Raw genomic sequence first — 144,179 nt, 5'->3', positions numbered from 1 at the left:
TTTGATTTAATTCCTGGATATAACAGAGAATCCTGAAGTAATCTGTGACAAGACCTTCAAACTTTCTGTGCTCCTGTTTTTTAAACTTTAAGATAAAGTTATTCATACAAAGACTTCTTTGTTTCAGAGAGATGGATAGGAGAGTAAACTTTGGAAAAACCTGGCCACATCCTTTTTGGCTAAAGGTAGACTTCTAGTTAATGGGCTTTTACCTTGTGAGTTTCTGAACATACTACATGATATCTTTGATTGGGGAAAACAGTATTGGCTGGCCTGCTTCCACCATGGTCTTGCTGCAAACACCTAAAATCCATTTAGATAACTTTTGAAAATCTTGGAATAAAACGTTCCTGAATTTGTGCTGTGTCAACTGAATGCAAGGCCATTTAGATACTGTCTCCTCACACCCGTCCCTGCACCACCACCACTCCCCCCACCCCCACCCCCCCGCCAAAGAAACCTATGATGTTCAGAATTCAGTTTCTATGGACAGTAACAAAAGTTCCTGCAATTACAAGGTGAACACTCTGACAAGTGTTACCTGTTTTGGGGGTAAAATCAGAATATCTGTTAAGAGATTATGATGAATGGTAGATACATATGCTTTTTCTGAAAGAAATGCACAACTGAATTATCACTACAGTTGAAAAAAGGAAACTAAATTGGTTCTATGTATGTTGTTAGACTCTCCTGAATATTTTATGATTTCTGCCTTAACCTGAGTTTCCTAAAATCATATATAATCTTGAACATAATGAGATGTAAATGCAATACCACTTTGTGAACTGCCCTACTTTGTTAATTGAAGTGATAAAATAATTTACATATTCAATTATTATAATTGTAAATATAAATTAATTGCAATTCTTCTACCTGGAGGTTAGTATTGATTAATAAGTTTTTTATTCATTAACAAAATATTATTCCCCCCAAAAAAAGAAATTCCTATCAGTTAAAATCTAAAAACTTCAACTCTTAATATCTTTTCCTTTCAAGAAAGTCTTATTAATGGTTAAACTTATTTCTTACAAAGAAAATGAAAATAATACTTTTTTTTTTAATGTAAGTGTAGAAAAATCCTTCGTCTCAAAACAAAGTCAAAAAACTTTTCTTAGTTTCTTGCTGAGAAGCAAAAGGTTTTGAGGCAACTGAAAATTTTATAAGCCCTTACGGTTCTACAGTTCATCATTCCAGTATCCAAGAACTAAGTGGTAGGCGTAAGCTATATTTTTTTCTCATAATAGTTCAACTTAACTACAAGCATTTGGTTTGCAGATTGATAGAAGAAAATTGCGTTTTCTTATCATCTTCTGGGTAGATAATGTATCGCAAAGGGAAACTTAAAAAATATCTGCAGGGAAAGAGCAACTAGTCACTCTACTTTGGCAGTGGTATAAAATGTGCAAAAGAATCAGACCAGACCAAGTAAACCATTTTCAAAGTAAAATAATATTGTAGCTATCATTTGATTTATGCTGTTTTAGTAACTGCAAGTTCTGGCATTTACCTATAAAATTATAGCAAGCGTTGATGAAAACCACTGTTAAATCTATATGTTTATTTCTACAAATCAGAAATATTTTTTTTTTTTTACCAAACAGATTGAAAACCAGTTTTTGCAGGCCTTCAGGTCTTGAAGTTTCCCCTCTCCCCCAGCTAACAGATATCACAGCTGTAAGAATAAGCATCTTCTCTACAGATATTTCAGGGCAGAAATCTGACACCTATTGCATGTTATCATGGAAACATCCTACCCCATGCAGGATATATGATTAAATTTTTCCTTTGACCATTTTTAAGAGGCAGTATTTGTCTTTTTAACCTTTGCAGTGTCATTAACGTGTTATGACTTGCAATATCGGCACTCCATCTGTTAAATTATTTGGGATGTTTTATAGGAGGAAAAAATATGGGGGAAAAAAAAGTGTGTGATGCCTGTTTGTAGTCTACAAGTGGAGCCTACATTTTGTTCTCCAAGCAGACAAAGAATACCCTGGAAGAAGCAGTGGTAGGAAATCCAAGCTCTCCACTGAAGTTACAGTGTCATGTAAGTAAGGAACCTTAAGCAACTTTCAGTGTTTTAGCTCTAGAGATAAACTGGCACAGGTAGATCTCAGTGCTATAAATCTTTATACAGCTTTAGCATTACATGTTTGGTTAGCTTCATTAAACACAAAAAGTACAAGGCTTAGGAAATACATTAATAATTTCAAGACCAAAGCCACAATTTTTAAATAATTCATAGATCTTTAAAGATGAAAAATGTTTTATGGATACTTGTTATAGATGGGGTAGGGGTGGATGATGTCCCTCTTTTATGTATTTTTGCCTTTAGGAAAATGTACAACAAAATTGTTCCTGCAGAAATCAAACAGCAGAAGATGGTTATATGCACCTATAGAGAGAAATGGCTAGGAAGTTTCCAAAGTGATTTTTTTAAAAAAGAAGTATGGATCCATCTAAATCAAAACTTCTCTGACAGAAATTTAATCAAGAGTGTTTTCTTCTACTGAAGGTTTAATTGATAGAGTAAAAAGAGCTTGGGGGGAGAGAAAAACGCAGGCAGCAGACTTCTAAACTTGATCAGTGTGAGATATAGGGGATTCAGTTCAGTTTGTCTCAGATATACCTAAGCATCCCAGCTTGCATAGCTTAATGTAAATAACTCACTGTCTCACTACTGGAAGCATTATATAGATATACATCCTTAATTCAATATGTATTGGAATATATATTAATATATAAAATTATCAAAACAGCTGCCTTCATCTTTAGTTAATAAAGAAATGTAGAAACATGGAATACCAGGGCTGACACCAGAAGATCATCCACTTTGGTCTTCTGCTTCCAGCCATGACTTACATATCTATGTGATACATGACAGAAGTTTATGTGATTTCTTCATAAATGATGAGAACCTTTCTACAACTTCTTCAGGCAATCCACTCTAATAATTTGCTGTTCGTCTTACCAGAAAGATTTTCTCAAATTAAGTCAGTCTCCCTGACTGTGAATTAAACCTCTCAGTCTTTGTCCTCATTACCTTTGATTATTCCCTTCCTTATTACAACAACCTTTTTATATGTTTGCATAGTTTTCTCTCTCCTTTTGTGTTCTGCAAATTAGAGACCCATAAGTCTTTCATTTTCTTTACAAAGGTAATCAATTATAAACCTATAATCATTCTCCCTGCTGTACTCTGGACCACAAATCAGAACCACCTTTATCTTTTGTGATGTTTGATGCCCCAAACTGGACACGTAGGATGTTGTAAACTTTGCCCCCTGAATTCCTAGTCCTTTATTGAATAAGGAGCCTACAATCAGCTTTGCTTTGTCAGATCAATTCTAGACCTACTGTTTGTCCTTTATTCAAAAGATTGGTTAGAGGTCCTGATAAATCCCTGTTGGCTTTGATGCGTTGTATTGCTATGCTTACGAATCAATTGTTTATCATTCCAGTGTTCCTGTTGGAGCTAAAGTAAAGCTAAACAAATATTCTTTGTTTGCTTTTACACCTATTCTTTCTGCCATGACATAAACCTGGCCTCATTGTCTGCCTTTGATATTCATGGATACTATATATGGGTATTGAAATGGAATTCTGTCTTTAACTCCTTCTCTGGCTATTATTACATGAGTACATTAAATTCAATATTCTTTGCTAGTTAAGTGGCCAGTTGTCTATTTTCACAGTATATCTTAAGAACAAACCATCATTGCTTTTTTTAGCTCCTTCCCTATCAAGACTTTTCTCACTGTAGGAGCTCACAAATAACAACTTCCCCTCTTCATATAACATGGTATTTGAAAGAGATATAAAAGGGTCAAAAAGGTATTCCAATCAGTGGAAATACAGAAGTTTGAGAATTCTGGCTTTGCTTTCAACCCAGTGCCTTGCTAATGTCATATTTCTGACTAATTTTTGCTTTGTGCAAAAGTGTAATTCTTGGTATTTTCCTCTACCGCATGAAGTCCTTTTCCCTTTCCTTTCTATATGACTACTCTCCTAAATACTTCCTTACACCTCATAAATGAAACAAAAATAAATTGCCTAACCACAACATTACTGCTGCCAAACACTATGGTTCCTACTTGAGCAGTAACCTTTCCTATATTTTGATTTGTTCTGCCTATTTAATATGTCATGTCTTTGAAACTACTAAAGTTTTTGTACAGTTTCTACCACAATGTGTACTCATTCTTGGTTGGTATTTGAGATCTAGTTAGTGTGATAAATATAATTAGAAATTAACTGTTTCATTTTTCTAAATTTCTGTCATCTTTACCACCAGTGGAAATATCCAAGGGGGAAAAGAAAGAAAAAAAGAAACAAATTATCACTGAATGCATGGAATACTGCAAGTACTTTGGCATTTTAGTTGTTTTTGGTTTTTTTTTTTTTTCTGCAGAATCATAATCTGTTCTGTTTTGCAAATAACACAGACAGCAAGGATAGAGCGCTCTTTCTAGGACTAGGAGAAGATCAGGTTCAAGACCACCTGAGAAGCCTGAACATACAGAAGTCCATGGAACGCAGTGAGATGCATCCCAGAGACCTGAGGGAAATGGTTGATGCAGTTTCTAAGCCACTGTCCATATTTGAAAAGTCATGGCAGTCATGTGAAGTCCCCTGTGACTGAAGAAAAGGAAATATCACATCGGTTTTTAAGAAGGGTTTAAAAAAAGGACCCTAGGAGCTACTGACCACTCAGCCTCACCTCTGATAGAGAGGTCCTTAGAAACAGCAACATGGCTTCACCAAGGGCAAACTGCATCTGACTGATCTGATCAGCTTTTATGATGAAGTGACTGCGTCAGTAGACAAGGAAAAAGCAATTGATGTTATCTATCTGGACATTTTTAAGGCCTTTGGTATAGTCCTCCATAATAACCTTGCTGCTAAATTGGACAGGTATGGGTTTGATGGATGGCCTATTAGGTGGATAACGGACAGGCTGATTTGCCACGGTCAAAGAGTTATAGTCAATAATTCAATGTCCAAGTGGAAACCAGTAACTAGTGGTGTCCCTCAAGGGTCCATACCAGGCCCAAAAATATTTAATATCTTCATCAATGACTTAGTCAGTGACATTGAGTGCACTCTCAGCAAGTTTATGGATGACACCAAGATGAGTGGTGCAGGTGATACACCAGAGGGAAATGACTGTGTGAAATGTCATGAAGTTCAACCAGGCCATGTGCAAAGTCCTGCATCAGGGTCATGGCAATCCCCAATATCAATACAGACTGGGAGATTAATAGATTAAGAGCACCCTACGGAGAAGGGTTTGATGTCCACCATTCTGGTGAATGAAAAATTGGATATGAGACAGCAATGGGTGCTTGCAGCCCAGAAAGCCAATCATATCCTGGGATGCATAAAAATAAATGTGTCCAGCAAGTCAAGGGAGGTCATTCTGCCCCTATACCCCACTCTGGTGAGACCACACCTGGAGTACCGCATCCAGCTCTGGGGTCCCCAGCAAAAGAAAGACATGGACCTGTTAGAGTGGGTCCAGAGGAGGGCCATGAAGATGACCAGAAGGCTGGAACACCTCTCCTTTGAAAAAAGGCTGAGAGAGTTGGGGTTGTTCAGCCTGGAGAAGAGAATGCTCTGGGTAGACCTTACTGCAGCCTTTCAATGCTTAAATGAGGCTTGCAAAGATGGAAAGACACTTTTTACTGGGACTCATAGTGACAGGGCAAGGATTTAAAACTGAAAGGATAGCAGGAAGAAATTGTTTTCAAAGAGTGTTGTGAGACACTAGAACAGGTTACCTAGAGAAGATGTGGACGCCCCATGCCTGGAAATGTCCAAAATCATGTTGGACAGGTCTTTGAGCAATGTGATCTAGTGATAGATGCCTTTTCTCATGGCACAGAGGTTAGATTAGGTGCTCTTTGAAGGTCCCTTCTAACCCAAACCATTCTGTTTCTATGACACTACAACTTAGTATTTGGAATGAGTAGAAGTTAACCTGCTCACAGAATTTCAGAAAATTGTAAAGAGACAAAATCACAATGCAAGACAGGTAGGAAATCTTAGGAACAAACAAGTGCTGAAGTAGTAAAAAACCTCTTTTGTTAATGTTCCAGGTTTTACTATACACTAGATACAGTTCTACAGTCAGGAAAAAAACCTCTTTTAATGCTGGTATTTAGACAGTGTACAGAAGACAAGGACTACTGATTTAATCTGGGAATATTTAGTCATTGACTACAACAATGATTTAATTTTTTTAAAATAAGAGACAATACATATTTCATAAATTCATTCTATTACTACTGAGATTTAAGAACTATATAATTATATAGTCCTATGCAAATATATTAAAGGAGAGGGAGATTTAAGTAGGACATGGCTTTACACTGCTTTTCTGTATATGTGGGAGTTTTGCTACATGCATTTAGAAAATATTAATTCCTAATGTACCATTCAAGTTGTTGTATAATCTTTTTAGAAAAATGTAGTTTCATCGGTCCTTTGTTATTGGTATCAGAAAGCATAACAGAAATGTAACATCCTTGTGTTTCTCAATTAAGATAAACTGAAAGCTGTAATTAAGATAGCAGCTTCTTACTACTTTGTTAACCTGGTTATTTAATTAGGATAGAAAGGCACACCGTTTTGAAATGGAGTTTGAACTTTTAAACCTCTTTGGCTTATTTTAGTTCGTTAGGTTGCTGAACAGCAAAAGTAGTAACCAGGTAAATGTCTTTAAAATACAGCTTCTGTAAGATTGCCCTTAAATACGCTGATTCAGACAGCTGTAACTTGGACAGTTTGCAGTGCTGATTAGTTCCCATGTAAAAGATTCTAAAAGAAAGATATGGAAAAATAATCCTAGAAGCTGGCTATACAAAAGGGAAAATGAACACCACAGATGTTTGCATTTTTTTCCTATTGATTTTTTGTTTGTGTACCCAAAAAGGACACTTTAAAAAGTTTGAATAATGTATTTTCCCTAGGCTTTCTGAAAACTTGTTGTGGTTTAACCCCAGCCAGTAACTATCACGCAGCCACTCGCTCACTCCTCCACTGCAGATGAAGAAGAGAATCAGAAAGGAATGTAAAACTCAAGGGTTGAGTTAAGAACGATTTAATAATTTCACAACAACAGCAACAATAATTATTACAACAATAACAACAACAATAATACGTTATAATAATAATAAGATATAATGAAAATGAGGGAGAGGGGGAGAGGAATGAAATACAAGGGGAAGGGTGGAAAGAAGTGATGCACAGTACAACTTCTCACACCTGCTGACTAATGCCCAGCCAGTCCCCAAGCAACGATCCCCAGGCCCCAGCTAATCCCCCCAGTTTATATACCCAGCATGACATCATATGGTATGGAATACCTCTTTGGCTAGTTTGAGTCACCTGTCCTGGCTGTGTCTCCTCCCAGTTTCCCATGCCCCTCCAGCCTTCTTTCTGGCAGGGCCCAAGGAACTGAAAAGTCCTTGAGGTAGTATAAACATCACCCAGCAACAACTAAAACCATCAGTGTCCTATCAACATTGTCCTCCCACCAAATCCAAAACACAGCACTACACCAGCTACTAGTAAGAAAATTAACTCTATCCCAGCTGAAACCAGAACAAAACCTTGTGCTAAAACCCACAGAAGAATTTGAGTTAAAAATTATTATTTTAAACATAATCTCTAGTTAAAACTCAGCTCTGTAAGTCACTAAAATGCATTTTTGACTAGACATTTTAAAATCTTGTTAATAAACCCGAAATGCAAAGGGTTTATTTAGAAATCTTCCTGGCACTTGGTTTACAAATGACATATTTATAACTGTACCTCAAATACTGTGTTCAGTTTTGGGCCCTCACTTCAAGAGGGACGTAGAGGTGCTGGACCATGCCCAGAGAAGTTTAGTGAAGCTGGTGAAGGGTCTGGAGCACAAGTCTTATGAGGATTGTCTGGAACTAGTCTGGAGAAAAGGAGACTGAGGGGGGAAATTATTGCTCTCTATGATTACCTGATAGGAGACTGTAGGCAGGTGAGGGTCGGTCTCTTCTCCCAGATAACAACTGACAGGACAAGACAAAATGGCCTCAAGCTACTCCAGGGGGTAGTTAGTCTGGCTGTTAGGAAAAAGTGTGGTCAAGCATTATAACAGGTTGTCCAGGGAAGTGATAGAATCACCATCCTTGAAGGTGTTTTAAAAATTCATAAATATGGTGATTAGAGACATGGTTTAGTGATGGATTTGGCAGTCCTAGGTTAATGGTTGGACTTGATGATGTCAACCTAAATGATTCTATGATCCTATAAATTGGGACTTGAAAGCTGTTCAGTTAAGATCAGCATCATAAACTCTTTCCTAATTTGTGGGTGACATTCCAAAAAAAGTAGCTATTCAATATGTATCAGGACTCACATAGCAAGACACCTTAAAACGGACAGTTTAAACAAGCACCTGTATTTCAGGTGAGCACTCTAACACCACTCTGTATACATAATGAGGCATAAACCCACTTATAACACTGAATTATTTCCTTTCAAACCTGCAGTGTTTTAGAAAGCTGAGAGCATGAAAACTTCTTAATACACAATTAATTTTAAACTGCAGTCTTCTAACCCTTAGTGGGTATTCAAGCTGGAAAAGAAATAGATTTCACAGAATACAGAGCACAATGTAGAAGCTGTGATTCTAGCTGTTGCTCAGGAACAGAAATTGTCTATTGAGAAATCCAACTGTGGCAACGACCATGTGTCCTGCTTTGAACTATGTGATATGGTGCTGCACTTCTTCCATTGTCATCATTCTAACTCTGGGTTAATAGATCAAAACTGCCAAAACTGTGTCTCTTTAGGATCATTCATATTGAGGGGGAAAGGCTGTGTCAGATGTTATCCCTGTCATGTAATACCCAGAAAAGGGGTTATAAACAGAAACTGCTGCAATTTTGTTACCCACCTAATTTCTTTCTCATCATACTTTCTGGGACACCTGAGATTAGCTGCTCAGATGCTTTAGTCTCAGGTACTAGTACTACTCAGGGACTACAGCAGGGACAGGAAAGTACAAAAGTAAAACCTGCAGCCTATTCAAACAGGTGTTCATAAATATGTTGGTGGTTGTTGATCACCTATACCTATGTCTGTGACCCTCGCGGAATCTTTCCTGCCTCTGGGATATTTATGTATTGTGAAATCCAATTAAATGTTATCAGAGGCAGAATTCTGTTATCACTTTAACATGAATGCTGGTGGCACTGCAAGTGGTATATTCAGAATAAGATAGATGTTCTTGCCTTATTATTTCAATCTGCTAGGTAAATTTTCCATCGGAAGAAGTGTTAGAATGGACTGCTGAAAGCTGTGGTTATAGTCAGAAAAGTGGCTGTCAGTGTGGAGCTCATTATTTAACATGTTGGCTATTCTTTGTGTAAGTCATGGCTACTTTCCTGTCTAAAGCAGGGTTTACAATAGCTAACACTACAGTACTATTTCAGCTATAGAAGATGTTGGATTTTACTCTCTTTCATGTTGATAATATTTTTGTTGGTATTATATTTGATTTTGATTCAAGCATCCTTATTATAGATGATGAGTGTCCAGGAAAAAAGAGACAGAATAGACTGATTTTCTAATCTCAGACTGAATTCATAGAAGACAAGGAAAAAACAAAACAAAACAAAACCAAGCCACCCAAACCAAACCAAACCAAATACCTGCAAAAAACCCCCCTAAAACCTCAACACTGTAACTGAGCAAACATCAATAGAAAAGGCTGAGTGAAAATGAGGGAAGAACACTACATTTCACACATTGTAAAAACAGACACTGTCTAGAACACAGTCTTGTTTCAAGGTCAAAATAAGGTTAAGAATCTTTTATCTAAATTCATCAGTGTTAATCCCTAATTTCTCCTATAGGTTACACCTACATTACTAAAAATGAGACAGTCACCTGTTTTCATAAAATGCACTACATTCTCCCTCTCACCATGCTCCCTAATCATGAAAAAAAGAGGTGGTGTCATCCATACTACCTAGTAAGCATGGCATTTGGCCCATAACCTCCAAACTATGCTCAGGTAGTGTCTGGGAGAGAGCTCATTGGCATGAGCTAAAACTGTGCCAGAGATTAGATGGGAAAGAATAAAGTTAGGATCTATATATACAGCTTTAAAAAATATTAAATTAATTTAAACTGAAGCATTCTTGTCTGCAGGTTAAATCTCAGTGACATCAAAAGATTAAAAACTTCTAAAAACTGTTTTTAAAATCAAAGCAAATATCTTATTCAATAAAAAAGTCCACCAGAAAAAAAGTTCCCTGAAATAACTGGGGATTAATGCTCCTTCGTGAAAGGAATTAGTAAGCAAGGAAAAAGACTTTGTGACAAAATACTAGAGATTTTCTCATCAAAATTAACTCTGACTGGCTAAAGTAAAAGTAACTAATAACATTAAAAATTCTAAGATAACTAATCAAAATAAATTATCCTTCTGTAGATTAATATTTAGGTGCAGTGACTATATTAGGAATACTAATAAAGAAGTGCAAGATGCTGTGTTTATGATATGGAGCAGGAACTGACGTTGTATGTCCAGTGTTTTACATGCAGTTAAGAGTCTGGCTTGTGAGTGAAGATGATTTAGTAAAAGAGCATTGAGAAGGTCACCTCCTCTACGGTCATCTGCTCCACCCTTTGGTTCATGGATAGCTGACTTGGTTGTAGATAAGCTTCTGACAGCTGAAGTCCACTGCATGGACTGAAGACAAATTAAGACATACACACAGAAAAAAGCCAAATCAAAATCAAACTGAGCTTTGAAAGGTTTTAAGAGTAAGTTAAACAGCTTAGCATTTGATCCAAATGAAGCTTAGCATGGGTGGAGGGAATAAACTTAGGACATGACTGTGTCAGTAGTCCAAGATATGCTACTTATTTTTGTAAAGCCTAGTTTTTGCCTAAAAATGGCTTCTGTAACTTTCTAATAATTTTTTTCAGTCATGACTGATAGCTGAAATAGTACTGCAAAAACCAGCATGGCCACCTTAATAAAACCATTATCTTTTTTTTCGATTGCAGTAACATTTGTACCTCTGGTGAGGTAATATCTTCATCTAAGAAGACATTAATTTTCACTTTAATCCCTTTTTTGTGTTGTCAGAATTGTATCAAAGGGCTTTTGTGTAAAAAGCAATTGAGTCCTGGTAGCAATCATTGTTGCAAAGCACACATCAAAAATTTAGTCTCTTAAGTACATATTAAAATAATAATATGTGGTATTTATTCTCAAAAGGCATTAGTTTTCTAAGCAATAAACAAGAATAGTTAATCAATGCTTAATTAATTTTTCTGCACTAGAATACAAAAAATAAATAATAGTAAAGTAGTATCTTAAATAATATGGTAAAACATCGTTACAAATAATTTATGAAGTGTCCTGAAAGCTCCTTGTGTGATGAAGTGACATTACATATCCATTGTTTTTCCTCTGAGATCAGTCAAGGTTCAAGCACTGTCAATAAAACAGCATTCACAGCCACTTCCCCATTCTTCATGTAATAGCAACCATCATCAATCATTTCCACTTCAAGAAAAGTTCAGATCTGTCTACATGAGTTCTTTTCAAGTGAACATCACTATCATATTTGAGTGCCTTATAAAAAGGAACTTTAAATTTAGATACAGCTGAACAAATGAACTATAGTTGTCCCTACTCCAAAAAGTTATTGAGATGGATTCTTCCTTCTCTATTTTTCTTTTTTCTTTTTTTTTTTTTTTCCCATTCAGTGTGTATTTCTGTTTTGAGCTTCTTTTGCTGCTGTTGCTGTAGTCTGGGAAGAATTATTAAGTATATTTTAGATTCTGTTCTAACAATCATGACATCTGGGACTTGTCTCTTTTTCACTAAAATGTTACGGTTAATATTTTCATTTTTGTAAAATGCAACTCTCGAAGGAAACCAGGGCCACTAATCAATAGAGAGTTTTAAGTAACTTTGTGCTCATACATAAAGCACAAAGACTTGCAATAGCTCAGCAAAGAAATCATTAAGAAGCAGACACCCTGTCATTAAACAACAGAAAGATAAATAGCGTTTCCAGTAAACACTGGTGAAAGAAGGTAATTTTGATACCCCATACTGTCCAAAAGCTGAGAAATCCAGAAGCTCTCTGTGATTGCAGTATTCCTCAAAAAGTACTGGAGATTAGTCATTAACAACAGATTTCAAGGTTTGTCGTACCACTAGAATCAATCACTGCTGTCCCCCTCTTTGGATTAAAACTTTCTCATTGATTGTCTTTCATTTGTTGATTTCAGCCTCCAGTGAAGATTACTAGCTGATAGCGATATCCTGGCTACATAGCAACCTAGCGCTTGTTGCTCGCCTGTGAGGAGAGTACAGTACAGCAGGAACTGACGAGTCTCCACTGTAAGAAGAAGAAATTACATTGGAGGGGAAGCAACTCATCCCTACTGTCATAGCAAAAGCAGTAATCAGAAGAGATATTTATTCAACATATTAATTAAAGAGGAGTACTTACCCCTTCTATGAAATGATTTGTTCATGATACTGACTACTGTTGACTGCTTCAGAAATACTAACGTACTCTTCCTGTAGGTGATTTAAATGAGATCATTATCCATTGTCAGCAATACGCTCTGCTTTCTCTGACACAAAGAGAAGCTTCTTTGGGGGTCATATAGCACATGAGGGAAGAAAGAAAGACAGCTTAACAGTGGCTTTCTATTATTTATTTTCTTGGAAAAAGGTTGGGTATTCACTAGTTTTAGAGGGTCTAGACAGTTTGTTAGGTGATTTTTCAAACCACTGTAATTTACTATGTGCTATTTTAAAATACGCCTTCACAGTTTCTGCTGGGAAAAGTTAGGTATCTTACAGATTTCTATTACTAACCATAAGGAATATGTTTCTGAATAACACATGGTTTCTGTTGCTTTTGTCAATTTAATGGTCTTTTGTCTTGGAAAACTTAAGACTTACTCCACACAGAATGAGATTTGGTGACTGTTTAACAAAAATTTTAACTCAGATTTGTACAAATTTCTCCAAGCAGGCAGATAGCTTTTAATAATCTGAGGTAGTGATTTTAGATCGGTGTGCAAGTATTTGGAGTTGATATAATTTACTTCTGTTGGTAGTGCGCTTCAATTCTAGGTCAGAGATGTGCTGGTCATAGTTCAATAACTGTGTCCTTTGAGGATAACTCTCTGAATCAGGCTTAGTTTTGGAGTAAGCTGAGGTGAAATTTTGGTCTGGTGTGTCTGATTTTGTTTTTAGGAGTCTAGTAATAGTATTTGTACAAAAAACACTATACCATACCAAATCAAACCACACTACACTACACTACATTGTATATTTATTTGACTTGATTTACATGTCCAACATACTCATGCAAGTTGGTAGGATTTGCAGTTATTTTATTGTGAAAGAGAATGCATGTAAAAAGTTCATAAAAAATGTGTATCCTTAGTTCTACTGTTCCCCATTGAGACAAATATTCTGTGCGTGGCAGGATTTTGGTAGTGGGGGGGCTACAGGAGCGGCTTCTCTGACAAGCTGCTAGAAGCTTCCCCAGTGTCCAACAGAGTCAACACCAGCAGGTTCCAAGACAGACCCACCGCTGGCCAGGGCCGAGTCCATCAGCAACAGTGATAGCACTTCTGGGACATCATACTTAAAAAGGGGGAAAAGCCACCTGCACAACGGCAACTTCAGCTGGAGAGAGGAGTGAGAATACGTGAGAGGAACAGCCCTGCAGCCCCCCAGGTCAGTGCAGAAGGGGCAGGAGGGGCTCCAGGCACTGGAGCAGAGATTCCCCCCCAGCCCATGGTGAAGCCCACGGTGAGGCAGGCTGTGCCACTCAGCCCATGGAGGTTAATGGTGGAGCAGATACCCACCTGCAGCCCGTGGAGGACCCTCCACCAGGGCAGGCAGATACATGGAGTCTGGGACACTGTGGGAAGCCTGCACTGGAGCAGGCTCCTGGCAGGACCTGTGGATCCATGGAGGCAGGATTTCATGATGGAGCAGGTTTGCTGGTAGGACTTGTGTCCCCTGTGGGGGACCCATGCTGCAGCAGTGTGTTCCTGAAGCACTGTATCCCTTGGAAGGGACCTACCCACACTGTAGCAGTCTGTTCCTGATGGACTGCACACTGTGGAAGGACCCACAGTGGAGCAGTTAACGAAAAAGGAAGGACTCATGGTGGAGAAGTTCATGGAAGACTGTCACCCATGAGGGACCCCAGCCTGGAGCAGGGGAAGAGTGTGAGGAGCCCTTACCCTTAGGAGGAAGGAGTGGCACTCAACATTGGGTGAATCCACTGTAACCCCCATTCCCCGTCCCTCTGTGCCGCTTTGGAGGGAGAAGTTAGAAAAATCAGGAATAGAGATGAGCCTGGGAATAAGGGAGGGGTGAGGGAAGGTGTTTTAATATTTAGTTTTTATTTCTCATTATCCTACTCCAATTTTACTGCTAATAAGTTAAATTAATTTCCCTCAATCCAAATCTGTTTTAGCCATGATGGTAATTGCTGAATGACCCCTCTCTGTTGTTATCCTGACCCACGAGCCTTTCGTTACATTTTCTCTCCCCTGTCCAGCTGAGGAGGGGAGTGACAGAGTGTCTTTGGTGCGCACCTGGCATCCAGCCAGGGTCAACTCATCAGAGATCACATGCCCAGGTAGAGATGACTTCTTTATTTTGTATCTAATCTAGTACTGTATATAGTGTACAGAGGGGGACCAACTTACTTGTGTAAGGCATGAAAATAGAAATACAGGAAATACAACCGAATTCTTACAGAGCAAAGCTCATATTTATCGGATAAAGGGAAAGGTAGACAGAAACCTTCTCATGCAACAGAAAAGAAGAAAAATTAGATTATTCTGTGACAACAGAACTCAGTTCATAGTTCCAAAATACAGTTTAGTTTAGAAAAGTGTTTGAATTTCTTGCTCTTTTTAGGAGAGCTATTAGTACAGAGGAAGGCTTTGTCCAAGGCTAACTGTTATAAACTAAAAATCTTCCACCAACCACAGCAAGCTTTGGAACAAATCCAGAGTTTATGATAAATGTTCATAATGCAGAGTTGAATTTCCCTTTCAGTGATAACATCTCATTAGCCAGATCTTGTAGATAATTATATGGCCCCAAAACACATAAGCAGTATTCATAAAACTTTTGAGCCCAACATGTAAAAAAATAAAAAATTGTCAGAAAAGCATCTGTTCTGTGACATTTCTGAGCTGCAGCTGGAATCAACTCCTCCCCATAGCTCTGAATCAGAAACGACCACAGTGCGATTGGTCCTTACATCAGTCACTGATGAGAGGCTATGTATGTATGATTAGGCCATTAGGGCACATGTCTGTCTCACATGAAATTATATCCTTATATTAGAAATAGTAAAAATATAGATGCATCAATGACTTAAGTGGAAGATGGATGGAAAAAAATTTTTCAAATGCACAAGTGGGAGCTGGCTACTGCCACTAGTGTCTTACCAAAATGTTTCCTATGATTTCTTTTTTTACTTTTAAATTGTGTCTTGGCAGAAGAATATCTGCCTGCGAACTGTGGCAAGTAATAGCTTTTTACATTATCCTCTTTTTCAGAGGTCATTTATAAAATTAGTTCTTTAAGAAGTTCTGAAAAAGGGTAAATCTCATTGATTGTTTGCATTTTAAACAGGAAAACAAACACTTGAAAAACACAGCTTTCGAGATGCAGAATTATTTCTTTTCAGGTTCAAACAATACCTCATTTTACTTTACTGATAATTTCTTACAAGAATTATTAGTGGTCATGCATTTTGTTTTATAGATTATGATTACATTTTCCAAATCACAACACACAGCTTAGCATGTTCCTGCAATAAAATTTACATAGATTTTATTAAAGAGTCATACTAATATCTTTTTAAAGATATGGCACAGTCAATTACACTTTTACACAGTAATTTCTGATTACTTTGGGGAACTCTGAATAGTCTATGCCTAAAATTATAATGATGTGTTGCTGTAATCATTATGTGAAGATTTGCACTTTGATACAGATGCACTGACCCCATTTTTATCATTACTTTTCTTTTATTTAATGCCACCTTCCACTGGATATAACACACAGATATTTTTATGAAAGGTTGGAGATAGATTGATTTTTAACAAATATTGAGGTTTTTGGTTTTTTTTCATTTGCATATCTTTTGTCTCACCTAAATTATTGCAATAATTAAAACCAAATCCTCTAAAAAAATAATTATATCTATTTACTTTATATATCTTGGAACAAGCCTTTCATTGACTCTACCAATGGAATATGCACTGTATTCTGAGATACGATTGCATGTATTTTCTTATCTGTTGATACGTAATTTATCTGTGTTTACTGTGATCATCTGATCTATATAACAGAAGCAAAAAGACTTCCCTGAATCAAATCTCCCTTCAGTAAGACTATGTCAGAAAAATATTTATTCATGATATTAAATTACCATTGATAGAGGGTTCACCACAAAATCTGATAATGCAACACTGGCAATGTATAACTGCCCTGGTAAACAGCTGCCATTTTAAAAAAAATCTTCACTGTATTTCAAGTCTGAATCTATCCAGTTTCAAAATTATCAAGGAAAAGCAACATATTGATCTTCACAAAATAGCTCTGCCAGGATACAATTGTTGAAGGCTGTATTTCAATTGATTTTTCTTTTATATATCTGTATTATAGGAAAAACACATAATTATCTTCTAGGAGTCTGTAAAAAAGTTGATGCATTATGCAATGCTTTATATAGGAGCAAGGAAAAAAAATAGCATGCTAGTAACTTTAGATATCTTTATGCTGTATGAAGACTCCAGATATCAGCAAAATTTCTAAATCTTAGGGTTTTGGGGTGGAGAGTGGTCTTTTTTTTCTTTTTTTCCTTTTATTTCTGGTTTATTTTTTCCTCTTTTTTTTTTTTTTCTTTTCTTCTCTTTCTTGCATGGAATATTTAGGCTTTGTCACACGAGACATATTGAGATATGAATCTAGAGAATTGCATACCAATGCCTACTTTCCAAATATAAACAGACTAATGATCTTTTGGTATAGAGTCCTTCATACCTTAGCACCTTAAGCTAATCTGTAATACTGGGATGTTGCAGTTTATTAGCATTTGGAAAGTGAAATTTACTGGAACACAGATTAGGGAAAGCACTGGGCAAATTCTCAGACCGTTTGAGTTTAGCAAAGCACGAATTCATAGGAATGAGTCACAGTGTTTTACTAAATAAAAATGCCTTCTGAATTCAGGTCCTTTCCAGACAATGATTTCCTAGCCTACGGTCAGTTTATATCACCCAGCTTCAGTCCAACTCACCCACAATGACCTGATATCTGGAAATGTGAAAAATACATTCACACTAATTGCAATTATCTCCAAAAGTTTTGCTTGTTCTTTTTAGATTTTAAATGAACACTTGCCATAGAAATATACAGTAGACAAAATAACTTAGTTTCAGAAAACAGTAACTTCATGAATTTTGACTAGAAGGCTTTTCTTTTTTCCCGATTATTATTTTTTGAGATGGGTAGCCATTTTCTCCAGATCACCAACCTGTTCCCATGGGTACAGTGATGGCGAGCTGTGATATATACAGCACTTTGTAGTTTTAAAGCCAATTGTAAGTTTATTAATAATTCTCGCAGATCCACAGCATTGCTAACCTTAAGAGAGGTATAAAAGTTAGTCTGTTTCCTGGGGGTGTGCTGACAGGCAGTCATGACATTTCTTTTCCCAAGAAAAATAATGCAATACTGGTAATGTGAAGGCTTTCTTTCTATTATCAGAGCAAGTGAAGTATAAATCATGTCTGTGGTAAACCACAAAAAGAAAAAGTAAAATGACATCTTCCTAAGCAAATGATTTCAAAGCTCAGTTAAAGAATAAAACTGTGAGTAATAACCAAAGACAAAAGAAAAAAAGTACCACAAGAACAAAGAGATTCAAAAGCAATTTAAACAGTTTAGGATAAACATATCTGAGGCTCATTTCTCAGGCTAATAACTGTCTTTTTTAAGAACTTCAAACAAAGACTGGTCAGTCTCACTTTTGTGCCCAGCAAGATCATGAAGCACATCCTCCTGGAAACTATGCTAAAGGCACATGGAAAATAAGGAGGTGATTGATGACAGCCAACACTAAAGGGCAAATTGTGCCTGACAAATTTGCTGGTCTTCTATGATGGGGTTACAGCATTGGTGGATGAGGGAATGGTGACTGACACTCATCTACCTGGACTTGTGCAGAGCTTTTGACACTGTCCCACATGACATGACTTGTCTCTAAACTGGAGAGACATGGATTTGATGGGCAAACCGCTTGGCAGATAAGGTAATGGCTGGATGGCCACACTCAGAGAGATGCAATGTCCAAGTGGAGACAGTGACAAGTGGCATTCTTCAGGGGTCCATACTTGGACTGGTGTTGTTCAACATTTTTGTCAGAAACATGGACAGTGGGACAGAGCGCACCCTCAGCAAGTTTGCTGACAACACCGAGCTGAGTGGTGCAGTTGACACACTGGAGGTAAAGGATGCTGTCCAGAGGGAACTTGACAGCTTGAGGGGTGGGCCAGTGCTCAAGAGCAAAGTCCTCTACCATGGCCGGGACAACCCCCAATAACAGTACAGGCTGGGAAGAGAATGGTTTGAGAGCAACCCTGAGGAGAAAACTTGAGAGAGCTAGTGGACAAAAAGCTCAACATGGCCTGGCAATGTGTGCTTGAAACCCAGAAAGCCAACTGAATCTTAGGATGCATCAAAAGAAGTGTGGCCAGCAGGTCAAGGGAGTTGATTCCACCCCTCTGCTCCACTCTGGTGAGACCACACCTGGAGTACCGCATCCAGCTCTGGGGCCCCCAGCAAAAGAAAGACATGGACCTGTTAGAGTGGGTCCAGAGGAGGGCCATGAAGATGATCAGAAGGCTGGAACACATCTCCTCTGAAGAAAGGCTGAGAGAGTTGGGGTTGTTCAACCGGAGGAAGAGAAGGCTCTAAGGAGACCTTATTGCAGCCTTTCATTACTTGAAGGGGCCTACAAGAAAGGTGAGGACAGACATTTTACCAGGACTCATAGTGACAGGGCAAGGGACAAGGGTTTAAAACTGAAAGAGGTAGATTTAGGAAGATATTAGGAAGAAATTCTTTACTGTGAGGGTGGTGAGGCACTAGAACAGGTTACCTAGAGAAGTTGTGGATGCCCCATCCCTGGAAGTGTTCAAGGCCAGGTTGGATGGAGCTTTGAGCAACCTGGTCTAGTGGAAGGTGTCCCTGCCCATGATAGAGGGTTGGAATTAGATGATCTTTAAGGACCTTTGCAACCCAAACCATTCTGTGTTTCTATGAAATGGGGGTGCTACCAGTGTTAGAGACACAGTGAAAGAACATTTTTCAAAAAACCAACACAAAACCCAGTACATGTTTAGTTTTGAGGGAAAAATCTAAACCAAATAAACCACGCCTCCCCCGAATACCCTAAAATACAACCAAAAAGCCACTTACCTTTTACACTGTGTATCCACAGAACCCAGCAGTTCTTTATAGAGCCATCATTTCCTAAATGAAAAAAAGTATAGAATCGATGCTAGGTGACATAAAGGGCTGAAGAATAATAATATATAACTACAGAAAGGCTCTTGGGGAAAATGCAGAGAAGCTAAAGTTGAAGGGCATGCAGTCCCTGGTGGGTTGACCCTGGCTAGATGCCAGGTGCCTACCAAAGCCACTCTGTCACTCCCCTCCTCAGCTGGCCAGGGGAGAGAAAACAGAATTAAGGCTCTTGGGTTGAGATAAGGAAGGGAGAGGTCATTCAGCAATTACTCTCATGGGCAAAACACACTCGACTTGGGGAAAATTAAATTTATTACCAATCAATTTGGAGTGTGATAATAAGAAATAAAACCTAAATCTTAAAACACCTTCCCCTATCCTTTCCTTATTCCCAGGTTCAGCTTCACTCCCATTTTTTTTCTACATCCTCCCCCATCAATGGCATAGGAAGACAGGGTGGAGGGTTGCAGTCAGTTCATCACATATTGTCTCTACAGCTCCTTCCTCCTGAGGGGGAGGCTCCTCACACTCTCTCTTTGCTCCAGCCTGGGGTACCTCGCACAAGGACAGTCCTCGATAGTGTGAGTTCCTTCCATGGGATGCAGTCCTTCAGGAACACACTGCTGCAGCATGGGTCCCCCACAGGGGACACAACAAACCTGCTCCAGCGTGAAATCTTGTCTCCATGGATCCACAGGTCCTGCCAGGAGCCTGCTCCAGTGCAGGCTTCCCACAGTGTCCCAGACTCCATGTATCTGCCTGCCCTGGTGGAGGGTCCTCCACGGGCTGCAGGTGGGTATCTGCTCCACCATTAACCTCCATGGGCTGAGTGGCACAGCCTGCCTCACCGTGGGCTTCACCATGGGCTGGGGGGGAATCTCTGCTCCAGTGCCTGGAGCCCCTCCTGCCCCTTCTGCACTGACCTGGGGGGCTGCAGGGCTGTTCCTCTCACGTATTCTCACTCCTCTCTCCAGCTGAAGTTGCCGTTGTGCAGGTGGCTTTTCCCCCTTTTTAAGTATGATGTCCCAGAAGTGCTATCACTGTTGCTGATGGACTCGGCCTTGGCCAGCGGTGGGTCTGTCTTGGAACCTGCTGGTGTTGACTCTGTTGGACACTGGGGAAGCTTCTAGCAGCTTGTCAAAGAAGCCGCTCCTGTAACCCCCTTGCTAGCAAAATCTTTCCATGAAACCCCAATACAAACCCCCAAAAGCTACGATAACTAAAAGCAAAGATTGGTAGCAATGGATAATGAATATTCTGAAAGATTAGCCCTTTAAAGAGTAATCATTAATTACTGGACATGCTTAATTAAGAAAAATATCCTCTAGCAAATAAAAATTCCTTTCAGTTTCATAATTGAAAGTCAAAACCACTTTGTCTATAAACAGCTATGTCTTCTGATTTTCTCAACTGAAAAGTATGACCAAAACAACCATTATTTTGCTAAAAAGAAATGGAGCAATATAAGCAATTAAGTTTAATTTTCCTTTCATATATTTTGGCATTGTCCATTTATTACATTAATGAGTAAGGTTTTTTTAAAAAAAATGTTAATAGTGTGAAATAGCATTTTCTAAGACTCAGAGCCTGCTGAATATAATAAGGTAGGCAAATTACTAAAACAAACGCATCCAATATTAGAGAATGAGCATTTGTCACTTTATAAAGTCACCAAGTCTTCATAAGGGTCTAAAACACATAAAGAAGGGTAAGAAGACCAAAGTGTGGATTTCCAAATAGAAATTGATACCCTCACTGCCGGAACAGGCAAACCTGAAAATTATTGATCTGTCATGGTTTAGCATATCAGGTTATTAAGAATATTCAGTCTTCCTCTGTCAGCTTAATCAAAAAGAGTTAATGATTCCTAATTCAGAAAACATGACACTCAAAAAAGTGAGTTGCAGTCAGTCATAGAAACTTATTTCATCCCATATGTATATATAAGCTCTATAAATATATGTAGATATGTCATGGTTTAACCCTGGTCAGCAACCAAGCCACTTGCTCACTCTCCCTCACGCAGGGGGATAGGAAGGAGGATCAGAAAGGAATGTAAAACTTGAGGGCTGAGATAAGAATGGTTTAATAGGTAAAGCAAAAGCCATGCATGCAAGCAAAGCAAAGCAAGGAATTCATTCACCACTTCCCATGGGCAGGCAGATGTTCAGCCATCTCCAGGAAAGCCAGGCTCCAGCACGTGTAACAGTGACTTGGAAAGACAAATGCCATAATGCCAGATGTCCCTCTCTTCCTTCTTCTGAGTTTATATACTCAGCATGACATCATATGATATGGATTATCCCTTTGGATGGTTTGGGCCACCTGTCCTGGCTGTGTCCCCTCCCAGTCTCCTGTGCCCCTCCAGCCCTCTCACTGGCAGGGCCCAAGGAAGGGAAAAGTCCTTGACTTAGTATAAACATCACCCAGCGACAACTAAAACCATCAGTGTCCTATCAACATTGTTCTCACACCAAATCCAAACACAGCACTGCACCAGATACTAAGAAGAAAATTAACTCTATCCCAGCTGAAACTAGGACAAGAAGTAAGACATTAATGAAGCAAATTAGCAATCCATTGTGGAGGAAGACATGGGTAAGGAGTACTTATGCAATTACAAGTCATACATCACAAGCCATAAGCCATATAAAAGTCCATGGGACCTGAAGCAGAACACTCAAGGTGCTGGGTGGTTTGGATAATGGCACTAGAGAGCTACCATCTACCATCTTTGAAGTTTAGCAATCACAGCAATCAAGGAAGGTACTTGGCGACCTCTCCCTTCCAACCTACCTGATCTGTGATTTGGAGTTCAGGCATTCTTGGCCAAGGAATTTCAGTCTTCAGTCACTGGAAAGGAAAATAGAATAGAAATAGAAAATGCTTTTTTTAATGTGAGTTTTCTATTTCCATTTCCATTTTCGATTGGATGGGGTTCAAATATTTTCTAACCATCTCTATTGTACTGAAGGTTGTACTAAATAAGTTATGAATAAGGGTGGCAAGTCCCAGCAAATTTCTGTAAAAAGGCTTAAAGGAAAAAGTAGAAAAGCAAGTAGTCAATAAATCAACCCTTTGTCATGTTTTTAAGGATAATTTGTTTTGGGTGTGAAAAGATCTCTTGCAGAGCTGAATAAACAGCAAATATGGAAATGCTGGACCCAGCATGTAACTTGCCAACAGCTCTAAAATATATCAGGTTTGTTATGCCTTCTAAAGTTACAGAAAAGACACCTCTTGTGCAGGACTCACTTGCAAATTTGGGTGGTATGTCTATAATTATTTTTTTTTTTCACTTAGATTCCTTTGAGACATTTCTGATGACAATCATTGGTGAAAAAGCCTTTACTTTTTTGGCATTCTCTGAAGGTGAAGAAAAAATGGTAGCATGCTGGAATATACATATGAAAACAATGGTAACATAGAAAATCAAAAACTCTGGTTATTTTTTTCTGAAGTGCTATTTCAGTTATACCTAGAGAGTCAGAAATGTGAAGCTTTTCAAATCCATGCTGTTAAAGCAGTCCACACTTCATTGGGTCTTACCACACTTCCCTGAAGAAATAAGCTAAGAATAGTAAGAGTACTGCATAACATTTACATAGAAAGGATTATGTATGCTTACAAAGACAGTATTTGTCTTTGAGTAGCTGTTGTATGTACCCAAGTTTTACAATGAAAAATGTGTAGGCACTGAATCACAAAAGTTCAACTAGAATGTCATGGTACAGGGTTAAGTGACCATCTTTTTTCAAATAGTCTACATTATTTTATTATTGCTCGAGAGATTAACTGCTCAAGCACCAGAATCAGCAGAAAGAAACCTTAATTGCTTTAAGAAATTAGGTTAAAAATGCAATCTTTAAAAGCAGTATTTTTGTCATAAGAATCCTCCGATTGGTGCTGGGGTTTTTGAATTATTTTTTGGTTTTTTGTTGGTTGGTTGATTGGTTTATTGTGGGGTTTTTTTTCCATCTGTGATAGGCTAAATCTATCACTAAAGCAAAGCTTATAAGGCAAGATCTTACTTTTTTTCAGTATGGTTCCTAGAAATGTTGAAAGACAACCCTAACATCCCATCTCTGAACCCAGGCAGCCAAAAATCTCCCTATTTGTCACAGCCTTTTGCTGAATGCATATTAGACTACTTTGCTTGGCTTAAACATCTTGATCCTAAATGTGCATTTAAAAGGAAAGTAAAACAAACCCCCAATATTAATTCTGAACAGTATCCAGCCACCACCTCTAGAGGCCTTATTTGGTACTACTTTTAGACACAAGCTATCCTGAGGTCTCCAACCCAAACATTAGGCTAACTTCCCACATTTAGGTGTTTGTGATTACAATATGCCTTCTGCATATGTAAGACAGTGCCTATCCCAAGAAGAGAAGCCCTATCAAAAGATATTAGTTTTGGTACGACTAGATACAGATTAAACCCAAGAACTATACAACTGCACTGAAAAAAAATTGTCTTACATTTTTCAAGACTTTTAAATATTTATCCCTTTAGTGAACTGTTTATTTTTCATGAGGCTAAAGTGTTAACCTGACTCTGCTTCCCTCACTTAAGCCTGGAAACTTTTGTGAGTGTTACAAAGTCACTCACTTTGTCTGGTGACCTTGTCTTTTTTCTTTCTTCCTTCTTCCACATCATTGTTCTCTGTTTTGCCTGGTAAGCTTCTTATTAAAAACAAACACTGTTTCTTTTTAACTTCCTGTCCTTTTTATGTGGCCAGGTGGTCAGCTTTAAAGCCACTAGAAGATGAAAATCCCACATCAAGATAAAGAACGTAGTTACTATTCACCTTGAACCCAAAAGACAAAAAAAGACCCAAACCAAACCAAAAAAACCCATCCCAACACCAACCAACCAAACATAAACAACATGAGTAGTCTGGTAAATTCTTCGTCTTATTGTACTGTGAAGGAAAAAGTATCAAACCATAATGCCTCATGCTCAATATTTATTTTCTTTATGCATTTATGTTATCAATAACATTGCTACTAAGTAGCATATTTGGCTGTACCTCAAAATTTTGGAATTATAATAAAAGAAGCAAAATAAAAGGGCATATAGAAAAGCTTATTAAAATGTACATCAGGAGGTGTTTGAGGTTTTTGTGGGTGGATAAATCCACTAGCATTTCAGCCTCCTAATGCATATTCTTTATTGCTAGAATGGAAGATTAGCAGCCTACAGAGTGCACCATGAAAATTAAATCAGTGTTTCTTTCTCTGACAGATTGTTTTGAGAGAGATTTTATTAACATTTTAATTACATTAATGGAATGAAATGTAAATATATTGTGAGCTTTACATACCTTTGGGTTCATAAGAAGTGAAGGAGTTTTACAGAGGTTATTTTTGAGACTGGAAAGGAGAGGAGCAATTCATTCCTTGAGATGGTGGATGAACAAATATTATAGAGAAGTCTACTGAAGGGAAGTCTACTAAATATAGTATTTTTTATATATATTCTAATAAATATGTTCTCAAGCAGTAAAAAATGCATCCTTTGCCTACTTAAGGTTTTAAAATAAGAGAACCATAAGAAAAATTATAGAGTTCATGGCAATAAAGAACATGAACACTAGAGAATACATAAATTATAATTAATAATTTAATATACTAATGCTTAAAACTCCTATAAAGTCATTTGAAAATATACACAAAAAATAATGATGGGATTCATTAACTCTAACCTAGGAGGCTAAACATGATATATGTATGTTAATCCCTGTACACTCCCTTAAAAGTTAGTAGAAAGAAATGATCACTTCCAGGAAACCATTCTTCTCATCCTAAAACATGTGCATGCAATCATGGAGATTAAAGACAGTCCAAGGTGATATCCGTTTTTTGGAAATCTAAAGACAGACAGAGGCACAGATTGGAGGGGGAAAAAAAAGAAAAAAACCCCACAAAATCTCATAAATCATTTTTTTAAAGATAGCTACATGAATTAAACAACCCAGTTTTCTCTGTTCTTCAGTACAACAATAATATTTGAAGATGCTTTCACTAATTTTATTGACACAGATATAAACCTCTCAAAAAAGTTGGTTTATCTTTCCTGTTCCAGATTCAAGATATCTATGTATTCACCTTGCTTCATTTCTGAGATAAATTCAGAAAGTACAGATAAATTATTGGATTTTAGAATGCAGCTATAAGACAGAAACCTACTTTTGTAAAAAAAATAATAACAGAGAACATAGGAATCTTGCCTGTATCTCAGTCAATCAAAAACTTGCACTCTAAGCCTTCCATTTTTATCCCAAAAAGGTAAGTACCTTGAAAAAATCATAATTAAGCACAAGATCTTTATTTATACTAATATACTTACAGTTATTAATATTACGCATATTATGGGAATCAAGTCATCTCTGGACCTTTGCAGAAAGAACAGATTGAGGAGAAAATAGAGGCCCTTAAAAAGCCTCAAGTCTGTTTGATCTAGTAAATAAAATAGGACATAATGGGATAGGTATATGTTCTGATTTCCTGTTACTGTTCCTTGTAAAAACAAATGTCAGAATAGGAAATGTTAGAAGGAATTATATCTGTGGAATTCTGGTCTTGGAATCTGTGCCACGAAGGAAACAAATAGGGCTTTGGAGATGCTTCTCTGCTGCTGTGGTAAGACTTCAGTAAGGAATAATTCATCAGATCACTCAAATTTTTATTTAGTGTTACTTGAGATAGTGAGGCCTTGAAGAGTCTACTAAACCATAATTCTCATTAAGAAACATTCATTGTTCCTCCTATAATTTACTTATATGAAATAGTTCTATGTTGCTATGATGCCCCTTAAACTTGACAGCTACCTGACTACCAGCGTAATAAAATTATATCAATGACCTTAATGTTTCCTTGCTTTGTTTGTTTAGTGTGTACCAATCCACTGCATCTTTGCTTTATAACAATATTCTAGTCTCTGAGACAAGTACTACTTTTACCTGTTGCATTTATGTAGCAATCAGCAAGAATAAATTATCATTTGAGAGCAAGTTTCCTTGACACTGTAGCAGTGCAAATTATTGTAATTTCATAATTCCTTATGAAACAATATAAAATTACTGGTAAACCGTTTGCCCTTCATTGCGTATGGATATTGAACAGATTCATGTCAGGAAAGGCTTAGACAGAGAATTCAAGGGATTTACTCAAAGAATGCAAGATTAGGATGTAATTGCTGCCAGAGCATTTGGCAAATGTGGCAAATTACTGATAGTTGGTCTAGAATAAACTTGAATGGTCCCTGGGCTCCTGCTTTGATTTTTTTATGGCTAGAAAATGAAATTAGTTCCTCTATAAAAACCCTAATATATAAGAGTAAAATAATGTTACAAAAATATTCTGGCTGCTGGGACTTCTGGAACAAATGAAGCTGCTTACCAACTTTGAAATATCTAAAATTACCGAAGGAAATAAAAAAAAAATAAATTTAGTAAGGCATTTGAGCTTGTGAAATCAACTATGGTTGTTGTGGTTTAACCCCAGTAGGCAACTAAGCCCCACGCAACCGCTTGCTCAGTCCCCACGCAATGGGATGGGGGACCTCATCAGAAGGGTTTAAGTGAGAAAACTCACAGGCTGAGATAAAGACAGTTTAATAGGTAAAACAAAAGGCATGCATGCAAGCGAAGCAAAGCAAAACAAGGAATTCATTCACTACTTCTCATCAGTGAGCAGGTGTTCAGCCATCTCCAGGAAAGCCGGGCTCCATCATGCATAATGGTTAGTTGGGAAGACAAATGCCATCACACCAAATGTCCCCCCACCTCCTTCTTCTTCCCCAAGCTTTACATGCTGAGCAAGACTTCATATGGTATGGGATATTCCTTTGGTCAGTTGAGGTCAGCTGTCCTGACTGTGCCCCCTCCCAGCTCCTTGTGCCCCCCCAGCCTGCTCACTGCTGGGGTGAGGGAAGGCCTTGGTGCTGTGGAAGTGCTGCTTGGCAACAATGAAAACATCCCTGTGTTATCAGCACTGTTTCCAGCACAAATTCAAAACATAGCCCCACAGTAGCTGCTATGAAGAAAATTAACTTTATCCCAGCCAAAACCAGTACATGCTTAATGGTATTTGGAATATAATCTAATAAATCTTGTAACAGATTACTTCAGAAACACAAAAGGCTGAATGAATTCCTCTGAAGTGCTAGAATTAAAGGTCTTCACATTAATATTTTACATCAACTAAGTTTTTTGCTCTGACTCCTCCAAATGACTACTTTCAAAGACAGTCATAATAGACACAACCAATAATAAAGACACAACTATGGCCACATTGTCTGCTAAGGGATGGTGTAAGCAGCTGATCCCCCACCTGCCTGGTGCCCCTGCCCAGACCTGTGACATCCTGCTCACCGGCAGGTCCAGCATGGAGTTTGCTGTGATTGACACATGTGGACCCCTCCACACCTGATTTTGGGGAGATACAGACACTTATACCCTTCCCTTGCCAGCACAGAGACCTTTACTCGCCTTGCTCACCCCGGTCTGCTAACACCAGTCGCCCAGGTAGCCTGCACCCTTGCCTGATGTGGTATCTGATGCCAGATCCACTCTTGTCCCCCACAGTAGCTGGCCCCTTGTCCCTAGAGTGCTCACATCTGCAAGGGGCAGCAAGTGAGGAGGCACAGGAAGAGCTGCCACAGGATTTAAGGAGAAGATAGGCCAGGCAGGGAGGATCAGGCACAAAGCGGGGTCAGACAAGCGTGCTGACCGGCCATGGTCTGCACACAGCTGGACCCTCTTATATATATATATAACTCTACCCACCTGTTCTCCTCCCCACCCCCTTCCCCTATTTGCTCCCTCCCGAGTTTTGCGAAGTCCCACAGACAATCCCCTTGAATATCCCAAATCCCCATGTTCTTGTAAATAACATAAATAACTAATGTCCCCCCTTCCTCCTCCTTTCTCCTAGCTTTTATAACTGAGCAGACATCATATGGTATGGAATATCCCACTGGTTGCTTTGGGTCAGCTCTCCTGGCTATGTCCTATCCCAAGATCTTGCCTACCTCCAGCCTACTTGGGGAAGGGGGGGGGGGGGGGGGGGGGGGGCGGCAGGGAGAGCGGGAAGGAAAGGATGTTGGAGAGACAGCCTTGATGCTGTGCGAGCGCTGCTCAGCAGTAACCAAAACACTGGTGTGTTATCAACATCTTTTTAGCTACCAAAACAAGCACAGCACTGTGAGGGCTTCTGTGCGGCTCAGCCAGACCTAATACAAAAATGCTTACATATATAGAAGCATATAGCAATCATAATAACAGAAAATACAGCTGGCATATATGCATCAGAGTAGTTTAGAAATAGGATGAGATATGAACACTACCTCCTAATGTACAGAGTGACCTATAAACAAGAGAATACATTTTGCAGTCAAAATTATTAACTTTGTAATAATCCCTTTCTTTCCTCATGTGTGATGAAAACATTGTCTTGGAAATAACAATGTATATGGGAAATAGATCTTAGACAACAGAGTTATGGAAAATTTTCTGTTCTGAATAACCTGATAAATGAAAAATTGTGTTAGGCTAATAACATAGATGTCTTTTTCTTTCTGAGTTGCTGCCCTCTGATTTTAATTCAATTTCTTGTGAATATTTTGTATATTGAGCTGAAAAATCTTGTACATTACATTTTGCTCAGTACAGGGAAACATTTTCTTTTCTTTGCAGAGCTTCAGCTGTTGAAATTCATTATTTGCAACCCAAAGTTCCATAGGTTTTTTTGACTGATGCCTTCTACTCTGCTGCAGTTCCTTGAATATGTCTGCTACACTGTTTTTCACTATCGCTAATTTTCCAGACTTTCTTGCCTTTTGCATATCTGTCTTTTTGTTCTCTCTCTTCTACTGTTTTGCAATTTCACAGCTAACTCTCATTTTGTTATCATCTCCTGCATATATTCTTCCAGTCTCCATAGGTAACCATATTGTTAGCATAACCCGTTACCTCTATTTTTGTAATTTAACCAAAATAATACTGAAACAGGACTGAAAATTGAAATTATTTTATGATTTTTAGTATTTATTCCTCTTCTTTAATTAGCATCTTAAATACCACTATGCAAGCATTTATACTTGCAAAACAGGAATTTATGCTTTAAATTATTATTATTATTATTTAGTGAAGCCTTATATTGTGTATGTAGTAATTATAATAACCGAAGTAATACAGCTGGAAAGTCCTAGCGGTTGCCAAATATTATAAGGCTGGGGACAAAAGTAGAATCATCTTTCCCCGGCCAAATGTTGCATTTCCACATCCCCAGGTCCAGCCAAGCAGTTGGGGCAAGCAGAGTCTTAACACACACTCACACACACACTCACACACACTGCAATAGCACAGCTTACCACAAAGTTAACACAGGCAGAGAACACCACCTTTACAGACATCTACAGAAACAGAAACAGCACAGATGCTCTAGTCCTGTTCTTCCTCTCCAGATGCTCAGGACTAAAATCTACTCTAACACTCCAACACACACACACATGCACACACGCATGCACACATACACATTTCTCCAGGAGTCAGTCTTTGACATGCAGTCTATCTAGTACTTGGCCCTAGGTACCTCCTCTTCCAGTTGCTGTCACCTGGATCTTCATGCTGTGGGTATTTCATGGTCCTACTTCAGCATCTGGTGCTCAGACCTCCTTTCCTACTTGCTGGATTCTCCATCTTGAGGTTCGCGAATGTTAATACACACTTGGAATACACAGGGCACCCACACAGAAGAGAGCTAGGACTAGGATTTGTAAAGCAAAAGGGACAGTCTGCACTGACCGGATGCAGGGCTCTCCCTCAAGTGAACTGACCAGTAGCTGTGTACACACGTTTTATTCATTTTATGCTCTTTTCCCTGTTTTTCCAAACTTGTTCCTCTGTAACACACCTTTTTCCCTCTCTTTCCTTGCCTTTGGTCCTTCTCCTAAACATTCCATAATAAGATTCAGTCAATCCCCAAATGCACTTCCCTCCTGCATCCCATAAGAAATCCTGTTTCTCTTTAGGTGTTAACCCCATTCAGTCTGGCCTGGGTTCTGGGGAGATTTTTTTTGGTTGACTTCTTGGTGGGTTACTTACAAAGAGATAACAGTTTACCTTTGACTTAGAAGCAGCTAAGTCAGCGTGCCCTAATTTTCACTGATGAAGTTTTAGCTAATAAAGTTCTTAGGGTTCAACCACCTGTGGTTGCTTCTCTGATGCTCGCTAGGTCCCTGGTTTTAATTTGTTTAGTGTTTTGTCAGATCCCCTAAGCAAGGCATTTGATATTTTCAGGAGTTCTGAAGCATGTAAGTCTCCAGGATACTTTGAAGATGTTGGCCACTAAACTGAAGGATCAGGTGGTATTTTGAAGCTTAAATAAAACTGTCTTCCACAGAATTGTTTCAGTATAGGCAGTGAAAGCAGAAGATAGCACTATAGCATCAGATTATTTTTTTTTCTATGCATGTGCTTGAAATGACAGATAGCACAATGCTGCTGTATTACTACCAAAGTACTGTAATGGACCAATCATTATTTCAACAATAAGCCTGTTGCTAATGGAGTTTCTGGCAGGCAGCAATATAAAACACCAACTGTTTTGTTTATTTAAAAGGGCATACTAACCAAGTTTCAAGAAGTGGAAAGTAAGGCTTGTGATGTCTGATAGCATTAATAAAATAACATGTTTTCCACTCTTTCTGCAGTCAAGAAATATCGTAACAACATTTTAAAAGCTTGCATTTACTTCAGGTTCTTCAGAGTGTGAGGACTTGAATACTCTCTAACAGCAAGTCTGGGGAAGAACACAGAAACTTGTACAAAAATTTTTTTTGGTCAATAACATGACAAATCATTTTAATCTTCCTCCATACTCTTTCTCTTTTATTTTAAAATGAGCTTTCAGCCACATGCTAGAATTGATATTGATAGATTCCTAAAGTTTCCTTTGGTCTCAACTGTGCTGACAACTTTCTTCTCTGTCATCCTAAATTAGCCCATGCCATTTCTACTTTTAACTGCCAGTTGTGCTTCCAGGGTTGCAGACATAGTGCAGTGATATACTTGGATTGATAACGGTCAGAACCTGAAAATCAAAAACATCAAGTTCAAAGTCTGAGGACAAAGCATAACCAAAACAAATATGTAAAGCATAAAGGGGGACTAAGAAAAAAAAAAAAAAAGAAAACAAAATACTTAATTTTATTACCCACCTGACAAATATTCCCTATTGGAGAGTTCACTGACAGGAACACCCCCTCCACTTACAGGACTTACAGGAGCATGCATTTTACAAAAGAGTTTTCCTTAATTATAAGTGTAGAGATTTGCATGTCTGAATCTGAATTCTTTTCCTGAAGTCAGAAGTGGATTGTGACTAAAATATACACTGCTGCCACAGTTTTAATAAGGGGAGAAAAAAGAAGTTAAAACGTGTAAACAATTCAAATCGGAACCAATAAAATATAAACAGCAATTATTAGCAATCTGGTAGTACACATGGCTCTTGTTTTACTGTTGGTTTTCTCCAAGGTGGCCTGTACTGGTTGTTATATCCCAAATATACTCATCTATTAAAGCTTTCTTTTCACTTGTCATGCTTTAGCCCCAGCCAGCAACTAAGCCCCATGCAGCCACTTGCTCACTTCCACCCAGTGGGATAGGGGAGATAATCAGAAAAGTAAAATGCGAGAAAGCCCATGGGTTGAGATAACGACAGTTTAATAGGTAAAGCAAAAGCCGCGTATGCAAGCAAAGCAAAACAAGGAATTCCTTCATTACTGCCCATCTGTTGTGGACGGAGTAATACACTTCACTTGTAAGAGTGAAGCAACAACATACATTATTGCTATAAAAGAGTGACTTAACAAAGTTCTACGGTAAATGCAACAGCAGTTTAACAAGATTGGATGGCAGGGTACACTTGATTATTTACTGCATAGAAAACAGGGTCAAACAAAACTGTCAGGGAGATCCTCCCATTGAGTCATGAGGTTCAGAAAGGAAACTTGCGTTCTAAAGTCCTTCTCAGAAAGGAGTCTAGGTACAGCTGGACCCAATCCCAGTCCTAGACTTGGTCAATAGTTTATGTCAAAAGGATTATAAGTGGCCAGGTAATACTTAAATCACTTAGCTAAGATTTCAAAATTTAGCATGCTATTAATCATTAACCCAGGATGTGTTGCCTCAAGGAATCTCCCAACCTTGAGGAGTAACCTTGAGAGGTGCCCCTACTCAAGGGGAGATCCTGGCATGCAGTCCACTGCCACGCAGGAATGCTCAATGGGCTCTGGGCTGTCCACTATTTATAAACTAAAATGATTGCCTTATAGTCATACTTGCATACTTGCAAGACATTTAGGTCACCTCTCCTCTCCTCTCCTCTCCTCTCCTCTCCTCTCCTCTCCTCTCCTCTCCTCTCCTCTCCTCTCATTTCCTATGTACCCTTCAGTTACTTTGCCTTAGATCCCAATTAGTCTCATCATTCACCTGCAACCTTAACGTATGATCTCTAAAGACACTTACATATTTTTTTTAAGAATGAATTTAAACAGAAATACGAAGCACCCATAAGCATCAGTTCCAGTAGTTATCCAGTAAACAGGGAATAATGTACCAACATAGAAAGAGATTTAAAACCCCATTGATAAATTGAGTGCTAATGGATTGGCAGGAGCAGGATCTGAGAAGAAGTAGCTCCAAAGGAAGATCACACAACATCCCCTAAACACATCTGTGGGATAACCCAGAGCTCAACACAGTGTTGGTCCCAGAAGAATGAATGATGTGGAACACAGCATCTATTTTTAAGGTGTCCCCTACAATACCTTTAAGAATTATAGCTGTCATTTGTACAAAGAAAATTAATACATAATAAGATAAACAATTATTAAAAAGATTGTCAAATATCACACAAAAATGTTTCTATAGATTGAACTAACAGAATTTGAAGGGGTCAAGAAAATTGTGGGTGAAGGTAACATGCTTGTTATATATATGACATATTTGAATCCACAAATATTTATTTATTTATTTATTTATTACCAGAACTATTAAAGCAATAATGAATCGCTGCATTAAGAGGTATGGTTTTCTTTTATAGTAGCAGCTGGTCAAGACAGGAAAAAAAGTACAGAAGTGGTCTGTTACCAAGAGTGGAAGACAGGTACTGCAGGGATCATCACGATAAAATGGAACAACACAGTAAATGTCACAGACTTTTTTAGGATAGCTGTATCTAAAGATGATTGAGAAATAAAGTTCAGTATTAGGTTATGTACAAAAGAATGCACCTCTGACTATTCATATGCAGTGTGATCAGCTTTTACTACTTGAGAAAGAGGTCCATAAGCCATTGCAGACAGAGCACTGACTACAACAGTTGAATGTTCAACAATTAGGAGAGGGAAAGAGGAAAAAAGGCGATATAAGAATGGAATAGAGAACAAAAAGAAAACATGATCATGCCACTTACCATTCACTGTGTTACCTTGTGTTACTGTGTCCCAGGAGGATGTAGTGTGGAACTGATGATCTTACAAAGGTAGACAAGATACAGTGAGGTGTTTGCTGCTCGGAAATGGGGATTTGTGGAAATACGGTAAGCACTTCTATAATCATATGTGTAAAAAGTTTACAGGAAATACTAATTTTCTAATTATAAGATACATGAAGTAGAAGGAAACAAATTGTTAGGCAGATTTTGGGGTGGTTTTTAGAGAAACAAAGGTTATTTAATCTAAGGCATACCTACTTCATGACAATTGTTACTGGACTCTGTGAAGATGCAAAATAGAAAGAGGTTCTCAGGATTATGAAAATTAGCAGAGGGTTGGTTTAGGGCTCCAAAACATTTATTAATCTGTGATTATGCTCAATATTAACATTAAATTTGTCTTTTTGGACTCTAACAAAGGACAGAGTAATTTTCCATAAAAAATCTTCCCCTTCCCTAAAAAAAGTTTGATCACCAATATGCCATATACACACAGATATTTTAGAGGATGCACTATTATGCATTACTATGCACACACTCAAACAGCATATCTAGTACTACTCCCAGATTGGAACTGTATGTTAATTCCTAGATTGGAAGATATTTTATTAAATTTAAAATAATTCTAACTTAATTAGCAAAGACAAACACTAGAAAGTACAACTGCAATTGATGGATTAAAGACATAATCAGAAATTTATCCTTGCTACAAATTAGATGTGAAAGTATTTAGGGGATTGGCAGCAGTAGTACATTTGCCACCTTGCTCCTGGTTCAGAGATTAAAGTCCTGGCAGAAAAGAAGTTCAGCATGCAGTCAAATCTGTGATTAGGCTGTTATTTTCTTCCCATACAGCTGTATGACTGACAGCAGCCATCTAGATCTCTAAAACATCACCCTTGACAAAAAGAAGAAGGGATTTCTTCTCCATTACAAGTCCAACCTTATTCAAAATGGTGTCTTAAACTAAAAATTACATTTTTCCTTCTCAGAAACCTGTAATGCAGACCTTGCGGGCAGCTAAAAGAAATGTTCTCTCTGACTCATTAGCATCATTCTAGAAAGATTGAAGACTGTTACATAAAATTTACAGAAATATTCGTGTCACCTAAAATTTCTTGCCATGGCAGAGTCAGTCTATTCAGTCAGAGATTTATCATAGGAAAATTAGAAAGATTGTCAATGTCATAAATGAAAAAAAAATGCAGCATCTTAGATTTATCAAAGGGAGGGCACTACAATTTTTTTTTTTTCTGGTTTAAATGTCTAGTAGTCCTCACACCAGCAAAAGAGTGACATAGTTATATTCTATATGCTGAAAAATACTATCACTGTTATGCTACTTTTTTTCCTAAGTCTTGTCCACTGAAATCCTTTTCAAATCTTCAGAATCTTCCTGAATGTCCTTATGTCTTCACTGAATTTTCTCAGGAGACCCTAACTCCATCCAGTGTTCATGAGCTTATCTAGTTTTTTAAACTCTTTCATAATGATGCTTTGTTTAGTTCCTGATGATGTACTTGATTGTGGAATTACTTTATAATCTTGAAATTATTCTTCAAAACTCTTGACTAGCTTCAGTGCTATCACATGTGAGACCATTTCCCAGTCCCTCAGTCCATGGCCCATACTGCCAACAGGAACTGTGGTAATGGGATTCAGACCAAAATTCAACCAAAACCCGCATACAGTGAAATACTCAGCATGTTTTATTAAGAGATCCTTCCTTCAAAAGAAATACTTGAGACAGAATCTCTTCAGACTATAATGGAAGGTAGGCTTTTCTGTAAAATGAATCAAGTAGGTCCTGAAACATAAGTGATGAACACTTCTTATATTTCAGGTCTATGTCCATGCTTAACAACTGCTTTAGAAATCCATGAAAGAAAAAAAAAAAAAAAAAAAAAAAAAGAAACAAGCTGGGTTGGAGTTCACAACTTCTTAAATTGTAAAATGGTTGTGAAGCATAAAAAGCAAGAACAAAACCCAAAAGAACACCTTTCCTTTTCTTCTCTATACTGTTAGGATAACAATTACTGAGATCAGAAAAAAAACCAAATTAGTAATTATACAAGTACCTTAATGGTGCATGTAGAGGCCAAACAGATAAAGATGGGCAAACTTTATTTGTGGCCCAGCAGCTGGATAGAAGTGCCAAGAATTACTAACAGAACTAAACTCTTTGTCTTCTTCCTCTGTCTCTAATTGGCAATGGAAGAATTTTCCATGAGAGGTTGCCTTCCTGACTTGCAGGTTTTGTGAATTTGATACTTCAGTATCTAATTCTCCATTGGCATTCTGTAACCGTTCAACTGAGGAATCCACAATGCAGTAGGCCACAAAGATAGTTATTTAATAAGTATTTGAACACATAAATAATTTTGAGGATTCAGGTCTAATGAGCTTGCTGTAAGTCACCAGGACATTTGTGGGAGAGGTGATAGATGACTTCAGCTGTATAATTCATCATTTAGGCCAAGATGAAAAGATTTTCTGTGTCATTTCATGCACAGAATAATAAGAAAATGATGAACAGTATCATAGAATGGTTTATACTAGAAGAGACTTTCAAATATCATCTAGTCCAACACCCCCACCCCCCACCCTGCCATAGGCAGGGACACCTTCCACTGGACCAGGCTGCTCAAAGCCCCATCCAGCCTGGTCTTGAACACTTCCAGGGATGGGGCATCTACAGCTTCTCTGGGCAACCTGTTCCTGTGTCTCGCCAACTTCACAGTAAAGAATTTCTTCCTTGTATCTAATCTAAGTTTAAATTCTTTTGGTTTTAAACCATTGCCCCTTGTCCTGTCATTATGGACCCTGGTAAAATGTCCCCATCTTTCTTATAAACCCCCTTTAAATACTGAAAGGCTGCAATAAGGTCTCCCCAGAGCCTTCTCTTCAGGCTGAACAACCCTAACTCTCTCAGTCTTTCCTCTAGGAGAGGTGTTCCACCTCTGATCATTTTTGTGGCCCTTCTCTGGGCCTGCTCTAAGACATCCATGTCTGTCTTGTGCTGGGGGCTCCAGAGCTGGGTGCAGTACTCCAGGTGGGGGTCTCATCAGAGGTGAGTAGAGGGGAAGAATCACCTCCCTTCACCTGCTGGCCGCACTTTTTCTATGTTATGGTCCAATGTAAGAATAAAAGATCTTGATGGAAAGACTATCAATGAGAGTTAGATTGGGTAGCTTTCAGTTCAGAAGGCCTTAATGTTGATGTTACTGGCCTCACCACAAAGTGAAAGAAGCTTATGTCATACAAAAGGAACCAGAACTGATTAGAAATCTCTAACAGGATTAAGATGTTAAATGAAATAAAGTAAAAGCACAATAAAAGCAATTGAATCCACTGTAGTCAATTTATATTTGCTATATCATTTTAGAATCTTTATTCAACATGAAAGAAGGAATCATCTGCTTAATAAGTAAGTTGCACTACTAAATGAGAGCCAGCAATCAATTAGAGGTCTAAAAGAATCATAAACAATTTGACAAAGTTTTGGATATTTTAATTGCTTTTGCTTCTCATTTATAATCAGTTTCAAACATAATTTCTCTTTTTCCAAGTGTCTGAACACTGTACATTCTCCTGGGAAATCTGAAGCCAAATTAAATTTTCAATTATAAATAGAAACATCTGTTTCAGAAACACTTAAATTATATGATAACAAAAGACTTAGGATTTATTGTTCATGTATTTTTTGTGTCTAAAAACACAAAGAAGATATTCTTTACAAGCTTTCCCCCATCATATCCAGCAAATAACTTTGCATATTAATTGATTCTTGTATGCTGAAAATAAAATGGCAAGTAAAAGTGATATTTTCAAATACAAACATGACTCCCTGTAAATATTCCAAGCACAATAAGATGCCAGCTACCTAGTTTCATTCCTCCTAGGGAACATTATTTAACATATATACCTAGTATTAAACAGCTGTATCATCAAAAAAGTTTGGTTTGGAAAAGAAGTCATAAGGCTTGGTTTTAAAATAGAATAGGCAAAATAACTTGTGCAGCATCAAGCCAGTTTATGGAGAAAAGGAAATAAAAAATTTGTATGTTAGAAGACAAAATGTGGAGGGGCAGTCAGAATAAACGTTATTCAGTGCTTGGCTACAGTAACAGCAGGAAATCAGCGTCTTTCCAGTTCTCTTGTTTTATTTAACATTTTCCAGTTTTTACCTAAAATCCAGATATGATGCATAACTTTTTTTTTGAATGAGAATAGCATGGCCAAGAATGGCTAGGTGTCGAAAAATACGAACTGCCTGGAGCTGACAGTTATCTTATACATTTTTCTTTCATGGGTAGTTCCAAGTTGCAAAGTAGCATCATATGGATGAAGAGGTTCTTTTAGCAAAGCTTTGTTGTGCTATGTGAGATTTAGCAAAAGAAATCCTAGTCTGTTACTGATCCACTAGGATTCAACAGATAACAACAAAAAAAGGAGGTGATGGGAATGAAAGAAAATAATTACAGTTTAAAGATACAAAATTCTCACAGATGCAATTTTCTAAAAGTGGACACCTTGTGGTCAGTACTGTGTCCAACCACAATGATGTGCAAAGTAGACATCACATAGTGCACTGAAGTAAGAAGTTTGAAATTTTGTATCCAGGTACAAATAATCTGTTTGCCTATGACTTACTGGAGTCTATGTACCACACTCCCCTACATACTGTAACAGAACCTGACCACTCTAGTTTTTTATAGTTCTGTAGATTATGACTACAAATGGATGAAATTTAAGGTCTGAGGTTTATTTGACAAGTAGTGTAGCATTACATTAACTAAATGATGACTTCCTTAATTATTCCTGAATATAATAAAAAGGCCTGGAGGCACATGAAGTCTAAAAATTAAGAATAAAAGATGACACTTTTTACTTTTTTCAAATGTAAAGGAGTAAAGGAGTACATGGCATTCTGAAATTTACTTAAAACTAAACAAAACTTATGAAAAGCATAACATTTGAAGAATTAATTAACCCCTCTGTGCATAAAGTAATATATTTTGTTCAAAGTGAAGGAAAGTGAAGAAGATAGTTTCTTTCATTCTGGCAATGGGAAAAACAAAAAAGCTATTTAAACAACACAAGTTGTAGCATTGCATCTGCAGTGCAATCTGTTCAAGACATTTTTAATATTTTTTTTTTTTTAAATTTAAGTCTAAAATACACCATTTGTGGTAGGTAACTTGCATTTTAAAAAATTACATATGAAAATGTTTTTTGCAGAGATATAACCAAAAGACTTATGTCAAGATTCTCAAACATTGCGTAGTACAGCGTGGGCCCAAAAATGCTTCTGGCTGTCAATAAATAGCTTCTGCTTCTCAGCATCCCTGTAGCCCTCATTTGGTGTTTGAGGTCATGTGAGAAACATGAAGCCAGATCTCTTCTTGTTCATATGATAATGGTAATGAATATATACATTACATGTTGCTGTGCATCCCATTATGTGATTGTGAACTTCTAATTTAGCAGGAATACCTGCACTTTAGGTATGTGATTTTGATGTGCTTTGCATTTCATTAGAAGAGCAAGCCACTAAGCTCTAATTTACCCTGCCAGTTCACTGACTATGCTGAGACACAAGTTCTGCCATCATACATACTAAAAACATGGAATAGTATTGCCACCAATACCATAATTTAATGCCGAGTGAGAAAGTGTCATTATCAGTGGCATAGAAGAGTGCTTGTATGGATAGTGGCATTAGCAGGCAGCTAGGAAAATACTGGCTGCAAAACTTTTCAGAACGGCTTTTACATATACAGAAAGTGTATTTAACCACATCCTACGTTCAAGCATAAGACAGACGCAAATCCTTTTCCACTTCTTTTTTTTTTTTCCAGGACAAGAGGATACCTTCATTTAGATACAGATGAAACAGTCACAGCTCCTGCTAAAACTTCCTAAGATCATGTTTGAGAATGTATTTATATACAGATATTACCATGGCATGTTGTTAGCATAGCATGCTCTTTTCCTATGAGCTATGAAGGCCTGTGTAGTCATGGAGGGTGGATTACTTGTGGATTCCTGTCTGACAGTGCCTACCATTTGCCATATTGAGTGTGTAGGGTTATACAAGGTCCTGTGAGTCTGAAAACATATGCTCCAGATAGTCCTGTTGCTGTGATTATGGGCTTTAAGTCTGCATAATTAGCATGCTCTTGAATAAAATCTTGTGCTATGTTTATGAGACAGAAAGCTACAGCCATAATTGCCTTGTATTATCCTTTAGCAATATCCATACACCAAGTTCAGAGCCCTAGCCATGCCTGAATAATGGAAGATAATACTAAAATAATTAGCCCCCTGATCTTGCATTAAACAGCATAACTTGAAAGCAGCTCATGATCTACTCCTTTCCTCACATGTATTCCAGTAACTAACAAATCAAAATTAATGTAATTTTGGAAAAAAAATCAGATATCATCTTTCTGTTCATGACACCTTTGTAAAGGCGGTAGGTGAAGATTTGTAGCAGAGAAGAATGGCATCTCTGCAGGGTAATTACCCTCTCCTTTGCTGAAGAAGTGCTCTGTTTTCAAGTCTACATCAGTATTTCCTGCATTACCTGCAGCGTTTGGAATGGTTTTACTCTTTCACTGTATTCTTTTTTATTTGTTATTTGTTGCCAGATCATATCAGAATGTTAATAAGGACAACAATGACAAAAACATGTTAAAAAAGAATGATTTTACTGTCATCATCCCTGTTAAGTTGTAACTAGTACTATGTCTGCATAATAAAAACAAGTAAATAAAACAGTCCAGGGACTTTCCTGCATTGCCAAGACTAGGTGGCATGATCTGGCTTGTGTCCATATGGCTAAGGTTTCTTCCCTCTCAAATCAGGGTGTCAGAACTCAAACTGCTTTTGAAAGAAGCCTGTGGCCTGTCCAGTTTCCTGGGCATTAACTTGTGCCCACACTGAAAAATGCTTGGAACAGTTTCCAGTTGGGTAAATGACTGGAGGTCTTTGTGGCTATTCCTAGCACACAATGCATGCCATATGTTAGGGCTTAATAAATGCTGGAAGAAAGCCTGAGGACTGAGTTGGGTAGAGGGACAGAGACCTCACATCATCTGGTTCTCATTGACTGCAGGAATGACTCCTTGGTTTTCTCAGAGATGGAATTATCCCTTTCCAGAAGGGATCCTGACAGTCATCTAGCATGGAAGCACTGTAAGCAATGAAGTAAGATAACAAAAAAATAAGGTCCAAGCTGACAATGCAGGAAAATCCACAAGTAAAAGTAGTTGATGAAGTCATATGTAGGGTGAAGACCTGCTTCTTTTTTTTCATATTCTTGTGTTTCTGACTCAAAAGCAGTAAGCAAACTTGTGTTTAATGAATTGAAGTGTATAAATGGCCAACAAAATGCATCCAACTTCTTCCATGTTTGGGATTTAGTCAACATTTAAGGGTGATAAAAACACTGTGGCCTTAAACTTACAAAGGTTTCAGATGGACATTTCCATGATTGCAAACTGTTGTTCAGATCTCATAACTAATGCTTTTCTCAGCAATACATGAACACTGCTGTCCAAGATGCTTTATTCAAGCTCCTTTTTTATTCTTCTAAAAGAAATCTAGAAAGAGAAAATTGCTGTCCAGCTTCTGTTCAATCTTTTTGCCTATTTACTGCTAAACAATACTTCATAAAGATACGGAGGTTGGTTAGTCACCTTTGTAAAGTGTGGAGGTATCTACTCATGTACAAAACTGATCCAGGCATTTCTTTTCCTTTTTTATCTACTTTCACTATTGATTATAAAATGTAATTTCATACCACCTTGAGACATTACCAAGTTGCTTTACTGCCTAATTTCTTCCTCCCCCAATGTTCTAATTTTGCTGTAGTTAACAGATTGACTTCAGTCTAAGTCTCATTTTGAATGTACTGTGATACAGAGACAAGTCTTTCTGTGATATATATGCTCTCTTCCAGGAAGTGAACTGTGATCACAAAGCATCTCTGAAGTCAGGTTGCAACCAGACTCTTTCTGAGCACAGGTAGGCACTACAGTAGGTGATGACATCTGAACATTTCACAGTGCTGAGACCAAAGAAAATGTCCTCCTCTCATCTAGGTAAGCATTATCATTAAACCTTTGAACAGGCCTGAAAAGATGTGGGTGGAGGATGTAGATCTCTTTCCTTTCCTACTCTTCAACTAACTGAATATTACCAGAGACTTTCCTCTCTAGTGGAAGTTGCTGAGCAATATGAAAATGAATAATTATGACCCTATTCTGAGGCAGTTATGCTCTAAGCCATGAAACCCTTTATCACAGATGAGCACCCCACCTAGTATCCTTCCAGCCACCTCCTCCAGTCCTACATGGACAGCTCACATGCAGCAGCTCTCTTCCTTTTGCCACCTTTCTGAAGGAAGTACCCAGTCCCAGACCTTTTCTCTACTCCCTAGAGGCAGGGAAAAACCATGTGCAGGTAACGCCGTGGCCGTTCCCAGGAAGAGCAAGAGGAGTGGATGCACAGGATGTGAAGATTTGTTTCAAAAATACTTTCTTATTACTTTATTGTTATTATTAGAATTGTAATATCACTTTGGTTATTTATCAGACAATACGATTCTTCTTCTTACTCACATAGCAGGAAGTCTCAATCTCATTTTTATTTCATAATAAGTATCACTCTTGGAAAGACAGAGTATCTTGGAAAGGTGGTCTAAGCATAGTCAGTACTTTTCTAGTTTTATGGAGGACCTGCAGTAACAATTCTGCAACCTCTCACTTTACTTTTTTGATAAGGCAGGATCACAGGACATGGACAAGACCAGAGTTTGGGTGTAGGCCTGTCAGGAATCTCAAGTGAACTAGATACTTCTCCAATTTGTCTCAGTTTCAATTTTGTGTTTTGGTTTTTTTTAAGACTGGGAAACATCAGCTCTTCCCTCATCTATAGACACCTTTTCAAAATGTCCTTTTTTCCCATTTTTTATCTTTTTTTCTAGGAATCACTGCAATTAAATATTTATTGTAGTATTATATCATTAAATAGGGGACTTTAATAAATACCTAAATTACTTAGCTAGTATATACCATAATTCAAAGACATTTGATTACTGAATTGCAAAATAAAAAAAATGAAAAATCACAGATCCTCAAATACAATTTAAAAAAAAAAAAAGAAAGAAAAGTAAAAGAAAAAAACCCAACAGAATCCAACCCAAAACCAGTTCACTAGTGGAATTTTACACACAGATAAGTCACATTCTGCAACATATTTTTTGAGACAAGATGCATAAAAGTACTGAAAACCCTTATCACTAAAACTGGCTAAATTATTTTTAACAAACAATAAATCCACCAAAAATAGACTACTGGGGAGGTTGAAATAGTATGTGATTTATTTAAACTAAAGTAGCTATTTATACCTTCATGAAACTGAAGAAAAAGCATAAATTGCACTGGAATTATATTTAAAAAAGGAGTTTGAATCTGTCCCTCTCTAAACATTTTTTGACCCCTTGATTCTCTAACTAATCATAATAAACCATAGTTATTAAGAACATTTAATTACGATACATCTGCCCATACAGTTAAATGCATTATACATCTAAGATTGCATTATGACTTAAATCTCTAATTTTTCCAACAAAATAGTGAAAAGCGCATGCATGATACACCACGGAAATCTATTGTTTCATCCTCACTTAAAACAAAACAAAGCAAAACAGAGCAAAAGTTACCTACCCAAGCTAAGGTTCATATATTGCATGAGAATTCTTACTCTTGGTAGGATTGCTTTTTTTTAGCAGGTAGGCTAAATCATTGGAGTATGAAGTCCTGAGACAAAGCATATTCTTACTTCACTTGAAAATGTTTGGAGACAATAAAATACTCCCAATTATGGTAGAGCACCACTTACATTGTAACACCTGGCAGTACCTTTTGACCTGTAATGGAGTACTTGTGTGAGTATATATGGAGTAAAAGATGATGAGCGAGCACATTTCACTGTGGAGCTACCTTCTCTAAGCAGAAATGAAAAGATAAATAGTGTTTGGTTACAAACCCTGCAGAATCAGGAGGATTGAACAGCCACAAATGAAGAATAAATTGGACTCCACAGCTACAATCTCATGGGGTGAGGAGTCTGTCCATCCAGCTATGTCTCTACTGACATTTTAAACAGTTAAAATCAGATTCATATGAAGGTATTAAAACCAAGAATAACAGCAAAACCCTAAAAACATAACAGGGCAACACAGAGTAAGAAGGAAAATATAAAGTGAACACATTCTTACAAATAACTTAAAATCTATTAAGCAATGAATATTTTTTTAAAAAAAATTCTTTGTTTCAATCATAACACTGTATGTTGAAACTGAAGTTGGTGGCAAAACATGCACCAATATTTTCTTAAAAATTGAAGCTTGGCAGCTGTTATACTTTAAGAAAGCAGTGATAGAAATTAGATAGGTTATTTACTGCTGCTACTTACAGCTGAAAGATAAGAGTACCCTAAACAGGATTGTGAATACTATGTAACTATGATCATGAAGAGCCATCTAGTAACTGGAAATTCTTAAAGTACAGCAGAATTGTACACATGCTTTTCACCAAAGAAGGCTGAAGGTCCCTTTTTCACAGAAGATACTTGGCACAGTGAATGATAGAATGGGTTAGGAATTAAGTCAAAAGGATATTTTTATTTATGTGTACTACCCAAGAGTCTAGTACAAGTTTTAATACTGATAATCTACAATTAAGCTCCAGAAAGCATCTTCTTAACTTCACTAACTTGCATTTTATAACTTAAATCAACTTCTCTTTCTTTCTTTCTCTTTCTTTCTTCCTTTTTTTCTTTCTTTCTTTTTCTTTTTCTTTCTTTCTTTCTTTCTTTCTTTCTTTCTTTCTTTCTTTCTTTCTTTCTTTCTTTCTTTCTTTCTTTCTTTCTTTTTTCCCCCTTCATTTTATGTGAAAATCTTCACATATAAAGAAAATCTTTACTGCTTCATATCCAAGAGGACTAATTGGCCATATCCTTCTGCAATTGGGCAATGTCACATATGTAACATGAATTAGCAAAGTTGCAACTAAAGTCCAATGATCATCTGTAAATGATACAAACAACAAAAATACAAGATGAGATGTTCAGACTTCTTACATTTCATTATGTCGTTTTGGCAATGTAAAAAACCAAACAGTATCTCTGTAAAGGGTAGGAGTTTTAAACGCACTGGAGGGAATTGCGATACAGCCTCAAAGGGTGCAAAGATGGATTATTGCTGAGATGCTTTGGCTGCACAAAACTTCTTTTCATTTTCTGGAGATCCATCTCTTTGCACAAATAACATCAATGAGAAGCTGAGACCCACTCCCAAATTATAGCTTGTGCATTGTAAAAAACTCACCTGAGTCATTATCAGGAAGAGATTTAGAAGAAGCCACTACCCTTAGGCTGGATATGACCATCAACACTGGTCACACCAAATGGTCCTTTCCCAGTCAGAGAAAGCACCCTCTCCCCTCTGGTCCTCCTGACTGGAAAAGTGTGTTTGACATACATAGTATGGTCAGAGCAGTAGGGTGATTCTGTTGCCATTAATTTCTATTGCAAGGATCAAGACCAGGACTGCTCAGTAGGCACATCATCATTTGATTTGCATTATTCCTTATCCCTTTTCCCTCTTCCTCCACCCTCCCTTTTATCACTCTTCTGCTTCACTTTCTCTCCCCCAATCTCCTCCCAAATAACACACCAACAATTACTTTTCCCTCTTTGGTCTCAGTTTTGCTGCACCCATACCCAGATTTGCTAAGTCTCACACCACTACCTTGGCAGTCTTAGCCTTACATGGTTTTACTGAAAAGGTTAAACTGGTCTCTCCTGGTTCTGAAAGGCTCTGCACTCCAAAATGGAGCCCCTCACCATCCCCTCCAGTTACAGATTTTGTCCATATCTTGCACAACCCTTTCCTTTACCAGCGGTGCAATACAGACATTCTTCATGGCACTGTCTGTAGCTCTGCAATTCTGACATTATCAGACATTGGGCCTGCAGCCCCTCTCCTCTCCTCTCCTCTCCTCTCCTCTCCTCTCCTCTCCTCTCCTCTCCTCTCCTCTCCTCTCCTCTCCTCTCCTCTCCTCTCCTCTCCTCTCCTCTCCTCTCCTCTCCTCTCCTCTCCTCTCCTCTCCTCTCCTCTCCTCTCCTCTCCTCTCCTCTCCTCTCCTCTCCTCTCCTCTCCTCTCCTCTCCTCTCCTCTCCTCTCCTCCTCTATTTCCTATGTCTCCTTCAGTTACAGTTTAACTCAAGAAAGAACCTAGTAATGGCCTAGTAACAACCTCTTGTCCTGGTTTCAACTGGGATAAGGTTAATTTTCTTCCTAGTAGCTGATACAGTGCTGTGCTTTGGATTTAGTATGAGAATAAGGTCGATAACACACTGATGTTTTAGCTGTTGCAGAGTAGCGCTTACCCTAAATCAAGGACTTTTCAGTTTCCCATGCTCTGCCAGTGATCAGCTGCACAAGGAGCTGGGAGGGGACACAGCCAGGGCAGCTGACACAGGCTAGCCAAAGGGATATTCCATAGCATAGAACGTCATATTTAGTATATATATTGGGGAAAAGTGTTCAGAGCCACTGATTGCTGCTCAGGGACTGTTTGGGCATCAGTCAGCTGGTGGTGAGCAATTGTGTTGTGAATGTTGTTAAGAGATCGGAGAGTACAAGAAGTCTTGGAAGACCACAACTGTCTGGATGGCTGCACTGGCTTAGGAATTGCTTAGATATTTGATTGACAGGTGGTAAGAAGAGCATACAAGAGGAGAATCACACTGTGTTTGCACTACGTTCCTCTGGCTAGGCAACGGTTATTGACTGCTTTTGGAGAGAAAGCGCTAAGCCAGGGGACCTTTGGGTCCCCTCTTGAGTTAACATTTTCAACATGAAGCCTGCAGCCATTTGATACACAAACAGTTATCAAGCAAAAACTGATTAAAAGCCAAACACAATAATCATGCAGTCATCCCCTATGGATGGCTATGCCCAGAGGCACTTTTTTCCTTCTTCAGCCATCTAATTCTGGGTGAAATTAACCATAAAGGTGATATCAACCTCTCCTTCTTAACTGGGCAGGTAGTCCTTTACATTCCTCTAAGATTTGTCTCACCTCCCTTGCAAAAATTCCATTTAAAAATAAATTAATTAAAATTGTTATTGACTTAAATATTTAGTACAAATGAAATAATAATTACCTGGGAAAGAAAATCATATTATTTATTAAACTGATACCTTCATATTATGGATAACTTTAATATCAAACCTCTGCTTAACTAAATAAATTTATTCTTTTGAAATATCTATATCTTTTCTCAGCTTATTAATAATGTTGATTCCTGCCCTCGAAATGCACCACACATTGCCAATTAGCTTAGAAAATTTGTTGCTGTTCAGGCATGTGTAAACACAATAGCTGATTTCCCCACATGCCTGGTATCACTTTGTTTACATCTCTTTCATATTCACAGGCACATATATATACTCATGAACTATAAATAGTAGATATCAAGAAAAATGCTAGTTACAGTATTTTTAATATGATCTTAAATAATAGTGTTTATAATAATGAATGACAATTTCAATTCAATCCATCAAAAATACGTCATTGTAATAAACTGATTATTCTTTATTATGAAGAAATTGATATAGCACAATATAGAAAAATATATGGTATCACTATTATTAAATCTTCTTTAAATAACTTCTTTATACAGTGATCTGCACACAAAAAAAGCAGGGTTATATTTGGAAGTGATGTGGAACGTACAATGAATCACGCCCCCCTACAGCCATTTGAACCACATTACACAGAGACAGACACCTTTATGCTGAGAACCCCATCTGACCTACTTAAAACTCATTTAACAGGATGCAAAGGACTAAAAACGTGTCTAAAGTATCCTGACTTGAAAACTGACAACTAACATAGAACAGTTGATAGTCCTGCACCCTCTCCTTTTAGCTCACATTCTTTCTTTGGGTGGCCTTTAGAGCTGAATCAATGGGTGTATATTATTACATCAAATATTACAAATGTAGATTTAAAATATAAGAACCATTAAGGCAAAAGGTTAGGGGTAATGAGTATTGCTAAGTGAGTATGAATATGACATTGTAGTGGAATTCCATTATTTTTTTTTGTGACTGGGGACAATAACAGCAAGATTATACTTCTAAATGCTGGGAACTCACACACAAGAGGAGCAGGCCTTCAGCTGAAACATTAAGTAATAGAATATGGGAGCTTTTAAAGTGAAATATTGATTTTCAAAACCTATAATTAGGTACTTTGATTTATTTTCTAGGGATAAACATTAAGGATATTTCTTTCCAGATTATGACATCAGTATATGGGTATGCTTTGAAAGTATAAATTAAAAGTTCTTCAGCAAAGTGGTTTTCCCCTCATTACTTTGAAGCATCTATAAAAATAAGTACACATTTCACTAAAAAACCCAAATCTAAATAGAATACCTTTTTTTACCTTTCTTTACACTTTTTTAAATCTTATGACTTTTAGCAATACGAAACATTGAAACTTTCACTTATGCCACTAATTTTTCATTTTGACAGTTTTTCATCATAAATCTGGCATGCATGGATTACAATTTTTCCTCTTAAAATGGGAGTGATAGCTTTTGAAGAAAGTTTAAATCAATCTGAATAGTTACAAAAGTAATTTAGATTTAGGCATCCAAACCAGAAAGAGAGACATACAAAAGTATCTTGCAAAGCATTAGAGACTGATGTCCTGGCTGGCACAAGAAGTTTCATTTGTGAGACTTACAAAGATTATAAATTTTCTTTTGTAAAAAAGTGATGTAAGACAAATGACTGTCTGTAACATACATTCTGGAAAAGATGGATCCAGTTTGCCTGGCTCTTTTAAGGCTGATATTGCAGCTGTGATGAGCTGACAGCAGCAGCACAAGCAGAGTTTAAATTAACAGGAAGGGTGTGGGAGGGGGCATAAGGATTACAGAAGAATCCATTTGCTGGAAATTACAAATTCAAGCTATTACTGAAACAAGCCATTCTTACAGACATGCAGAATCTTTAAAACATGTAATTTTATCAGTATTTACTAGTCTTGTTTGCTTATTTGCGTTTAGCATGCTTTTTGTGATTCCCTTTTGGCAGAATGAGTGAATGTCAGCTTTCATTTTGAATTTCTGGCCCCTGTAATCAGTATAATACATATGAATAACCTACATTTCTCTGTCTTTCCTTCCTTGTTACTGAGACTGTTCTATTTTGTTTATATAAATGAATATTCATTAGGTCAGAGAAAGAGATTAACTTTATAGTTCACTGGTAATGGCATTCACTTTGAATATAAAAGATGCAGGTTCAAGACAGAGCAGGAAGACAAACTTCGGTCTCCAGTCTTCCTGGTGAGTCACATTTACACCTTTGGGTTAGTGATGGGTTAGGTTAGCCCTTGTTGCCCACCTATTTATATCCAAAATTTCATTTTGAGCTGGAAAACTTTTCAGAGAAAAATTGTGTTGGAATTTGAACACATATTGTGTAGACATCTAGGTTTTGATGTGATGCCCTATGTTACCAAAAATACACACTAAAAAATTCCTCGCCAACATTTTAATTCTTATCTCATCCTTTATTACTAGATCCTGTTACATCAAAAGGGTATGTTAACATCCTATAGAGTGTAGACCATATCTTATAGATTATTCCTGTAACAGCTTTTTAATTGGTACTCAACAAAAAGGAAAATACCATATGGAAAAAAAAATTGGGATTAAATGTTAATTAATTTTCTACAAAGAAATAGGACCACCTGAAGAAACATTTGCGTGGTAGCCCAACTCATTCATTTATTTAGCCTGTAATGGTATATCTATGCTTTATCCCTTAACAGTATATCTATGCCATTTCTAGCACTCGTGACCCAGTTTTCTCCTAGCATTTGTTTGAAACCACCCATGAAATATCCCATTGTCATGCATACCAGTATATACTTTAGGAAGTACAAAACTTTGCTGAGATTATCTTTTATGAAAATATTGTTTTACACTTTCACATGAAAAATAATATCTATTTGCAGGGAAATTTTCTGGATGTCATTGTGAGGATTCTCAAAATTAGGGAGTTTGTTGTCACCCTTCTCACATTCCCCAGCAATACTCACTCCCCTAGCTTCTGAGAGAAACACAGCAAGACACACACTCATTTCTCGTATGTGCAATTTTCTTTTCTCCGACTTTTGGTAAATGCATACAGTTTATTGTATAGAGTTTTATTTAAGCTAAGACAGTGAGCTACCTTTATGTCCCTCCTGTAAAGTTGTTTTAAATTAAATTTCTCTTGAGTTCTGTATGCATTTTAATCTTGGGAGTGGTTGGTGTTGTTTGTTTATTTAATTAGAAAGAACAGAAAAACTACTGAAACATTATTCTATCAAGTTCTGCTGAAAATTAAAGAGAGTCAGGATCCTTTTACAGAATCTGATTTATTGATATTCTAGACTCATGAGTAAGCCCTGCAACATTTAAAATACTTGATATTCTTCTCTTTCTTTTGAAATGGCATTTTCAGTTTTACTGTGTAAGAGGATTTTAGTTTGTTGTGCATCAATGTTAAAGCTCAGAACACGAGCATGAAAATATAATTCCAGAAGATTTTATAGTTCAATTACCTTAGATGCCTGTTTTTTCCTACTCCTATCAGAACTGATTTGTTCAAATATTTATGAGGTGATAGAATTATTATCTTAAGTGTAGAGGGAAACCCTACTCCTGGTTAGATAAGTATAGTTCCTATTACAGTTTATAAAAACTTTAATAGGATAAGAGAAAGGAAACATTATCATTCAAAAGTATGTGTTGTTTCAATCTCAAATACACAATCAAGATAATTCTTGACAGGTTAAATTTCTAAAAGCGCTCAGATCTCAGAGCTTCATCAGTCCTTCAAGAAAATTCTTAACCAGATCCAGTGCACATGTACATTATATGAAGATAGACATTTAGACAAAATATGAATGCCCGTATCTTATATAAAATTCTGTCCCATACCATTTTATCCAATGTGACAGAATTAGTACTTGCTCAGTGTAGATGGTTATGTACTTTTTATTATTGGTTTCTTACATATTTGGCAATCACTGAAAATCAATAATTCTTGAATGGTCTGTAGAGGCACGTTTCAAAACTGTAGTATGTTTTATAAGGCATATAGTTTTCACAAAAAATATATCCAGTAAAAAATTTTCCTATCCTCAGTCTCTTTCAGGAGTTCTTCAGTTTTATTCTTTCCTTATGTAGTTATTTAACTAATATTAAGGTTTTTCCTTATGATCTGTTTGTATAAACAAATATACACCAGAAAAAATTGTGTACTCCAACGGGCAGTTATGCCATCATCCACCTCAAGCATCTTGCGATATCAGGGATTTTAAGTCCCATTCTTGAGAATGAATCACTAAGCATTGCTCACCAAATGTGAGTGAAACCTTCACAACAGCTTGAACACTTGTCCCAGCAACAGTAAATTTATCCTTAATGAGGAAAATACGCTTGATAAATTATTTATATGAATTGCTTTATTCCTTAAAGTCCATTTCTTTTTTGATATATTCATTAAAAGATTGACTCAGATTTTTACAATTCTCTTTTCTTGTTCATAGCTTTATTTTTCCATTTTTCTAATCAAAATAAGGTTTGCCTTTATTAATCAGTGACCTCAATTAACGGCCACAGGCAACATGCTGTCCATAAGAAACAATTACTTACAGGCAAAAGTTAAAATTTCTTAACTCAACCTTTAACATCAGTTAAAACTGAAGCCATCACAAAGAACCAAGTCTGAGTGACATTGCCTGCAGTGTGTTACCTTCTCAGTACTGTGCCCATTGGTCAACAGCAGCTGGGTGTTGAAACACAAAGTTGAATTTCTTCAGGTTTTCATATTAGAATACACGAAATGGTACTAATTGTCATACTATGTATGTCAAGTTGTGCTTATATGGACACTAAAATTCAGGGTAGAAAATGATGAAAAAAAAATCCATTGAATGTGTATTCAACAAATATCTTTTCACAGCTAGTTGTAATAACTTACTAGGCCCAAAACTTGAAAGAATGGCAAATGACTGATGAATACACTGGTAGAATAAAACAAATCTCTGCTGGAGTAAAGCAGGAGCAATTGCAAATAGGTTACCTTCCAGTCCTGTTCCATACATATTTGGTATGAATCGATACCTGTGTATCAACAATCTGAATTGAACCTTTGACCTGGATTTAATTTAATTGGAGTTTGGACACTGACTGGGATAAAGCCACCATCTCTGCAGATAATCTAAATCTGGGATGTGAATTAGAAGCATTCAACAGGTATTAAAAAGATTAAGAACAATAATACATACAATAAAACCAGAATGGAACCCACTCCCAGGCTGGCTTTAAATCTACTTACAGTCTTTATAGCAATTTAGTTGACCTTCTTTCCACAGCAACTAGTCAACTTAGAGAAGGAAGTCTCCAACTTGAGTAGATATGATCTGTCTTGATAGGTTTCCAGGGATGCCTGCTTCTCTCTTATTCAGTTTAGGAAGGTATGGCTGATGAACTGAACTGCTCTTTCTGTTTTGACAATCATATTTCAGGGTGACAGAACACATTAAGCTTCTAAATTAGGCCCACTCTGTTTGTACATGTATATATATATATATACATACACCAGTGTCCTCATGTATATAAGCATATATACAAATATTTATAAATATATATGTAAAAGGTATAAAATATACCTTTGTTAACATGTCATAATTAGCCTTTCAGCATATTAGATTTAACAGTACTCCTACCACTTGAAATTAAACAATTAACAGTGTTATATACATATGTCAATCCAAACTTAATTCTGTTCTTTCATCTCCTGATGATGCAGAATACCCTGGAAATATGGCAAATGGCCAATTATGGACAGACTATGGTGGCTTCTGGTTGCTAATGCAAACCTTGTGAGAACTTTTGAACAGGAGCAATCTATGTTAGCCCCAAACTCAAACACTTAGCCTACTTTATAGCAATAGTACCACATGTGTTATAATTTTCATCCCTTTCCCTTACACTGAGGATAATATTTAAAACTATAAATTCTTCTGTTCATCACTAGGCTACCCAGCCACCTCCCAATTTCTGTTAGAATGCAGCAGAAATTTATGGCCCCAGTACACTTCTTGTCTTGCTTTCCAGCATTACTCTGGGTTCCCCACAATGTGTCTTTCCCCCTGCTGCCTTCAATCACACCATTTCCTTGATCAAAAACTAAACCCAGAACAAAACAGAACTTGGGAGGGAAAACTACCTTATTTGACTGATATAGATAGATAGATAGATAGATAGATAGATAGATAGATAGATAGATAGATAGATAGATACTCTCAGATACTGTACATTTTGGGTTCAAATTCATTCTATTTGGAGAGGCTTGGAAGCATGTTTTCATTAGTTGGTTGGGGTTTTGTTGCATTTTGTTGCTGTTTTATTGTTGGGTTTAGGGTTTTTGCTTCTGTTTTTGCTCTGTGTATGTGAGCCAAAGGGCACTATCTCATTAATGACTTTCTCTGTGACCATAATTAGGGGTCACTAAGCCTATCGTGCAGTCCATGAGGGACAAAGGATTGCAAGACAATCTGAATGAATGTGTTAATATCTGATTAGATAGGAGTCTTGACCTTGATACAGAGAGGTGGTTTCATGCTCAACTATAGCAATATTGATACTTTACTGTAATTCTCTTGTAGAAATACACAGCATTTCAGAGTTTGAACTCAATAATCAGATGTGTTTGATCCCTATAAGTATATACCCACTACTACCACCTCTGAAGATCACTCACCAGTCAGCATTGTCAGAGTTTTATATACTTAATTGCAACAAACTCTGGCAAGTTCAGTCCATTATCATAAACTGTTTTAAACTTTAAATAGAATCTCATCCTTGCCAATTTAAATAAAAATAATAAAAAATAAAAATAAAAACAAAAATAAAAATAATTCCAGGATATTTTTCTAAATTATATTTAAAGTTTCTTTTTAAAAGACAGAAGGAAGATATTCAATTAATATAATTAGTAAGTTTTCCTGACATTTCTTCATATTTTCCTTCCTCAGAAAATGAACAGGTTGCTGAGTTTGTCATAGCCAAAGTAAAGCATTGCTCTATTCCCTCAGTTTTTGCAAAATTTTGAAGCTGTCACTATTTCCACAAAGAAAGTCATGTTGTTTTCTCCTATTTTCCAAAACAGTACAGGAAAATAATTAAAACAAAACCAGCAAAAGAATCTTTAAAATCTGTTCTCTATCAGCTACTCTAGTGATCAAGGAGATGGCTTTCTTCTACTGGAGAGTCATACCCTATAAGTAGTCATTTTTAATCAAGAATATGCCTCAGATCCTGACAGATGAGGCACTTCATATTTTTACGACAGTATTTTCTTAATATAAAATGATTAGGTACATACTGTATTGATTTTTGAGCCCTGCTATTGTAAAGATTTATGCACATGCTTCAAGCACTCCAAGTAGTCTCAATGACTTTGCTGGAAGTACTTAGAATGCATACAATTAAACACACAAGATCAATCTCTAGGATAATACATTGCTTTGTTTCACTCAGCTTTCAACACTGTTGTTGCTTTTGAGCTCTGCTAATATCTAAGACTTGATTTTCTTGCAGGTTTTCTTTTTCTTGAATTCTGCTATACATAGAACTTTTCTACAGCTAAGTTACCAATAAATAATCTGCTTTTACGAGTCTACGTATTTCTTCTATATTTCTATATTTCTTGGAATCTTCTTTATTCTTATTGATACAAAGAGAACACAAAGTCTAAGAAATCAACAGCATGAATACATACCACAGAGGCAGTCTGACTCCGAGTTTTTAAACTTTTGATGTCAGGCAAAGAAGCTACAAAATAATACTAATTTATTCTGTTTTCTTTTCTAACAGCCACTGGATTACACATGGCTAGGTTCCAAATGCTCAGTAACGTAGTACAGCAACAAACATGTTTGCTGTTTGTAATCAATGGAGAAGTTTACTTACCTTTAGTAGCAAAGCATATAGATGTATACATGCTCATATATTCAGATACATATTCATCATTATTTATTCAGCAGAAAACAGTATTGCAGTTACAAGATTTCAGTCATGCAACTTGAAATGCACTGTTTCAGCAGATAAGCATTGATGATTACTAAGATGTAGTAACATAAGTGCAATAGAAAAATAAATTATTGGTAGGTCTTATATTTCTCACTCTTACCAGATTTGGGAGAAAAAAATTGTACTCCTTTCTAAACAAGTCACTAAGTATTAAATCTAATGATTAAAGATTAAATTTTCTGACATCTTTCTGAACATCATTCTGTATTGAAGTCACTGGCTACAATCAATGAACATGAATTATTTATTTAAAGATGTAGATTTTGCAAAGTTGAATTTTAAAAAATCACAGAAGAACATGACTCTTTGTAGTACCTGCCTATATCTCAGGCGCTTATTTGCATGGTTGCCAGCTAACTGGCCATGCCGTGAAATGTGTTTTCTAGAGACTTATTGTGACACAGCAAGAAATAAACAGTCATCATCTTTGCCATTTCAGTCAGCTTGGTCACACAAAACATTTCAGTCCAACATTATATTCTCTTTAGTCAATCACATTACTTAGTCACCTCAAACACAAAGCACAATATAAATTCTGTGGAGTTAGGGAGGTGTACTGGAAAGAGTATAAAATAGATTATAAGATTTTTATATTCTAATTATTTATTGAAATATAAGACCATAATTAAGGAAGTATTGTGAACACTTGATATGGCTATGTATCAGAACTAAAATTTGCCATGACTTTTTCAGTTATAAGAGAGAGCAACAATATCTTAATGGACATTTTAAACCACTGGATAGCAATAATTATGAAGCTGTTTCTGAAATATCATATTTCCATATAGTTCTGGAGTTACTGTGCTTATCCACGGAGAATGTATTAAAAGAAAATTCATATTGAAGACTTTGCTTCCAAAAAGAGAAGAAATTTCTTTGTTGCTTGCAACAAAATCTTATCTTAGATATATCTTCATGTTTCCCTTTAAACCAGTAGAAACACTGCATGTGCTTAAAAGAGCCAACCTTGTGCCAGATTTAAGACTAAGGATTTGATTTTTGCATTTTTTAATGATGGTATTGCTGCAGCATCAGTTTTTATCAATTGTACATATACCCCTATTAAATTGTCCTCAGAAATAACAAATTATAAGACTAATCATACTGCTATCAAAGTCATCATTAAATCATTACCAACCTAGTTATGGGTAACACTAAGTCCAAAAAAGGAAGAAGCTTTCCTGGATTTTCCCTTTTTAAAAATGTATTTGTGTTTAATTTAGAAATAGCATTTCCTAAATTAAAGCCAAAAAGAGATCTCCTTTTCCTCCCAGATCAACATTAAAAAGAAGGTGCTATAGGTCATCACATATGCCTTTATAGTGCAAGGAAAAGATGACCCTCCTTCCGTGGTTTTAATGATCCACCTTTAACCATCACAAAAGCTAACAGGAGGGCAGATGACCTCATTAGCATAGTTCAAAATTTAAAGATTTTCTTTCACCAGTTAGTTTATATATTTGGAAGAAGCACAAATCCATTTTCATCATAAGAAACAAGTACGAAATGTAACTCAGAATGTTCTACTTCCAAAGTAAAGAGTCATGGTATCATGTAAGCTTAGAAAAAGTTTAAGAGGAGATCTTGTCCACTGCTCCTTGACCAACAAGGTCCCATGAGATTCCCAGGCATCACTAGCTTTAGAATTGGAAAGTTATTCCTTTGTCATCATCACCATTGTCTTTTCCTTCTTCTGCATAATTTGAGTTTCTCTCATTACATATTGATCCATACTTTTTTTTTTCATAGCAGCAGTAGACATCAGGAATAAGTAGTTAATTTGTGAATATCCAAAAACTGTTACAATGTTTCATTTCAAGCTCTTCTTCTTTAGGCTACCTAATACCATAGCCACCAATTTTCACTGATGTCCAGTCTGTTCATTCAGATGTATTTACAGGGAAAAGAAGTGTGAAATTTTGCATATATTTTTACTGAATTGCCTCTTAATCTTTGTTTCCAGCCCTTTTCTTACATCTGTCAAGACCTCTTTGTGTTGCACTCCAGTCCTCCACCATTGCTACTGTCCTTCCCAGTCTGCCTTTACGTAGAAATTTAGTGCAACAGAAAGCAAGTCAGAAATAAAGCCAGAAAAATGAGTTCCAAGACAGAACCTTGAGTAGTATCACGCAATATATAATTTTGGTTTTATAGTGAGTGATTAGCAACTCTTCTCTGTTTCCCTCATTTGCTTATAAGGTTTAACACAGAATAGACCTGGAATTCAAAATATGTGATAACTGTTCTTTGTTTAAAACATTTGTTGCCTTGTCTTGAAAGGAAACTAAATTAATTTGGCATAATTTGTTCTTGACAAACCATGTTGGTATTACTTATCTCCTTGTTATTGCTATATACTTAAGAAATATTTTCCCAGTTGTCTGAAAAGAAGCCTTTTTGCCTGAATTTTCTAGTGTAATGGGATATGGCATGTGTCCCCAAACCTCGTTACCCACAATTTTCTCACTGCTTTATCATTTTACATTAATCACCACTAATGACAGATAGAAAGTAAAGCACAGGTAAAATCTGTGCTCAACTCACGGACCATTTAACATTACATTGAAACAATCTTATATATACTGCTTGTGTTATTGTTTTCCTAATAACATGTGGTGTTTCTTAGGAAAAGCTCCTTATTTTTATGTTTTATAACACATACCGTCTGTTGGTGCAGGGATTTGAAGTTAATTGGTTAACTGTTAGGAATGTTAGGTCATATACTGTCATATTAGGGATGGGGATTTATCTCACCTAATTACAGAATTTAAAAAATGTGGCAGCCAGGCTCCCTCTATAGGCACTGATGTGAGAGAGGCACTTCTCAAGAGACTCAGAACTTTCACATTTACACCTCAATTGCTCATCTCCACTGACTAGAGAAGTGATTTTTATATGTTATTTGATGAAAAGGTCAGAGAAATTAATGCCAAGATGTAATGTGAAAGGTAGTACTTAGCTAATACAAGATCTAATTGGTGATTGGAACTAGATGTACCATTTAGGCATTCCTAGCCTTCACGTGTCATTTTGAGGAAACTTGTAAGGCTTCAAAAAGTTTCATTAAACTCATAAAAATATTCTTTAACTTGCTAAAAATACAAATACCCTTGAAATAGAATGAAGAAAGTATTTTTTTGACAATTCATTATGAAAATCCAGTGGAGTTAATTTACAAAATATTCAGAAAACGGAAACAAAAATTCTCATTATTTATTGTAACTGCATGTGTATTTTCTGTACTCTGTGTCGAAAATTTGCTCTTAGGTCTGCAATTCAATTTTAATGTCCATTCATGTGTTTGCATTTTACATGATATGTCCCTACTTCAGAGAACTTTGACCTTGAAATGTCAATATTAGTAAACCACAAGGACTTAAATGTATATTTTTTATACAACACTGCTAAAACATTTGTCTGTGCTCCTTAGAGGGCTTCACAGTTATTTCATTACTTTGGAATGAAGGATTAAAATACCCTTCATCTTCTCCATGGCACTATTCATTTGTATTCAGTAATAATCTGCAGCAGTTCTGTGGGAATCATGCAGAATACACTTAATCATGATTTGTAATTGTCTCCAACACACTGTCATTTTGCATTCCAGAAACATACTGTTTCTGGAAAACAGAAAAATACTGTTCATAGACTTATGCATATGGGACAAGAAATAAGATTTCCTTTTAAGATAGTAGGTACAAGACAGCTGTTTACAGTGTAGTTTGATAGGGTTACCAGGATTGGCAATACAAGGAATTCTGTTAAAATTGATACTGTAGGACCATTTTTTAAAAATAAAAGTTTAGTGCATTTTGAATCTACTGCTTTAAAAATCTTCTTCCTAGGGGGGAGTCTTGAAATGCCCACCAGAATTTAAATCAAGATCCCTTTGGGATGCTGTGCCAGACAACTCTGTTCCTCTTCCTTGATGCATTTATTTTTGTAAAACTTGCAATATATTATTAATACATTATATAAAGCAAGAAAAGAGGAGAAAAGCTATTAAAACATTTATGCCACATGAAACTTACATATTAAGTATATAGAAGTATCAGAGTTCTGCTTAGAGTGATTTTTTAAGGTTTTCCCACTAGAAGTTCGAGAGAAATCTTTTAACTAGTAGTCCTGCATTTGCATCAGCGTTTTATAGTAGCTTCAGTTACTGCTTTCCACTAGTTTTTGTAATATATACCAGTCTGTAGCCTTCATGATATTACTTAGAGAATACAAATACAAATGCCAAGTATCTGATATGCACAAATAGAAATGCCCAAGTATCTGATATGCACAAGACCTGGTTTTGACAATTGTAACAGAAAATGCTTAAATCACATAGTCTTCAAAGTATACTTAGATGTATTTTATGCATTTTTACCAGTGTCGTGGTTTAACCCCAGCCGGCAACCAAGCACCACACAGCCACTTGCTTACACCCCCAATAGTGGGATGGGGTATAAGATCGGAAGAGTAAAAGTGAGAAAACTTGAGGGCTGAGATAAAGACAGTTTAATAAGTAAAGCAAAAGCCTCACACACAAGCAAAGCAGAGCAAGGAATTCATTCACCACTTCCCATGGCCAGGCAGGTGTTCAGCCATCCCCAGGAAAGACAGGCTCCAGCACGTGTAATGGTCAATTGGGAAGACAAACACCAGAATGTTGGATGTCCCCCCCTTCCTTCTTCTTCCCCCAGCTTATATACTCAGCATGACATCATGTGGTATGGAATACCTCTCTGGCTACTTGAATCAGGTGCCCTGGCTGTGTCCCCTCCAAGTTTCCCGTGCCCCTCCAGCCCTCTCGCTGGCAGGGCCCAGGAAACTGAAAAGTCCTTGACTTAGTATAAACATCACCCAGCAACAATTAAAACCGTCAGTGTCCTATCAACATTATTCTCACATCGTTGCCAAAAGACAGCACTGCACCAGCTACTAAGAAGAAAACTAACCCTACCCCAGATGAAACCAGGACAACCAGTTCTTTATTAAAAATTAAGGCAAAATTCACAGGAGAGGAAACAATCCCTCTAGTATGTGTTGTTGCAGATAATTGCTTTGGATGTTTTGGTTTATACATGTCTATTAAGGACTTGATTCTCTTGTTTTGCAGTTGTTTCCACCTGTGCAAAACAGGTATCAACTGCTGTCACTCTGACTAGAAATTACTTTGCACAGAGGCACACCAGAAGAAAGCAGGCATATATTACCAGTATGAGGTAAGTTGGATTACAGTGAAACCACTCCTGGAGTAAGAAAATGTTGGCTATGGATAAAGGTGTCATGATCTAGCTTATTCTGAATTCAGGTTCCTTTTTGTGCAGGTTTACATTTACTTTGTGCCATCAGATCTGTATATATGAGCCTGAGACTACAGGCAAGTCTGGACTACATTTTTATAAATGTTTCTAAATGTTTAGGAACACCTAATGGTGTTCCTAAAGCAGACATAGTCCATCACGAGAATGTATTATCTATTTTCCCTTCAAAGACACTTTGACCCAGTGTTGTAGCCTTTACTCATAACCTTAAAGGGATCTTTGCCTTCATAAGGAGCGAAGAATCAGAGATAGTTATTTATTCTGGTCCATTTGGTCCAAGAAAAGATTAACTTTGCCTCTAAACTGACTTTCCTTTTTTTCTTTTTTTTTTCTTTTTTTCTGAAAGAATGTTAATTGAAGGAAATTAAAAAAATAAGTAAATTACTTATTTACTGGTCTTAAATCCAGGCTGATACCTTGGAGGTTATGCAGTATCTTGTAACTAACAGGTTACAAAATTTGACTTGGAAAGCTGGTACCTGAATAAAAGTATGGATCTTCTGCTTGCCAAGAAAAGAAAAAATATTGTATATTAGCTAGACAACTATTTTACCAGCAATGTAGTTAATTTATAAATGTATATTTCATATCTATGACTTCTAAGTTATCTTTAAAAGCATCTACAACTTAGCAGGCATAAAATTTATCTCTGCATGTGGTAATAAAACAAGAAGCTCACCTTAGTTAATGGCTACTCCCTCCCTGTTTCTGCAGAGGCTATCTGAAGACAGTGCTTATCTGAACATCTCTTTTCAAGAAGAGTACTTTTAGAAGGGTGGTTATCTATGATGTTGAACACACAAAACCATGGAGTTTTAATACAAAGAAGAGCAAAGAAAAAAATATCAGTTATAATAGAGTACAGTCAATGCTTGCTTGTTTAAAAGCACTAACTCTTATATGTGGAAGAAAAAGTGAAACATCAAACTCAAGAGCTTTTAAGGTTTCAAGAAAGAATAAATTACATGAGAAGGAGCATTTCATTATGTAAGTGAAGAGCGTATTACAGTTCTTGCATGAAAAAAGGGTTAGAACGTCACTAACATCTGGCTCCACAATTTTGTTGGATTTTTTGGTTTTTCCAGTAAAGAATTTTTCCATTTCATATTTGAGAAGCAAGGAGATGTAAGAAGTGAACTTATGATAAAGGCTGTAAGAGAAGGACGGTGAGTTATAACTCATTAACAATATAAAATGCATTCAGGCTCGTAACAGGATGATTCTATAACCAAGAAGTACTTTTGCCTGAATGCTCTCTCCTAAACAGCTCATGCGGTGTGAAGGACAGTGTCTTTTTTTTGCTGGTCATTTTTGCAGAGTTTTAGGAAAAATACTGAAGCAAAGTTAATTCCAATCAGGAACTTTGAACAAGAGCTACTGGCCAAGACAGGTAGACGGAACTACAAATTGTATTGGTTGATCTAAATGGGGATGATATATAAGCAAAAGTTTTTCTTATTACTGTGGAAAATAATAATAAAAGGAAACATATCAGAATGGACTAAAGGTCTTTAAGATTTTTCATCCTGATTTTTACAATTAGATGCTTATGTTTACTAGACAAAGCTTCGGTATACAAATGAGGAACCAAATCCTTCAAAAGCCTTTCTCATACCCTTAAGAATCAGATTGCCTCACTCCAAACAATTGTTATAAGTCTTAAATCTAAATAGCTGCTTTTTTTCATATATCCTTGCATGCATTATAGATAATGTTTCTTGTAATTTTTTGTAAATGCAAAATACACAAACACAAAAAAACCCCCATGAAAATTACAATTGTTACTAGTTCCCTCCCTAAAAAAAAAATAGAATGAAAGAAAAATAAAAAGAAAAAAATTATAATTGAACTGCTTCATACAATTAGCAACTGGCTATTCTAAGTGACAGAAAACAGAATGAAAGCTGAATGAACGTAAGAGGCAGATGCTGATCTTTTAACTGATCTGCATACAATATTGTTCTACACTGATAGACTTATTGTGCAGAAATATAACCTAGCTCTGAGAAATCTTGTGTGTCTGCACAGTACACACTAAATCTGGATGGCCACATTAGCTAGAACATGCAGCAAAGTTAACAGAGTCTATTTCTTGTCAGAAATAATTGACCTGTGAAGGGTACTACAACAATTCAGCTGCCCTGCTGCTGTAGTGGGTTATTCAGAGGTATCTCTTTAATAGCACAGGTAACAGAGGCAGCTCACCGACACAGCAGTTTTTGCAGGAGTCTCTGGGTTCTTCTTCAGGAAGAGAAATGAGCTGATATGAACCTCATGAAGTTCAACAAGGGGAAGTGCAAAGTTCTACAACTGGGAAGGAACAACCCCATGACTAATGTATAGTGGGGGCCATCTAGCTGGAAAGCAGCTTGTCAGGAAAAGACCTGGGGGTCCTGGTGGACACCAAGTTGAACATGAGCCAGAAATGTGTCCTTGCTGCAAAGAAGGCAATGGTGTCCTGGTCTGCATTAGATAAAAGTACTGCCAGCAGGTCGAGGGAGGTGATTCTTCCCAGCACTGGTGATGCCACACCTGGAGTACTGTGTCCAGTTCTGGGCTGCCTGGTACAAGACAGACATGGACATGCTGGATAAAATCCAACAAAGGGCCACAAAGATGATTAAGGGACTGGAGCATCTCTCCTGTGAGGAAAGGCTCAGAGAACTGGGACTGTTTATCCTGGACAAGAGAAAGCTCAGGGGGGTTCTGATCCATATCTCCAAATACCTGAAGGGAGGGTGCAAAGAGGGGAGAGTCAGGCTCTTTTCAGTGGTGCCCAGTGGCAGGACCAGAGGCAATGGGCACAAACTGAAACTCAGGAGGTTCTGTCTGAACATAAGAAAACACTTTTTTACTGTGATGGTGACTGACCACTGGTGCAGGTTGCCCTGAGGTGCTGTGAAGTCTTCCTTCTTGGAGATATTTAAAAGCCATCTGGATATGGTCCTGGACAATCGGCTTTAGGTGACCCTGCTTGCATTGGACAGTTGGACCAGATGACCTCCAGAGGTCCCTTCCAACCTCAATAGTCTGTAACTTTGTGATTCTTTTAGGAAATCTAATTTGTAAACAAATGTATCATTTCAAGAGTTATCCCATGACATCCATTTAAACATATTAAAATGAAAACTTCTGATTGTTTCTGGTTTCTTTTCCAGAACTTCTGGAGCTGGGGACTATGATTAAAGATTGAAGTTTGGTCTGGATTTATGAACAAGAATGTAGCCCACAGAAAAAAAACTATCTATGTTTCCACATGCCATGAGAATTAAAATTCAAGCTTTATTTTCTGCATTCATTATTTATTTTTAAACATTGACTATTGTCTTGGCTAGCACAGCTCTTAGATGCAGAACGTTTTGCTATAGGATAAGTATAGTAATTTGCATCATACTTTCAAGTTCAAGATGATCCCATTTCACTACAGTAAGGACTGTTTTTGTGATTGTAAAAATATATGCCAAACATTTATTTGCTCAATTTTTCACAAAATATATCTAAATAGAACAAGCAGAAATCAAAGATTCAAAGAGATATTTATTGGCTTTTTTCAGATAAAGCACTCAAACTCTTGTACTTAATTTCATGAGACTCTCCTGTGATATTTGTCCCAATTTGCTCCTCTTTGTCTGTCTTCTAGTACCCATCTGTGTTCCATCTAACACAACAAGACAAGTCAGTTTGATTATAAAGATGAGATGTGAATTGGATCTCAAATAGAAAATCTTTCTTCATCCAGACCCTTTTCTAATGTAAAATGAATAAATATTATGCATGTTCATTAATAGAGGATGCTATTATTATAGCATTTATTTGTAATTTCATCAGAAAGATAGAAAATAGCCTGATCATATGATCACGTACATGAAATGTATGCAGTGTAACACAGGATCTTCCCCCCCCCCCCCCCCCCCCCCCCCCCCCCATTTCCTACAGAATTTGTCTGTGGTAGGAAATCTACTTTGCCTGTGTTTTTATCGATGTAAAAAATCAGGCTATATTTCTGGCTCACTGGCTCTCTTCTTTTTCCTCAATCTACCTTTCTTTTCCTTCCTACATCACCTTTTCTTGTCTGCTACTACCTAGTTTTTAGAACCATGTGATCCTTTACCCTTCAGTAATTGAGAAGGGCATGTGAAACACTGAAACCATCCCTTGTCATTGTACAAGAAAGCAAGCAAGTAAGCAAAGGGAAATATAACTATGGTATCAGTTTCCTTCTTTGATTACTGTAAAAAATCAGAAAAAATTAATAAATATAAACACCTGTAAAACTGAACATGGAAAATTAAACACCTCTGCTTTTTATTTCTTTCTGTAGTGTTCCAGGGAGGGGAACAGGTCTGCAGTATTAGCTCTACAGCTGTTTCCTCCATTTGCTTCCCATAAGACTCTGTAACACATTTTGTCTCATCAGTTTAACACGGTAGTCCACAACTGAATGCTCAGCACTTAGTTATACTTGCTTTTAAGCATTTTTCTAAGTGGTGCCTAGTGCTGATACACACTTTAGATCAACTGTGACATCTCTGCTTATGACTGCAGGGCCAAATTTGTGGCATGTGTAAAGCTTGAGCAATTGTGCCTTTTGACTGAATGCAGGGAAGAGTTACAAAGGTGAAATTCTATCTCCAAATTAGGTTTAAAGTGTGAGTCTATAATACAGCAGTGCTTTTATCCATTCAACCCTCTCACCCCTAAGAATCCTGTTGTTAGTCTGGCATGTGAATTGTGCAACAAAACCTACCCTCCATTACATTACAGATCCCAAATTAAGCTCACATGACCTGAAAAGATGTGAGTCAGCTCTTTGCACCAAACAATGAAGTTCAAGCCATCCATGTACAATCTAATTATTCAGGATGTACAGGGCAACTCATCTGACTAAAGACATCTGTTGAGAGCTAGATTCTACTAACCAGGACTATTAGGTTACTTCTCCAGACTTAAATCTTTCTAACTAATCAAATGCCAAGAATATCTAGGGACCTACTTATAATATTAGTAATCATTTTATTAGTTTTGCTCCTTTTTTCATTCAAATTATATTTTCACTCACTACATATTTTGTATGATCCATTTTTTAACATGCTAATTCCTTTTAAGGAGATGTGGACACTGGAAAAAAAGTAGAGAAATATAAACAATAATAATTGCATGTGCATGTGTGGAACAACTTGCATAAAGGACAAAAAGCATATTATCCCCATAATCTCAGTGCTGATTTGGAAGTAAAAAATAAAGTTGACCTAATTTTCACAAAAGATTTTACAAGGAGATGGCTATTTTTAAAAACCAGTAGGACCAATAAGATGTGGTACTTGTGCTATAAGCATAAATAAAACTGTTTTTCATACATCAATAAAGCAAAATAAAGCACACAATTCTCTAATTCTCCTATTAGCACTGTCCAGCAGCAGGAGTTGAAAACCCTGTATTAGAGGTTTTCTGTGTTACCAGTGTTCTCCACAGGCACCTCAAAAATTCATGCACAAGAAATGTACCCACTCCCACCTTAGTTTCCCAGTTGCCAAGGTTTTTGAGGATGACACTATAAGGTGAGTACTCTAGCCACTGAATGCTGACAGTACCACCAGAAGATAGATTAAATAAAGGTTTCTGCTTACAAAAAACAGTGTAAAGCCATCTTCTTGTGCAGGTGAATGGGATTAAAAAGCCATCCAGTCATGTCAGTTTAAAGACTGATCTAAAATACCAGTTACTTACAACAGACTAGGCAGGAAAGTAACTTACTAGGATATGTCGTGTTGGCTTTTTTCCTGTAATTTAAAATATTTTAATTAAATAAGGTGTCAACCTTTCTTAGAAGACCAGCAAACTAAATAAGAATAAACTGAACTTTAGATGTATTGCAGTAGTGAGAACAATATAAACCACTAAAAAATGTTTTTTAAACTCTCAGGAAACATATTTAATTGCTACTGTTTTCCAATTGAAATTAGCAAATCTGTGTACTCAGGCCTACATTATTAATTTATAAGAATAATCTTTAGACTGTTTGAAACAGTGCTTGAATTTCCTTTGAGTGAGGAGCAGGTTAACTTAAGATCATTCAGGAATTCCTCAGTTGATTGTTCATATTTTAATGTCCATACATCTACTGACATCTTACAAGCAACAGTATACATGACAGGGAGCCAACACAATAACCCCCCGCAAACATTTTCAAGATATATTCTGTAGTCAGAAACTTTATATCAGTAATTCATACCTAGAAGAATTTATGTACCATGAAAATGAATAGAACTTCAGCTGAAATCAAATGTTAAGCCATCTGCAGAAGAAATGTGTAATTTCAGTGTTTCTATTGTTATTCAACAAGACTCAATGTACAGCCCACCAGCAACATTATGAAATTCAGCAGGGGCAAATGCCAAGCTCTGCAAACCCCAGGAAATTTTTCCCATTACAGGGAGAAAACAGCCCCTGCAACAACACTTTCTGGGGATGGAGAAGCCATGAAGCATCTCTGCGGGAAAGGTCCTGGGATGGAGGTGGACAGCAAGATGAACACGAGTCCATGGTGTGTCCTGGCAGCAAAGGCAGTCAACAATCTCCAGGCTGTATGAACAGTGGAGTAACCTGTAGGTTGAGGGAATAACTTGACTGCCTCCACATGGCACTCTTCAGACATCTAGATACAGAATACAGTTTCTCACAGTTTTTCCTGACAGGGAAGACATGGACAAACTGGCAGCAGCTCATCAGAGGCCCTCCAAGGTGGTGGGGGCTGGAGCACTTGTCCTGTGACAAGAGACTGGTGGAACTGGGCTGGGCCAGCCTGGAGAAGGAGGCCTCAGTGCACCTAACAGACCCCACAGCTGACACAAGGGTCATCAAGGAGGTGGAGCCAGGCTCCTCACAGAAGTTCAGGGAGAGAAAGAAAGAAACAACAGTTGTGTATTGAGACAAGACAATTTCAGACTGGATATAAGAAGAAACTTTTTCCTTGTGAGGACAGTAAGGCAGTGGTGCATGTTGCTCTGAAAGCTGTGGTATCTCTGTTCTTGGGGGATTTAAAATCACAACTGGACCAAGCTGTGAACAGCCTGGTCTTACCCCATAGCTGGCTCTGCTTCGGGCTGTGGGGTGCCCTAGAGATCTCCTGAGGTTCCTGTCAGATTCTTTTATCCTTTGGGACGATAGAAAACAAAGCACTGGAATTATTCTGTGATCCTGTATTGTGAGATAAAGAAAAATGGAACAGGGAACCACAGAGTCACTGGAGCTTAAAGACAGAATAAATAAGACTAGAAATAGGGTAAATGACATGCATAAATGGTTATTTTCATAACGTTAGAGAGAGAGAGACAGAAATGAATACAGATAATTACATTTAGAATTTTGCAATATATTTGAAGTACTCAGCACTCACCCAAAGAAATACTGCATATTTTCTAGTGTGAAATGTGCTCTATGATTGCAAAAAATTATCTTGTTTTCAATTTCAGTTCAAAGTTATGCATTGTACTCCCATATGGAGATGTGCCCAGTGTTGAAGGCGTTGTAAGAGTATATGATTTCTAAAAAATATTATTGTGTTTTATCTGGCACAGGTCCTCAACTTTAATTAGTTTTCCTCTGTCCTTTTTAGTTATCTAATTTTTGTAACTGAAATTTGAGCTACATGACTGTCTCAAGACCAGTGGACCACAACAGATCTGACCTTTTAAAAAATACAGTAGTTTATTGCATAAGAACCTGTGTCTTTTTAGCATGGAGGGGAACATAGCTTGGCAGGATATCAAGACTGATTGATCCTGGAAAGATTTTGGGTTTTCTTGTGAACAGTTGGATTGGTAACACAGACAGATGGATTGTTACTGTGAAGAGTTGGTATGTTGCTAGGGAGAGTTGGAATGGTATGCCAGACAGGTGTCAAATTTGTGAACTGGTGTTCAAAATAGATGTTGCACTATCTACATATATATATATATATGTATAGGTATGGACAATGGATGTGTATACATATATACATATATATGTCCATTGCTAACTTAACACTCAGCTCTATAATCACACCCACATTTTCACTGCATCCAGAAGGTAAAGGCTATGTTACTAAAGGTATCTTTTCAGAAAAGTAGGACAGACAGAATTCAGAAGATGAAATTGTATATGCATATGAGGATCTGCACCAATTCTAGTGTGTAGTGAAATCGTAATCAGCTCTTGTTATGATGCCTTAATTATCACTTAAGGTAGTATAGATGTCATGCAGCATGTGAACTGACTTCACTATGACACAGCTCCACAACTGAGGCACAAAGACTACTGCACTCTATGTAGCACTACAAAAGGCAAATTTTGGCTGATGGTGGTGATTTTTTCATGATAATGAGAATAAAAACAAATCTTAAAACATTTTCCCTTCATACCTCCCTTCTTTCTGAGCTCAACTTTACTCAAAAATTCTCTACTTTTTCCCTCTCAGTGGCACAGGGGGGTGGGAAATGGTGGTTGCAGTCAGTTCATCATACATTGTTTCTGCTGCTCCTTCCTCTGCACTCTCTTCCTTTTCTCCAGTGTAGGGTCCCACCCATGGAAGAGAGTCCTCCAACATGGGTCTTTCCCACGGGCTGCAGTTCTTCACAAACTGCTCTAACATGGGTCCCTCCCATGGGGTGCTGTCCTTCAGTAACAGACTGCTCCAGCATGGGTTCCCTGTGGGGTCACAAGCCCTGCCAGCAAACCTGCTCCAGGGAGGGCTGTCTATGGGGTCACAATCTCCCTCACACATCCACCTGCTCCAGCATGGGGTCCTCCACGGGCTGCAGGTGGGTATCTGCTCCACCGTTAACCTCCACGGGCTGAGGGGCACAGCCTGCCTCACCGTGGGCTTCACCATGGGCTGCAGGGCAATCTCTGCTCCGGTGTTTGGAGCACCTCCTCCTTCACTGGCCTTGGTGTCTGCAGAATTGTTTCTCTCACATATTCTCACTTTTCTCTCCTGGCTGCTGTTGTGCAGTTTTTTCTCCCTTCTTAAATATGTTGTTACAGAGGTGCTACCAGTGTCACAGATGGGCTCATCTTTGGTATTGGACAACGCTGAAGCTTCTAGTAGCTCCTCACAGAAGCCACTCCTGCAGCCTGCCCGCTACCAAAACCTTTCTACACAAATCAAATACACAAATTTCTAATAATTTGTTCATTTTTTTTTTAAATCTCTTTAATAGTCACACTTGTTTTTTTTAGTTCACCATAACACTACCTAAAAAAAGAACAAATCAGTAAGTCTATTTGTAACTTATACCTCAGCGCTACAGCTAGGTTATGCCATTATATCTCTACTGTTCAGTAACTATCCCCACACAAAACACAGATGTTGATTTCTGAGTATTAAAGGACATTGTACATTTAAATATTCACATAATGAAAGGGTTAAATAGCCCACGTAACCATACACTGTGCCAGATGATGTGCTTTTACAGAAGAAATGTCTTTTGTTCTTCTAACAGTTTACAGAGTATGTTGAATTCTCAGATGTTTCCTGCCTTCTATTTAGAAGCTTTTACGTTTTTTAAGTATTCTTAACCTTACATTGTAGTGCTAGATTTCACATTGTCAGAAGAAGAGATTAATCTAGAATATTTGTTAGGTTATTGTACTGTATTACTTTTACTGCCCCCATCTGACTTTACAGAAATCCTATAAATTCACACGCTTCATTAAGTATAATGAATTTTAACTTTTTAGACTGTCCTGAGCACTCAGCCTTAAAAATAGCAGGAAATGCATCAGCTGAATTGAAAAAAACCCACCACCCAACATTCACATTTCCAGTGTTTGTTCATATAAATCGTGATTTTCTCTATGTAGTGATGAAATCATGACAACAGAATAGCACCTGTTCATTCTAGAAAGAGACATGATACTATACATATATATATGTCATGAAGTCACAGTACTAGGAAATTGAAAAGTTACCCATTTCGTGCCCCCCACCCCCCAAAAAAAAAGTTTTGGATCATTTCACAGACACTGTTTGAGCTGATGTTAATTTATGAAAGCAATCTATACCAAAATAGACTTTCCAGAAGTTCCCAAAGGCTCTGAAGAAGAAATTTTTTATTAATTTAATATTTTTTAGCTCCATTTTGGAAATTTCTATTAAATACCAGAAGAGTGTGGGTTTAAGCCTTTTAAACAGTTAATGTCTTTACTACTATTAGAAAAGTGTAAAATAACTAGTCTCTGTATAGACAAGCTATAATTTACTGTTGCACTGTCCTACAATCCGTACTGAAGTAGCATAGTAAATTCTTTAGTAATTTTAACAAATTTTAATTAATATTAGAAGTATATTCAGTGGCCATATCCCATCACATGGCATGAAAACAAAAGTTTGAGGAAAAAGTTCATAGAACAAACATGCTCCATTTGCCTTCTACAAGTACAATATGTTTCAGCAGAAGGATGAATATTTTTCTCCATATATATTTTTTCAGTGTAGGAAAGAAATAATACAAAATATTTCATGAAAAGTGAGTTTTGTATTTTTAAAATTATATATACTGATGCCCAATTTATGTCATGTTTTGCAGCTGTTGAGGAAAGGATCTGCAGGCTTTGCATTTGAACCAAAGAAAAAAAAAAATCTTTTTCTAAGAACAGATCCAAAAATTTGTTCCTTCTTATTTGGCTACCATTTAAAGGGAGTGAAAAAAGTCACAAAATAGAAGAAAATAGAAACAGATGGAAGAACACTCTCAGAAACAATTTACCCAGTTTTTAGTGGGTTCCCATCTGCCCCAAGTTCTTTTACCTTGTTATAACAAACAGGGAACAGAAAATCAAAATCAAAAATCCCTAAGAAAATTGTGTTTGAAAACTGCTACCAAATAAGTCAGTCATTTGTATTCATCTAACCAAAACCAAATTTGTTACTGTGAGTGCTTCCCAATCTGTGCTACACAGGCTGGAGTTCTTGAAATTTCAGTTATTTTCAACTTTTCCATGGCCACAGATTTCCGTTCCACTTTTTCTTTTTTTGTTAGGAGTTACTTCAATAATTATGCCTATCAGGTTCAGTTTTCCTAGTGACTCAGAAAGGTCAAAGCCTTAGGTACGGGCAAGAAGAAAAAATGTGTGTTGGTATGAATACAGTCGAATGCGACAACAATCACATCTAATTTTGCTGCTTGTGTTTGGTGTGATTATGAGAAGCTGGCACTTCACTAAGTTGCAATATGAAGTACTCGGAGATCTGAATCTTCTGTTGCTGAAATAAGAGCTGTTGTTGAAAGTAGGTCATACAGGAATTAATACGGGTTTGGAAATATGTTATTTTGAACAATAGACATAAAGTGATATTTCTGTCATGCCAGGACTGGTTCTGACATTACTGAAATATTGTTTCACTGACCCACCCTTTCTCACTTGTGTGCCAGCATTTATGGTGACGCTATACAGGAATACCACAAGAAACAGCCCTTCCTGTAGTTTCTTGATGACTAAGGCACTGTAGCATCTGGCATATAAGTGGCTGAGAGATCTGGGACTGCTCAGCATGGAGACGAGAAGGCTCAGGAGGATCTTGTCCCTGTGTATAAATACCCCTTTGGAGGATAAAGGAAGACAGAGCCAGGCTCTTCTCATCAGTGCTCAGTGACAGGACTAGGGGCAATGGGCACAAACTGAAACACAGGAAACACTGTCTGAGTGTCAGTAAACACTTCTAATGTGGGCGAACACTGGAACAGGGTGCCCAGAGATGTTGTGGACCCTCCATGCTTGCTGACAGTCAAAACTTGGCTGGACATAGCCCTGAGCAACCTGCCCTATCTGACCCTCCTCTGAGCACAGAGTTAGACTGGAAGATCTCCAGAAGTGCCTCCAGCCTCAACCATCCTGTGACACTGTGTGCTATTCTGTGTTCAAGGTACAAGACAGACAAGGGAAACTTATCCTAGCTGTAAGCCAAACTGACATTTCTAACCCTCTTTTGCAAAAATGGGCTTAAACAGTCATTTTACTAACATCCAGTAACTTTTTAAAACAACCACAAAAAAATCTTTATTAAATAATCTGAATTAAATTATTTCCTACTGAGAAGGTTAAACATAAGCATGGAGCTCCTGCAAAGTCTTTCAGAATTTCAGAAGCACCCTTGTAAGTTAAAATGACATTGGTCTTTGATTTTTAACAGAAAAAAAACCCCAACTATTTAAGCCCATTAGGCAATTAAGGGAAAAGTTTATTTCCCAGACCATAATGTGCTGGACAGAACAATGATCTGCATGCTCTTTTAATTGCAAACATTGTTTAAGAACATTGTAGTATTTTGTTCCAGTGGGTGCAAGAGATTAATATTCAGCATAGTATACAACATCTGAAGTATTTTTATCAGGAAAAAAAATGAAACTTGGAATATAAGCAGTGCTTTTTCTAAGAGCTACACCTTTTCATAGCTTGAAAGTTTGGAGAGGTAACAAAGAAATGGGGCATGGGAAGAGAAAAGCAATCCACATTCAGGAGCAGAAGGGAAGCAATACAATGTCTGTACAGAACTACAGCAGACTGAGGCCATACACACAATCTATGACTCAACCATTCCCCTGTTTCTGGAAAGTAGTGCTATGCTAATATAGCAAAACTTTTGTGCTAGCCAATGTACTACGGTATACTATTAGTCCATGGAGTGTTAGACCAACAGTCTGTCTCATTTAGGACCATTCAGGACCAGCGCACCATTTTGAGAACAATAATGTTATTAGCAATGTTCTCCTGCTACAATATCTTTTAATGAATGGAGGTATTGTTACCCTTTCCAGTGTATTCCTGTTGTATTTAACATTTTCTCCCCGACGTACTGTATGTATGTAAGGACTGTTTTTGATGGGAGAAAACTTACATTGTCTGTTTCACATATAGTATTGGCTTTGTGTAAAAATAGCTATTTTTAACCTCAACTGTTTCTAATGGCAGAACTATGTAGAGTTGGCTGCAAATGACATTACATTTTTCATTTATCCTGACAGTATTTTAAAAGCTGCATTTGACATGAATCATCTGAATTTGTATTTGAGATCTTTCATTTTCATCATAGCTTTTTACAGGAAGAGATGACAATGTCACCAGTGTTAGTTGCTTCCTGGAAACAGTGTTATTTAGCATTTCTGGTTTGACAGTCTTGTTTTTTACTTTAGTCGAATTAGTTATCACATTTTAACAATTATCCCTATTACAAGTTATATTCAGATTAGGCACACAGGATGAAATTGGAGAATGTCACCTGTAAAAAGACATGTTGCCATTAAACTCAAAATTTACATAAAGTAGCTGTATAGTACAGAAAAATGCATATCCTCCAAAAGAGTGATTTATACTGCTTAGAAGTACCAAACAGCTGCTTAGCTAAAAGCTTGAATCAAAGCCCTCTGAAACAAATGGAAAGATTTTCATTGATTTCACTTCTTTTTGGATCAGGCCCAAAAATGTAGATTTTTAGCTGAGACAGACTGAACATTCATTAAACTGGATATTATTTTATCAGGGAAAAGAAGATGCCCAATGGAAAAAAAACTTGTCAATGGGGGAAAAAGAAACACTACTCAAACAAAGACTTGTCACTGTGTTTCTTTTTAATCATACTTTACATCACATTCAGCAAATAAAATAAGCTAGTGTAATTATTCAATGCTGTAGTTTAAATGACTCATAAAAAACTTGTCAGAAAATAATAATTTCATTTACAAAATTCAGCAACCATGATTTTTTACATTTCAGGGGGAAAGAAAAAGATTACTGAAATAACATCATTTTATAAAAGATAAATGTCACTTTTACATTATTTTTAATAAATTAATTCATTTATCATTAAAAATGTCTACTCTGCAGTGGAACTTGAATTGAACAATTTTTATGTATAAACTTAATGAGGGAAAATAAAAGAATATGTGAGTTATACTTGCAATATTAACATTTTTAGTTTGTCCCTTTCACCACACACTCACATAGAAATACACGTAAGTTGTCAAACACAAATTGCATCCTTAAAAGAAGCTTCAAAAACTCTTCTCTCATTTTTACTTAATCTTGCTTGCTCAGTAAATAACCGATAGCAAAAATGAAATATTAAAAAAAATAACAAAAATTAATTTAAAAAGAAGCTCATAGAATGATATTTTTTTTAAAGAAAAAAAAAAATCTACACACTAATATTCCTAACTACCATTAGAAGATTTCACACCTCCAAATTATTATCTTTACTTGGTCTTTGACTTGGCTGATCTCAAAATTATTCCAAGTTCATTGTCCTGTTATGCCTATATCCAGAGTATAATTTTCTGCATAGAACTGTTTGAAGTTTGAATGAACTGAATGCTAGCTTAGATATCAAAACCATTCAACCCATGACATTCAACCCTTGCTAAGAAAAAAGAGAATCAGTGTCGGGCTTCAGGCTGCCATATAGCTGGACTTGTTTTTTTGTAATAACATAATTTAAAAGGAACATGCTTCTCTCTGAGCAGCAGCTAACTATATGCATATTCTTTTACTAAAATCTTACTTATGCTATTACGTAGACAGCAGTCACTAGAGTACAGAAAGGCAGAGAAAAGGGGGACACACTTTGCTGCCTTCCTTTGGGTTCTTCTTTCAATAGAGGATGAAGAGAGAGCTCCATGATGGTGTGTCTCTTTACAAGCACAGGTGTTTGCAGGAAATCACTGGCTCACGCTCCATTGGTCACTAGCAAAAGCATGCTTTATACTTGATATTCTTCAGTTTGCCTGCCCAATTTCTGGACCAGTCTGAAGCACTTGTAATTCTCTTGAGAATTACATGGATTAAAATAATAGGAAAAGATCAAATGTATTAAAGCCTGTTGTTTGGTTGGTGGGGGTTTTTTTTGATAGTAATGTTACAATAAAACTTACTGTGAGAAAGTTAGAAACCGTATTTGAAGCCAGAGATTCACCTCACTTCGCTATATCCCAGCGGTCATAGTAGTAATTTGTGACAGCTCCTGGTTGGAACATGTCTGAGCTAATTTCCAGACACAATGTTTTATTTGGTGGAAATTTTGAAATATGCCTGTTTCATCACAAAGGAATTTATTTGAAATAAATCAACTTGTACAGGGTAATAAAGCTATCTCCCAAGTATCATTCCTTGTAATTCAAAAATTGTTTTCAGCAAGAAATAGCACATCATGAAACAGCATTTTCAGAAAGATGTTTGTCTTGTTTCTGTGTGTTAAGCAAGCTATGTTTATAAGTATCTTCTAAAGTATAAATATGCATACTACTGATACAAAGCTCTATGAAAATGCAGCTGCTTGAGAAAGACACAGTAGTAACTCCTGTATTATCCATGAACTTATGCAGTGAGTGGGCTTTCTTTTCCTGAAGATGCAGAGTAGGACACTACCCTCTACTTCACTGTACACAGACAGCAATATGTAGATAAAATGTTGCTTAAAAAAGTGATTGTAATTGAGCCATTGTGACAGAAAACATGGCTGATAGCTATGGTGGAATGCATTATTAAAAGTGCCTGCAACTGAGCCATTGAATCTGTCATAGGAAACATGGCCAACAACTCATTTGGAATGCATTATTAAACCAATCTGTCTTACCAGTTCCAACATTATCCCAAGTTTCCTAACAGAAGCAAGTCTGAAGTAGCAACTTAGCAAATGGGTTTGCAGTATGTTTACTATTGACTCTGTTATTACCCATATGCAGGGTCTTCTGAGCATTATGAGTGGAACAGGGATAAGCACACCACTTTTCTTAGGATATCAGGTGTAGACTGGGGCAAGTCCTAGACCAGTTGTATGTTATCCCGTATCTTGTATGAATAGCCATGCCATTAGGAAAGGGGGAAAAAAATAAAAAAAAAAAAAAAGGGAAAATATGTCAACAATACAATCACATAAAACAAGGAAGTAAAGCCAGCAAAATTTTTAACTTAGAAGTTGTTGAGTCACTGTAGGATTGTGCATGTGCATTCACGAGATGATAGCTTAGTAGTTTTAAACTAAAAGAATGTAGGTTTAGACTAGATACTATGAAGAAATTCATAGGAAGAAATTAAAAAGAAAGCTCTGGGGTTGCCAGCACAAGAAAAGGACATGGACCTGCTTGGGTGGGTCCAGAGGAAGGCCACAAAGATGATCAGAGGGCTGGAGCACTTTTCCTGTAAAGACAGCCTGCGAGAGTGGGGTTGTTCAGCCTGGAGAAGACTCTCTGGGGAGACCATACAGCAGCCTCTCAGTACCTAAAGGGGGCCTATAGGAAAACTGGAGAGGGACTTTTTACAAAGGCGTGAAGTGATAGGACAAGGTGGAATGGCTTTAAGCTGGAAGACGGTAGATTTAGATTAGGTATTAGGAAGAAATTCTTTACTGTGAGGATAATGAGAACAGGTTGCCCAGAGTTATGGGTGCCCCATTCCTGGAAATGCTCCAGGCCAGGTTGGATGGGACTTTGAGCAACCTGGTCTATTGGAAGGTGTCTCTGCACATGACAAGGCAGTGGAAATAGATGATCCTTAAGGTCCTTTCCAACCCAAACCATTCTATGATTCTGTGATGATTCTGTTTACATGGACCACCTGGACCATCATGATTATGAGACATAACTTTTCTTGTGATGTCATGACACAGGACACATGCACCCTGTTTTCTTCAAATCCAGTACAGCCATCCTTCTGCAGCTGGGATTATTTGTCATTCAGAAATAAATAAATAAAAAGCCCCACAAAAAACAACCTTTTTGTCTTAACAGTGTTTTCAAGGACAACAGTATCTATCTGCTTGAGATATTGAACTAATTCTGGTGTGATATGAGGATTTATGTGATTGTCAGTCTTACAGTCACAATTAAATAGATGACATCAGCCTGCAGGTAGTTCAATAACTAATTTAACTTCCAACTTTATATCTCTAATGATGCATCAATTGCATTGTATTTAACTTCAGGAGCAGTAAAGTTTTTCCACAGCTTTGGTATGTATGCAATGCATTTGAAGATCCTCTATTTTACTACTTTTTAGGTAGGCTAACAAAGCTTGAGTTCATTAAGCAAAAAAAAAGTATGCTCCACAAAGTTCAGATGCAAACTTTTCCAACATCTGTCAATGATTCAAGTGAAGGATTTTGTTTCTCTCATTAGCTTGCTTTTCTAGGCTATCATGATGATTAGAGACAAAATGCTTGAGCAAATCAAATACTCTTGATTTATTTGATCTATTAAAACATCACAATTTCATCTAAATTGTTATGTAAATTTAAAAATTAATTTATTCATAATGGTTTTAAACTGTTAAGCACCCCCAAAATCTTAAATATTCCGGAAAGGGAGAGGGACAGGATGGGATAGCACAACACATAGATGGACCCAGGATGATGAAGGGCCCTCAAAACTCTTTTTAAATTGGAAATTCTGTCTCTTGCTGTTGAAATTCCAATAATTTCAAATAGGAGGAAACTGGGAAACTTGCTGGGGGTATCAGAAATCTTAGTATACAAACTCCTCCAACCACCCTCAATAAATAAATAAATAAATAAATAAATAAATAAATAAAGTTACCCTCTGCAAGATGCCAGACCTGATTCCATGTGTTTCTGTTAATTAATACACTTTTTAAAGTAAAAGTTAACTAAAGACAAGCCCCTATACCTTTGTAATAAAGCTAGATTTTATCCTTCAATGCTTATCAAAAATATTTAATGAACAGAGGAGAGTGATATGTGCAAATGAGGATGAAAAAAATGCACTGTAAACAGGATGAATAGACATCTTTCCTTTTAGATAAAGCTCATGAAATAAGGTGCTGCTTATTTACCCTTCATTTGGAATGTATCTCCAGCTCCATGAGCAGCACAGCAGCTATTTTTTTCCACTTCTTTCATTTATACTCACTCTCCTGTTATGAAAGGCACTGTGTTTAGAGCACAACATATAATATTTTCTTATTTAATACATATTTTATTTGACAGATTCCTAGAAGCAGACTTGAGAGACTTGACAAGGCTGTCAGTTTAAAAATGCCACATATAATTTAACAAGTGGGTAGTTGTTTGGGATACTGGCAACTAGCCAGTGAACATTGTGTGTATTTGCATTTGGCGCAGGGGCAGGAGGTAATGAACAGCAGATTTCAAGACTATTAGAATGTTTTTTAATATTTAATGGTTTGTAAATGTTCTAGAATTTGTTTATTATTGGTGGAGTGGGTTTAGTTTGGCTAGTGGGGTTCATGTATTTGTATAGCTAGAAAATTAGTAAAGACCTTCATAACACTGTAGATAGAGTTAGTTGTGCATTTTTTTCCTCACAGAATGTTCATGTGTACAGTTATGGTATCTATTTTCCTTCAATCCTAAGGCAGATTCCAAAGCTAGGAGGAAATACTGTCCTGTCAAATTGCCTAAGGAGGAGAGTCTTCTTATTTCACTTGTCAATGACCTTTCCCAAACACAGAGTCCATAACAGTTTTCCAAAATAAATTGTATTTACAAAAAACTATATTTCTTGGGTGTCACTTTTACATATGTAAGGTCTATCTTGGGCTTTAAATCGAGGTTGCTTTTCATTTAGCTTTATTTTGTTTACAAAACCGATAAACAGGAACTAAAGCATCTGGGAAAATAGACCTTTTTATCTTTTTACTTAGAGAAACTATTGTAATATGATTTTTTGAGTCATGAATTCTATACTGAAATAAAGTCAGATATCATGTAATATGAAAAATTTAAAGAAACATAGTCCAAGGATAAACTATACAAATCACTGGCAGTTTTGCCTGTCTTGTGAATTGCAGCCATCCTAATTCATGGGAATAGTATTTTATCTCCTATCACACAACTGTATATATTTTGACTATACACACAGGAGTATTAACAAGGAAAAGTTCCTTACTTGAAAGACAAATGTAATCTATGAAATCTTTGGGTTTGATTTCAATATTTTCTAGGTTCAGTGATGGTAAAAACAAATACTTCAAGTTCAAAAAGAGATTTATGAAAAAAAGTAAATAGCACTTTTTAGATTATTTTACCTAATTAAACCATTTAAAATTATTTACAGAATGTGTACACACAAGGACTGTTTCCATTATATCATGCAGTTCCTGAAGTGATTCTTAGGCTGTCTATGCTTCTGCTTACTGTCGTAGTGAGCAGATACAAAGACCAGCTACAGAAAAATCAGCTTCTGCAGTGGTAGCTTGGAACATTGTACATATCATTTAACTTGCTTCTCTGGCACACTCCTTTGTGAAGAACTTTACACAGATCTGCTAAATGCATTGCAGAAGGAATTATGATTTTTATGTGCATATATAGATATATTTGTATCACGCCACTGGGGGTTTTGTCTTGTTATACTGCATGTGCCAAATTACACTGCAGTAATTCCAGATTTACACTGGTGAGCTCAATAGAGGCAATCCAGATTTACAGTGGGATGACTGATTGGAATCTGTGTAATGATTCCTTTCCTGAAAAGCTCTTAGTTTGAGGCAGACTCAATACTAACTTCTATTTAGATGGAAACTGAGAAAATATGATAAACACTACCTTTATCTCCTCCTGTATATAGACCAACCATAAAACAGTTGCCTCCAGAAAATTATTTCTTACAAACAAAATTCTTGAACTATATTAATTTATGCTGCTGTCTTCTATGATTTACATTAATTACCTCTCACTGATAGAGAGAAAGGATGGCTGCAATTTCATTTAACTAATTCTGTCTCATATCCTTAAGCACATAAAGGTACAAGATTTCTGGTAGGGTATGGGGTTTGGTAGCCCTTCCCCTATCAGCAACATTATGAATAAACACAATATAAACACAACAGAACTGTATCATCTTCATGAACTTGAAAGACATTTCAAGAAATTAAAATCATGGTTTCTTTTGTCTAGAACAAGTAATTAATTACAAATTCATATTGATTTGTTTTGCTTAATATTCATGGAAAGTCTTTTAATGTTTTCTGTTAGTAAATTAAGATTGCTATTGATCTCACCAAAGACAACATGAATGAGATTAAACTTACATAGCTCAGTTTTGAGATGAAAATAAAGATATTTTAACTGGATATGCATTCATACCAAACCATATTTTATGATAATAGTAGCAGAAATAATGTTTAAGGTTTACAGATATGCATATCTTAAAAATATAGTCCTTTTGGCACAACCAGTGCTATTGAAATAAAAGAAAACATTTTTAACTGTGAAAAGAAAAAACATGTCATCTGCATGAATTCCCAGTGTGTGTTAATAAGTCAGTATCATCTCTGCCTTGAGTTAATGGAGAATTGTAGCAAATATATTTTTGTTATTGAGGAAAAGTGGAAGATTTATCTCACTGTCTTGAACACTTACACTTCCTTACTGTGTTCATTTATTCTTCTTAATGGGGAGTTAGAAAATGTCTTTTATGAAACCATTGGCTCAAGTCTGAACAAACTCATTCTATTTGTCATGCTCCAAACCAAGTCAGTCTAGTAACGATAACAACACATATAGAGATGTTGCTATAAAACTTTTACATGTAAATGAGAGACTGCATTGTTTGAGCAATCCATATAGAGAAACAGGTTATGGTAAAGGACCTGTGAAGACAATTCCCAGAATGTGAATGATATCTGTGAACAGGCACACAAAAAAACATCTGTAAGAATTAAATTTCTTACACTTAAAACCTGATGTGCACAAGGAAACTATCTAATCTGATTTCCTAATGTACAGTATCTCAGAAAGAGATGGTGAAGCTCAGTCACACAAACCCACCGTTTACCTGGAGGTGTACCAAGGTGATGCTTGTCTCTCATCTAAATCAGTGCATTTATTCTATCAAGATGTTGGCATTAAGTATGTTAAAGAGCAGGCTGATTCAGAAAGAATCTGCTGAAGGAAGTACTTCGTATTAAACAACACACATGCACATGCACACTACCAACAGCAAAGTAGGAGGAGAGAGTTTTATGCCCCACTGAGACAAGGAGAGGTATTTTGGTAGTTAAGCATGTGATGACACAAAGATGCGCTTGAGCCGTATAAGTAAAGACAAATGACTAGAAAACATCTTGCATATAAAAGTGTTAAACTAAACTGGGGTGGAAAATTAAAATCCTCCTGGAGGGATTTAAAGGTGAGATGGGATATTTCTAGCTATTCCAAGCAGTACCCAATCTGAGGTGCAGTATATGGAGCAAGAGAGGGCAGGACCTCAAACAAGCATGCATTAAAAGAAGGATTACAATAGGTCTTTGGGAAAATTAACCAGGAGAGCTTTCTGATTTTAAGATTGAAGATGAGTTCCACAATGATTACACTGTTACAGTAAAAGGGAGATACTGTATACACCCATCTCCTGTTTCACTTACATACTCATTTGTTGCAGAACTAAAGCATTCATGTGAACAGGATGAACATTCGTTTTATGTTTCTCTGTCAGTGTCACAGTTTTATCTTTGTTGTTGGTTTTGAATATTGTGAATAAATACTTCCCTCCAAATTTCATCTAAACCTAACATGAGTCATTCCTCACTATACAGTATCTTGCCAAATGTCCTTCTGCGCCAGCTACAAAATTGCAAGAAATTATAAAGAGTGAGCAATTCTCAAACTAGTAATTGAGACTAACCTTCTGCTTAAACAGTTACACCACTGGTGGATGAGGGAAAAGCAACTGGTGTTATGTGCCTGGACTTGTGCGAAGCATTTGACACAGTCCCACATGACATTGTTGCCTCTAAACTGCAAAGGCATGGATTTGATGGTTGGACCACTGGATGGATGGATAAGAAATTAGCTAGATATCACACTCAAAAAGTTGTGGTCAACAGCTCAATGTCCAAGCAGAGACCAGCCGAGAAAGCCAACTGAATCCTGATCTGTATGAAAAGAAGCACGGCCAGCAGGTCGAGGGAGGTGATTCTCCCCCTTCTACTCCACTCTGGTGAGACCCCACCTGGAGTGCTGCATCCAGCTCTGGGTCCCTCAACATAAGAAGGACATGGGCCTGTTGGAGTGAGTCCAGACGAGCGGCACAAAGATGATCAGAGGACTGGAGAACTTCTTTTATGAAGACAGGCTGAGAGAGTTGGGGTTGTTCAGCCTGGAGAAGAGAAGGCTCTGGGAACACCTTCTAGAAGCCTTCCAGTACCTAGAGGGGGCCTGAAAGAAAGCTGGAGTGCAACTTTCAACAAGGGCCTGTAGTGACAAGGCAAGGGGCAAGTGTTTAAAATTGAAAGAGGTAGATTTAGGTTAGATATTAGGAAGAAATTCTTTACTGTGAGGGTGGTGAGACATCAAAACAGGTTGCCCAGAGAAGTTATTAAACAGGTTGCCCCATCCCTGGAAGTGCTCCAGGCCAGGTTGGATGGGGTTTTGAGCAACTTGGTCTAGTGGAATGTGTCCCTGCCCGTGGCTGGGGGGTTGGAAATAGTTAATCTTTAAGGTCCTTTCCCAACCCAAGCCATTTTATGATTCTATGAATAAAGCATGGTAAACGCTGAATTCAGACCAGTTGCTTAGATCTTTGTTAAATCACGTCATGAAAACCTCCAAAGATGGTTTCCACAGGGTTTCTGGGCAGCATGTTCCAATGGTTAATTGAATTGTAATGCACCAGAAGAACAAATTTGTTACTGTACTTAAAATGCATGGCATTTAGTGTATTTTAAGGATTAACATGGCATTCCAACTGCTATATAATTCCTAGAGTCATCCCCTGTGCTTCATTCTTTACCATTGCCTAAGATTTCAACACTGTGCTAATAATTCACATGAGGGATTCAGAGAATTCGGAGATGCTCTTTTAAGATTTTTTAGCATGCATTATATCAACAAGCTATTTTATAAATGTGTAATTTTAGCCATGATGTCTCTCACTTCTTTGCTACAGCATCATATAGAATCTATACATGGCTGTGCTTGACTGAGATGCAGCACAGAAGCATTTGTCAAAGGTTTCTGAAATGTTTTTAGTATTTAGCAATGAACATACATGACCTGTGATTTTACTTGTTCTTGATATGTATTTAAAATTCTTAGCTTTCTTAACTGTTTCCCTAAACAATTCTGTACATATTAAACATACAATTTATAAACCCATAATTTATACATAATTTAATAATTTCTATAAATCCATTTATAACTTTTATATAAATCCATTTATAATTTTAATATAAGTACATAATTATACGTAATTTTTATTAAATACTTTTTCATTTTAATTATTTCTGGTCAAGTATATCAGCACCAATTCCTTTAAAGCATATAAACACATGAGAGAGATTGTCTGTATATTTAAATATATCTATAAATGTATATATAAAATATACATATATACACAAAGAAATAATATTGTAATCTTGTCTAGTGCCTCAACATCAGATTCTTACACACCTCCATTTCTGTTGACCATGACCTTGCAAATCAGTAGAGCGCAAGCAAATTTTTTATGAAGGGAAAGGCTCTCACAGTAACAGATGAAAAGAGTGTTGTTCAACAACTGCATCACATACCACAGTGAGCAAATAAAGAATAAAGAAATACGGATACAAAATGGCAAAGCCATTAGGTACCGTGATACAAAATGTGAACAAACAGAAGAAAGGAATGAACAAATTTAAGAAAGGAAAAGTAGATAAACTAGAGTAAAAAATACAGATCATTTTAGAGACATAGAAAAATTGTTTGCTGGATCAGAAATGTTATTGTCTTTCGAGGATTTTGAGATCTGCAGAGGGAAGCCTCGATGCAAGTACAATTTTAAATATGGAGGAATTCAGTCAGAATTTTGGCAACTGCTTTTTTAATCCTCGTGCAGCAAGAAACTATACTGGGAGGGAGAAGCATTCTTATTTTTCACTAAAAGAGGTCAACCTGAAAAAAACTGCTGAGTCATCACTGTACCTATAGGCAGCAGTAGACTCTAGATTAGATATGATAACCTACAAAAGAGAATTCAAAGCCACAGTTGCTTACCTCTCAAAATGTCAGCTCAGTTTTCCCCAGCAGTCAAAAAGAAAACACAGTGTGGAAAATCGTTGGGAAAGGTACTGAGAATAAATCAGAAAACAACTTTGTGGTGTTAACAGTAGCTGGTGAGTCCATATCTTGAATATTATTCTCTGGCTACTCCATCTCAAACAGAAAATCCTTTAACTAGAAAGTTACAGAGAAATCATCAAGGACGACGAGGCATTCTGTGCAAGTGATTTTTTTTTTAAATTCAGTAGACTGACACTTCAGTAGACTGACTAAATATTCTAGAAATCATATGTCCTAACTGGAAAGCCCAAGAGCCAAAGAAGTCTACATATCCCAAGGGTATGCAGAGAATGAACAGGAAATACTTATTCTCAGAACAGAACAGGGGTGACATCTTAAAAAGTACATAATATCAAGACAGCAAAAAAGGATTTTTTTTTTATTTTTTTTTTTTTTAATGTAGAGGATGACTGCATTGTGCAACGCATTGCTGAAATATACCAAAGACAACAAAACATGTCAGATGTTGTTGGGCATCATGTTTAAACATAATAGTCTAGATGCAGTCTTCAACTTAAAACTTGATTCCCAGAAGCTGGGTAATATAATAGGATTACTTTTTCCTTAACTAAACCATAAGTATCTCATGCTGTTTATACTTGGAATCATCTTTCTAGATGGAGTAGTCTTATTGTCAGACCAAGATACTCTTAAATATTACTGACAAAATGTTCCATTATCTTATTTTGGCCTGAAATTCTACTTATTCCATTTGTCATGAACTTGGGTAGCTTAGCCTAGTTGGAGTGTATACAGCTCCTTTCCTTAGAAAACAAATTCAGAACAAGGTAATCCTGAACTGATGAGAAAAGTTCTTTAAAGCTCTCCTGTGTTTTGTATTTTTTTTTTCTTTTCTCAAGAAATTATAGAAGTATTTAACTCAGAAAAGAAATGAAAAATAAGAAGCAAGAATTTCTTCCTGAAGTAAGCATGTCTGTATCTTCTAATGGAATATCTTTGCTACATACAAAAGTAGCTAACTTTCTTTCCAAATAGTAACTTTAAGCCTTAATATATTCTGTTGGTAGAAAGGTATAAGGTAATTTCAACAGTCAAAGCATTCAGTCGTTGCAACCAGCAGCTAATACATATGGAGCAATACAGCGTTTGCCAAAGGAGAGTAACATTTGCATTGCATTCAGAGATGTTAAAATACGAATGGAGGAGACACATTGCATATTCCAAAGTACTAGAATAAAATCAGATAACTACCTGATGAGATTCCTTAGAGTACAGGTGTATTGCTTTCTGTGAAAAACATACAACTCATACAATTGATAACAAACATATTTTTAATTGGATTTTTCCATTTACTTTCCTGTTGCAAGCAAAAAAACCAAAACACTCACAAAAAGCTGTTTTCTCTCAAACAAACGTGTAACCTTAGCGGATTTAGTTACTTAATTTGGGAGCAACTGTACAAGATAAAGCATGATACTACTAACAATGGCAAGGCTAGCATTAAGCTTGCATTAAGGTGCTACAGTCTGCCATAGCACCAGGAGCTTCATGAGAAGCAGCAGCAAACTGAGAGTGACCTACATTCATACACAAATTAGGTCATCATTCATTTGACAATACTTTGGTGATGTAAATTTCAGATAGTCTTAAGTAAACAAACCCATAAGAGCTGAAGAGAATATGTATCTAGTCTCCAAGGTCTCTTCTAGAAATGGTCTTGTGATCTAATTACATGTTTGATTGTATCTCAATGAAAAAAATAAATAAATCTTTAAAGTTCTGATTCTGAAAGGATCACATAATCACCTGTTTGCAGAGGATATCTGTATTCAGCCAGAAGGTCTACGACTAAGCTATATAGGACGAAGGAAAGGACAAGACTAGGTGCTAAGATGTTTTCAGGAGAAAATGCGATTGTAGAAGGACAAATTTTGTACCAATTGTTTTTAAATGTCCATGACAAAGAAGTGTATGAAGCAGAAATAATCTGTGCCCAGATTCTTTTCAAATGCTTTTTCAAATAAAATCTTCACCCCTATGATGTCTTTAACAGCATCAGGAAATCTGGACAGATTTTAAGGACTGTCTGACAGGGAAGATGCTGTCCATGTGACAGGGAGGATTCTGTCCATGTTTGTACAGACAACTTCTCTGATGCATCCATAGTATGGAAACCTCATAAACTGCATTTATAATTCTAGCAGTACAACTCATGAGGACACCTTTCCACGGGTTGATCAGAGCAGTTGTGATGATTATAGTCCAGAGACCTGGAACTGTCAAAATATAGCAGATGAGTCTTCTTTCCTGGTTTTTTTTTTTTTTTTTTTTTTTTTTTTTTACAGAAAGAACAGCCTTGATGCATGGCTGGATCAGATTAATCCAAATGATTTATTCTTTAGATCAGCTTGAAAGGCTTGTCTGTTTAGTAGGGAAGGAAAATTTTATCTGAGGGCTTAGTTGTGGGAAAAGTGTGCTATCTTCCCCTGAGCTTTGTTGCACTGAAAAGTTACAGTCACACTTGCAGGAAGAAGTCTGAGCTAGGAAGACCAGAATCTGATCGTTTCCTCAGGAAACCACCGTTAGGGCTAAAAAAGCACATAAGGCCCTTGAAACGTACAACAGATGTACTTGAGAGTTAATATTCATCTGAAAAAAATGAAAGTTGCTCTTGAAGCCTATATTTATACCTTATACATACATAGTGGGAGAAGGGGAATGTCTCTACCGCTTTTTCAGCAGAACACTTTCTCAGATGTTTTACTATAGCAACCATGAATTTAATAGAGGAGCTGGAAAGTGTTGCTTCTCTGTGTTGGAGGGGAAGTTGTTCTGAAACAAGATTAAATTACAGAAACCATTAAATCACTGTAGCTAAATGAAATTGGACAACACATCTTGTTTGGGTATCACTTAAAAACCAGGAATATTTAATACAATTTATATTCATGATGGCTATATATTTTCAAATGGCTAAACTCTAGGGAACTCAGTGTGAAGCACTTCTGTGTGGAAGGAAATTGACTTGAAGGGGAGTGCAGAAGGTGAAACGTTTTAAAAGAATTATTGGTATGCCTATGATATTTGCACATCCTATTAACCTTCAATTGCACAAACAGAAAACCTTCTTCAAAACGGTGAAGGGCTCAGTTCAATTTACCTGTTATAAAATTTAATTTAACCAAAAACCTACAAGAGACCAGAAGCTGAAACAAAGTCTATTGCTGATTGGTTTAATGTGAGAAACCCGAAATTGATGTTGACATCTTTCCAGCCTGGAGCAATCACTACACTGCATCTCTTAATTGGCTACCGAGGCCTGTCTCTTTCTTGCACACAGTGGTAAACTCATGCTTGTAACTGCAGGAATCTTCTATTGTAAATACTTACATGGACAAACCACTTGAGCAAACAAAAGATTCCCCATCCTGGATAATCCAGTTAGTCTTTTAGATAACTATGAGATTTGCAAAAATTCTTGGTAACCTTCTCCATTGTGTGAGAGTATGAAGTATGACATTATTAGCTGAATGTGCCAGCTTGGAAAATGCATAGGGCATTATGGTACAGTCACTGTATTATCTACTAGATTGAGCCAGGTTTATTAACAGTGACAACCATAACAACAATTAAAAGGCATGCAAAACCAAATTCAGTTACCAGAACCGTATGGGAGGTTTGCAATCATACTAGATTTTTTTTTTCCTAGAACATTTACATTTAGAATTTTCCATGAAAATGACCTGGTGTTTTTGTTGTTTTCTCTCAGCCTCTGTGTTGGAATCTACAGAAGTTCAGTAAAATATATTTTTTTTCACCTAGAGAGCCTTTTTCTGATGACAGTCACTGTTAGATAACATTGGAAGCTGCATTAGAAGGCTTGTTATGTGATTCTTTTGTTCTTAAATCTTCCAAATAAATTCTTTCCTGTCTGCATATTCAAACAAATATCAGTCCCTTGCTGTAGAGACCGTCAATATGGATCTAAACAATGTCTCACAGGGAACTTCGAGAAATGCTGAGATTTGGGACTTGTCCCTAGGAAGAACAGCTTCAGAATTTTTCCTTTTATTGTCAATATAGATCTATGCTTCCTCTTCAATAAGAGCAAGACAAAATCCAACCAAACAAAAAAACCTCAGGTAGCTCCTTCCAATACAAGGTTTCTTTCTGGAAAATGAAAGTAAATAGTTTTGTGATAGCTGCACTACTAGAAGTACACAGATACTTAACTGAATTAATGTCTATGTGAATGTCCACTTACACGAGATGTAATTCATTTGAAGAAGTATTTCCGGTCTAATCCTAAAGTGTGGATTTTTTCAGAAGCACATGGATTGACTTCTGGAAATCATTACGTAAAAAACTTGATTTGTAAAAGTGATTAAGTTTAGAACGTTACACCAGGCAGTGGGGTCTAAAGAATTTTCAGTTATCACAGTAGGCATTTTTTCAGCCTATGATAGGAAATTTTGTCACAAACCTTTTGAGTTTTACCATTTTAAAATGAGCTTGCTTCATAAATTAAGAAATGAACTTACTGTACTAAGAGGCTAATTAATTTTTCTTTGTTCTTGTCTGTAACTTTTCTTGACAACACTTCCTGTTCAGAGCTCTTCAGAAATTTGCATCGATTGCAACCTCTTAGAATTAGGATTTGGGGATTTTCAGCAGATCTGCTTCAATTTTGATTGGTAAGAGATCTAAATCTCTTGGTAAGAGATTGCTAATTCAGATATCACAAAACTTATTCAAGGTGTGGAAGAGAAAACCGAGACTTTTTATTAAAGCAATTGCCAGTGTGCAAATCAAAAAAGAATTTCAATAGCTTAAACTCTAGCTCCATGACACATCTAAAGAAATAACCATGAACATAACTTCTACCTTTAGTCATATATAGTAAGCTGCTTCTGACTGTGTCTACTGAAAACCTTATCAGATGTCTGAAATAACACAGGAACACTGGCAAAACATATAAAGTTTGCAGGCACTGCTGGAGTGGTAACTAAACAAGACAGGTTATTTCCTTTGGCTAGGATACGTTCATGCCTGTGTTTTAATACAGTTAAATGAAAAGGCATACATCTCAGAACTACAAATACAGGTCTCACCTGTAGAAAGTGGAACTGTGTTTCAGATATCAGCAGGCATTTTGATAACCAAGATGAGGAGGATGGGACCATAATAAAACAATCTAATTTATTCTGTAATTAGATTTTGAAATTCCTGAAATGCATGTGCCTTAACGAAGTGAGACAGACCACTGAGACAATAAAAAAGAATTAAAAGGAGCTGTGTAGAAAGCTTTGCTGTGCGTGTAAGCAATTTGCTAAACCTAGAGGCAGCCACTGAAAAGGAAATTTCCATTTGGAAACTAGTATTCCTGAATAAGTGTGGTGCAGTAATAAACAGTAATAACTATCTCCAGTGTCTCATATCTGAATCAAGATAAGGTACCTTTTTAAAAATGTGGTTTTGATTCACCAGATGTCATGTGCTTGACACAGCATCATTTGGTAAGAGATTGCTAATAAACAAAAGTTCATGCTAAAGTAAAATAATGTTGACCCTTATACTTTTTTAATCTAATCATCCATGAAAGAATGTTATGAAGGTAGTGATACAAATTATGCTGTTTAGCTAGTAAAGCAGAATTCAAGATAAGCACTCTATAGCAAAGAGTTTATTCATTATAGCTATTTGGATTGTTCTCCCACCCTTGTTCTTTTTTTGGCAAATTCAACCTCTTCTGTAGTCTCCCAGGAAAAGCTTAGAAAGATATCATCCTATAAGCATGACTGAAAGGAGTTCTCCAGTGTTTTTAATCCTTTTGACATCTGTGACATCTATTTCACACTCTTTCATTAAGTAAGCTCTGAAAACCATTGACCTTAATGTGAGCTATATACACTTGTCTTGGACCCTGTTAACAAAACAGACTTCAATGACTGTCAAGATTTTTTTCTTTTCTCTACCACAAACAATCACTTCATTTAGAGCATATCTAGACAATATGGGGAAAAAAACAACCCTCCACCCAGTATTCTGTGTCTCTTGCTGTAGTCTAGAATTTTTGCCCAAACCAGTGTCTCACAAATAGGCTGAAGGAATAATAAAATTAAGATGTTTACAAATTGTTTTAACTCCAGTAGCATTCTTAGATGTAAAAATTTATTTCTGGTCAATTAAAATCACATTTTTAGATTATCCTCTCTTTATGCAGTTGGTGTTTTCTGTAAAAATAACTGTCACCATTTTATATAGATGATGTGGAAGGGGAGATAAAACAGAAGTTTTCAGAGGTCGAAAGTGGAACAAGAAGGAGTTAAGATATGCAAAGGCAGTTGGTGGGGAGGAAGAGTCATTACTGTAGTTTCTCATTCTGGAAGATATACATATAATAGTGTCAGATGAGAATGACTACTGTATGAACTTTTTGAAACTACATGTAGTTGGAATAGGATGCTGGTCTTAAGAAAGAAAGCCTTTTGAAAATCAAAAGTTCAACGCACCTAATGGTTAGTTCCTCCCTCACCCCAAGTTTTAAGCCATAGGTCTTTCACTTACATAGTTGAACTAAGCAGAGCAGAGCTCAGGAGAGAGATTCAAAGATCTTGACATTTTATTATATTACCTTCTCAATTTCAAAACCAGCCAAAAAGTTTCTAGGATAAATTTTCCTGAGAATATTTGAGATATTAAAAAAATCTAAAAATGCCTTGCATTCTTTTGAAAATAATTTCAATAGTGAAAACCAATGATCTTTACACATAGTGTTTATTATGTATATAGTCTTTCTGAATTTAAGTAGCCTTCTTTTATGTGTGAGATTTTAGGTATTTTGGACTACACATTCCTTAGCAGGGTTCTCATAGCCCGTATTCAAAAGCAAATCAGCATTTACTCTTCATAAATACCCTTCTGGTGAGTATATCATGGCAGGGATTATGCCATGATTATTCTGATAAATCTGTATTAAAAACATCTCTGTGGACTAAAACTTCTAATTGCAGACACAGCAGAAATAAAATAATCTTTGGACACCAAACACCAAGTGGATTTCATTGTGATTGTTCATGGTGAGGTAACATAACAAGATCATCAATGTTTCATTAACACTGAAGAACTTTCAGAGATGTTCAGAAGCACATTATTATTATTAATAGTATTATTAGTATTAGTATTATTTTAATATTATTTAAAAGCATTAGCATTTCTTAGCTCAGTTTGATGCACTAGCATCAAAATATTTCTTCCTGAGGACTTTTTAAACTCATAATAACAAAACCCAATAATAAATAATAACAAAGAAATCTTCTACAGAATAAAATAATATTCAGTGAGCTTTTACCTTACCTTTTACTTTAAAGGTTTGTACTCACCAGTGCAATTGAGAAATCTATCAATATTTTAGTGAGTTTGACGTGGGGAAGAAGAACAATATCAATATGAAAGGCTCAGATTCAATTCTACTACAATTTCACTTTCTCAATGCAAGCAATCCAAATTTGATGAGTTTACAAATTTGACCTGGAAATATTGTAAACCAAAAACTTCCTTGTAACACAGGCAGTATTTTCAAGATTTTCATAAACTCAGAAAAGCATCTCAGGTTCTGCTATGGTATTTTCTCTGTATATAAAAAGCATCTATACTTTTTAAATATACTACCCTAGCTTGTCCGAATATTGCAAAGTCTGTCTTTCATTTTAAATGTAATTGAAAGTCTGAATTATGTTCTTTTTGATTCAAATTTGTTTAGAAGTTGTTCTTAAAAGTGGAATCACAGAGGAAATAGGACTTAGAGATGTCAAGACAGAATATCAAACTGAGTTTTCTATATGTATTCTGTTCCTGCAATTCTTGATTGTTTGTAAAAGTGGGGGTTTTATGGTAAACTTTGTGGCAAATTTATAATTATTGACTTTGTTATTTAAGGTTATGGTAGAAAAAAAATAAAAATAATTTAATATAGATTACCAATTCACTTAGTAAAGTGATAGAACACGTAGCAAATTGCATGACCTATGGAAAACTCTTGTTTGAATTATGTGGCACAATAATTTGCTTGTGTCACTCTGCTGACTGGCACTTCTTTATGAAAATGACAAGCTGGAGTTCACAGTTATATCTTCATCTAAAAGAAGCTATTTTCTCATCTTCGTACTTGCAAAAGACATTCTGAACAAATATGAATCAAGAAAACCCAGAGAATGATATCTGTCAGTTTTAACCTGAGACACTGAACTCTAGTTATTAAAATGTTATCTCTTCCCTTACCTCAGTAATTTTTTGATATACAATATTAATTTATCTTAACTTCTACAGATTCAAATGTAAATGTTTCAAACCTCAAATTCTCCTCATACAAACTAACATACTATTCCTGTACCATTCTCTTCACCTTTTAGCTAACGATAAGGTTTTATGAGAAAGCTGGGCTTGTTGACCAACTGGATAGTGACATAAGAGGCCCTTAATGCTCAACTGACTATGCGCTGAAGCCATTTAAAGACATAAGGCATCAAAAGCTAACATTATAAGAATCAATAGTTTCTTGATTGTTTGGTTCTCTAAATCACTTCAGAATCAAACCAATGCCAAATGCTGGCATGTGGAAAGGGGTAAGAAAGATAATCTAAGAGTAGAGAGAAGAGCTGGAGGGATTGGATCATTCATCAGTTACTTGCTTTTGGATCAACACAGCTCTGTGGCAAATCACAATAGGCTGAAAAGTCCTAGGTGGAAAATTAGTGCCCATCCAATATGGATTAGAGGGAGAGGCTTCTACAGAGCTATTCAGATCTCAGGTAATCTCACCCATCTCTGAATGAGTCTATCTCTTTCCTTACAGAGCAAGACTACCACATGCAGCTCCAGAATTTTGTGACTAAGCAGAGGGAATTGAGACCTACCCTCTACTTCTGAATTTCAAAATGTTTTACTCTGTGTTCCCTTTTTCTTCTGGTATTTGCTTAGACAACAAAAAATAGGGTTATTCTGAGATTGAATCACTGTTAAATCAAAGTAATTCTCCATGTTTTCACCAAAGAGAAAAACAGGGAAAACTTAGTGCTTCTTCAAATTTGTCACTAAAGTCAAAATAATGTTCATGAATGCAGAAATTCTCACACTCACTATAGTGCTAAAACCTCTTTCCTTTAACAAACAGTACCATCTAAACCCAGGGCTGCAAGTTCAGAACTTAATTATTGACCTTGTTCAGCAATTAAAAGGGAATTGCAAAAGAGATAATATGGCATATGTCACAATTAAACATGCATTTTACAATAGTATTTTTGATCCTAATTTTTTCTTATAAAGATACTGATCAAAGCAACAGTAGGAAGTTAAAATTGTGTTTAAATAGAGGTGCCTAACCTTTAGCACAGACAACTTGCAGCTTCTTAAATCAAATCAAATCTTTATACAACTAGAAAATTAATTATAGCACTATGTTTTTAGGATATAAAACCTAGCAGTGGTGCTGTGGTGCATAGTAAAACAAACTTAAGACTAGCTTATACACAGGTGTCTTTTCAATTGCAGTTGGTTTATGCCTGCGGAGGTAAGTGTGTTGACAACTATTCTGTTCTGAAAGCTTTGAAATTAGAGCCACCAACAGGCACCTTTAATGGCTCTGAGATAGCTTCATTATCACCCCAGGTAAGGAAAAGTGAATACATAATGGCAAAATTACACATCCTTTTCATGTTGGAAAGTAACTGTTACATATGCACACTACATTTGTGTTGGAAGATGCTTCTCTTCAGCTCTGTTTCAAGAAGGGGGTGGCTATGTTTAATGACTTCTGTGATTCCAATTTGAGACTGTTACTCAAATATCATAACACTTCCACTGAGACCTGCAGTAACTTCTCCTGGAAATGCTCAGTAAGACTCTCAGGTTTTTTCTATACATTGAACTCTTTCAGAGTTTCAATCAAACCCAGAATCAAGTTCAATTCAAAGATCAGCTATCTACATCTATATACTCACAAAGGCAATTTCAGCAAACTTATGTTTCCTTTCCTTAAAGATACTCAGGGTTCTTTAGTAAAGTCTCTTAGCTTTGGCTGCTGCTGTACATTCTCAAAAGCTTATACGAATTTAGCGCAGCAAGGCATGTATCAATCATACAGCAAAACTGCATGCTTCTGTGTTTTAACAACATCCATATTAACCTTTATGCTCTACTGTGTGCTGAAAGAATAAAAGAGGGTTCCTCTGCTTACAGGGTTTCTATAATGAGGACTACCAAACAGATTATCTCAGGTGAGGTTGACAAGAATGTCTTTTTTGCATGACAGTGATGAAGAAGAAGAAGAACGTGAAAATTTTCTTCTACCGTGTAACTCCGAAATATCACCAGTCAGGACTTCAGGGAGCCTTTCTTCAAGCAATAAAGAAAAGACAATTATGTTTTCTTGCACGTGAACTGTCTCTGTGTGCCACTGTTTGCTTCTTACAGTGCCAGCAATATCATAAACTTCAAGGTGTATTTTTTGTTTATTGTAACACATTGCTACAGTCATTGAACCAAAACTCCACAAGCTAAGCAGTCTGAAGTAGACTTTTGTTATCAGACTCAATTTCTTCTAATTACTGAACAATCACTTCCTAAATTTATTTTTTTAAAAATGTGTTAACACAGTTACTTAGAGCAAATTTTAAATATCTACTTACCCAGATACAGTTTTTCATAGCCCTTGGATCAAACTGTTGTGACAAAACCAAAAAATTCTCTCTACCTCTCCTCCACCTCACCACCATACCATCAACTGACTGCAAATACAATAGTCAATATCTTTCACCTAGGAATAAATGAAAAGCCTTTAACTTTCAAGGTCTGGATTTTCTCTTTAGAAGTGCTATACATTGGCAACAGCAAGCAGATTTCTGGTGGAGATTCAGGAAAAAAACTCAACACTTTCTTTTTGGATGCCTTGTAAGAAACAAATAATCATATATTTTACTTCTTTTTGTTTGTTGTTACTTTCAGAACAAAAGAAATAAAAAATGTTACACTAGTCATACAGATAACTTAAAAGCAAAGAGGCAATGGAAGCTAACGGACTAACTCACCTACTCAAAACTTAAGATACCTTTATTTGTGATTTTGTCACAACATCCTTAACTATTTTAACCTCTGTGTCATGTTTTGGCATTAAAAAAATGGCATATTAATTAAATTTTACAGGATCATTACACTTTCATACTGACAGTAAAGACCTGAAAATTAATTAAAATTAAGTATTGCTCTCGCATCAGTAGTATCCAACCTCACAGTAATTCAGTTCCATGTGGGGTACACCACACCTTAGGTCAGAGACAGTAGTACCAGTAACACAAGCCAGCGTGAAACTGTACCATCCATTTTGTGCAGGTTTATGTTGATACATGTTCTACATAGGCATAAGCATACCCAGAGCACAGTACTGAAATGCAGCTGATGGTGGAAATGAATGTGAACAGTATACTAAAGCAAACTACATTGAACTCATGCAGATGCACACCACTAAATACACAACATTTAGCGAAGAAAGTGAAGAATACCCTGCCTAACTTGAAACTTCCATTAATATTCATAGCAGAATATAACAATACATAAAACTAAACTTTAATCAACACCACACACCTCTTTAGTGGTAAATGACACTGCGTGGAAAGAGTAAACCATCCCCTGAACTGAAGACAAAGCTTCCTTTTATCTTGTTCATTTTCAGACCCACTAATGATCACTAAATCCTAGGCAACTAATGGTGTGAAACAATTTAAGTGCTAATCAGACATCAATAAAAGGAAAAGCTTACTGACAACCTGCAGTGGTGATGTCTAATCTGTGTTCATTTGTGATCAAATTCTACCATGACATTCCAGTATTGTCACTGGAAAATTACAAAAATCTTTTGTGTGCAACATTAAAACATCATTTACATTGTTTTGATGGCTTTGCACTAAACAAGCAAAGGGAAGGGAAAAAAAAAAAAAAAGAAAAAAGAAAGAAGAAAGGAAAAAACCCAGGAAACCTGAGAAGGTAGAAGAGGAAGGTGGGAACTGAGGCATTTTACAATAGGGCTATGAAAATCATTTAACTGGAAAGTAGATTTTCAACTGGGTAATGTCAACCTGAATTGTCAAATTTTCAAATAATGATTAACCACAATAATATGATTTGTGAAAACTTAGCAGTTTGACAAACTTCTGAGCAACTTCTACTTACACAGCATGTATCAAGTACTTGTGATATTCCTGCTAACTTGCACCATGGGCTCAACAGGAAGCTTGCACTCTTAAAGCTGGCAGGAGCAGAGTAGACAAATCAAATACACATACAGCAATTCTGTTTCAGGACAAGCTGTATTATATAGAATAACTCTCTGGTTTTGTATGATATGTTGGAGGACTTTGTAACTTCAAATGGAAACCAGACCTATTAAAAATATTTGTTAAAGAAAAAAAAATAATCATGAACAGTTTAGACATTCCTATTTTTGGTTCCAGATCAGAAAAAGTTGTAAAAACTTTGGTGAAATATGACACCTGTACAGAGCTTTTCTAGCTCTACAGCAGAAGCTTTCTAAGTTGCAAAAAAATAATATCTAGAATCATTTGTATATTAATATATCTGTATATTTTATCTGAATTGACAGATTCTGCACTGGAAAACAAAAATAGACAAATGTCACTCTTAAAAAAATAATTATATTCTGCTTATCATATGCAAAGATCAAGGCAGTGCTACTGGAGAGGGAAAGCAATTACGGCAGGTACATCTCACAAAAGAGTTTGTAGTTGCCACTGGTAGTTCTTTGAAATCACCAACTTAATATATAGTAGGAACCCAATAATTAACAAATCTCAGGTATTAACAGAAACGGGACTGAGAACAAGGTAGAGGTTTATGCAAAATTTTGGTTCACTGATATCTTTTTGATTTCTGATATGTAGAGCTCTGATCATCTCTCAAGAAAGACATGGTGGAACAAGAGAAGGTATAGAAAAGAGCAACTAAAATGAATAAGGGGGTGAATAATTTGTCTTTCAAGAAGGGAATAAAAGGCTGTGACTCTGTACAGAGTGAAGGGTGAGAAGAGGGTATGACTGAAGCTTACAAAGTGAAAAAGTCAGTGGGTAAAGTTAATGCAGAAGTGCTATTCATCAAATATCACAGCACTAGAAGTAGAGGACATGCATTGAACCTAGTAGGAGATCTATTTAAAATAGATTTTTTTTTTTTTTTGTTAAAAAAGTATATTTTTAATACAGCTGTGCCAAACTTTTGAAATTCACTGTTACAGCAGATTGTGGAGGCAGGAAAACACAGTTCAAAAGGGACTGAATTTCTGAATAGGAGCTCTGTAAATAGACAGTAAAGGGAGAGTGTAGGAATGTATTGTGTGCCTAGGGTACCAGAAAAAAATGGGTACAAAATTTTTGTATTCCTAAATAGCTTCTAAATGACATTGTTGTGGGCAGCTTCTTGGCCTAGGTGAACTGGTGGTTTGACCTCACAGGTCACTACAGTTCTTATCACAAAAGTTTCTGTACAAATTAAACACAGAGAAATCCCTCCTTGAACTACAGAAATGGAAGAGCATGCATTTCCAAAACTAGTTCTAGTAACTTTAATTACATCCTTTTAAAAGTTTGTTCGTAGAACCATAGAATATCCTGATTTAGAAGGGACTCATGAGGATCATCAAGTGCAACTCCTGACTCTACACAGGGTAACCTAAAAACTAAACCATATATCTAAGAGTGTTGTCTGAATTCTTCTTCAACACTGACAGGCTTGAGGCCACAACCACTTCCCTGGGGAGTTTGTTCCGGTGCTTGACCACTTTCTCAGAGAAGAATCTTTTCCTAACTTCAAACCTGAACTTCCCCTGATGCAGCTTTAAGTCATTCCCTTGTGTCCTGTCACAGGATATCAAAGAGGAGCAACCACCACCTCCCTTTCTGCTCCCCCTCATGAAAGCTGTAGACAGCAATGAGGTTTCCTCTTCTGTAAAGTGAACAAACCCAGTATCCTCAGCTGCTCCTCTGAAGTCATGCTCTCTAGTCCTTTTACCATCTCTGTGGCCCTCCTTTGGATGCATTCTAGCATTTTCATATACTTCTTACATCATGGAGCCCCAAACTGCAGACAGTACTTGAGGTGAGTCTGCGCTAATGCTAAGTATAGCAGGACAATCACTCTTCCAGTCATTTAACTATACTGTGCTTAATGCACCCCAGGGTATGGTTAGCCATTTTGGCCACAGGGCATATTGTTGACTTATATGGAGCTTACCATCAACCTAAACCCCCATGGCCCTTCCTGCAGGGCTGCACCCCATTCTCTTGCCCTCCAGCCTATACATATACACATGATTGCCTAGAGCTCTCATCTATTATGATCTCTCTATAAGGCCTCTTTACCCTCAAGGGAATCAACGGTTCCTCCCAATTTAGAATCATAGCCAAAATTACTTAGTGTGCAGTCAAATCCTGTGTCCAAGTCATTAATAAAAACACAGAAGAGAACTGTTCCAAAAACTGAGCCCTGGGGAACACCACTAGTGACTGGCCACCAGCCAGATGTTACTCCATTTACTACAACTCTTTGAAATTGACTCCACAGCCAATTATACGTTGTATATATACAATGTTCAGCCATTGTATTGTGCACATTTCTATCCATATGTTGGCCTTTTTGTCCAGAAAGGTACTATAACAGGCAGTATCAAAAGCTTTGCTAAAATCCAAAAAACCCACATCTGCTGCCTACCCTTTGTACACTAGGTAGGTAAATTTGTAAAAAAAAAAAGAATATTAGTCTATTAAGGCATAACTTTCCTTTCATAAAGCCATGTTGGCTTTGACCAATAACTGCATTGTCTTTCAAGTGTTTTTCAATAGCTCCCAGTATAATCTTCACTGTTTCACCAGGTAACAAAGTGAGACTGACATTGCAGGTATTAATGAAACTGTTTCAGAGTTTTGCATAATACCCAGCACTCTAGTACTTATAGTATGCTTCCCAGATCCTGGGGGGAGGGAAAAGCACCCCCAAAGAAATCCCAACTCTCACCCCTCTAAAGTTATAGAAAAGAAAAATAAAAAAAAAAGCATTAAACCAGATCTCTTCGCAGCACTGAGATACCTTCAGTTTGATCATTGTCTTTTGGGCTTTCAAGAGGCTATACTGTTCGAGCAAGGTTATCTAATAAAATTCAGTCTAGCTGTGATGAAGCAGAAGATTCAAAGAAAAGGCAAACTAAAAATAAAATAACAAAACACAGGGTTCAAACAATTTAAAGGAAGAAATGGGGAAAAGATTTAGAGGTTCACCTACAGATTTTTGTAGTAATCTGTGTTTCAACACTCTCAGAATATTTCCTGCTCTACTATTAATATTTTAGCATTTATGAATAACATTTCTTCTTTTAGTACTTACAGGTACAGTATTTAATACTTTTTTAAAAACTGTGAGTATTACTTACATTTCTAATGGGGAACTTATTAAATTTCATATAGGTTATCAATTTCAGATAAATTATCTTTTATTTTTCTTAATTAAAAAATTTGTCTTAATAAAAAAAATATATTATTGGACTTCAACTGGAGCTGACAGATTTTATTTTTCTATTTTGTTAAAGAACTGTTTTCCAAGAGGGATGTAAGCAGCATTCAGTTTTGTGGGTTTTTTGGTAGTCCCTTGCATGAACACCAGGAATGTCGTGACTGTTGCAGCTGAAAATAAACACTGAAAAGTTAAAATAAGATTATTAATTTTCGGTTCAATCAATGAACTCACCAACTCACCATAGAGCAGACTTCTAGAATCAGAGGGTGGTAGCTCAGTATTCAATCCTGAAACCGCATCTGTTCAGATACTATGATGGGGACAAGCAGGTTGAAGGGGTGCCAGACATGAAATAAAGGACATGGACAGGTGATAGAAAAGTAGGCAAGGAAATGACAGTGTATTGACATGCAAATCTTAGGCACAAAAATACTACACTGCTTTTGATTGCCACAATACACAGGTTAGACACCATCAGACTATTCATAATATTAGATTTACTGAATCTGTTACTAAGGCAAGCTACCTAACCTTCACCACTGGGTATCTTTAGCCATGCGCTAGACAAATATTTGTTAAGAATGATAAATGTATAGGTAATCTTGCTTTTGGAAGGAAAGTGAATGAAGTGACTGTTAGAAGCCCACTGTAGTCTTATGATTGCGCTGCTTTATGCTTTTCAAAGTATTCATTGCCGAAAACATGTGTTGGTTTTTTTTCTTACCATCTACAGACACTATTAAAGGTAAAGAAAAGGTGGTGGTTTTCTACATGAAGGTGAGAGATTTAAAGCCAATCTTTGATGGATTTCCAGTTGTAAAATATGTTTGTCTTAAGGCTTCAGTGAGATTGCATGTTGGTCAATACATTTTAAGACACCATTATTTTAAATAAATATTAGATATTCATCAAAAAGAAGCACAGATACAGTCTTGAATGCAAAGGAGTTCACCAAAACTCCTTCAAGAGGAAGCAGGTTCATCACAACTCCTTTTTTTCTGAAAGAAAATAAAATTCCATTTTACTTACTCAGAACAATTAAAGAAACAATATTATAATGGATATAATACAGGCCAGAGCACTCAGAAAAAATATGTCTCCTACAGACTGACTAACAAGCTATTTTATCATAATGTTTCTTTCTGTGCTTCTATGTGACTTACTTTTTGGCCATTGTCAATGGTACTATATATTTTTCAGCAGAGTTGAATGCATCTAGGAATATCTCAAAATTATACATTTTATACAAAAATTAGAATATTTATTTATTTCCAGAGGATACTGCTAGTTGCAAATGCAATACTTCACTTTAATAATAATGACCTTCCTCAACTATTTATGTAATTTTTCAAAAGTTGGAAACTTAGTAAGCATGATAGTTGTTTATTTGATACTTTTTATACTTTCTTCCAAATTTTGACTTTCCAGACTGATCTATTTAATGAAGATATTCTTGAAGCTGATTTCACTAGAAGTTTGGAATAGCAACTTTCTAACAAACACTTTTATGTTGAATCACTTTCTTGAAATATTCGTCTTTCTTGGAAGTTTTTTGCAACCTGATCTCAGGAATTGCTTTTAAAGCTGAATGAAGAAAAGCTGAAACCCTATCAGTGACTTTCACACATAAGGAACTTAAGGAACCCAATAACAAAAGGCTCTACTCTACTTTTCCTCAGATTAAGATCTTTCTTGGTATTTCCTGTGGAAATAAATCCCACTACCTCTCTCTTCAGCCCCTGATTCAGAACACTAATTGCTGAGGAACACACACACACACATTTCTTCAACTGGTTTTGTTGCTGCTTTTAATTCCACTGGAGGATAAAGACTCTTTGTTATTACTCTGGAATCACTATTGCAAATGCCATTCAATCTGCAAATACACTCATACCACTAGCTTCCTTTCTGCTTCAAAGATTCACAGAAGAAAGGGAACTAAAGAATTGTCCTTCCCCACAACACTGTAAGTGTAGTCTCCAGACCACAAAGAAAAAGAAAAAAAACAAAACCAACACAAGAACCCAAAACCCAACAACAGAATACCAACCAAAAATCAGTTGGACCTGGCAAAATTTATTACTCTTCTTCCTATCTTCAAGTTCTCAAAGTAAACCAAATCCCAGAACTAAATATGTTTCAGAACAAATGCTCTGACATCCACTGCCAAATTTTTCAGACCGTGAAGTATGATCAGGGGAGTGATAGATACTTTTCAATGTTCCCCAAATACTGGAGAGGTACATTAATAGAAATTGCTTTCTGTACATTGCTTTTGGTACATCAAGCCAAAGTACTGCTTGCACATGAAAGCAGGTAGAAGACAGCAAACCCCCAAACACCATGGCGTGTTAAGACCAACTGTAACCCCAGCATGGCCAGACACTAAGGCAGTCTAGTTTGAAATGACATAGGTTACTGATAACCATGCAAGAGAAATGAACAAAGAAGTCTAATTCCTCACCTGCCCTTCAGAGCAGCAGATAATCAAAAGCAACCTCTCTGCAAAATATTCAAAATGTTGTTTCTGTGCTCTGTGACAAACAGATGTGACAGTAACACAAGGTGTCAGTGGAGAGCATGTGAAAAATGAACGTTAATTCTGGTTTACAGAGGCACATTCCTGGTGGTGACCCTTTTGTTTCATTTTGTTTTGTAAAGAAGAACAGAACCACAGCCCTTGGATGGCTGAAGAAGGATGTGTCCAGACATTTGGGAAAGAAAATTCAGTACAAATTTAGTGGCTAGATGGAAGAAAAAAAGAACTGCATTCACTTGCCACCATTAATAACTCTGATATGAAGTGTGATCTTTGCATAACTCTGTAACTTTTCCATTACCAGTGGCTATGCTATCACTACTTATTAAAAAGTATATACCAGAATTAGCCAGTGTTGGGTAAATCAAGGGGGAATATTTATATTCTTTTTTATATATGAATAATACATATACACATATAAAATATACTTTTTAAAAATAGTTTTCAATATAATTTTCAATCAAGTAATGACTATTTATACCTGAAATAAACTTTTGAAGCTCAGTTCTAAAGAATCATTATCTAGCAGGAAAATTTCCTGTTCAAGTAAGACAATTATTATTTCTGTTACTGCACCTAAGTTATGAATAATTCCTTGAGCTTTTTTAAATGGAGAAACACATAATATGAAGATAGAATGCTCTATCATTTTCTAAGACAGGATTCCTAATGCATGCAAAAAAACCTGTACCAAATAATTTATTTTGTCATATGTTTTGTCAGGTTTTATTCTTTTAATAAATAATGTGATTTTCTGAAGAATTAGCATTTGTTTACAAATAAAGCAGATAATTAATGTTCAGATTTTGTTTGCTAAAATCATGTTGTTGGGTATGATAATTAAAATGTAATGCACATGAATTCTTTCTGAAAGGCTTTGTTTACCAGATGTATTTTTATGTAAGATCAAATAGTAGATGACAAATTACTTCCAATGATTTGTCATAAAAGGGAATACATTGGGTAATAAAATTAGCACTGTCTATGCAGAAGATCAAAATTTTAGTACAGTGTAAGAAATACATAAGTAAAAATCACTGAAAATATCTCTTATCCTTTCTGATAAACTTATAAATGCTGAGACAACTGACGTGAAAAACACCTTGTAATATCCACAGCATCTTAAACTTCTCTTCAACGTAAGTACATCAAGCCAAAAATATTAATGTGGTAATACCTCAACTTCTCCAAATATTGCAAGTGTCTTTTTTGGAAGATACAGAAAAATAGAGTACAGCTTTTATTACACAGACTTCAAGACCAAGTAATGAATGATAGTCTGTTCTGTTGTATCATGTGATAAATGTTCTGGGCAATTACCAAAAAGCAAATAATAATTTTCATTTCACTGTGGGTATTGTAAAGACAGAATGATGTTTTCTGAAGTTAATATTAGCCCTGATAACTACAGACAAGGACACAGTGTCAAAGTTCAAAACACTTGATTTTATTGTACTTTCATATACTTTAATACTTTTTGAAATATTCATAATGAAATTTCACTACTGTCTTGAAAAATCAATAGACAGTTCATCTTTCAGTTATAAAGTATTGAGAATCCAACAAAATATTTTGGTATTTTAATGGTTTTCAGTATAGCTGGCTACAGACCTGCAACAAATAGAAAATAGATCATGAAATTTCTGCTCATAAAGCTGAGGGGTTTTAGGGAAATTCCTTATCTTATTCAATACTATATATTTTGTGTATCATGACTACATGTGATGAAAAAATAATCCTCAGAAAATAAGGTTTGGGAATAAAAGGTAAACTTATCTGCAGGCTTCATATAATCTATCAGCATTCTCAAAATATATTTCAACTTTTCTTCTTGTAGTCTAATGGTGAAGCAACATCTATGTAGAATTTATAAATTAAAGCTATAGACTTTTGTGATCATCATACATAGTTTGCCCCCAAAATGATGGTTTTGGAAAATGAAATATCTTCCTATAAAACATAGGTCCCCATTTAGTTATTCAGAAAACCATGAGAGGAAGAAGTACCTGTAATATTTCAAATCTTTGTTCCTAGTTCCTTGTCTCACTCTATCTGGATACTGAACAACACATACCATCTGAAGAAGAATGCTAGACAGTTTCCCTTTCACATTTGGTGAGTATTTAACTTTTCTAAACCCTGATCTTAAAGGAGCTCAGTTTCTCTGTTCAGTTCTACTGCACAGTTCTGAAATATTTGTCTCACAATCACATGGGCTTCTTCAGTCCTGTCAGTAGCACTTTAAAGTAGGGGTTCTCTCCTGTTTAAAGAAATTTTTATCCAGTTTTAGCCTGCCTTGAAGTATTGAATTCATTCTAGAAAGTGCGTACTAAATAAAACATTTCCATGCACATTTTACTGAACTTGCAGTGAAAGTATAGTTGGAATGTAACATATGAGTCCCCATATGTGGCAAGCATTTGCTACTTAGATTTTACATTCCATGTATTTTATTATTTTTTCAGCATCTCATTACCAGGCTACTGAGCACTAAAAGTGAGGCCTGGAGTACTGTGGCTTCTCAGCAGGCAAAGTCTGAAGTACAAAGCCACATTATTGATTTTTAATTTAGGTATGAAAATCAATATAGATCAGAGCAACCAAAAAAAAAAAAAAAAAAAAAAAAAGGCAAAAAAAGGCCAGATTCCTTTGTTTAGCTTTTCTTTACTTTAAATAGTTTTAGTGACTCAAACTACCTACCTTGTTATTGTGCCCATAGATATGTCCTTCACCATTTTTTGAAATAGTCTAAAAGCCCTTCATAAAAACTCTGCCCCAGAATAACCATTATATGACATTTTCAGCATGAAAATCTAGTAATAGATATATGACTTGATTTACCCAGTATAAAAAACATTAAAAATGTAGTTTTCAGTGCCTCACCTGTTCCTGAGTCTACCTACTACCCTTTTTACTTATCACGGTTTTTATTACACCTATACAGTAAACAGAATAAACACAACTGTATAAAAGGCATAATTACAGTCATTATAAAAGTTTAAAAATACTGCAAAATGTTTAAAACAATATCCTGAAAATAAAATTCTGGGCTAGAGGGGGAAATTGCTCTGCTAATTGTTGTACTTTTATGTATTATCTTTAAGCCAGGAAGGACTTCCATATTGCTTACTAGTTATACTGATAACAAAAAGTATGGAAAATGGCAATAAGAATAATCTATCTCTTAGTCTTCTACCTGGCAGAATACCATGCACCTTTTTGGCACACTGCAAACATCTGTAATCCCCCTGCTGTCCTATGACCCCTTATTCTAAATTCAGGTTATTCTAAAGAGCCTAGATGACTACTGAACATTAGCTGAATAATGTTTAACTAGTCGATGATGTGGGAGATTTTCTAGACAATTTGGACGAGCAAAATTTCTACCCCACCTGCCTTGGTATCAGGTTCTCCCAGCCTCATTTGGAAGACAGTATCTCCAAAACAATCTTCTAACACCATAGGAAAGCATCAGCTGAAAAGTCAGCTTTTCACTGGCTAATCCAAAAGCCTTAGTTCAGTATCAAGCCCCACTCTTCTTGCAGTTTTGAGTCTGTATCAAAAGACATGCAGTTTACAGGGACAGTGCCAGAAGTCATGTTATCTGGGAGCAAACATACTGTCAGGCAAGCAAGATTCATGAAAGCGAGATCTCTCAGTGCTTAATAAGCACAATCATGGTGCCTCTACCCATAAAATACATACAAATTGGATTTTGAGATGCTGGGAAAATGTACTAATATATCACTGTGTATTAGCCCTTTCTCCTATACGTTGCCTAGACATCACTAGTTTGTTCTGGCAGTGAAAGAATGATGGCCTAGGTGGACCTTCAGCATCTCTCAGTGAAAATTTTCCCAAAAGTGGTGGAAAACTGTTGAAGACTTAAAATGTGTTTGGAATGATCCTATAGGATTTTACAAAGACAAGGAGAAAATGCCTGAATATCCTAGGGGTAGCAGGAATGAAGATAGTGGAAAATGGAACAAGTCACAGTGTGAAGCGTTTCAGCACTGTCTTTACCAGCTAGTGCATTATCTCTTAAAGGTCTGAAAAATACAAAGTCTGTGAAAAAAATCACTACTAAAATTGAAGTTCTCTGGTAAGTCATTCTAGAAAAGCATTGTAACTGGCTGTGCCTGAAGAAGCACCGTGCAGGATAAAACGGGTAGAAATGGAGCAATACATTGTGCTTTCAACCTTATAATTTGGGAAGAAGTAGAAACCCCCACACATGTTATACATTTCAGCTGGTCAATGTATCACTGTGACCAGTCTGTAACACACTCCTTTTATAACCACTATGCAGTCAGATGTGGCAGTAGCCTGAAATCATATATAACCACAGTAGATTCTATTTTATCTGTGTTTTAAGACACTGATTCATATTTTATGGCAAATTAATTCTGTCTATAATGTTCAGCTTAGTTTCCTTTAAAGTCTAAAAAATCAACTATAACACACAGCATATGGACTGTGCCAGTGGTACACAGGCTGCATGTGTAAACATGCCACATACTGTACCAAACAAGGCTGAGGGATAAGTGGTGGTGAACCCTGTTAAAAGCTGCAAATTTTCTCATGGCAGCTGAAATACTGTGGACTGACAATAAATACTTTTACTTTCTTGCTAGATTGAAGCGAGAGAATTGTCATGGTTTAACTCTGTTCGGCAACCAGGCACATGCAGCCACTCACTCATTCCTCCTCATGCAGAGGGATGGGGAGCATTGGAAAGGAATGTAAAACTGGAGCATTGAGATGAGAACAGTTTCATAGGAAAAGCAAAATCCGCACATGGAAGCAAAGCAAAGCAAGAAATTCATTCAGTACTTTCCATCAGCAGGCAGGTTTCAGCCAGTTACTCAGGAAGACAAACGGCATAATGCCAAATGTGTCCCCTCCCCTTCCTTCTTCTTCCTCCAGTTTATATACTCAGCATGATGTCCCATGCTATGGAATATCCCTTTGGCTGGTTTGGGTCACCTGTCCTGGCTGTGTTCCCTCCCAGTTCCCCGTGCCCCTCCAGCCGCCTCACTGGCAGGGCCCAAGAAACTGAAAAGCCCTTGATTTATTATAAACATTGCCAAGCAACAACTAAAACCATCAGTGTGCTATCAACATTGTTCTCACATCATAGCCAAAACTCAGCACTACACCAGCTACTAAGAAAACTAGCTTTATCCCAGCTGAAACCAGGACAAAAGTTTACAACAGAAGGTGGTGATTGACACACTCTCCAAAAACTCTAATGAAGATCTCCCTACTGAACATGATTGTGGTGGTGTGCCGTTTACACTCCAGGAAACAATTATGATTAGCTTCTTGTCTGTATCTTCTTTCATTTCTTGGTGGCTTCCGTACACATATGGGGGGGTGGGGGGGTGGAGAATAATTTTCCTTGGCAGATTTCCTTAAATTTCTTAACCACATTTATGGGGGGAAAAATAACCCTTCAAAAATAACCCTTGGTTATTTCTTGTGTAAACTTAAAATATAAGTACTGAACCACAAATAGAAAATAAACAGAAAAACAGGAAGGTAAAATATCACAGGGTAGTCATTTAACCTATGTTTCTCATGGGAAGAATAAAGTATCTATTCTTAACTAAACTGGAGTAAAATTAGGATAACTGTCTCACGGTTACTGAATCAAATACGTAAACACATCATTAAATCAATAAAGGGAATGTAGTAATAACAACAAGATAGAGAAATAATGTGTGAACAGGTATGAAGGCAAGTCAAGACCATCAAAAATACTCAGAGACTTGTAATGAGTAAGGGTTTCCGGAAGGACTCTCTCAACTAGATTTTTCTCCAGAAAGAAAACAAACTGTACTACTAGTTTGCTTAGTAGTTTACACGTGTATCAGAGCCCGAACATAATGTATTGGGTGTTCTTGCTTTTTATTCCAAAAAACATATACAGCAAATGGATACCAAATGGAAACAAGTTCATTTAAACCAAAAGAAAGATGCTTTTAAAAGTAACGTACTCTTTTCATAGCATATAGCATAATTCTTTTTGTCCAGGTATGGAAACATGTACACATAGGATAGAAAAAAAATGCAATTAGTCTTGAGATTCTTTAAGGAAACTTTCTGTTCTTGGCTGTTCAAGAATCACTTTGAATACTGAGAAGATACTAGTTCTTCAGCTGACTTATCATGAGCCAGTTTCTTTTAGATGACTAACTTCAGGACTGTCGATTTTTATATGGGAAGGGTGTGTACTCCAATCATAATATAACTTGGGTTACAAAGACAAGTATGGATTTTGACCATGAATATAAGTCTAGTCATAGGATTTTACATTTTCCTAAAGAATCATTAGCAACTCTTAAGCCAAATTCTGTAATTCCTGATTACAGAAATACCAAAGGAATTAAAAACAAGCAACAAAAAACCTTTCAAAATCAAGACTTCGCTTGAACACAAATAGGAATGTGGGAGCACTCTTCTATCCATCAGAGACCAAGGATTTTATTGCTTCATATTAAGTATGTCAACGTAAATGAAGAGCAATATTTTTAGCTATTGAATTTGGAACTAATTATGATATAGTTAAGAGTATATGGATATAACATTAAGAGTAAACCAAAATATAACATAGACTGAACAGTCAAGAAATAGAACTTATTTTTCTCTGTATTTATGAAAATAAAAAGTTGAGATACACATGAGTTTTATCATTCAACACTTGGTATTTGCCAAAGGGTTTTTGAGTTATATTTTTTTAAGGTATGGAGATCTTACTTATAACTTCTACAATCCTGAAGTAGAAATCTGAAATGATAAAACTTCTCACAGACACAAATTCTCTCATGCAGATTCCCTCATTCCCTTGCTCTAATATTAATGAATTGGGATATTTTTCCGAAACAGTTTTATAGTTTAGGCATTAAACTCTTTAGTTCTGTCCCTCCTTCACAAATATATTTTAATTACCATTAGCCTCCTGATACGTGCTTATAGGAATCAGATTTTTCATTGGCAAAGTCAATATATTCATTCTAAGAAAACAATCCCAAGAGACCTGAAAATCAAGCATTCTCCCCTTCACTGGTGGACCCAAACCAGTAGGCTTTTGCCACTAACTAATTTTCACAACAGATTAGGAAGGGAATAGCAAAATATGACCCTCATACCTGACACAACAGCAGCCAGACCACTTCATTTTAGCTTTGAAATCTGACTTTCAACATCTTAAAAATCCTGGTTTGGGGTGGTTTACCTCCAGATCTTATAATTGGATAAAGAAAAAGAAAAAAAAAAAAAATAGGAGCTGTTGAAAGGAAGGTTTTATCATATCTAACAAAAGAAGAAAGGTTGCTGTGGATGTTTATCACATCAAGTTTTATGTGAAATAAACCTAAACTTCTTTCAGGTCTTTCGTTCTCTATCCTCTTTTCTCTATATCCCATTTCAAAATAGCTTAAAGGTTATCTCCTGTCCACAAGGAAATGACCTCTCACTTGAATTTCTATACAGAGTTTCAAAGCGGTGATACATAATTTATAGGTCTCACAAATATTGACTGAAAAACCATTTAATATAAGGCTTCTTTATCTCTTAATCAAATCTAGTTTATCCTGTCAAGCTTTCAAATTAGCTTTGATTTTTGTTAATTCAGGGAGATTAAATCCTTTTCAGCAAAACTCAGGGATAAAAATCCAAAAAGGTATTTTGATTTATCTAGTTGTTAAAAAAATATATGTTAAATTATTAATGTCTTACACACATCTAATTAGTATGTCCTCTATATTCAGAAGGGGCAGGGATGGGGGGAGGGGAATTATTGTATTTTCTCATGTTTTGCCAACATGATCTCACTTAGTCTCACATTTTCTCATTTACAGATTGCTGGGACTAATTAGGATATTGGCTTTTATGAGAAACACACAGAAGCTATTCCTTGATAGTAGAAAGAACATATTTGAGAGAGTAAAACCACTTTGTTTTTTGTCAGCCAGAACATGGGTTATCTTATTCCTCCAACATTGGTCTTGTCTTGTACTTAGTGTATTCATCTAGTACATGAAAGGCTTGACGATCCTCCTCTGCCTGTGTGATTTAAACCTTTCTCATCTAAACTAGAAATGATGGTACATAAATATAATGTGTATTAACATAAAAAACGCATAATAAAGAAAATTATTCTTGCAAAAATGTTCCCTCCAACTGGCTCTGAAATTATAGAAACATTATTCCAGTTCTTTATCAATATGCTATATAATATTTACATGAGGTCTAAGTTTTGTCAAAAATACCCCACTTTTAAACACATTTTTGTTACACTCATTCTGATTTGTAATTTCTTTGCATGTATTTTACAGGAGCTGTTTCAAAGCTATTTGCATAAACTGAGCGATACTTCTATGAGTTTGGTGCAACAAGGTCCAAATATACATATTTTATTATAAGTGAAGAAAGAATAGAAAGTTTCTTTATTATTGTTGAAATAGAATATAGGAAGATAAACCCTCTGTTTATTCCCCACTATTTTTTGGAAAGTCCAATAGAAGGTATTAACTATTGAAGACATTTTTTCTTTACATGCAAACAAAGATATCTGTCAGGTATCGTGTTCTTATTCTCATTCAGAAGTATAAATATCAAAGGTATAAAAATACCCTGTTCACCCATCAACTTGTACTGGGTATATGCTTCCCTCAAATAGATGTCCCTACATGATACATACTTAAGTAGAAGATAGGCTGGAAAGACCCTCTAGAAAGATAATTATCTATTTCAGGTTTAATTGTTAAAGTTAGCTAGAATTCCTTCTAAAAATGGTATTCATATCCCCATCATTCTGTGCTTCTGTGTCGTCATGACTCTTACCCAGAGCTTCTAATTGATGTTTTATCATTGAAAGAGTTTCCATTTGTTCTATTACAACACTATTCATAAGCATATATCCATTGTGAAGAAGCCCATCTAACATAAATTTGTCCCCACACCCACTTGGAGATGTAAGCATTTAAATTGGATGCAACCCAGATAGAAAGGAGATAATTTTTCGTATTAGTAGAACAATAGTTCCATACTATCACTGTTGTCTGAAGTAAGGAAGAAAGAATCCAAAAAACCTCACTTTGCTTTAGAATGCATCACCGTAAACAATTCTCACCATTTCAAACTACCAAGTGTCTTATTTCTCCAGATTTGTTCATTAAGGCTCCTTAGATTCCCTAAGCAATATTTTGTTGCTTTACATTTCCACCATCAGAATTATTCATTAGCTTCCTCATATTCAAAAGAAACTCCTTATTTCCATGATACATTTTTTAGTGCCAAGTTATTAAATTTAAATGTGATATCAAATATTGGGCAGAACTCAAAACAACATATTCCTGAGGAATGTATTTTTATTTATATATTTTCTCTTTACCCCATTAATAGTGTTTTTATACTGCTTATGTATATATGTGTGTGTATATATAATGGCACAGTTTCAAAAGGAGGAAGTAATTCCCAATTCCCCATTCCCTCATCCAAATTAACATAGGAAGCAAGATACTGACTTTCAATTTACTAAGCCTGAACAGGAACTTCACCTGGGCTCTTCTGTTTCTTAGATAGGGGACAGCAGCTTGAACACCTCTCTGCCTATCACAACACAACTACCCAGCCTTTGAATAAATACTGTCAGTGAAGTCTACATGAGAAGAGGGACTGAAGATTGTGCATTTCAAGTAAATAAAAGAAAATTCTCACAAACATCAGCCAAACATAGAGGAAATGAGGAGAGGTGAGGTTACAGAACTTGCCTGTACCAGTTAGCAAGCCCACTGGCTACATATGAACAACCACTTTTCAGCTTGCTGGATGTTTTGGATCCCATTGAACATTATCAAATTCTTAATAATTTTTCATTAGATGAGTTAGTACTCAGAACTACAGATAGATTTTTATGTTCTTGTGACTCTGCTAGACCCCTTTCCTCCTCCTCTAAATGACATAATTTACCCTAAACATAACCCTGTGCTGCCTCAGGTCACTGACATACAGTTCCGTGACAAACAACTTTTCTGTATTTAGTAACATAGTACAGTTTTAAGGTATGTATTTAGAAACATGGTATGCTTTTAAGGATCCAGTGACCTTTCAAATGTAGAATATGTGACTGAAGAGATTCACTTCAGCTCAAGTAATTCTGAGATGTCAGCTTTTTCTTTACTAAAAAGAGAATTTGTACAATTTGTTTCTATTTTGGAGCTTTGTATATCTTTGAATATTCTGCATTTAAGCTTATTGCAATTAAAATTCCAGACTGTGCACACAAGTAAAATAGCCCCTAAATATTTTCAAAGGTGATATTATACATGCAAGGGAACTAATTGGCAACAGTCCCATGCAAAATTGAATCGTGTGATAGTTATGATGTAAAAATTTGCCATTCATGTGGATAGACCTATAGATCTCATAGATGGCTTTTTTTTTTTTTTTTTTTTTTTTTTTTTTTTTTGTCTAAGGAATGTACTATACTGTTGCCTATCTACAAAGAATGAAAGTTACATATGACCTCTGTGTGTGCATGTCTTCTCATTCTCTCTGTATAATCAAGTATAAGTATCAGTGACACCACATTTTTATACTGGTAACTTAAAACCACAATATATTCTCTGAATTTTTAGAGACATGAAAATTAATTTTTGCCATGGAAAACCATAAGATAAATTCAGCTTTAAAAACTGATCTCCCTTTCCAGTTTCCTTTGTTTTACTTTGCATTATGCATTGAGATGCCCTTAAGAAGCTGCAGCATGGATGCTGACAAGACCTTGCCTACTGTGTCTACTACCCTACATAATTCTGCAGAGCCATCTGAGAGAAAATTGTATTTGTAGCCCTTGTGAATTAAGGAGCTGAGAGAATTCAGACAACTAGACAAGAATAAAGAAAACCATTTTTATTTCCCAAATCCAAATCCCACTTCTTCTTCTGCAAAAGAAACATCATAACAAGTCCTGTATAAAATCCTACTTTTGCTATCCTGAGATCTTTGCTTAATATATATAGCATAAGAATGTAGTTCCTTATTCAATTCCCAGAAGTTCATCAGTATAAATCAGAGATTTCCAAACTGTTGTCCACAAAGACATGGTAAACTATCTGCTTCAAGGGAACATATTAAGTAGTATTTCTAGTATTGCCTTTAATTAAAAAGATAGATAGTTGGCCAGGAGAAAATGTTGACTATTGATTGTTTTCTGTTAGTTTGTCTGGTCACCACTTCTGTTAACCAACAAATAGTGTCTAACTTGCTTTACACATTTACATTCCACTGTTTCGCCCACCCCCCACCCCTTTTTCTAATTTGGAATTTTTCAAAACTTTTTAACTAAGCCCTCAGCATCTTAGCTCATATTTGCAGTTAGCAGTGTATCAGTGCTCTCTAGTTTTACCCATTTAGGGAACTATATGTGTTCATTCACTCTCCATTTCAATCCTTCTTGTTTTCCTGATAATTTCAGTTTTATTTCCATCATAACAAAGCAGAATTTCAGATCCAATATTAAATTCTTTAGCCTATTTTCTAGGTAATAAAATCAATGGGGTTTCTGTCTGCTATGTTCTCTGACAAATCACTTACTTTGATAATATAAAATGATAATTTTTCTCTATCACTCAGTTTCATTTCAATATAATCAAATAATTTCTTATTTTTTAATCATAAACCTAACTTTTCTAATTTTTAAGCTGAGTCACACAGTTATAAAAGTACAGAAAGTCTCTTTGGAAAATCTTTCTGCTTTAGCTGGGATGACAGGCACTATTAGAACAAAATTGTTGCTTAATTTCCTCAGAGACTTTTTCCCATCTTCCTTGACCATGCACAATAGATATATTTTTTTGTTTCCCAAGGAACATGAAGGAATGAAGAAATATACATGAAACTGTCATACATTTTCTTGTGCGGTATATTCAGCAGTTTTATATAAGGCCTTTGCCAACCTCTGGTTAGTTGCTAGGTGAAATTATATTGCCCTGGACACTGATTGCTGCATATTAAACTTTAATTCTACAGAAACATGTGCTAATATAGCATAATAGATTGTGGATAGTTTTACTGACTTCATGGAGCAGGGGTTCTTTCAAATTTGTTTCATGATTGTTAATCCTACATCTGTTGAACCACTACATCAAACAGCATACATCATATAAACACCTTTGATCCACACCATGTTTTCATTGAAATAGCCAAGGCCTATACAATTTATATTTTCTTTTTACGTCAATTGTAAGAGGACAGACTATACCTGATTTAGCATAAAGTCATGCATAAACAATATCTGAACCTACATAAAACTTGACAGTATAATGATAACCCACCATAAATTTCTGAAAAGATTTGAACTAGCAGAGTGCATTTATATCAATCAGATCAACATTTTGTATCATGTTGTTATGACACTTTTGATACAGTACTGGAAACTCTACAGCAAATGTGTTTGTAAGACTTAATCATACCTTTCTGTTCATCAAATTAAGCTCATATTTATTTTCAGAATCAAATTATTTTGCATACTATTTTAATAAACATCTATAAATAACTTTATTAAACAGCTAATAAGCAGCTAATAAGGTTCTTTTGTTTGCTTTGTGGGAACAAGGAGTAAAAATTATGAGGGCACAGCAAAAGGAGAGGGGGAAATCAGACTAGAAAACTTACTCCTTTATAAAACCTTCCTTTTCTTTACAAACTACTATAAAAAGCCACCACTGTCATTGTGGGTGTCTACTACCAATTGCCAAGCAGAATGAGTTATTCTATAGGCAATTAGGAGAAATCTCTAGATCAATAATCCTTGTCCTTATGGGACATTTCAACTTCCCAGACATCAACTGGGAACATCATTCTGCTACGATGAGCAAGCCTGGGAAATTCCTGAAGTTTGTTGAAGATAATGTCTTGTCACAGGTATTCAGGGTCAACTTGGAAAGATGTCGTCTGTGGTTGTGCATCTCACCCCCTTGCCTGGGCTGCTCCATGACCTCAGAAATCCCTGTTAGGCCTTGGTGTTTGAATAAAGAGTTGGAGGGTTAGGCACCTCTTGATCATACCAACAGCTCTTACATGACTAAGGTGGGGAGTGGTATTGCCTGTACCAGGAATTCTTGTTGCCTGGAAAAGGTGGAAACAAAAATGATGATCAGTCACCCCTGATAGCCTTGGGACATTCCTGACCCAAACTGTAGCCTGAGTGGTGGTGCCATCATCATCAAAAAATGACCAACTCAGATAACAGTCAGGATAGAATTTTATGAATGACTAAAGCAAATCTTCTCTGACCCTATAAACAGTGGCCCAAGTCAGATCCTTTGAGCTCTCCTGGACCACAGCAGGCTGTGATCAGCATCTGCTTCCAAGTGGGATGCTGCTCAGAGCTTGTGAACTCCCAAGTTTGAGATACTAGGGGGACCACTGTCAAAAGCTGAGGACTGGACCTGGTTCTGCTCCTCAATGCTCAACCCTTTGCCCATTGAGAAATGCAAAGGCATTTGATGTATTTCACTGAATTCATGGGGAACTTTGAATAGGTATACCTTTGTATATTTGTACATATATTTCTATGCACCCATTCCCTTTTATTTGTGTATGCATGTGTGTGTGTGCGCAAATCGTTTTAGATACCGCATAAACAATACAGTGGATCCATAATCAAATCACCATTATAATTGAAGTAAATCCTATGGGATCACCTGGTAAATGTTAAATTAATTGATGATGAAGTGCTGCTACCATGATCAACTTTAAACTATGAATAAAAACTGACTTTATATATATATCCTTAGATATAAACCGTTGTTGAAGTCCTAGACTAGGAATGGATCTAGCCACACCTAAGCTCTATAAAGAGTTTAGAAGGCAAGGAGGTCCATTCTGAACCTTGTGACTCAATAGAATGGTCTCCTTTACTCTTTTGTCCTACGTTTTATATCTTTTCTATTACACATAAACCATTGACCAAGGTTGAGGCTAAGATTTTACCTAGTTACACCTAAATGCTACCAAAGAGTTTAGAAAGCAAGGGGTTTCTCTCTAAACCTTGTGACTCAGCAGTAGGGTCTCCCTTACTCCTTATGTCTTTGATCTCTGTATAAATAATTTTGGCTTAATTTTAGCTTGATTCTTAATTTGACTTTTAACTTAATTTTTACTTTGATTTGTGTATTCTATTCATTTAATAATTAATAGAGTGAACCTTGCCATCAAACTTTGGAAAGTTGCACTCCCACAAACTCATATTAAAACTATTTAACTCACCTTTGATGGTGATTCTTTAAGTGAATTAACCTAAACCACTCATTTGTGACACTCTTCTAGACTTGTTCTTTTTGAATAGTGAAGGACTCGTGGAAGATGTGATTGTAGGTGGCTGTCTTGGCCACAGTGATCACAAAATGATTCAGTTTAAATTTTTTGTGTAATGAGACAAAAGGTCAGAAGAGTACTATGTTGGATTTCAAGAGAGCAAACTTTAAGCTATTCAGGGAGTTACTTAGCAGAGTACCCTGGGAATCTGCCTTTGAGGGTTTAGGAGTCTATGAGTGCCAGTCAGTTTTTAAGAACAGCCTTTTAAAAGCCCAGAAGCAGGCAATCCCATGATGTTGCAAGTCAAGCAAGTGGGTCAGAAGACCAATTTGGCTGAAAAGGATACTGCCCATGGAGCTCAAAAGGAAAAATAAATTGTATGGTGTCTGGAAGTGAAGTTAGGCTTCGCAGCAAAATTACAGAGCTGTTGTTCACATGTTCAGGGAGCAGACATGAAAGGCTGAAGCTGAACTAGAGTTAAACTGGCCAGTGTTGTGTCAAACAACAAAAAATTATTTTTTAAGTACAATAATAGCAAGAAGAGCTTTAAGGAAAACATTGGACCAACGCTTGATGAAGAAAGTTACCTAACAAATAGGAATTAAGAAAAGGTGGATGCATTCAACGATATTTTCACCTGAGTCTTTAATAGTACTGATAGACATTGGTCTGCCCGGTCTTCTAAGTTTGAGGACCACAGCTGCAGGGACTTTCCTTCTGTGGATGCTGAAATTGTAAAAGACAAGTTGTATCAGCTGAATGTTTACAAGTCCATGGAGTCTAATGAGATTCACCCCAGCATACTGAAGGAGCTAGCAGTTGTTACAGTAAGACTCCTTTCAATAATCTGCCAAAGGTCTTGGGAGTCTGAAGAGGTTCTTTCTGACTGGAAACTAACCAATGTTATTCCACTTTACAAGACGGGCTATGAGGGAAGACCCAGGAAACTCCAGACCTGTTACCTAACCTCAGTTCCTGGGAAAATTATGGAGATTACACTGGGTGCTATTAAAAGGCACTTAAAGAACAATGCAATCATCAGTCAAAGACAACAGGGGTTCACAGAGGGAAAGCCCTGCTTAACTAATTTGATAACCTTCTATGATAAGGTCACCTACCTTGTGGATGAAGGAAAGGGGGTGGATGTAGGGGTTTTGGATTTTAGTAAGGCTTCTGAGACTGTCCCTCACAGTATCCTTCTGGATAAGTAGTCCAGCTGTAAGATAAGTGGGTTCATGGTGTGCTGGCTGAAGAAGTGGCTGAACAGCAGGGCTCAAAGGACTGTAGTGAATGGGGCTACATCTGGCTGGTGACCAGCCAGCAGCAGCATTCCTCAGGGTTCAGTTCTAGAGCCTGTTCAATATATCTATCAGTGATCTGGATGCAGGTGTTGAATGCAACATTAGCAGGTTTGCTGATAATACTAAACTGGGAGATGCTGCTGCTCCTGAGAGACAAGAGGCCTTACAGAGGAATCTGTATATATTGGAGCATTGGGCAATCATCAATGGCATGAAATTTAACCAGTCCAAAAGCATGATTCTGCACCTAGAATGGAATAATGCTGGGCACAAGTATAACTTGGGAGAGGAGTGGCTGGAGAGCTGCCCTGCAGAAAGGGATCTGGAGGTGCTGGTCGACAGCAGGATCAATTGGAGTCAGCAGTGGCCCCGGCAGCCAAGAGGGCAACCTGCATCCTGGGGGGCATCAAACACAGTATAACCAGCTACTCAAAAGAAGTGAGTAACCTGTATCAGCGTTGGTGTGGCTTCACCTTGAACATGATGTGCAGTTCTGGGGCCTGCAATTTAAGAAGGATATGGAGGTACTTAACTGTGTCCAGACAAGGGCACCAAACCTGGTGAAAGGACTGGAAGGAATGCCCTATGAGGAGTGGACTCAGGCTAAGATGCCTGGTCTGGAGAGAAAAAGCAACCTCATCTCTACAGCTTCCTGAGGAGGGGACATGGAGAGGGAGGTGCTGAGCTCTTCTCCCTGAGATCCAGTGATAGGACACGTGGGAATAGTTCAAAGCTGTGCCAGGGGAGGTTTAGACTGGACATTAGGAAGCATTTCATTACCAAAGAGATGGGCAAACACTGGAACAGGCTTCCTAGAGAGATGGTTGATGCCCCAGGCCTGTTAGTGTTTAAGAGGCATTTGGACAAAGCCCTTAATAACATGCTTTAACTGTTCATCAGCCCTGAATTGCTGAGGCAGTTGGACTAGATGATCACTGCAGGTCCCTTCCAACTGAAATAGTCTATTCCATACCAAATACATGAAGGAAATCTAAACTGGTGCCTTTAAGAATAAAGTCATAAACTGCATCTGAAGAAATATTAAACCTGCTTCTTACTTTCTGATCGAGAAGAAATCCTCTTCAGAATTCTGCAACTCTTAATTACTCATTCACTCACATAAAAATGACCACTGCTGTGCTAAACCTGTTGAGCTCTTAAAATCCAGCTGAGATCATCTCAGAGTAATATTAAATTAGATTAGTAATGATTATCATACATGTTTTATATAATAGATTAGATTTAAAACATTTCTTACTGGATCCTCACAGAAAAGCCACAATGAGTGTGTATATATCTATCTTAAATATAGTTACTGAGACTTTCTGTTGCAGATATTTGACACAATATGAAAATATTTTTTTTCTTTGGCTTCACTACTGTATTTTAAAAGGTCTGCCAAAGACAGGGTTGTTTGTTTTTTTTTTTTTAAGTTGACATTGACAAAAAAACTTTCTAAGGAGTTGTGCGAAGAAAAAGAGATTTAATCATTTAGATTTTCTTAGGTGTTTATTCTCTAAGCCCATATCAACTAATGTAGATAAAGCAGTCAAAATTCCTGTCTCAAACTTAAAAATAAATGTGTCCTATGACATCTCCACATAGCGTTACAGCTGCACAAATGAACATGGAGCACAGGGGTTTTTTTAGTATAAATTTTGACTGTTCTTAAAAATGTAGTCCCACAGTCACAGCCTGTATCCTACTTATGGGGAGACACAAGAATGAATTAGTAGCACTGCTTTTGGGAAACAAATATAACTTTAATGTTGACATCCTATTTATCCCCTGTTGAGAAATAAAGTATTTTGTGTATTGAAATGATGAATTATAACCGTTAAACAAAAATGTAATGCGTTTGTTACAGCCACCAAGTAGACAAATTACCATTATGCTGTGCAAGTATTACTTTACAAACCCATTTGTCACACAGGAGAAGTGTCATATGCAATCTGATTCACCCTGCTTAATGTATGAAATGAAACCTTGATTTTCTTCAGCAGATATAAAACAATAACAATGAGCTTACATTCCAGAACCAGTGATAAATACTTTGTTTTCTTAAAAAAAGCAAACAAAAATTCAGCATCTCTTTTGCATTTGCAAGAAAAATCTAGGATTACATTGCATTTTAATTGACTTCATATATACTGAAAGCTTCTACATATCTCACAAATCACAGCAATTGCCACATCACAGTTACCAGTTCAACAGAATTTTCTAAACTGTAAATAAATTCAGCATGATAGATCTTTTGCTGATGGAAATCAGCAAAGATTTGGTCAATTTATGTACAGCTACACTTACTTATACCTGGTTTAAGTGACAGTGCTTCTATCAATGTCATTGCCATTCAAACTTTAATTTACAGTAGTGGATGACAAGGCCATAGGTATAATTCTTAGTATATAGGTAATTAATTATGATCTTAAGATGAAGTAGGATAAGAATTTCAACAAGTGGAAGGCTATATACTTTCACACTAAAAGTCAAATTTAGGTAAAAATTAAGTTCCAGGTTCAGGAAAGAGATCTAGAAAGATCTCTTCCACAAAACCCTCATGCTGGAGATGCCTAAATTTGCAGATTCCTAGCCCTGAGTATTAACTTTAAGCCAAGTGCCACCCTTATGCAGCAGAACTCCCTGCTGCCTACCTTTGCATCGAATTCTACCCTGAATTCTCCCAGTATTTAGAAAAAAGAACTAAATTCAGACATCTGTACTATGGACTTACAGATCAAATCTATTTGTCTAGGTTCTTCTTTATTATCAATAAAGAAAAATTGGGATCTAGAGTGAAACAGCATATGGATCTTACTGTCTTACTTGCTCACATTCTATGTCCCTAGATATCCCAAAACAGTAGGCTAGCTCTGGATACAATGGATACAAATAGAAAACTCTGCATGTGTTCATGTACACAGCATATAAATATATACAGTATATAGTATGGGTACTTCCAAAGGAAGAAAAAAAAAAAAAGGGGGGGAGGAAAGAAAAATTATAATGGACAACTAGATAAGAGTGTTCAACTGCATTTGTTTTCCTTCCCAGCTTTAGGATACAAAGTATCACTTATTTCCTTCCTTCCAGATGGGTTGCCAATACCACAAGCATTATGGAATCAAAAGAAAAACTGAAGTTTGAAACCACCAGGCTGGATATAGTTGCCATTTCTATGGATGCTGAGTGTCATGTGAAATGCCACAGGTATCCCAAACCTCTGCATGTGGCAGATATGACACAGGAACAATAGACAAGCAGCCTACTGGATGAGTACCTGAAGAGCAAAAATTATGGTAGCAAAGAATCATAGACTATCTCAAGTTGGAAGGGACCCATAAATATCATCAACTCCCTGCTCCTTGTAGGACTACCTAAAACTAAAACATATGACTAACGGCATCATCCAGACATTTCTTGAATTCTGACAGGCTTGGTGCCATGAGCATTTCCTTGGGGAGCCTGTTCCAGTGACCAGCCATCCTCCCAGTGAAGAACCTTTTCCTAATATCCAATCTGAACTTCCCCTGAAGTAGCTTCATGTCCTATCACTGGTCACCAGAGAGAGGAGATCAACACCTCCCCCTTACACTGCCCCCCTTGAAGGTGTGGTAGACTGTGATGACGTCACAGTAGATACCAATGTCTATGTAGATATAGTTGTCCTGAAGTGACTATAACTACAACTCTCAAGAAGACATTTCTAGGTTTGGTTTATTATTCTTACACAATACAACTTAAATTTAAGACTTAAATTCTGTTCTAGCTTTTGCATTTGGAACTCGTAAGCAATTGTATAGCTGATATTTATTGAAACAGCGCCTTTTGGTTTAAGCTGAAGGATGATTCCACACCAACAATGCTACTTCTCTTTTCCCATAAAAAAGCTTCTACAGTCACTCATGAATAATGACTATTGTCCATCAGTGTGGATCAGAGATGAAGTAAAAACTAACCAACATGTCAGCGGCCTTAAGTGAGAGCAATGAAAACTACATAGACTACAGCCCTTGAGCAAATGCAGTAGCAGAAATGAAAAACATTGTAAATAAAAGATACCTATTCTAAACATTCATGCCTGCCTCTGACTACTATTGAGACAAATGAGAGCTTTGACATTGAGCTCCAGAGAGGCATAATCCTTGTGATATTAGCAAGCCATCTAAACCAATGTCTTTTGGAGACTGCTAAGCCATGGTCCGGGAGCCATGCAGGAGTTCAGTAGATTTTTTTACAAGAAATAAAGAAAAGTCTTATGTGTACATGTGTATATGTATACATACATATCTTTGCCCTCTCAACTTAGCTGCAACTTCAGCTCTGTGGAGATTTAGAAAGAAGACTTAAATACAGTTATCTAGATCTCAAATTTTCACACCAAACCTATTTGTCTAGGCATACCTTTATAGTCAATATAAACAGCTGGTATCTAAACTAGCACTAAGAAGATATTTTAGCATATAAACCTTACCTAAGACTCCAGTTATGCTTTTGGAGAGCTCAGTGCAGCAGGCTTGCTCTGTGCTAAGTGGCAAAGAGAGAGAAATAAAAGTAATCAGAAACCTCCATCATTTTGAGAAGAAATTATGATTTAGAAGTTGTGTCTATATAACAGCATAGAACAGGTCAGGGTAATGACACAGAAACCAGGAAGAAGGAATTACCTATGCAAAAAGTAAGGTCATACTGTCATTACTTCTCCAAAGGAGGGTTTCTGTGAATGTGTGAACAGAATAGAGGTTGTGTATGTTCAAAAAGGGAGAAAAACAAATGTCACTGTCAATAATTTGGGATGTAAAGAATTCAGAACATTAACTGGAAAATCACCTTTGCAGGCCATTATATAAAATTATCGTGAATCAGGATGCTGGCATTCTGGAGCATAGTGTGAGTTCACAAATTCCCCACCCCCACCAACCCATGCCCACTTTTTTACAGCAGTTCCCAGCTGTTTCGTGTTCTCATCACTTGATTTCTGGCATGCTTAATGGATGTAAAAACACAGAAAACCATAGCAAAATATATGATGGGACATATGTAACAGAGTGAACATCTTTGGTGGTCCTGTTTTCCTTCCTGTAGTAGATGATGGCAAAAAGAAAATCTTTTTCTGGTAGTTTTGTAGTGTGATTTTCATCTTTGACCCTAAGTTTTCTTTCTAACATTATTAAAAACCTGTTTTTAAAGTGCTATAATTTTTCTTCCATTCCTGTCTGTGTAATTTTTAATTCCATGAACTGGTCTTGTTCCTCTTGGATTACTCAAACACAAACTTCAGAAAGGCATTCAGTGTTCTGTAAGACAGGCAAATTCATTCCCTTCTATGATCAAAAAAAGCGCAATCTTTCATTTACTTTTCTTGTCCCAAAATTAGTTTCTTCCAATAACCAGGGCTACCTCCTCATTCTCAGCACTTTTTTATACATCAGACTGCTAGATTTTCTGGCCTGGTAAGCTCCCCTCCTCTCCCATTGCTCATTTGCCATTAAGAAAGTTTAAAAAAAAAAATGAAAGAAAGAAAGAAAGAAAAAGTAAAAAAAGAAAGAGCTATCTATTATTTTTTTCTGATTTTTTCTGATTTTTCTAGAGTTCTCTCTGATCCAGGAAAGGTAGTTTTACTCTGTGCAAAACTGAATAAGCATATAAAGATTACAGTATGTAATTTAGGTCTTTAACCTGTTCTTATTGCTCCTTTAAAAGGGAAATGTTCATTGGCAGCAGATGGAAGATAAATAACTTGGTCTTCAGTATGACCTCAATTTATTAACTTTTTAACACTGAAATTGCACAAAAAATTCATAACTATTGTTACCTTATATTTTCATTAGTTCTCATCTTGATTCCTCTAAAGTGACCTGAAAAATATATTAGGACTGTAAGAGGACTTTACTTTGCCTGAGTCAGCACCTGTCTTGGGTTCCTGTTCTCTTTGTAGTACCACTGTGGAGGTCCAAATTGAAATCCCAACACCACTGAGCCACAGCAGTTGTCTTGAAGTCTCTGCCCTTTGTTCACAATGGATGCCTTCAAGGCAGACCTTCTGTCTTCAGTTCAGACTGGAATAAAAAAGTATCCATCTTGATTAATACCAAAACTGATACAACATTCTATTTTTAATTTTTAAAATGCAGTGCCATTTCCCTCCCCAAAACCAGAAATTTTGAAGTATGAATTCAACATAAAGTTAAAAGAGAGGTTAAATCTGTATTGTATTATACATGATCTTTTCTAACTTACACTGACAACATAATGCAGCACAAAATCTCTCATTTCAGTGCATTGGTGAAGATTAACTTTATATTGAGGGGGACTTCAATATCATACAAAACATGGTCTCTACACCACAATATTAACATGAAATACTAGGTTCTGATTCCTCTCCAGAGTTCTGTATCAGCATTTCAGAAATGATCTGAGCATTATATTCCTCTTTGAGTACAATTCAGTTTTTTCCTATCGTAAAGTTGGAGGATTATTCAGCTGTACATTTTTCCCTAAATCATCTAATAAAAATTACAAAATTCAATTACAATAACTGCACATAACAAACCTGAGTGCCTTTTAACTGCAGTCTACAAAAACAATTAACATATTTTCAAGGCTAAAAATCCTGACTCTAAAAAGCACATAGCTAACTTTAAAAAAAAAAAACAACTCATCAAGTTAAATGGAATTATATATACATTATACATATTCCATCTTCTTTACATTCAATAATTACAGAGCAGCAGATGTTCACATGCTAATGAACAAACAAACCTGCAGGTAAGGAAAATGGATCCTTACCATCCTACTTATTTAGGGACTATGGAACTGATTATTTCTAAATAGAAAAAGAACAATGACAATACCATGTATTTTTCAAGACAGGTGAATAGCAGCTTTCTGATTACTAAGAACACATAGGATTTATTTACTGAATACCCCTTATGTACTTACCACCACTTAAATACTTACAGTTTATACTTGGGAAAAGGCACAATATTAGAATCATAGAAGGCTTTGTGTTCAGCTTCCATGGACCAGTAAAAAGAAAGATTTGTTGAAGGAAATTCAGTGTAAATAAAGTAAATCCTAGGAATATTTGTTAGTTTCAAGTTGTAGGAGAGTGAGTACACAAAGTGTGAGACGGCTATAATAAGAATAGTTCCTTCCTGGCAAAAAGAAACAGTAAGGTGCAGAATAGAACAGCAAAAGTAAATACATAGCTGCTATAGAGGTGAATTAAATTGACATGAAGTAGGGATTAGATAAGAAACTTGAATCCTTTTTCTGTTTTCATGGACATGTGCACAATGTAATCCCTTCATAAATAGAACAAAGTCCCTTTTTAGAGCCTGCTTCAGGCTAGGTGTAAACTACTTAATATTTGTGGAAAGCAATTATTTTCTTCCTCAAGCTTTCTTTTACCAAGCTGAAGAAGCAACATTCTGTTATGTACTCTTGTAACATAAGCTCTGTATCTCCTGGTAGCCTCTTCTGAATCGAGTCATGTTTAACCACTTTTATCAAAATGAATGACCAGATCTTTAAGTAGTAGTTCAGGTAATGTCTTATTTTTGCCTGGTGACATGGTACTCATATTGTGATAATCAAAAAAAGAAAGGTAATTTTCTAACTGCTAGGTTTTTATAAGAACGCATAAAAATTTTTCAGTGACTTCCCAGATGTTGGTGTGGAATAACCCAAAATACTTCTACTAATTTTCATATGCAACAGATTAAAGGTCATAAACATGGTGGTATGAGACAACATTTAAAACATAGTTGGAAACATGAATAACATTAAAGACAAATAACAGGAAATAACATGAGTAACAGGAAAACATGTTCTCAAATGTAGGTTTTTTCTGTAATACTACTACTCTAAAAGAAAGTATACACAATTATTCTGACTGGAGATCCTCAACATTTTTCCGTCAATCCTCCCTTCATAATCTGTTTAAATGTCGATCAGCTTTAAGTGAAAAGTCAAGAAAGGAAAAAGAAATGCTATTTAATTTTTACCTGAAAATGTAAAGAATGTAATAGATTTTAAATAAAATTGCTGAGTAATCATCCCCCTACATACTTTTATGAAAGTCAGTCTTGACAAAACCTTTGCCAATGTGAGTGAAAAGTAATAGAAAAGGAACAATTTGTTCATTCTGCTTGCAAATATTTAATGTGCACAATTACATCTTAAGGCAGACAGGCATTTTGTGGAAAGAATTTGTAGGAACCATGATCTGATAGAGCTTTCATGATGGATGCCAGGTTAACAGCACATAGGGAAGAAATGGGGGCTGGACTGCTACTAGGTGTGCCATGATAGCAGACATGATAGCATGAGTTCCCTTCACTCAGACAACATCTATGTTTTCTGTCAACAATTTTCTAATGCTATATGTAACTTCACTGATGTCTTCATTTTTTACTTTTTCTTTAGCAATAAATATCAGACTTTCTTTTTAATTCCATCTTTCACCAGATGAAAATTAGTCCCACTTCCAAATACCAAAATGTTCTATGTTTGTTGCTTGTAAAAAGTTGAAAACACAGCCTTGGGGGAAACAAACAAACAAAAGTCTTAAATTTCTATCTCCTTGTTTTTTCACCCAAATGAAATGACAAGAACATGTTTCCCACCTTCTGACTGATTTTCCTGGATCCCTCATGGGACAGACCTGGAACCAGCTCCAACCACCCTGAAGCAATCACCCAGATTTCCCACCTGCTGCAGCATTTTTTTTCCTTGAGCAACAGTTTTCAAACCTTTCAGTCTATGAGTGCCTTCTCTGTAGTATTTACTCTTTAATACATAAACCCAAATTTAATTATTTTTTGCAAACAATAGTATAACATACCTACCAGGATATTGTAAACATTTCTCCTACCTGTATGGGTTTTTCTGAAGGGTGGTGAAAGGAGATCTGGAGAGAGTGTATGCCTTACATCATCAGTAGCTCAGTAAGGAACAGCTCTTCAATGTAAATTTTAAACCAAAACTCTAGTACTAACAGTGTTGACTTGTCAAGTAAGTGATATTATCACAGACCATGAAGAAACATCAAATGTTTAACTCCTGTAAAGTCTAAATGTCACAAGAGAGACACCAAGAAGTTAGAGAAGTGAAATAAACCCATCTGAATCCCATTATAGAAATTGTGATAAAAGGTGCATCAGGTGCACTTGAAGGGATTTCAGAATAAAACATACAATATGGACAATTAAAGTACATCAAAAATGTTATACCGATATTCACCTTCCAGGACACTTCAATACATTTAACTCTTACAGTACTCACCAGATGTTTCTTCTATATGCTATGTCAACCTGGTTCTCTGCTCAAAATGTGTTGCAATTCTGTAATCCCTGTTCGCAGATTGTTCTGCCCCAACCAGGCTTCAATCATCTCAGCCCTGAATCCTCCCTCCCCCTTTCTTGGTGCACTATCCACCTGACTGCCCAGCAGGTCTCTCCACAGAGATCGTTCGCACATTTTCCTGACCCTGCAGGGAGCAACTTTATGTTTTACTTCTGCTCTTCACCCACATCAAGCTACACCCTCCAGTGTGCGCAGCTGGAGAGCTCCTCTACTCAGCGCCAAGCGGCAAAGCAGGAGCTTCTCCAGACTGTTGCTGAACCCCCTTCATCCATGCTCTCCAACAAAATAGTACCTCCCCTGTTAACAAATTTACATTGCCCATTAATAGTGAATCCTAGTCAATAATAAAAAAATTGTCATAAATTAAGTACCCAATAGTCCAGAAGATGAAAAGTTGGTGTGCCAGGTCCCACTTAAGTTAGACTCAGAATTTCCACAGTTACAGTAATTTAATTGCCTCACACAGACATACAAACAGTTGTGAAATATTCTCTACAGACCTCAGTTAAATAATTTACTGTGATTAGATTGTGATTTTTTTTCTTCTTTCATTTTGAAAAAATAGACAAGAAAATACAAAAAGGATGTATTTCACCCAAAATAGTTATAATCCAGTGGCTGGGTGGAATTGGCATGCAATATGCAGGCTCTTGTGTTTCTGCCTGGGGATTAGGCTCTTTCTAATTTATTTCTTGAGGGAGAAGGCTAGTGGAAAAGAGATTGTATCTGCCCTTATGACCATACTCTGCATTTGCTAACCAAAGCTAGAATCCAAGCCTATGTCTCTACTTTCTCAGGTGAAGGCTGTAACTACCAGGCAATTTCCCATTCCAGCATAATTCCACCTCCCTTGTCTGTCTTGGATCTAAGAAAGCTTCCAGATTAAGATGTTATCAAGCCAATATTATTCTGCAACTGTTCAGATGCATTTATACGTGTATTTTATGACAACAAAATGAGAAACAAGATATTCTTCAAAAAATATTCTGATGGCTTTCTGCTAACCAATAAACAGAAACTGTATGTTAGTGTCTAAATGAGTATATGAGCTCCAACAAAAACTAAATAATAAATGAGTTCTCATCCTGGCCCTATTAATTTTAAATATAGATGTTGTTACCTTTGGCAAAAGCATGTAGTGCCTTCACCTTTCCCAGTTGCATAATAGTGGAGTATTGTTAGAATTCTTTAATAATCTTAGCAGATTATATACAAGAAATGATGAGCTTTATTATAAAATCTGAGACAAAATATTATATAAATCAATATGGCAGTGTTCATTTTGGTCTGGTAACCATAACTGTGTATCTAACTTTTCATGATTAAAATATTAAGTTCCATTGATTTTTCTGTAATGCTGTTAAACAAAGAATTTGCATAATGAAGCACAAATTCAATTGATTCTTGAACTTGTCAATGAGCAAACTTTTTTTTTTTTGTATTTTTTTCCTCAAACAAAAATATCTCTAAGCTACACAAAATTATCTTTTTAATATCCTTGTTACTTTTTCTATTACCTTAAGGTTATTCAGGTGTTTACACCATTTTAAGTCTAAGAAGAGCTGACTAATTGAACTGAAAGAGGCATGTGTTTAATTAGTTTACTTTGACAACTGAAACCTTTCAGATGGTGACTGAAATGGACAGGTACTTTCTTTACTAAACCTTTCACCAGAAATTACACACATTTAAATTGTCAAATGGATTAAGTCCCATAGTGATGAAGGACAACAGCTTGAATTTCTTTACAACATAATTGTGTTGGCATTACACACAAAAGCAGAAGCCCTCACTGCATTTGGTCAGCATTGTATTCCTATTTTGACTAATTTATTCCAATGATTTAAGATTTCTTTTTAATTCATAGACATGTAAAAAGAATTTAATAGTTCTCTAACATATGACCTTAGAAGTGACAATGCATTGAAGTGTTTTACATCAAGCATCTAATACATACTTCATGAATCAAGATACAATTCCAGTGTTCTCATGAAGAGAAAACGTACAAGTCAGACTGAGATCCTCAACCTTTTTATTCTTTCTAGGGATGCTTCTAACCAGTAGAACTGTAACATCTAGCACAAGTAGACATAAAAAAGATGTTAGCTATAACTGAATATTTTTATGGTGCTACATAACTTCGAACAACATTCAGCCTAAATACAATCATGTGCCTTTTCTTTTCTTATTATTTTAAATACATGTGAATCATACCTTTAAATATGACTCATCCATGTGGCTAATTCCCAGAAGTAGCCCATTACTATACAAAAGATATAAGCTCATACAATGAACTGACCAAAGCAGAAAAAACAGCTTAAATTGAAAAACATCACTATTTTTAATTCTTATGATTTTTTTTTACTGAATTATATTTTTATCTCATCCTTCCCTGTTTCCATTAACAGTATAAAATACATGCCTTATACTTTATCAGCAAAGTTGATTTTTTCACACCTAACATCAATAACCTTATTAATAATATTAATTTAATTATAAGGTTAAGAAAAAAAACAAAACACCAAAAACCACTATTCACTTAATTGCCTAGTTAGTCTGTGAGAAAAAGCTTTCTGAAAAGTGATAAGCCAGCTGAAGTTAGCTGATGTGTCTTATTCATATTAGACAAATCTTTGCAAATTGTCACATCCTATATAGTGAAGTTGTTTGTGGTATTCAACATTACTATCTGTGAGGTTAGATATATTGGTCTTGCCTCTTCTGAAAGACCCAGTGGTATATTTGGGAGGAAAATAAGTACCTCTGAATTGGATCAAAAATAGGAAACATTTAGCTCTCAGACTTCAACATCTTACCCAGAGCTTCAGTGACACACTTGTGTGGACTTGAACTTTGTGTCCTTGAAACTTCCTCTGAAGTTATACTTATGAGTCACTTCTATTGGAAACTTGGGAGTGAAGGAAAATATGTGCATGAGTGGGAAAGTACATCCCCAGGTTTGCCTGGAGGAAACAATAATTCTTCCTTTTGCACAGAGCATTTGAGATGAAAGCTTTCACTGTTTCCTGGGCTGAGTGGAAGTCTGCAGCCCCTTCCTTCCTTTTTTGCCCTCCTGAGAGGTGTGCTGGGTGAGACAGACAATATGAGTTCAAACCCTGTCAGCTATTTCTGGTCAAAGGACTTTGTTCCAAATAATTAGGGAGAGCCAAACATTTCAGCAGGTGTCTAGGGGTGCCTGACCAAGAGCACAGCTTAATGGAGGCAGTAGCCTGTGTGGAAGGGCATACAGAAGTGGTGCCAGAAGTCCTGCTGAAAGGACACACACAGGCTTTGCAGTGCTGGTGACACCACAGGCATGGTCCCTGTAACCAGCCCTGCAGCAACTACCCCTGCCGCAGCCAAGCCCCGGCGCAGAGTGAGCTCCCAAGGGAGGATGCAGCTATGCAGCTTCAAGTGCCTCTTGCTGAGGTAGAGTTTACTCATCTGCAGGAGGTGTGCAGTGGGAGAACCTCTGTGTCACCAAGGAAAGGAGTTGCAGGCAGAGGTCAGGAGGCTGTATGATGTCAAAAATGACAAAAAGGAGAGTGACCCGATGGCAGAAATTGTCATTTCTCTGAGAAAGTGGTGAGGACGCATGGGGCTTTGCTGAAGGAAGGGTATGGAGCCAGCTGAGAGCCTGTTGATCAGCATTAGTGGGCTGACCAACATGGGAAACGCCCACTGCATGTCTGCTACCAGACCTCTTGATCAGGATGAAGTACACAAGGACTTCTTACAGCTGGGAGAAGCTTTAAGTCCACAAGCCCTCGTCCTAATGGGGAGCTTAAAATACCCCAACACCCCAGAAATACATAGGAAATTCAGGAGTTTTCTGGGCCTTAAGGAGGCCACGTTGGGAGTGATGTGTTCAGTTCTGGGCTCCCTGGTACACAACAGACACTGGAGCAAGTCCAACAAGGGGTCACAAAGACCATTAAGGGACTGGAGGACCTGACAAAGGAGGAGAGGCTGAGAGAGGTGAAACTGTTCATCCTGGAGAAGAGAAGGCTCAGGGGGATCTTAACCACACTGATATTTATACCCCTTAGATATAAATATCCAAAGTTGGGAGCAAAGAAGATGGAGCCAGGCTCTTTTCAGTGTTGCCCAGTGAAAGGACAAGAGATAATGGGTGCAAACTGAAATGCAGGAAATTCTGTCTGAGCTTTTTTTGTTGTTGTTTTGGGTTTTTTTTTGTTTTTTTTTTTACTGTGAGGTTGATCAAAGGATGAGTGTGATTGGACTGGATAGTTCAGAGGGATTGTGGAGTTTCCATCACTGGAGACACTCAAAACCCAGCTGTGTGCAGTCCTAGGCAACCTGCTCTAGCTGACTCTGCTGTGACATATGGCTGGGTTAGATCATCTCTAGAAATGCCTTCCAGTCTCAGCTGTGGGTGTTTCTCAAGCCAGCTTGACAGCATCAGTGAATGAAAACCAGCCCTGGGAAAAGGACACAGTTATGCCCGTTGGAAGGAAGCCATGGGAGTGAGAAGTGAAACTTAAAGATACAGAACAGTGTCAGCAGAACTTGTTTGTTTCAGCAAATGTTTGCAAAAGATTAGTTACTGGCCTTGTAGATAAGGAAGTTGCTAACTTGCTATGTCTGCTATAGTGGACAAGTACTATAGTGGAAAATTACTGGAGCACAGTTATAGGCTGTCAGCCCGCTGTAAAGGTATTAAAAGGCTTGCTTGATTGTAATAAAGGGTCTTCATTCTGCATTTGGAGTCCGTGTATCTATACACCACGCAGCCATTCTGTGATTCTGCCAGTCTGACCTAGCTTACTGAGTGGCAGATGTGCCTGCCCACAAGAAACACAAGAAATGTCACCCTGTAGCCATACTATAGTAGTATGCTTTTGGATCATTCAGCTATGTCATGGAACCTCAGATCAAAATATGAAGCCAGGGTCCCTAGGGCATACAAGTAGCTAACTGAGAATGGTAGACGACTCCTGCAGAGGTTTGCAGGTCTGCATGTTACCCAGAACACTCTGGAGAACATCATGTATGAAAGAGACATAAACATGAGAGATTCAATGTAGACAACACAAAAATTGTAAGTTGCAAAATTGAGGAGATGGTGATAGAAATTTGTCTTAAGCATGATTAGTTTGAGGATAGAAAAGATAGCAGAGGGACAGGTGGTATGAACTGAAAGGAGGGGAAGAGACATGAGGAAGAGTTACCACCCTTAGAGATGTTTACAAAGTTAGTAACTAAAGGTGTAATAACAAGTGAGCTTACCATAAGAGCTTCCCACTGCTGACCAGTGGAGAGGATAATAAGGTGGCAAAACACATGTATGAAGGTGAGAAACCCTTACTGAATGGGAATGAGTAGTACAGAAGGAAGTAATGAGGATGTCAGTGGGCATCAGAACGGGGTTTTGCTCAATAGTATCAACAGAAACAATCAAGAAAATGATAGAAGAGAACAGACATCTCAGGTAACATGATAAAAATAATGTGAAAAGTTCAAGTTTCAGGGAGCAGAGATCTTAGAAACAGGTGGAAGAGAGGGTAGTGGTCCATGAATACCTCATTCTGGAACGCTGCTAAACACAGACACATTATTATTTTCTAGGATAGTAGTTTACATACCAGCGTGTAGTGTTCAAGTTGGTTAAGCTATTCACATTTACACTGATGGCTTTATCAATGTCTGTTCACATTTCATGACTAGTGTAGCAATATTAGCTGGCATTCTGCACAGATATGTGGAAAGACTAACTACATGTACAAATAATGCTGACAACCATTTTCTGAACATTAGATTATTACTGCTATCAGTTTCAAAAAAATCTGCACTAAATAAATATGGCTATAAACTAAATACTGCAAGAATTAAAAACTGGCCACCAAGTTTGCGTAAAATAAATGCAAAGTTTTTGCTAGGAAATCTCTGTGGGGATCCATTTCTATTCACTACTTCTCTGTGTACACACTAAAGTATTTCATTTTCCAAAGTGGGTAAACTAATTAAAATCACAGAATAATAACAATTCTTGAGCACAGAACTGTGATAACTTACTATACAAAAAAAGAATATTGATACACATTGCTTTAAACAAACGATGCTATAAAGAAATAAGAAAGATGAGCACACAGAAGTCTTCTGATTTGCATATACCATAGAGGTGTGACCTTATAATTTCTTTTTGTCCCTTTTCTTGAGAAGAATCTCATCCCATAATATCAAAGAGGACTATGTATAAAGATCATCCCATTCAGCTAGACAGTATGAATAATCAATTTAAAATTAAAGGAATAAAAATGACACTTACTAGATGGGTCTTTTAGAGTAAACATTTGGATTATCCACAGATAACGGTCCTCTACAGCTTATTCATCACCTGTTCAAACATACAGAAAATATATGTGATAATTTATGAATGTGCTCAGACCTTGTGTTATGTTTATAGGTGATACAGATCTTCCAGTTATTTTGTAACAGAATTGCTCTAAATCTGAAAATATTTTGAAAATAAAAGAGTCAACAGAAGAGGAAGTTTTTGTTTATCTAAAAGGTTATTTTATTTCATATTTTATTAAAATGAGATTTTTACCTTTTATTTCAAAATACAATTAGAACACTAAGAATTAGAGCTGTTAGTCCTAACTCTCAGGAATGCGATACTCAGGCTCTGTGGGAGACAACACAGAAAACAGTCTCTCAAGTGGATTAACAGATGACAGAGAAAGCAGTGGCATATACAAACATAGACCAGCAAAGAGGTTTGGAACTAGTTAGGGTAAGTATGTGTACTCTGTGAAATTAGGTGATAGCACTTAAACACCAATTTACCTGATAGCAGTTTGCATTTCTGCAAGTTCTTCATGGTGGATGCTATAATCAAGGTCCTAAATTCATCAGGCTTAATTTTACATATCTGAAGTGGAAAAGAGGGCACTTTTAAGAAGACATTATCACTTGAACAGCTTTTTTCCACCCTTACTGCTAACCATTGTCTCTCACTGAGACACTATGGTCTGTTTAATCAGTGCAGAATTTACCTTGAGTCCATAACATGACCATTTACTTCCCATTTGGTTCTACTATGAGCACTCAAATGGGACCTGAATGTCCATAGACTTTGTACTTGCCCTTTAAAAAGCATGAATTGACTGTCAGAGCAAAATAAAGATGCCCATTAAAAAACCCTCTAGTATTAGCAGATATTCTTTCTGAAATCATTACACAGGGGTGAGCTGTTTGTATAGCTGTAGCAGAAGAGTTTTCCTAGTATTAATCCATTACAGTTTACTGTGAAACTGTTTATGTCAGTGTATGCAGCTTTAGGTGCTCCCATACCCTTAGAAAGCGTCATGTCCTAAAATACACAGGGATAACAGCAGAGGTCATTCTCACATCCTACATTTCATTCTGTCTAGGTGGACCTTTGTAACTGCACCAATTTCCACAGGCATTAGTAGTAGTCTGCAAGTAATACAGAATCACAAGATTGGTAGATATACCTATTTGGAATTTTAAATACTTCAGAGCTGTTACTCTTTATTCTTGGAAACCTAATAGAAAAGCAGAGAGTATGAAGGCTCCATCTGACCCCATTCAAGTTTATTATTACTAATACTGGAGTCCTTTGACTTTCATTCCAGAGAACAAAAACCTTTTCCTTTGTTGCTGTCTATATCATACTATTTGAAGTGCCATACAGGAAATCAAATGCAACTATCCAAGCACTGAAATGTAAATAAACTGTAACAGATCAAATTTATTTCACTGTAATCCACTAGGACAGAAGACGAAGGCAAGAATAATACAGACAATGTATAAATCTAGAATGTGTTTACCCTAAACTAAATACAGCTAGAACTGTAGTATGTATCTGCCAGAAAAGATCACTGAATACTGACCGCATAGAGCTTGTGCATCAGATGTATATCTCCAGTAGATCCAACATTTCTTGTATAGTATCTTTTCCAGGATCACTATTTAGTAATGATTCTAAGATACAGAGACATCTGACATGTCCTGTGCCAGCCCATGAAGATGACTTGGAAACCTTAGGATATCTAACAAGGCTCTAGGTATTACCACAGGGTGATATCCTTTGTTATCAAAGGACAGAAACAGGCATTCCTTATTGTAAGAGATAACACTACAGCGGGGGTGGGGGTGGATGGAACTCATTTTACCATTGATTATAGAACAAGAACATAGCATGGGATCAGATGTGGGTATCTACATTATAGGTAATTGAGTTTGGCTGGTAAAATTGCAAACCACATACTTTGCTATAACAAGTTCATGGCCACTAGATAAAGAGAAGTTTTCTCCCTCTGCTAGGCACTAGTGAGGCTACACCAGTAGATTGTGTTCAGTTTTGATCTCTCCTGTTCATGAAAGACATAATTGGAGATTGCCCAGAGGAAGTTACCAGTGTGTTCACAGTCTAGCTGGCACCACCCAGGAGGGGAGGCCAAGAACACTGGGTTTCTTTAGTCTGGCCATGAGGAGGCTAAACTGTGATCTAACACAGGCCTGCAGTTATCTGAAGGGCAGTTGCAAAGTTACAGAGCTAAATCTTTCTGGTTAGTGCAAGGGGCACTAACAGAAGGTTCAACAGCTGCAGTTTTCAGCTTGGGACAGTCAGGTGATCATCAGGAAAGAAAATCCACTGTACAGCACTGGAATTGCTTGCTCAGGGGGGGTCAGAAACCTCCCTCCTTGGGAGCCTTCAAGATTAGATTAGGCCAAGCTATGATGAATCAACTGATGTATCTTGGCAATAGCCGTGCTTCAGAGATCCCCCCACTACCCCCTCCCCAACTTTTACACAATCCTGTGGTATTTAAAACAGTAAATAATGTTGGAAAAGCTGAAATAAAATCTATTGATTCCAATCTTGTGTTCAATTTTAACAGTGGAATCCTGGCTGCCTCATATAAAGAAATCAGTGAGGATTTGTCCCTGTTGGGTGGAGAGGCAATGTTATTTGTTACTGAGCAAGAGCAAAATGGTGCTTTAACTTACCTTATGGAAAAGACAAACTGAAAGGAAAACTGGAAACCTTAATAATGTCTATCTGTCCTTTCTCAGTCATACTTTGCTAAATATCAGACAGGTGCTATACGAGCTAAGAAATAAAACAAATTAATACATTTGTTTTAAATTATTATCAATTCAGCACCTAATCACTATTATAATATTCCATTTTATGAGTCTAACAGTTGATCTGCTCTTGTATACTGTGTGTGTTGAAAGGGTAGATTTTCCAACTAAATAAAACACAGATATGTAAGTCTATTTTCTGTTCTCTGTTCTAACACAATTAAAAATTACTAATACATTAAATCCGAGCTTTAAAAAAATCCCATAACTTTATGCATATTAGCATTATTCATTTAGTACCTAGAAAGTACATGTTTAACTTTGAACTAAAAATATCAAAAGAATCATCCCCTGAAAAATACCTAAATATAGATGACTTCATTACCTGTAAATCAGTCTCAAAAAGGATGCAGCATGTGAAATGCTAAATAAGAACCGACTGGTTAAATGCTGTGCCTCTCGCAATCAGAAGGAATAACAATTACAGCACCTATCCTAAGAAATCAAAACACAGTTAAGCAGCCACTAAATTCTATTATAAAGTGTAATTATTATTATTAGACTTCTTTCAGAAAATGAAAGGATGGAAATATTATGCAAGTACTTAACCTTTTTTAGTAGCTAGGGCATTGTTCTTTGCTGTGCTACTAAATATATTCATCTTTACAAAGAAAAAAAACCCTCTAAGTTCTGAAAACACTAGCTGGTTCTTCTCTTTAATGTTTAATCAGAAATGTTGAGATATTCTATTTTTTTCCCTGAAGTGGATTAGATTGAAAGTGAAGATATGTTAAGCAGGCAGAACGTGTACTAATGCTTTGTGATTAGCACAATCTAGAGCTAAATGTATTACGCTACTGATGTATGTACTTATGTGTTTTTTGCTTTTTTTTTCAAATACATAGCATATTCTGTCACTACAGTGCAAAGAAAAAAATCACCGTGAAGTGTATAGAAACTTATAACTTTGGGGATGTACGTAAGTATTGAAGGTATAATTTTACGAACTAAATTGGAAACACATTCCCAATTTATTTATTTATTTTATTTATTTATTTTTACCTCCATATAGGAAATTAAATAGGTGTAAAGATAAATGAATGGATGCTACAACTATAAATTTTGCTCTGGGACTCCAGCATACCTCTTTTTTTGCCTAAGGGGTATTGATTCCTGTGATTCTTCGCATATTGCAACAGTTTTATTTTCTAGCCATGTGTCTATGCAGAGAGTTTTCTGTCCCTGTACCCTTTTGTTGTGGGTTAGCCCCAGTGGGCAGCTAAACACTGTACAACCACTTGTCCACTCCTCTCCACCCCCAGCGGGATGGGAGAAAAGGAAAGGAACAGTAACAGCAAAAGAACTTGTGGGTTGAGATAAAAATTGTTTAATAAGTGGAAAAGAGAAAGAAAACAAAACAAGTGATGCAAAATCAAGCACTCACCACCTCTTACAGGTAGACCTATACCCAGCCAGTTCCTGAACAAAAGATGACTAACCTCCCTAAAATCCCCTCTTCACCCTTTTTATTCCTGGGCATGGTGTTATATGGCAGGGATACCTCTTTGGCCAGTTCAAGCTACCTTCCTGGTTGTGTGCCCTCCCAATCTCTCGTGCACTGTAGGGGCACAGTGAGAAACAAGAGAAGGCCTTGATACTGTGCAAGCACTGCTCAGCAACAGCTAAACATGATTGTGTTATGAGCATTGAATTTGGTCACCAGTCTAAAACACAGACACATACCAGCTGCTGTGAAGAAAATTAGCTCCATCACAGCCAGATCCAGTACACCTCTCCACACAGACAGCTGAAATGCTGTTTTAGAAAAATTAAATTAGCCATACATTTTATCTTGTGTTGACTGTAACAGTAATTTCTTTGAGAAATCCTACACTCTATGAAAAAGAAATCCAGCTCCTATATTTTCTCATGATTTCTTTTTGACTATTTCTAGCCAAAACACTCCTCTCAAGATGTTTCTGAATTTCATCCAACAAATTGCTTCTAATATAATTTCCTCACCAGGATTTGAACCCATATTGGTTGGTTATTAATCCCTTTTCTGATATGCATGTTCCACCAAATTACATTTGCCTTGAAAATCTGAGCTTAGTAGGGGTGGAAATGAGATTCTGGTGTTTTCCTGAAATGCTGCTGTATTGACAGGTTTTCCTTGGGTGTCATTTGTGATGACTGCTTCCTACAGTCAAACCTACCTACCTTGCTGAACTGATGGCTGCCATTTGTTGCTTTATTCCATGCATTTATTAATTACCTTTATTCACGCAGATATTTCTGTAAGTAATTCTCAGCCTGTCAACTGCTTGAAGCCAGCCTGGCTCTGGCCATAGTGGCTCACTGTCCCGGCTGGCAGCCCTGCCTGGAGCTGTCAGGGTGCTGCTACTCTTCACTGACCAAAAGTTACCAGTCCCTTTTTTTTTTTTGCCTTTTACACCCGGGGATTGGAAACCAGCTGTGCGTTTATTACATGGCTTTACAAGATGAAATTTTTACCCCTAACCTGGATTTGATCTTGTCTCTCCTGCAGCCAGACCTGTGCACTTTGGCCATGCTGTGCTGTTCCTCAGCCCTGCTGCTGGCTGCTTGTTGCCTACCTGGAAGCAATACTCTCCTGCGCAGGTCCAAGTCTTTGTGTCTCCTCTTTAGTGTTTAGGGCATTATCTTTTCTTATACTCTACTGTATAGTCTAGTAGCTACTGTGCAGTCCAGTAGATTTATACAAAGTCATGTAGAGGGCACATAAATACAACAAAGAGTGAGGGAGAGAGAGTGATAATGTGCAGTGTATGCAAGCTATCTTAAAGCCAACGTCCTGGTCACAAAGTCTAATTTGCTTTTCTGACAAATATTCCTTTTAGGGAAGGACAAATTAGGGTTAGAATAGAATAGGATAGAACAGAACAGAATATGATACTTCCAGCTGGAAGGGACCTACAATGAACACCTAGTACAATCACCAGGACAGCTGGAGATGGTTGCAGGACATACATTAATTTCAATACTTTTGAAAGTCAGCACTTTTTTTTGCTATTCATTATCTTATAGTGTTTCCCTTGTCTACAAGGATCTCAACAAAGTAGTGTACCATCCTGAAATTCTACTATGCCACTGTCAGTAATGATAAAATTCTTAGTATGCTATGACAAAGGATAATGTATATTATTACAGAAAATGTGTTACCTAATATTATTGTGTTGCATGCTCACTGTCATTTTTCTTTCCCAATAGATTTCCTGTTCTCTCTGTATTTTAACTGTTCTGAAAACCAGTTTGCATTTTGCCTATATAATAAGTGATATAATTTCTCTTTTTAATAACTGGGTTTATAATAATAGACTCTGTTATGGAGGGAAGCTACTTGTTATAACAACAGTAAGATTTTAAGCTACTTACTGTCTATTAGAGGAAAATTAATTTATTCAAGTGATTCTATTCCTACAAGCTTTCAGTTAACAGACATGCATAAAAAATCTTATCTAAGATAGGAGAACCATACTGGAAGGCAAGAACTTCTCTTGGAAATGTAATTACTTAGACATTGGATGGGATAATAGGTGTGAAAATTTAGGAAAAACGGATTCTAAAGATAATACAAGACTGTTTTCTTGCATAATTTACTTAAAATCCATATAAAAAACCAGAACAGCAACCAAAAAGCTAGTCTTTGTTTTGGGGTTGAAAACATCTCTTGTTTAAATAACAGTGGAAGAGAAAAACTGTCTGTTGTATGAGCATAGCGTGCACTTGATGCTTTTTAATAAAAAAGACTGTGTTATTTGCTTACTAATGCATTTACTTTTTTCTTGGAAAAGTAAGGTCAATAAAGCAATACACATATACACTTCCATGTATGTAGGTCGCTGAGAGTATATCCAGCCTTCTAGTCAGCACAAAAATATTTCACCTTCAGCTTTATTCTAACTACCCTTCTATAAACACGCACAAAGTGTATGTCAATTAAGGCAATGGCTTCCTGGACATTTTCATAACATTAAAAAAGACTCTATAACTCCTTTCCTCCAAATTCATCTTGCATCACCATTCTTTCTGTTCTCTAGGGATTTGGGGATTTTTTGTTAGTCTGTTTGTTTGTTTTTCTGACCTGGGTTTCTGACCAACTTCTCTAGTGAGAAATGCAAACAAATGCAATCAACACAAGTAGCAAAAATGGATAGGGGGCTGGAGCCCTGGGAAGGCAATTAAGCAATAATTTTCTTGAGTAACAGTAAAATAACTAGTCCATCACTGTATTTTTAAATTTTATTTTATAGAAGAATAACAGTAGAGTATCATTTATTTAGCACTTTTCCTCAACTTCTTTGTAGAATAGAGACAGTGAAATAACCAGAAGATCAACACCATGTGTAGATCCACACTAAAGAATGATGCAGTCAACAACTGCTCCAAGAGCATGGGCCTGAAGCTCTTTTGTTTTGCCCCTCAGCAAGCCAAGTACCAGGTGGAGGTAATTGTTTTGCCATTCTAGCCTAGGAACATCTCGTGACTAGATTTCACCACTACAAGATTACTTTAAAAAGTATTAAGTATTGGAGAAAAAGATGTATTTTTTCTGAGTGTCCTGGAAATCTGAATGACAACTTTCAGAAGCTTTTGTGCATCAGTCTGTGGTTTGAAGAAACTGCTAGTTTTGCCTTCAGGTCAATTGTCCAAGACTCCGAAGAGCATGGTCTTGGACAGTCAGTCTCAGACCATGAATCTACAACAAGTGATGCCTCTGATAGGCACAGTGCAAGGAGTTCCCACTGTACTACCAGCCCTTGGATCCTTGTTGCCAGTAATAGAAAGCCACTTCTCAGTCGTTCTCACACCAGTACTTGTGAGATGAAGCAACTGCTTTGTGTAAAAAACCAAAAACTTTTTGAAAGAGAGGTGGAAGTGGAAAATCACTTTTTAAAATGCGTCAGTCACTGTCTTCTAGGTTGTACTCAGAAGCAGTTGCTTTGGCACAACTTGGAGGTGTCACACAACAGCGTGGGAGTGAGAAGCCAAGTGGTGAGCACTGCGACAAAAGTGTTGCCACTGAATGCTTCAAATGGTGAAACTGTGGTTCCTGTTCATCACCTGTAGTTCTTTGAAAACAAATGTGTCTGGGCTCTGGAATTTCCTCTTAAGTTATTTAAATGATGTATCCTATGGAGGTTTTTTGAGTCAGGTATGGCTAAAACTTTAAAGCCCCTTAAATCACAGATATTTAGTCTACAAAGTTGATTTCCTCTGCCCAGACTGTCTATGGAGATTTAAGTTCCTTAAATCATAGCTAGAGCGTTTGGAGCTTATGATCCCTATGGTCTCCAGCAATGAAATTTTCAGACTTTCTAAAGAGCAGCTGCTAGGAATTAGGAGATTTTTGAGCTTCGTTGTGTCTTTTGTGTTTTCTGAAGGGGTTGCATCTGTGCTAGCCATTTGAAGGCTTTGTAAACTTTGCTGAACATCACTATAAAGCTTCTTAGCTCTTTGAGAGAAAAAGAAACTTTTGTTTCCATCTGCTAGTTAGCAGTGAAATTCTAAAAATATCCAGGAATTGAAGGTATGTATGCTGACTTTCAAAGAGTATGTCTTCAATACCCCTTGAAAAGATGTAGAACACATGGCCTCAAATATGTTTATGTAGTTTATGACTTGTGGTATGTACCTATATAAAATACCAGAAACAGCATTCTGTATGGGGCAAACAAAAATTATACATTTTAATGAATTAGTTACAATAAAGACATTAGGTCTAAAACCCCTAAGATTTTTAAATGTGATTCCTCTTAGTCTACTCTAGCTTATTATTTGCTAATGGAACATCTTTATTATACAGGTATCTGAATCCAAATTCTGGTTCTCTACAGCAGTAAACTTCTTAAAGCCTAGTTTATTTTCACTGTCGCAGCAGGGGAATAAATGCCTCTGTGAACCTCCAGAGTAAAATCCTGTTCACCTAACTTAATTCAATACTTCTGTAAAAAGTTCCTCTGCATTTTACAACTTAGGCCATTCTATTGCTTTCATTTGAAGCAATATTATTTTATGCTCTGCCTAGATACAGTTGTTTGGAACCAAGCAGAGACAGAGTATGTGACAGGTTATACAGAAATAAATAGTATTTTGATTTCTGCAATTTTGAGATAAACATAGGGAACGGTGTTACTCTTAGATTAACTTTTAACTTACCTTGGTTTTTTAACATTAGGTAGAATAAACTGTATTTTGACATTCCCATGTTTGTCTTTAGAGAAAACAAGATGGTGAGCCTAATTTCTAAGCAGATAAAGCTGAGCGACATAATCAATTGAAGCCAGCTATTTAACAGAAATTTCAGCTTGATTGGCTGAAAGGAACCAACTTCTAGACAATGTGACTACTAGTAAAAATTTCTAAATAAGTTCATTGTGAGGTGGAAACAACAGTCTATACAAATAGGAAAAACAGTTTGTACGGAATGAATCAGAAATACTTCCTGTACGGCAGTGAATTTAGTATTTCAATGATGACTGAATAATGTCTTGGATAGTTTAAGAACCCACAATATATACAGTAAATACAAGCTCAAAGCTTCTGTAAGCTGTCCTTCAGTATTCTCAAGCATGTAAGAGGTGATATTTGTATATTAATAAGTTGCTGCAAAGTATCTCACCTAAAGAATTAACTCATCTTCTTATGAAGCATATACCTTTGGTTAACTACCTCACCGTTCAAAAGAGGGAGCAGAATTAAGAATCCACAGATTAAATGGCACGATGCTTATGCTGTCGATCTAACTAGATTACCTTAACAAACTTTAAAAGTTCGTCTTAACTCTAAGCAGAAGAATTTAACAATATTAGAGATACTGTGTTGTATCCAGGATGTCAGTCTAACAGAAGTAATACAAGATCTATGGGACACCAGTAAATCAAGATCAGACAGGATACATTAGGTCACTTCAAATATTACTAAAAGCCTATGTATGTTCAGGAGGTCAAACTGAGTAGTAGGTAATTGTTTCAGTGTTATCTGATAGCTCTCTAGATTGCATTATCTATTATAATTACACCTTCATTGATAAAGAGATTAGTTCATCTGTTGATACCTTTCTACATCTGCCCAAGTGAGGGGCGGCTGTTCTCAGGGTGAATCCTTTCCCTGTGGTGCAGTCATCTGAAGAAATGATTTTGCAGATTAAGTCTGTGCACCTAGTGTTGGTACCAAAGACTTCAGGATGGAACTGACAGATAGATATAAAACAGGATTTACAGGACATCTGAACCTTTTTCTGCACTGTCTGGATCCCAGGTAGAGTATGCTAACAAGGCAA

At 36.6% G+C, this 144,179-nt stretch overlaps 1 long non-coding RNA gene across 1 annotated transcript; it reads right to left on the bottom strand.

Annotated features, from left to right (window-relative positions):
- Positions 1 to 45,126: 45,126 nt before the first annotated feature.
- On the bottom strand, positions 45,127 to 104,871 carry LOC114014550 (uncharacterized). The gene is made up of 3 exons (XR_003558091.1): positions 104,792 to 104,871; positions 84,650 to 84,723; positions 45,127 to 45,206 (listed from the first exon to the last, which is right to left on the bottom strand). It is a non-coding gene; the product is annotated as an uncharacterized LOC114014550 (long non-coding RNA).
- Positions 104,872 to 144,179: the final 39,308 nt, after the last annotated feature.

The sequence above is a fragment of the Falco cherrug genome, chromosome 2 (genome assembly GCF_023634085.1).
Source record: "Falco cherrug isolate bFalChe1 chromosome 2, bFalChe1.pri, whole genome shotgun sequence".
Taxonomy (NCBI): Eukaryota; Metazoa; Chordata; class Aves; order Falconiformes; family Falconidae; genus Falco; species Falco cherrug.
The sequence above is the reverse complement of the archived record's forward strand: the minus strand, read 5'-3'. Positions and strand labels throughout refer to the sequence as shown.